Source organism: Channa argus, chromosome 14 (genome assembly GCF_033026475.1).
Source record: "Channa argus isolate prfri chromosome 14, Channa argus male v1.0, whole genome shotgun sequence".
NCBI lineage: Eukaryota > Metazoa > Chordata > Actinopteri > Anabantiformes > Channidae > Channa > Channa argus.
In genome coordinates, this window is record NC_090210.1 from 14128480 (window position 1) to 14272658 (window position 144179).

The 144179-nt window shown below is 37.9% G+C and overlaps 9 protein-coding genes and 1 long non-coding RNA gene across 20 annotated transcripts in view; 5 read left to right on the top strand and 5 right to left on the bottom strand.

Moving 5' to 3' along the window:
* Positions 1 to 6229: 6229 nt before the first annotated feature.
* cyp7a1 (cytochrome P450, family 7, subfamily A, polypeptide 1) lies at positions 6230 to 12676 on the top strand. Its single transcript, XM_067475334.1, has 8 exons — positions 6230 to 6599; positions 7555 to 7795; positions 7929 to 8138; positions 8397 to 8591; positions 9236 to 9435; positions 10506 to 10636; positions 10810 to 10988; positions 11081 to 12676. The coding sequence occupies exons 1-8, from the start codon at positions 6517 to 6519 to the stop codon at positions 11381 to 11383; spliced, it is 1542 nt and encodes a 513-aa protein (XP_067331435.1). The 5' UTR covers positions 6230 to 6516; the 3' UTR covers positions 11384 to 12676.
* Positions 12677 to 25171: 12495 nt separating this feature from the next.
* tmem70 (transmembrane protein 70) lies at positions 25172 to 27250 on the top strand. Of its 2 annotated transcripts, XM_067528684.1 has the most exons (3): positions 25172 to 25438; positions 26243 to 26345; positions 26700 to 27250. In XM_067528684.1, the coding sequence occupies exons 1-3, from the start codon at positions 25259 to 25261 to the stop codon at positions 27143 to 27145; spliced, it is 729 nt and encodes a 242-aa protein (XP_067384785.1). In that variant the 5' UTR covers positions 25172 to 25258; the 3' UTR covers positions 27146 to 27250. The 2 variants fall into 2 exon arrangements, with proteins under 2 accessions (XP_067384785.1, XP_067384786.1); XM_067528685.1 differs by lacking the exon at positions 25172 to 25438 and having other exon boundaries at positions 25445 to 26345.
* Positions 27251 to 27597: 347 nt separating this feature from the next.
* LOC137140508 (uncharacterized) lies at positions 27598 to 28011 on the bottom strand. The gene is made up of 2 exons (XR_010916450.1): positions 27875 to 28011; positions 27598 to 27716 (listed from the first exon to the last, which is right to left on the bottom strand). It is a non-coding gene; the product is annotated as an uncharacterized lncRNA (long non-coding RNA).
* A 257-nt stretch (positions 28012 to 28268) lies between these two features.
* Positions 28269 to 34344, top strand: ankrd45 (ankyrin repeat domain 45). 3 transcript variants are annotated; one of them, XM_067528688.1, is made up of 5 exons: positions 28269 to 28913; positions 29578 to 29745; positions 29845 to 29930; positions 30144 to 30282; positions 31835 to 34344. In XM_067528688.1, exons 1-5 carry the CDS (start codon positions 28697 to 28699, stop codon positions 31864 to 31866), a joined length of 642 nt encoding a protein of 213 aa, XP_067384789.1. In that variant the 5' UTR covers positions 28269 to 28696; the 3' UTR covers positions 31867 to 34344. The 3 variants fall into 3 exon arrangements, with proteins under 3 accessions (XP_067384789.1, XP_067384788.1, XP_067384787.1); XM_067528687.1 differs by lacking the exon at positions 31835 to 34344 and adding an exon at positions 30582 to 31391; XM_067528686.1 differs by lacking the exon at positions 31835 to 34344 and having other exon boundaries at positions 30144 to 30575.
* Positions 34167 to 42788, bottom strand: bpnt2 (3'(2'), 5'-bisphosphate nucleotidase 2). Its single transcript, XM_067528682.1, has 8 exons — positions 42247 to 42788; positions 40662 to 40734; positions 40105 to 40251; positions 39807 to 39966; positions 39073 to 39168; positions 38752 to 38913; positions 37853 to 37987; positions 34167 to 36895 (listed from the first exon to the last, which is right to left on the bottom strand). Exons 1-8 carry the CDS (start codon positions 42366 to 42368, stop codon positions 36753 to 36755), a joined length of 1038 nt encoding a protein of 345 aa, XP_067384783.1. The 5' UTR covers positions 42369 to 42788; the 3' UTR covers positions 34167 to 36752.
* Positions 42789 to 43278: 490 nt separating this feature from the next.
* Positions 43279 to 52387, bottom strand: dars2 (aspartyl-tRNA synthetase 2, mitochondrial). 2 transcript variants are annotated; one of them, XM_067528689.1, is made up of 17 exons: positions 51926 to 52385; positions 51362 to 51467; positions 50694 to 50760; positions 50387 to 50488; positions 49972 to 50067; positions 49742 to 49865; positions 49601 to 49647; positions 49269 to 49375; positions 48765 to 48834; positions 48149 to 48328; positions 46435 to 46542; positions 46241 to 46303; positions 45781 to 45933; positions 45394 to 45612; positions 44896 to 45006; positions 44746 to 44821; positions 43279 to 44160 (listed from the first exon to the last, which is right to left on the bottom strand). In XM_067528689.1, the coding sequence occupies exons 1-17, from the start codon at positions 52083 to 52085 to the stop codon at positions 43967 to 43969; spliced, it is 1983 nt and encodes a 660-aa protein (XP_067384790.1). In that variant the 5' UTR covers positions 52086 to 52385; the 3' UTR covers positions 43279 to 43966. The 2 variants fall into 2 exon arrangements, with proteins under 2 accessions (XP_067384790.1, XP_067384791.1); XM_067528690.1 differs by lacking the exons at positions 48765 to 48834; positions 49269 to 49375 and having other exon boundaries at positions 51926 to 52387.
* A 2717-nt stretch (positions 52388 to 55104) lies between these two features.
* cryz (crystallin, zeta (quinone reductase)) lies at positions 55105 to 60357 on the top strand. Of its 2 annotated transcripts, XM_067528693.1 has the most exons (8): positions 55106 to 55268; positions 57070 to 57222; positions 57457 to 57620; positions 58099 to 58150; positions 58240 to 58389; positions 58885 to 58986; positions 59390 to 59485; positions 59623 to 60357. In XM_067528693.1, exons 1-8 carry the CDS (start codon positions 55167 to 55169, stop codon positions 59782 to 59784), a joined length of 981 nt encoding a protein of 326 aa, XP_067384794.1. In that variant the 5' UTR covers positions 55106 to 55166; the 3' UTR covers positions 59785 to 60357. The 2 variants fall into 2 exon arrangements, with proteins under 2 accessions (XP_067384795.1, XP_067384794.1); XM_067528694.1 differs by lacking the exon at positions 58240 to 58389 and having other exon boundaries at positions 55105 to 55268.
* A 112-nt stretch (positions 60358 to 60469) lies between these two features.
* lrrc53 (leucine rich repeat containing 53) lies at positions 60470 to 67921 on the top strand. Its single transcript, XM_067528691.1, has 4 exons — positions 60470 to 60673; positions 63451 to 63667; positions 63804 to 64024; positions 64532 to 67921. Exons 3-4 carry the CDS (start codon positions 63898 to 63900, stop codon positions 66598 to 66600), a joined length of 2196 nt encoding a protein of 731 aa, XP_067384792.1. The 5' UTR covers positions 60470 to 60673; positions 63451 to 63667; positions 63804 to 63897; the 3' UTR covers positions 66601 to 67921.
* A 579-nt stretch (positions 67922 to 68500) lies between these two features.
* Positions 68501 to 112065, bottom strand: tox (thymocyte selection-associated high mobility group box). The gene is made up of 10 exons (XM_067528695.1): positions 111434 to 112065; positions 94255 to 94320; positions 90359 to 90469; positions 84817 to 85101; positions 77601 to 77846; positions 76377 to 76613; positions 75423 to 75503; positions 74761 to 75264; positions 71261 to 71421; positions 68501 to 69823 (listed from the first exon to the last, which is right to left on the bottom strand). Exons 1-10 carry the CDS (start codon positions 111533 to 111535, stop codon positions 69787 to 69789), a joined length of 1830 nt encoding a protein of 609 aa, XP_067384796.1. The 5' UTR covers positions 111536 to 112065; the 3' UTR covers positions 68501 to 69786.
* Positions 112066 to 134910: 22845 nt separating this feature from the next.
* Positions 134911 to 144179, bottom strand: part of ca8 (carbonic anhydrase VIII) — a 19027-nt gene continuing 9758 nt past the window's right edge. For 5 of the 6 annotated variants that reach the window (XM_067529220.1, XM_067529215.1, XM_067529219.1 and 2 more), the window contains 5 exons: positions 142887 to 142949; positions 142734 to 142782; positions 142473 to 142585; positions 139347 to 139542; positions 134911 to 136908 (listed from right to left, as the gene is read on the bottom strand). In XM_067529220.1, the coding sequence (XP_067385321.1) occupies positions 139408 to 139542; positions 142473 to 142585; positions 142734 to 142782; positions 142887 to 142949 (360 nt within the window). In that variant the 3' untranslated portion in view covers positions 134911 to 136908; positions 139347 to 139407. Of the gene's footprint in view, positions 136909 to 139346; positions 139543 to 139796; positions 139927 to 142472; positions 142586 to 142733; positions 142783 to 142886; positions 142950 to 144179 lie in introns of those variants that run through there. The other variant, XM_067529221.1, reaches the window with a different exon arrangement.

The following is a 144179-nucleotide window of genomic DNA, read 5'->3' on the forward strand; positions in this document are numbered from 1 at the left end:
TCTTGAATGTCTCAATCACAGACAGCTTTGTGCTCTCAGCTTGCTTGAATGCTGTGAAGACCTTTGATCTAAACAAGCAGCATGCTTCTGTGGAAGTATAATAAAACTCACAAAGACAAGCTTCTAAGTTTGGTTTATTAAGATTCTGATGATTTGTCACTAAAAGAAATTAATTGCTGGTTGTCATGTCTGTATGGGGATCATTAAATATATAAATGCATGTGGCTTGGAAACCCCAGTAAACTTATCCATTCTGTGACTATCTGCAACTGTTAATAGCATACTGAAAAGAAAAAGGGAAACAAAACATACTTTTCTTAGTATTTTTTTTTTAACAGTCCTTCAACTCTGGATGAATACATAGTCATTTTTCAAGGTTCATACACAGTTGTTTTCTGTGCAGTGCAGTGCAAAGGTTGGACCACTATATGATTTACCTGATAAGAGACTGGAAACTAACAACATAATACGACAGTTCCTCAGTCATCCCTAAACCTTGACCTTGACAGTTAGTTTGGTTGCATTTGTCCAGGATAATACATATCAACATTTTTATCAGCATTTATTACAGAGCAACACCATTTCTAATCTGGGATGCAAGGACTCTGCAGATATCCAAATACACACATCCATGGTGACTATTAGAATACTTCTAAAACTTTTATAAAATCGGTGTCAAAATTACGCACAGCCTCTCTGTTAAACCAGAAACTGCAGGTGTGACATATACTGTATCAATACACCTGCTGTTGTATTTAACCAACTACAACAAAAAGAAACTATAAACTGCTTTAAGCTACACAGAACAGCAGTATTGACATTTCTGCAGAACTCAGGGTCAAAGGATTAAACTCATCACTGTGATATTGTTAGTAGTACAGCAACTGGAAAGAGGCCAGTCCACCAGTGCAAGATTGGACTGCGTGAACTTGAAATTACAGGGGATCTGAGTAGGTTTCATTGCAAATGTCATTTTGGTGCAAAATTGCAACAATCCCAATTTCAGTCAGCAGTGTTTGTAACTAAAGTAAATTTTATTTAAAAAAAGAAATAAACTACTATATCCATTTTACCAACATTTTCTCCTGATGTATGTCTGCTGCTGACAACAATGTTCAGCAAACATACTAAACATTGCAACATGTATTGCTTTTTATTCACCTTCAATATGACCTGCTCCTAGTTTTTTGTTGCATGCCATACCTTTTCATGCCCTATTCCTCCTGTCAACATGTTCACTGTATATTGTTAAAAAAAATCAAAAAAGGAAAACATTACATGAAACTTGCAGCTGTAATGGTGGGTGCCAAACCAGTGGCCCCAGTAGGTGAACCAACACTTGTCATTCATTCACTAATTTCAGTGCTTCTCTTTACTCTGTCAGTCATTATTCCTTTCTTGATGAGAAAGATAATCAAATTCACCTGCTTTGGATGTTATTAGCTGCTTATCAGTTGTTATCGAGTCTATAGATATGGGTTTATTGAGCAACATTCCACCTTTTAGTCAACTCAGTAGAACGCTCACATGCGCTGGACCATTGGTCATAGTCATAATAACAGACGGTAGCAAGTTCGCCCTCAAGAACTTCATTAGTCTCAGGGAAAGATTGGGGTTAACATATTTCTCACTGACTGATGCATGATTAAAGGACTCCTTCAGTGATTTTGAACTTGCTTCTTTTGGTTCTGGTTTGGGTAGCACATGTACATAAATGCAATTAAACTTCCCATTGACTTCCCTATATAAAAATATTTCTCTACTTCTAGCTGGTCAACCTGCTTTTCCTGAGCTCCCCCAGATGACATCATCTGAACTCCAACTAATGAAAAACTCCTCTGGTTGATGTCATCTGGAGGAGCCTTTTAGCTAGAAGTAGAAAAATACTTTAAATAGCGAAGTCAAATGGATGTTTAAAAGCAATAAGGTACTGTAAGGTAATGAGAATGCTTTGTCAATGAAAATCAGTCTTATTGCTTTAAAGCAAACCTGAGATCTTTGTAATAAACATTATTGTTTTTAGCTTTTTCTAAACATTAGTATTTATGTCAGTTACTACAGCATTAGGTAACAAAATGAAAGTACAGCAAACTGATGTTAAAACCCTTCACAGACCATAATCATCCTATCCAAGGAGCTAAGATTTGGTCTGAGAAGTTGTTTTGAACCAGTGACCACACTATTGTATTCCAACTTTCATTCAATAAGTAGTTCATTGACAGTTGTGAATACTTCCAATATTTCAAAGGAAAACTAAACTGTCAGTGCACTTAGTTTTCCAAAATGTAAACCAATAGGCTAAAACAAGGGTCAGTTTGCAGTCCACAGTGTAATTCTGTATCCATGGCAACACAATTTGTCCTTACTTCCGTCCGTTACTTGTAGAAGTTGCTGTGTTTATATGGGTGACTTTTAATCAAGATTCAAGATTCAAGAATTATGATTCTAACAACTTTATTGATACCAATAGGGAAATTGTGTTACTAAGACAAAAAAACGCATACAAGTAAAAATTACCGGCAAAAAGGAGGCCAGAGGAGTAAGCATAAATGAAATAAAAAGAATAAATGAAATAAAAGCAATTCTATTGGAATATTTTGACCATTTAGTCCCCCTCCTTTTTACAAAAGGGGGATGAGTTGAACAATTTAATGGCCCACTAGGAGGAAAAAAATCTGTTTAATCTGTGGAGCACTTGACTGTGATTAGTCTCTGGCTGAAAGTGAAAGGATTGAGAGGATTTTGGACAACATTCTCCTCTCAGCCACATTAATATTTAATGTGACATTTTCCAAATGCTATGCTGCTTAAATGTGTATTTTAATATTTTGTCTCATATTCTAATCCCTGAAAACATCAAACCACTGCCACCACTTGCAGATTGTCAAAAAAAAAAGAAAAGAAAAGTAAAACAACAAATCATGTAGAAACATACATATGATAGCCAGTCAGAAAAACATCATTAAACACTCATAAGGCAAGAAAGATAACAATAAAAACAGTAACAGAAAAATTGATGTGAATGGATAAAAACAATACATGTTATCTAAAAAAGCAGATAAAAAAAAGTCCTTCATCTATTGCAAACTGTAAGCTGTAAGCTTCTTTGAAATTGTTTTCATTCATAGGCTTGGCTAAAGACGAACGTCATACTAAATTTGCAAAAGTACATTTGAGCAATAATGTTCAGTGTGCTAACAAGAGCAGCAGGACTGACAAGTATTATAGTGCCAGTGTTTCCTTCTTCAGGTCATGTTTTGTTTTCACTGACAAAAGTCTTTGTTTTTAGAGCTGGTCAGATGTTTGCTGACTTCAATTCACATGCTCCATAAAAAATTCACTGGTCAGGTAAAAAGAACAATATTCACCCTCATCAACACTGTTTGGAAAGTCATCTTTCCAAACACTGTGCTGTTGGGGCACTGTGATTTTCTGCTGAAAACAGCAGGAACGGTTCAGAATGAATGAGTTTCATTATCACAAACTTTTCTTTTTCTGTTTTATAACTATAGCAGGCTGAATCAATAGGTTTACGTGCTCATACTCTACATCTTCTTTAGCAAAAAAACAGGATATAACAGAAGTAAATAAGAAGATGATAATACAGTAATAAAGTGCATGATGATTATGTTTTTACAGAGGTAATCAGGCCAAGCACACACACTTTTTTTTATTTGACCAGGTTGTTAATATTTGCTTCCACCACAGTACAGTGGAAGTGAATGGCTCTTACATCATTTATTAATGGCTTAGAAGGAAAAATTGTACACCACTGTTGAAATCTCTGCACTGGCGTCCAGTATCAGCCCACCTCATGTTGAAACACCTGACTCTCGCCAACAGAGTCGTCAACTCAACAGCAATTTCATACCTTAATTACCTCATCCCTGGTCTTCAATCCCTTATGGTCCTTTTACCACAAAGCAAATTATCCCTAGCAAAGATTTTCTACAATGGTCCTACAATGGTTGAACAAGCTACCTAACCCATACACCCAATATTGACAAAGCTGGTAAAGATAAACTCTTTCTCAACTTCGTATGCACTTAAAAATCTTCCTTTCAAAAATGTAGAGACATGAAATTATTTCAAGCAGGTTATTGTGTACTCTTGTTTATTATAATTAAATAAAGAAAACTACTGTACCTGACGTACCGGGCAGAGCATAAGGGAGCATAGCAGAGTGTAGCAGGGTACGGCAGTACAGGGAAGGCTGTGTTAAGCAGAGTAAATTGATTTTGAGTCTGCCCAGCCCTCATTCTCCCTGCTCCTCTGTGCTCTGCTACAGTCCACCAAGCTCTGCCGAGCCCTTAGGTAGTCGGTGTTATTAAATTTCAATAAATTACAATGATCCAAAACTTTAGGAAAAATTATGGCAACAATTTGGTTGGACATCTGTTTAAACCCTAGTGAACAATCTGGTGCCACAAGTCTCCATCATACATGCGTTTGCCAAAACAACAAAAAGAATAGGTGTCTAAAGTGTTTGAAATCTCAAGAGATGTGAGCTCATTATTCTGCTAATATACTGATTATGTTCCTTTAGACACATAAATTAATGGGTTTATGGAACTTGTCGAGCAGGACATTTGTTCAATTTATAATTTAGGTCAAAATAATTGTTGTGAACTGTTGTTTATGTCTGAAGTGGTCCAAAAATAAAATGATTTTAGTGCAACAAGTCAGTGATGACTTGTTTTTTCTTCGAGCACATGATAACAAAACTGTGCTATGATGTGAATAACCTTTTGGTTATATCAAATGACAGGATCTGATGTAATACAAGTAGAAAATAGTAACTTACTCTTTGTCAGTGTCAAAGTGAATCATTTGGTAAGAGGCAACATCACATTGTTTCTTGTTGACTTTCCATTCTGTTATTTCTCAATGCTCAATGACTCATGGAGCCTCTATTTCATCATAGCGCTTTTCATCTCAAAGATCTTTATATGTCAGCAAGTTGAACAGGGCAGCAACTGGCACTCACATTTATGTGATGCTTTCAGCCGAATCCAAGAAAGACAACTGAGCTGACGCTGGATGCATTGGCAAGCAGTTTGAAGACATTGAAGTCCTCTCACAGGAAAGACCCCTTTTGGCTTTAGTGATGCCAGGATTCTCAACTGCTGCCAGCATCAAGTGATTTGGTTAATAACTAAATACCTGGGAACTGTTGACATGGCCATTGGGCTTTGTTATATTGTGCATCTATCCTATATGCTATACTTTACCTAATGTTATCATGTTTACATGTGTGCTAAAATGATGAACATGTATGCATAGAGAAATCTGGTGTGAACCTCAAATTTCTGCACAGTTCTGCCAAAATACTAATTTTTAGGTTTTATTTTGTGGTGGACAGAGGTCATGGGAGCCATAGTGTGAAAAAACACATGATGCATGATCACAGCATAGCCTCAGAGAAGTCAGAGAATCCACGCTGTCCACTGGGGTTATTGTTTATTTTTTAACCAGCCTGCCTTTTAAAATCTTTAACTTTTACAAAAATGTCTTTTCAACCCCTTGACCAAACCTGTAAACTGTAGCCTACACCTTTGTCACTAATATGACATATTTGATATGCCTGTGTTTTTTGTTTGGAGTATTTAATGTCTCCAGGTGTGATCTGTCATCATTGCAACCCACTATCCATCAAACTATGCTGTTTTTACACGTGCTTCAGTTGCTATCCTATAATGCTGTCTTTCTTGATTAGCTAGATTTAGTCTCCACTTGTAGATTAACAAGTCTGGACAGGTTGTTCCCACTCTTGCCTGCACTTATGCATATGCATAATGGGTATAACAGGCAAATGGAGCAGCAGAGACCTTGAATCTATTTACCTTAATGCATTATCATAGCATGGTCCTTCAGGTAACACTGTCCATGGACTCCGGTCAAGGCCATCTCGGTCTCTCTCTCCCTCTCTAACACACACACACATACACACACACACACACACACACACACACACACACACACACACACACACACACACACACACACACACACACACACACACACACACACACACACACACACACACACACAAAATAGTCTAACTATATGTTCAAACAATAATTACAACTAGAACATGTTGTCCTTTTTTTAGCTGGCAAATGCAGAAAAAAATTACCCTCCCCCTTATTTCAGTAAAATTGAACTAATTTCAGATAGGGTAATGATGCTGCCCATGGTTCCACCCTAAGAGACAATGCAGGTATAAAACCTCCCACATCATACTAGGTTGAACCTGCAGCAGTCACTGACACATCCACACAGATCTCTTACACAATTGTCAGTGACAAGCAGGCATTGCATTCATTGTCTGTGGGTTGAAAAACTCCAGCAACCTAGGACAGCATCTTTATAACATATTCTGTCTAAGATTGTTGACATTATTAAAGCAAGCATCGATTAGGTAAAGACAGATCGTGTTTGTGTGGAGTATTTTAAGCTGGTACTGAGCTTCCTGCTGTGCTGGATCTTCCTATCATCCTTATCAACATCATCACTATGATAATAAGCATTGCTCTGATCTGGGCAGTAGTGGTGGGATTCTGCTGCTTTCTATGGCTCGCTGTGGGGACTCGACACAGGTAAGACATGTAGAATGCATTGTATGAGGCATTTCTTACCAATTAAACACCTGCATTTTACTAAGTGTGTCTAGAACAGTATTAATAGAAATCTCCAGACCTTGATTGATTTTATTAGCAGTTTTTGCAATCAGCAACACAACTTATTCCTTGGCATACTGGCATACTTTAAGTGTGTGTGAGTATGTGTGGCTATTTTCAAATCTTTTGCTGTATTTTCAAATAATTAGATGTTTCCTTTATAATAATCAGAGTAGTACAGATTTAGGCTGACAAAATCAAAAGGAAAATATTGTATATTTTACAAAGAATTGTCTTGCTTACACATGTGTCATAATGACATAAAGGCTGGTATGTACTGTAACTACAACATTACTAACTGGTTTGTAATGTTGTGGAAATGTTGTGGTTGTTGGGAGGAACATAGTTCCACTTCAAGAAAAATAGACTCGCTGGAAAGGTCTGAATGAACACTGCCACCATCAGTGGAAAATCAGTAGAGCTTTTTGTTCTTTTTATCTGAGTGGCAAAAGTAGGGTTGTTACAAAAATAAGGGAGGAAAAAGGTCCTGGTTGGACCAATCTTATTGCATTTACATGGTCAACAATGACATTGCAGTTGCATGGTCAACACCCTACAATAGGCCATAGGGCTGCCTGGTGGACTAAAGGCACCATGAGCCACAATGACTCTGGTGGGAATCCAGCCAGGGCCTTTATTCTATTTCATTCTCTTTTTTTCCCTATGGATCCTTCCTGTTATGTGTTCCATTATTATGCAGTAAATGCTAAACAAACTACTGATAAATAGCAAGTAAGTAGCAAACTGAGCAAAAAAGATTCAATAATTTCTCCAGACAAACAACTGAGCCCTAATCTAGAAAATATTTTGAACAAACAGGTTGTTTAGACTGACTGAATATTGTCCGGTAAATCTTTCTTGTTGATGCTTATAGGCAACATGGTGAGCCTGCAGTGGAAAATGGCTTAATTCCCTACCTGGGCTGTGCTTTGCAGTTTGGGGCTAACCCGCTCCAGTTCCTCCGTAGCCGGCAAAAGAAGTATGGCCATATTTTCACTTGCAAGATCGCAGGCCAGTACATCCATTTCCTGTGTGACCCTTTCTCTTATCATTCAGTGATAAGACAGGGGAGACACCTTGATTGGAGGAAGTTCCACTTTACTACTTCTGTCAAGGTAATATTCTTTTATTTGATCCGCTATTATTTATACTATGTACTGAATGTAATCTTTTAATGGAGCTTTTTCATGCTCTTATTGATACTTATTCATACAGTGTTTCTAAACCTCCTTTTTTTTCTCTCACCAGGCATTTGGTCATGACAGTTTTGATCCACGCCATGGTTACACCACGGAAAACCTCCACCAAACCTTTCTGAAGACTCTGCAAGGTGAGGCTCTACCCTCCCTAATAGAGACTATGATGGGCCACCTCCAGGACGTCATGCTAAGATCAGACACACTCAGCCCGAGCAAGGACCAGTGGGAGGTGGATGGCATCTTTGCTTTCTGCTACAAGGTCAGTATTTACACTTTCAAGGGGAAGCATACAAAAGAACTGAAGACAATGAATGATTTAGTTTGCAGTTGGGCACAGGACTTAACAATGGATAATGTGCCTAGTGTGTATTAGACTGACTCAAAAAAAAACTAGCAGTGAAGTTGGAATCTGTATATTTAGTTTCCATTTCCATAGCCACTATGCCCTGCATTGTACATGAAAAGATTTTTTTCTTAACAGTCATTACAAAGTTCTGTCTGTCCTTCTGCCCTTCAGGTGATGTTTGAATCTGGCTACCTGACCCTGTTTGGTAAAGAGTTCGGTGACGATAAGTGTCATGCAAGGCAGGCGGCTCAAAAGGCCTTGGTGCTTAATGCTTTGGAGAACTTCAAAGAGTTTGACAAGATCTTCCCAGCATTAGTTGCTGGGCTTCCCATCCATGTCTTCAAAAGTGCCTACAGTGCCAGAGAGGTTAGTATTGCTTTTCTCCAACTATAGAACCATATAAGAGTAAGTGAACCCCTTGGAAATTATTTTGCATTACTGTAAAGAGTCACTCCATAGACTAGAGTGTAAAAGTCTATAAATGGAGAAATAATGTCGCTACTCTTCTGACAATTTTTAACCTGTGTACGTGTCATGATTTGGGGCCTCTGCTTTTGAACAGCCTAACATTATCGAGAGTCACAACCCAGACCTTAACCAAGTAGAGATGCCATTAATGAGCTCAAGAGAATTGTTCACACCAGATATTCCGAGATTATGGCTGAGCAGATGGAGTTTTGTAATTATGACTGGTCATAAATCCTCCCTGAATCAATGATGGATGATTGACAAGATATTACATTTACAGAACTATGATTATTTAATTGATATGTTCATTATGAGCACAAATTTTGTAATCGGACAAATGATCTGCTGTAGCGACCCTGAACTCACGTGATAACCCGAAAGGACTAAAGAATAAAAACATTTTGACCAATTACTTAAGAAAACCAGGCCATTCAAGGGTTCTTTTACTTTTTGTTGCCATGGTAAAAGATGATATTAGCAGTATATGTTACCTAACAGAAAGAGGTGTACTGTAAATGAATGGATTCATTTCAAATGTCTAGAACCTAGCCAGGACCATGCATGCTGAAAACCTATCCAAGAGGAAGAACGTGTCTGATCTGATCTCTATGAGGATGATCCTGAATGATTCCTTATCTACCTTCAACGACGTGAGCAAGGCTAGGACCCATGTCGCTCTGCTTTGGGCTTCACAGGCTAACACCTTGCCTGCTACCTTCTGGAGTCTCTTTTATATGATCAGGTACACTAAAACCTTCTCTTTTTTATTGTCTTGTCAGGGATTTCAGGAAATGAAGTAGATGCCACAATCGATGGCTTAATTTCAAGAAAGTTATGAGTTCTTCTCTGTTTTCTATACTAATGATTTGGAATTAAATCATAGATCACACATTTATTGTGACTTAGATCAGCTGCTGATTCAAGTTTATAAGGGTGCAAAAAGCCATAGCTCAAGCTTATGAGTAAAGTTAACATTCACAGTTATAGACATAAGAAGACTGAAGAAGATTTGTAGTTTCTCTAATGGCTCTTTTCCACTGTTAGGAAACCATCAATTGAAGTGTTTTCATCTTGTCAGCTTATTGTCAAGGCAGGATTTGAATAGCCTTGGGCAAGGGTGGTTAATGTTGTTGGCTGGAAATTAGTCATATAAAAGCTTAGACTATATGCAGATACATGCCAAACCCAGTAACCTGTGTAACATACAGTGCTTGTGAAAATATAGTCCGTGTAATTAATATTCAGAGAATCCAGGTTGGTTTGGCAGTTAGATGTACAGTCAACAGGAAGAGCTCTGAGAAAGTAACCTAACAATATCCCACTTTAGCAGCATATTGTTTGAGCCACAAAATATAGATGGAAATGCTTAGTTTTTTTTTTCCTTAGTGCATTGGGTTTAACTAGAACAGATTAACAGAGTTACATAATGGTTTGGCAATGGGGTCTGAACATCTCAGCTGGGTCCACATTAACAGGCAGAGAACTGAGATGTAGCAATATGCTGCAATTTTGCAATAATTGAATATAATAGTACAGCCAATTGACATTTCAAATTTATTTATTTAATTTCTTAATTTTGTCACTGTGGGAATGCTTATTTGAAAACCACTGTGAGAAAAATGTGTTTGCTGATGCCTGTGGATCAAGTAACGTGTGAAATTCCACTGCAGAAAACGAGACACAGGGTGCCACTGCAAATAAATGCCTGTGTATTCCTGTGTAAAATAATTGAAAAGAAGTTATTCATTATCAATGAGAGACGGTGCATGCTTATCAGTTACGTCACTAACTGGTTCCTATATCTGTGCTCAGGAGTCCTGATGCTATGAAAGCAGCTCGTAAGGAAGTGCAGCAAGTTCTGCAGGACTCTGGTCTGAAGGTCGACCCAAATGACCCCACACTGAATCTGACCAGGGACCAGCTGGGCAACATGCCTGTTTTGGGTAAGATTTCACATAGAAGTTACTTGAATGATAACTAGTGTTAGACTTACATGGACGTACATAACACACACAAAAAAGACAGTTTTTCCATATACAATTCAGACATATTTTGTTTCAATAAAATGTTAGTAAGCAAACTTCTTTTTGTATCTCTGTTTATTTCCTCCCTATAGACAGCATCATAAAGGAAGCCATGCGCCTTTCCAGTGCTTCCATGAATGTGCGTGTGGCTAAAGAAGACTTCCTGCTTCACCTTGACAATCAAGAGTCTTACCATATAAGGAAAGATGATGTCATTGCCTTATATCCACCCATGCTGCACTACGATCCAGAAATCTATGAGGATCCCTATGTAAGACTCCTCAGTAATTAATACTTAATTAATCTTTCTGTACGAGAAGGAGAAGTCACCTTACTATCTTCCTTTCTCCTTTGACCTTGCAGGAGTACAAGTTTGACCGTTTCCTGGATGACAAGGGTCAGGAGAAAACAACCTTTTACCGCAACGGACGGCGACTACGTTACTTCTACATGCCCTTTGGCTCTGGGGTCACCAAATGTCCTGGCAGATTTTTTGCTGTGTATGAGATCAAACAGTTCCTCACACTCGTGTTATCATATTTTGACATGGAACTATTGGACCCTGCTGTAAAAGTCCCACCTCTCGACCAGTCCCGTGCTGGACTGGGAATTCTCCAGCCAAGCTATGATGTGGATTTCAGGTACAAGCTGAAGTCGAGCCACTAGGCTTTGCCTGCCTCAGGCAGATATACTGAAGGACATATTGTATATAGTACATATTTAACGATGTTAATGAAGGTGTCTTGCTGTATATGTAAATAGAATGATACATTACCGTTGCTTTAATTTGCTGCAGAGGAATTGTAGTATGAAGTATAGTGCCCATTTGGATTGAATCCTTACAAGTATTAAAAGCTTCAGGTAGTCTTGGATTAAACCCTTCATGCGTATTTTAGACCAGGGCTGGCAGACAAGATAAAAGTGTAGAGTAGCATCTTCTTCTGCAAATCAAGGACTGAAGAGACCATATAAGTTTATGTGATTAAATATAAAAGTGTTTCTGCGTCTTTAAGTTTGTAGGCAGCCATTTGTTTTAATATGTTTAACAACTTTGTCACATTTTGTATTGTATGAAGCAGTGAGTCTACATATATATCACTCAAATCACTCATTCTAGGAAAACGTCCAAAATAATTCAAAGTGCACACAACCTGTGTTAACACTGTTGCACTTCTGAAATACTTTCAATTTAATGATTAAACTGTGACTGTCACTGTGACGTGTTCACTTTCTGCATTTTAATAAGAAGCATACAATATTATTCTACTCCATTCCCACTCATTTTCTGCCTTTACCCTGTGGTAGAGGATATTAGGAGTATGCTCCTTCTGGCTTTCTCGCTCTCAAACACTGGTGTCACTGAAGATGTGTCTTTATGTGCGAACTTTTATACATCTACCTTCTCAGTAGCATTAGTGTAACACATAATGCTTAAATACATTTACACATTGCATTGTTTCTCAATCGGTTCAGCAGGCTGAAAAATGTTAACGAAGCAAAAACTCCAGAGCTATGAACTTAATAGGAAACAGTCACATTGAATAAATAAAGGAGTGTTTAATTCAATTAGACACAGTTTGTCTAATAAAGGGTCAATTTGAGTGCTGGTTCAATATCTATTTTCCCTTTTGACATTTTCAAATTGTGAATTGCATAATTAACACACATGACAGTAAAAACAGCTGACAGCATATGGACACACATCCTCACAGAATCACACAATCAAATTAGAAGTTTACATGCTGTGTGAGTAAAGTGCAGGTACAGCCATAAAACTACTGTACATACACAGCTGTTTGACTTTTGTTCTTGGGCTGTCTGAAGGTATTTTCACAGAATGAAAGTGCAAGCTATGTTTGTGAATGCATGCCAGTGTGTGTGTGTGTGTGTGTGTGTGTGTGTGTTTGTGTGTAGTAACGTGCATGCTGTACAAACAGATAATAAATCAATACATTTGTACATCTGTCTGTGTGCTATGTTGTCTCTGTCTCTACGTTTAAATTCAACAAAAAAAACATTATCTTCCATGAACTTCAGTATTTATTCTGTCTGTGTTTAAACATGTCTAGAAAATCCTGCTGCAATTCATTTCTATCATTACAGTGTTTCTCTTTTCTGATCATTTAATGATCACATTTAGCCTTTGTGTTTTCCACAATGTTGGAAGATAATGTGAATTAGTTTGGCTTAGAAATTTTTCTGATTCCAAAATAAGACATTCTTCAAAGGGTTTGAGATCCACCAGCTAAATATATGCAGATGATATTAGTATTTCTCATTGTATTTATAACCATCTAGATACACATTTAAGTGTGACTAAACACAAGATGAAGATCCTGCTTGTGCTGCTGGATTTAAGAATACATGCTGCAGGCTTTGTTCATACACTCTTCAGTGCAAGAGTCAAAACAAATTGTATATATCTATATACAGCAGTATGTGCAGCTGGGTGTGGTCGAGAGTACAATAAACCACATGCAGGAATGCTTCATAAACAAGTTTTACTGTGGCCTTTTCTTTTTTGCTTGCATGATATTAACCATGTCGCCACCTTTTTAGTTTTAAAAGTCCCTGTGGACATTGCTATAAGAAAACTGAAACTTTTTTTTTCTCTGAGTGTGTGTGTTTAGATATGTTGATGACTAAAGAACATTTTTTAACCATGCTGTTATTATACAGACATAATGCTTACAATCTAAAAGTAAGGTCAAGTTATTTTGCAGAGGCATTCTGAAAATCAAAAAATATGTCTTGTAGGATTTAGTGGAGACCAAACACAGGAATAAAGACAAGTAAATATTGCCTAAAAAGTCTAATAATAATTGTGCTTTCTTCCTACTATAGTGTAGGAGACTAAATAGATTTGGTTAATCTAAATATATTCAACCAGCATTAGCTCCACAGAGCTGATTTCACTGTATTTAACCTTCAGTAATCCTGTTGGCCTGCAGTAACCTCTGCAGCTAATTGTTTTATGATCCCTCTTTTCCAAGGTATGAGCATTTACTTTGCACTAAAAATGTTCAGAATATGTCCAAAGTAAACAGGACATTTATATAGCAGTATTTAGTATTTCTATGCAAATGTGTTTCAATATATCCTCATCATTGATACAAGTGAACAAAAAACAATATGTGTTATCCAAGATGATAAATGTTTCTAAAGAGCTGAAGAATGTGTCATGTGTGCACATATGTAAATCATACCATGCATGCACTAATCTCTTGTGAGAATGTTTTTGATATTCACACAAGCAATAAATTATGTTTGCTGTTGGAGGTTTTGAAATTGGCCAAACTTTAATTTGCCAAACTTAAGACCTCTTCCTATTAGTGCTCATGATTGACTACAGCTTGTGGCTTCTCTGTGCCAACATTAAAAGGGTTTGTTTGACACCAAAGTCCAAGGGGTTAAGTGCAAATCTGAGGAAGAGGAGGTTTCTAAACAACTGCAGATCATCAGTTCAAACTACTGTAAATACATTCAAGTTTTTGGTCTGGAATAAGGCCCAAACCTTCTCACTCAGATGAGAGGACATTTGTTGGTCTGTAATAAATTGGTTACTGCTGGAACACCAGTGTCACTGTTTACAGTTAAGAACGTTTTACATCATATAGGACCAAAAGGTTGCTGTCCAAGAAGGAAAATCAACGCCTTAAAGCTTAACTAAAGTTTTTAAGTAACAGCAGAGACAAAGAAAATGTTTTCTCGGGGAACGTTTTATGGTCAGATGAGACACAGATTGAGTGTGAGGTCAAAATGGTACCTAGTGTAAATTATAGTCGTGGCAGCATCTTGCTTTTAAGCTTTTTTGCTGTATGTTATTGGACCTGTTCCGCAAACCCATTAAATTTCATTCTTACCAATTGTGTCAAGAAGAGTTGTCAAATACCAAACTGTCAGAGTTTTTTTTTTTCAGAAACCTGTTGACTTCTTGCTGATACTAAGTATAAACTAAAGGTCAAACTTGTAAAAAGGGACATTTCACCAAATGTTAGGTGTGTTGTATGTGTAGTGTAGTGGTGTAGTGGTTTTGTATGTATACTTTTGAGCCTTGAGTATCAAATTCTTGTTTTTTTTTTTTAATAAAGAATTGGGTTGTAGACCATTTTAGTCACGTCTATGATAAGTATACGTACAATATTTTCACAATAGTATATGGTGTTGATTACACAGTGGAGATAATAATGCTATTTGATATGCAAATTGCGTAGACTCATCGCTCATGTTCAGACTCAAAAGCCAATCCCCACAGATCTTCTGTTGGATGTGGTTTTACTGTGGGTTTAATGTTACAAAGGTGGTTACAATGGAGTGATTATAGAGGGTTAGGTTAAGCCTCAAGAAAATTATTTTAAGACAATACAAGTATTGTAATACTTTGTGTATGTGAATGCCTTGTTACCTGAATGAAACAAAATAAAAGATCAAACACAGCAACAGCCTTGTGAAAAAATATGATTCCTTGCTGATTTCTTCTCTTTTGTGTGTATCTCTTGTTATACAATTTCAGATTTTTAAACAAAATTTAACAGAAAACAAAAGGCAAACTGAGCAAACAAAAAATACAAGTTTTAAATGATGAGTGTATTTATTGAAGCAAAAAGGAGATGCTTAAGAGACACCAGGCATGGTTGTAACATTGTGAGAATAAAGCCAGTATTTCCTCTAGTCAGGGTTAAAATAGGAATCATATGATCATTTCTGTATGTGCCCACTTCCTTCCTGATCCCACATGGTGGTTGCCAGGGATTACAACAAAAACATGCAGATTCTATAGAGATGATTTTAACATAATAAAGGTCTTTCTTTTACCAAGTATTTGAACTATTGGCCATAAAATCCCATGACTTATAATAGATTAATCTGTTCCTCACAGCAGTACTGGAGGCTAAAGTTATGCCATCTTAAGTAATTATAGTGTTAGACAGCATATTTCTCATATTTTTAGGCCCAAATACAATAATTTTAATTTTCTCTTAATTTAGCAGTAGGGAATTATAGCACACCCAGGCTTTTATGTCTTTTTGGCATGTTTAAAGATTGACTAATTGTCAATTTTAAAGCTTTGTGAGATCCCTGAAGTCTTCACACTGACAATATTAGGCCAAGATTGTGGAGCTGCCTCTTGACTAAATCATCTGGTGTGTGAAGTTTTAGGATGAAAATAATCAAATTAGCATTTGTTTAATCTATCGTTACAGTATGTCTGCAGTCTCCGTCATTATGAAAAATCCGTTAAGATTTCCCAAACCTCTACTTGCCATTTGGTATCACTCAAACAGCAACAGCACCTGTCTTCTATGAAACTCTCTTTGAAACATATGGCATGTGGCCTCAGTTGTACTTGTTTTATTTAACTGTTACAACATACAACAGCCAAACACAATGGATCTAACATCTGTGATATTCTTGCAGACATCATAATTTCTGCCATTTGTAGCAGACACAGCAGACATGAGTACTTAGTATAAAAGTTTGAGCCAAAGTTTTTTAACTTTTATAGTTTAAAAATTCAATGAGCTACAGCTTGTGAAGTAAAAAGTGTTACTATCATACCCAGTCTCCCATACTGTACGTGTTAACCCAATTTACATGACGTGAGGTTTTTGTGATATCAGTTACCTACCTATTAATTAATCAAAGCCCATTATTATAATTGATTCTACTTTGCCAACAGCAAACAAAGTCCTGGGGGCTTGAAGAGATAATCACAGTGAAAGCATATGAGCAATGACCCAATATAACTTGATAAGAGGTTACTGCAGGTCAAAACTGCATGATTCCTTTCTCTAAAATAGATATGGTTGCAGATATTGTTATGATACTGCAAAGCATAAGATGACTTCATGCTTTAAAGTGTGTTATTTGGAGTAATTGTTTATGACCACATCTGACTCACACTAGCTCATCGTAAAACCACTGTTTGTGTGATACATGTCAAAGAGTGGTGTCGTGATAAATCAGGGTATAAATGTAAATTATTGTGGTTACTGTGATAATACAGAGTCAAATGAGAAAGGATGTTCCTTTTAAAAATGGAAACACATTCAATATAGCCTTTGTCTTCAACTACTGTGAGTGAAACAGATGGACATGATAGTAGCTGTGAAAATCCCCCTTCCTCACTGTCACCTCTATACAAACATTGTGCATGCACAAACATTTCGCTGAGAAATATCTGATTGAACTGGAAAAGCCTCCACATGTGACCCTCAGACACCGTGGTTGAGAGGTTCCTACTGGTCAAATACAGGAGAAACTGAACCCATTCACTGTATAGAAGCGAATATAGAGCCACTTAACCCTTAGTATTAGAAAATAACATTATTAACACATAAATAACATATTTGCTCCAATCCCCACACAGAAACTGACACCAACAATGAAATGCCTTTACTCATGTTTCCTGTCTCTCACTCTCTAACCTGACTCTACTTGTTCAGCTGTGTTAGAGAGCTCTTTGTTAGCCAGACTCATTTTTCTAGCATGGGACATCCATCTTAATTTCAAAAAGCATGGTGAAGAACGTTTCCCCAGAAACTGATACTGTTACTGTAACTCACAGAGCTCTGAAGCAGGCCATTCAACTACCCTCAGTCTTACTAGTTACTTACTAGTACATGAAATGGACTAAAACATTATACATGGTATTGTACATGCAATTTACAGTTTACACTCAGGTTGGTCGTGATAAAGCATCAGCTGAGATGGACAGGCAGACTATTTAACCTATCACAGTACATGTGTACAGTGTTCAGACCCCTTTTACCATTTTTCTGTTTTTTGTGTTGCAGCCTGATACAGTTGTTCAAATTAACTTTTCATTAATATATGCTCAGTACCCTATAATGACAAAGTAAAAATAGAGTTTAGTCCTAATCCTTTTTGTCTTTACTCCTGCATAGCTGTATATCATCAATACTATCCTCCGTGTGCTGCTCTCTCCTGACATTCCACATGCAACAGTGCCAAGGTGCACCCCGTCGGCTTCAGCATTATAGCATTGTTGTGATCACACTTAATGGCTAAAGATCATGGCTTTCAGGCACTATCTCTTTATATCTTTTTCTAATGTATATCTGAGGCAGTCACAAAGCAGCACTTTATACAGTATGTGTGTCTCCAGTGTGTGTGCGAGAGGCAGAGGTGGGTAGAGTAGCTAAAAGTTGTACTCAAGTTAGAGTGGCGTTACTTTAAAGTAATATTATTCAAGTAGAAGTAAAAAGTAGTCATCTAAAAAAGTACTCAACTAGGAGTAAAAAAGTATTGGGTGGAAAAACTACTTAGGTACTAAGTAACTGTTTAATTGTAAAATCTGATTTATTTCTTTAGAAAGGATGCCATCAGACAGACAATAATATAAAATAATGTGCAGATTCTGGTATTTCCAAACAATAAAATCAAAAATGAGTAAAAAAAAGTAACATCTTTACAAAATAACAAATTAAGGCAAAAGAAACAGCAAATTTCCTAATCTTACTTTTACAAAACATAAAGCTTTTGAAACCAATACCTACAGTAGGTAATGTTTATATGTTTGAACAGTGCAAACTACTTCAAGTGACAAGATATGATGTGTACTGAATACCCTCCAAGTGGCACAGCAGGCTCTGCAGATAAAAATAACATTAGAACAAGGCAGCTTGTGTGAAGCTGTGAAGGTTAGCAGTACAAAGGAGCCCTGCATGACCAAAAGGTCTCTCGCTGGCTGCAGATGCAGGGAGACCTGTGTTGGCTTTAAGTGACAGCTTCTTGATGTGAGGAAAGAGGTGGACTTTCATTTTCTGTGGGAATTTATTAGTTTCTGGATACGTCTTCATTTTGTTCAGATGCACCCTCTGTCTACAGAAAAAATATCACGCTTTGAGGCTACAGGGGATTGATCCAAATACATCCATTATCACACATTCAGTTCCATTTGCTAAAGGTAATTTAATTAAAGTAGGAATTGTTGTGACTATTTTGGCTGGTTGAGAAATGCAGAAGTGTGAAAAAGATCTACAGGTACAGTACTTGGGCTTTGACTGATGACATTTCACAAGTCTGCGAGAATCTTTTTGTTTGTTTTGGCGCACACAGAAGACAACGCATTCTATCCTCTTCAGTTTTATCCACTGGCGGCATCTCTGGCAAAAAGATATCTTGCGAGAAATCAGCTTCCTGTTGCAGTGGCAGAGTAACCTGATTTCTCCTCCACCTCAGACCTATTTTGGAAGCCTGGTTCACAGATTTTAACTGTATAGTGACAGAAAACACTCTTGGATTTTTTTGTTTTTGTCTGTGTTCGTGTCTCAGCAGAGTTACAGAACAGGGTGAGAGAAAGGGAAAAAAGGGGGAGAAATGCAACTGATCCAAAACAGGAACTGAATTTTAAGGAAATCACCAGGGTAAAGTTACTTATGTAGACTTCTGCAATTTAAGTGAGACTGCATCACCATGTGAATGATCTCTCCTTTCATTCAGTTGCATGTTCCTGTCAGCAGCCTTTTGTTACACACATGTTCAGTTGGAGAAAACAGTTTCAGGGGCATGAGTAAAATATGAACTGTTAATCCTGTATATTTCATTTTGAATAAAAAAACTACTGGACTGTAAATTAATAGACTTTCTACAATACAAACAGTGCAAAATCTACCAGGTACTTGTTGTATTCAACATTAAATGTTTAACTCCACATGATAACAAATATTATCTGTACAACTCAATGATAAAATTAAAGTGAAAACATTTTTAAACATTTTGAATATCCTGTTTGTAGTGGCAGTAAAGTTCAAATCCAAATTTGTCAGAAGCTTAACAATTATCACTCTAGAGCAGGGAACCATGATCTCCTCTCTGCTGTGATAAGCTCCTTTGTTTTGTTGATGATACAGTCGTTGTCGTCATGGTGGCACGAGGTCATGGCTGGAACCACTTCTCTGTACAGTAGGTTATCTAATAATGGGGGGCGGCTTTGGCTTAGATGGTAAAGTTCACATATTGCAGGGTCTGTGATTTAATGCTCAGCTTTTACTGGCCATACGTGCTGCCCGCAACAGTTTTATCAGCAAACTGAATTATGATTTCAGAGCTCCACATGAGCACACAGGCTCCTTGGGTTTGATGTCCTTCTCTGCTGTCACACCTTCCTACTCTTCCTAAGAAATCACAAGGGAGACATACTTTAATCCATCCAAACTTATGTTCGTTGGAAGTACGGGCTTTGCTTCATTTCATTGACCAAACAGACATGGAACAGATTGTTATGTAAATGCAGAATATTTCAGAATATTTAAGTGTGTCTTCAACAATCAAGTGCCCATATGAACACAGAAGCATGTTTTACTTGCATTGTTAAGTCATGTGATAGTTGTAGCTGTAATGTAGCTGTATACTCTGTGTTACAAAAAGTCAATAGAGTGCATTCATAGAGGAAGGAGTCTTCTTGTTATCATGTCAGAACCAATTGGGTCTCTCAGTAGTATATTAACAACAACTGTGCATATGCCCCTAGGTTAGGGGCAAGGATTCCACATTCAGGATGAACAGAAACTAAGATTGTGGATACTAATCAAGAATCTCAGGGCCTGCACAGACAGGGCCAGCTAAAGACACACTGAGATACAATAAATTCTGGCAGCATCTACAGCACTTAAAACTAACATTTCCGCCATTCGTCTTGCTGCTCTTTAATTTTATCTCTCCACTTTCCACTCAATCCAACCAGTCAAAGCAGATGGCACCCACCCTGAACCTGGATTTGCTGGAGGTTTCTTTCAATAAAGGGAGTTTCTATAGTTATTGGTTTTAACTGTAGGAAGACTACAGTTGAAACGTGGTGACACATTTTTTCTAATCCAATTTGAGATCAATCATTTTAATTACACAACAGGAAAAAACATCTCTTTATGTGCTCCAGTTAATTTGCTTTTCCACAGAATTTCTTTAGACAGCCACAATAGAAAGAGCTGGATTGTGTTTAGTGCCATTTCCATTTTTCAATGTAACATTTAATAGGTCAATTAAAGAGATAAGCATTTCATGCTAAAATCTGACCCCAAACCACTATTCCCATTACTGTTCCAAGCAAAGAATGATACCTGTAAATATTTAGGCTTTCAGGAATTACACCGTCTCTGGCAGTGGGTCACTCTCTCTTTTATGTTGAGATTAGATAAGTAATGACATGTGAGGAAATACTGTACACCTGGAGGCTATTTTGGGGAGACAAATAAGAAGTTGCTATAAAGCAAAACTAAACAGGCTGCAAGGCAGCAAATGAAGGGTGCCAACAATGACACCCGCATACTATGGAATTTCAATCTAACTCAAAATGTTCCACAACAAAGAAAATGTTGGCATGGAAAAAAACTGTGATTTAACTAACTTTACGGTAAATGTGTGTTGACATCTTATTTAAGTCACACCACATCACATGCCATTTCATCACTTTTGTGAAATGTCTGAAATGAAAACCATTAGGAAACTTACCAAGGAAACTTAATAAACAAGTTTAAACAGCTAATCCATTCAAAGTTCCTTTAACATACTTTAGAGTAAATTAGAAATGTATAGTTTATTAACAAATGCAAACATTTTACTCTTAAATCTTCGGTTATGATGATATAATTTAATAAGTACACTTTCTACACTATTTACTAAAAACATTATACACAAAATTGTATGGACACTACTCAAAGTAAGTAGGTTTTTAACTATAATTGGTGTTTGGGGCTCCTTTTGATCAAACACCCTGAGGAAATACTGTACGCATAATCACACAATATCATTCAGCCCTTCATTCAGTCATAGTACTGTGTTACCCAACAATTTCACACCTCAGGTCATAAAAGACCATAATGTTCTTAAAGCAACATACATAGCACAAGGGAGAGCCTCAGTCAGTGCCAGCTGAGTGGGAGGTGCAAAACACACCACCAACTGCTAATTGTTACATCATGGTGGTAATGTGTGAATAGCAAATGTATCCATCCATCCACTATCTAAATCTTAAATCTTATCCTGTTAGAGTGGTACACGATGGAGTTTATCAGAGGGGCACATCACATAATCACTATTTATTCATATAGTCATAAATCAAATCATTACAGCGTGAAATCAGTTTTACCACTATGATCTAACGACTTATAGCACAAGAATGACAGTGGACACAATTTCTCCATAGTGTTAACAATGATCCCTTCAGAGGTTTGCAGCCTGCTGTGAGATTTCCTTACTACCCAAGCTCTATGCTTCTATCTGTTGGACATTTAGAGGTGCTGCATAGGACCAGCTTGCCTTATTTAGTCCACACAGTGGTTCTACAACATAACATCAACAGTGGCAGCAGTTTTCTCTATGTCTTGTCATATTCAGCTGGTACTGAAATATCCTATCTGTTATTTATTTTTCCAGTTTGAGAGTATTAGAAGGAATAAAAGAATATGTTTAATATTTTCATGGTGCTTAAATGACCAAACAAGCAGATAAATAATCCACAGACATCATATGGAGGACTCTGTATGCAGGAATTTACAAATAGCCCACGTAAGATATAAGTCCCCTGAACATAAGATGGTTTATTTTTTGGTTTACTAAACAATAAAGCAAAGATATGGGTGCTGTTTTTTTCTACTTGTTTTTACAATTTTTTTTTAATTTGATTGTCGAAGGTTTAGATATAATAAACCTTATACACAGGTTGCTTTGGGGCTGGGACGATAAACCCAACGTTTCCAAAAAGAGGAGATGGTTGATCCTAGAAAGGCCAGACTCATGGTGGTGGAATGTCTTCGAAGTCAGTAGGGGGACAGTTGGTTGACATCGTGAATAACAAACTCTTCCTCCTCACTCTCAAACTCTTCATCACCATCAGCAACATCTCTCTCATCATCCTCTTCTACCTTAGATAATTTTGACCCATACCCATAATCAAGGTTCCAAGGTACCAGCCAGACCAGTCAAGTTGTCCAGTTCCGCTATGAGCAACAAACATATCAACTAAATAACAAATACGACAAACATTGTTTAAGAAATATTAAACAAGAACCACATGGTTATTTGCAGGGATCAATTGTAAAGATATTATGATAAGAAAAGCTGTCTTTATGAAAGCATTTGATATTTTCATCACCACTTACATCTTATACTGCACATGAAAGTTCTAAAAAATACGCCACACAAAAAATGAGCTTGTTTGATCTCTGTAGTCACTTACTGTTCTCTCAGTATTAATATGTGGATGACATTTTTATCTGTACGGTGATAGTCCAGGCCTCCCTGGATTCTAATTGGAAGGTTTTTTTCTTTAATTGGTCTCCTAACAGACTTTTCTCCTGTAGATTGGTTTCCTTTTTTCTTTAATCAGTTAAGCACTAATGTCGATCCCAGCAAGGTTTCTCCTTCACATGCTTTCTGGCCTTTATCTCCAAAGGGTTTCCAGCTTTAGCTTATGAAGGTCAACTTGCATAAAGTTCATATGCAAAGAGAGAGAGCACAAAGATCACCAGGTCTTTTATTAGCTCGGCACTGTACTGCAGCCATGGAGGTTAGTTATGCACATGCGCGTAAGAGCGTGACTAAGAGAGAGATTTAAATGAAAAAATATTTTCCTGTTGCGATTTCTATGCAGCTTTATAAAGGATAGAATGTTCCTATATCACAAAATAAATCTCTGCAGTCAGTAAATAGTACAGTCAGACTAACATGAGGACATGTGCACTGTGCCCTTATGAGTTGGTTAAAAAAACACATATGAAAGTTTTACCTCACAGGGGCAAACATCAGGTGACGGACACTCTAAATTATTAAAAGGTACAACTTTTGCTCGAGAAGTATTACAATTAAAACCAAACCAATAAGAAGTTAAAACTAATTAATACAAAGCTTAAAGTAAAAAGTAAACAATTAATTCCTAGAAGCCCAATTAAAAGGCCAAGAGGGGAATGGCAGTGGCTCGACACACTTGGTCCTCGTAGAATTTTTTAAATGAATTTTATAAACCTATATCATATGAATTGGGGCACTTTAGAGAGGAGAGTTAGACTCCAGCCTCTCACAACCCTACAAGGGTAAGCAGTTAAATATAATAGATGGATGGATTTCAGAGTCCGGTCTCTGTAGAGCCATGAGTTTGTTTTTCCTGGCTTTCTCAAATGTTGGAGAAAAATTGCTTTCATCATTGGTGATGTTGACGTTAAGGACTAACCCAGAAGCTTTCAAAAACATTTAGATTCTTTAAATAGCTTAGTGAATTTGTGCAGTAATTCATACAAGTAATGCAGTATTGTCCTCCAATTGCCTTACTTGAATTCCATGTATTGCAGCAGAACCTCCAGCAGAACCAGGCTCAGGGTGGACGGCCATCTGCCTTGACCGGTTGGGGTGAGTGGAAAGTGAGGAGAGAAAAGAAAAAGAGCAACAAAAGCAACAAAACATTGGGCAGGTTGGTAGAATTTTAAATTCCATTTTAGATATTATAGGAAGCCAATGGAGAGAAGCTAGTGAAGGTAAAATATAATCTCTCTTCAACAATTACGTTTTCAACAATTAATAATGGCAAGTATGAACATTCAGACTAAGCAGGGCTCGAATGTTGAGATATACAAATGTAATCATAAGCACCAAAGCTGCTGATGTGCAACTCTAAACCATCAACCTTCCACATTTGTTTTATAGCTGTTTTTTATTCACAATTGGCTTTGCTGATGGATAGCTCTTTCTCTTGCAGGAATGTTGATTTGTTTTGGCTGCTCTCCACACTTGCTGCCAACAGAAGATGAACTTGATGATGATAAGTCTTTTTTGGGTCTGGGCATGTCTTAATCTTCTGGGCACCAATGCAATGAGCAATATCTATGGTGGTTGAAAATCCTGTCTTCACCTCCAGGTTGACACCCTGACAGGTCCTTATAAGGTGATGATGAGGTCAATCATCAGATGTAGGCTTTCACCCCCTCCACGCATATCGCTAGGCTAGTGGTTTGGGAGGTGGTCAAGGAAGCATTTTTGTCAATGCAACATATTTTCTTTGAGCTCTTTAACCTCAGAACAACTTACATTGTTATTACATTATTATTCTTTTCTAGCAAGTTTTCTCTCCATGCTGTTTGCCCACCATTGATTAACAGAGCATGTTGCAATAATTTTGTCATCATCAAGCTTCACTCTTTACTTTCTTTCTTCGGGGCAGGAGAGTCATATAGAGTAAATAGAGGAAAGTTGTCCTCATCAGCACTGACAATAGAATAACAGTAAGGGTCAAAAGTCTACAGACCTGTGGAATAAAACAGCTGTCAGTAAGTGTGGGGCTGAGTTTAACCACGAAGACGTGGTTGATACATAACCATGTGTTAGAATTATATATTCTCATATATAATTATACCAAGTACTTAAGTACAGTTGGGTTGTACACGCCGATGGATTAGGTGGCGCTATTGACTTTTCCCCTTGGTTTTTTAAACGGATATTAACGGAAGGAGAAGGGATTTAGTTCCGCCGTGTGTATTTACTTAGCAAGTAAATCATTTAACGTCAGGCAGGAGTGTCACTAAGTGAATAATGTTTTCTGTGCATATCCTCCGTAGTTTACGACCTTGTGTTGTTTCTCAGTCGTTTAATTGTATTCACGGTACGGCGGTGCGATATGGTGCGTTTCCTGTGTCGTGTTGTAACTTTAGAGGAGTTAGTGGAAAAAAGCTCCATGCTGTGACAAGGTCGTTCCTCAGGGGAAGCAACGAGGTACTTCTCCACGAACTAACTTTGCGTTTTATTGGGGGATACGTAGGATACTCAGTAACGTTTATCGTATATATGTCCACGACGAATGTGAACAAAGGTAGCTTGGGTTAGCTCGGTTAGCATTAGCTGCTACGTTTGCTCTATCTGGGAGCTATTGTTCATGCCTGATTTAGCTGTATCATCTGTAACTACGGATGCTATGCAGGATACAGTAGCATAAAAGCCATTTATTGGAATTACGCAAGTATTTTATTTCGTAATTTACGATTCATTGTTTCATATAATACCTTCATTATGCCCATAAGAAAATGAATTGTCCTATACAAAATAATTTAACTCTGATGAGGACTAACTGGAGGACAAAAAGGTCGAACATGTTCTCTGCCTCAGATGAGAGCCCACATCAGTGCTTTCCAGAGTAGAAGAAGCAGGAGCTTTAACTCTTAGGAGGAGACTGTGTGAATCAGACCTTTGAGGTTTAAAAATAGGGGGCACCTTTATAATAAGAGCGTCAGAGTTCTCCAATTAAGTGACTTTTATATGCAGCCCTAAAACTTTCTTAGTGCATGTTTTCCTTGTGTGTGTTTTCATTGAGTACTGCAACACATTAATAGGAAGAGGATAACTACTGATAATCAAATAACACAAGGAATTGACAGCTTACAACTTGCAGTCCAAATTGGAGATGCATTTTCAACCTGATCTCCAAAATCACCTGATCATCTCAAACTCAGATGGTTTGGGATCCGTTGTGCTTTTAACATAGTTGCCAAAGCAAATGTTAACATGTGGTTTTCCTTTGAGCTGGTACAGTCCCACTGTTCGTCCTCTCGTTTGCTCTCTACGATGACCCACTCTGAGGATGGGAACCTTATTTACACTGGCAGCCTGGGCAATGCTGTTCGAGGTGAGTCACTTTCACCTAGTTACATGTGAAAAAGAAAAAACAATGATCATCTTTTTAAAAAAAAAAATTCCTGACGGCCACACCATAAAGATTATAAGCTACACAAGTGTCATGTCTCACTTTTTAGCTGTAGGAGTAAATTTTTTTCACATCTGTAACTCAGTCATCACAATTCAATAGTGTTTATAGTTGAGCTATAATACCTAAGTTCACTATTCTGCTGTCATCCAACATTCTAAACCCAAGGGTGATACAAATGTAAATATTAAGATATGGACTTATGCTTGATGATAGCAGTGTATAGAGAAGTGCTTCCTATACATTCAAACTTTTGTTGTTGTACTCTTTTGTCAGGGGTAAAGATGTTTTCATACAGCAGCAGTGGGGCCAGCCTCGTCGTCATGCCCTACATCCTCCTGACGACTGGACTAGGACTCCAGAGCTTGGTCATGCAGGCTGCTTTTTGTGGAGTCATTGGTTTCTTCACCTTCCTCACCCCTGTCCTCCTCCATCTCGTCACCAAGGGCTATGTGGTGCGCCTGTACCACAACCCAGACAAAGACACCTACACTGCCATCACGTACAGTGTGTTCCTCACTGAAAAAAGGACCGTGTTCCACCAGAGGCAGGTCAGAATACCAGCTGTCAGCAAGATGTTCACCACCTTCTACGCTAACAGTATGGGGCTGCTGGTGAATCCAGACCTGTTTAGCATCCCACACGACTACAACCACTTAATGGGCTACGATAAGCCCTTTAGCTTTGACATAGATGATGTGGATAGACCTGATAAGAGCTGAAAGAGTGAATGCAAACACACTGAACGTAATTCTCAACTATTATTTTTTTATTTGTTAAATGTTTCACATTTTTCTTGATATTAAATTATAACTCAATTAACAAGATATTTTGCTGGTGTCATTGTTAGTGTAATTACAAATACACAAGCTGCAAAACTCGGCCACCTTGTGACTTTAAGATCATAAAGAATGTATTTGAATGTACTATGTGTTTTCTAACAAGTAATCATATTTTAATTTCTCTTCTGTCTCAGTGGAATTGTAAAGTGTTAGGATTACAGTATTGATGCAGAGGATTTTATTATTTTAATTTGATAGATTAAAATATTTTTTTTGTTAATTTAAAGGGTGACTCCACTGATCTTCAACCTGCTTCTAATGGTTCCGGTTTGGGGAGTATATTTACATTTACATGTACATTTAGTCATTTAGCAGACACTTTTATCCAAAGCTACTTACATATGAGGTACAATATGGATGTAGTGAGAGAGGACATGAAGTTAGTTGGTGTGAGAGAAGAGGATGCAGAGGACAGGGTTAGATGGAGGCACATGATTCGCTGTGGCGACCCCTGAAAGGGAACAGCCGAAAGGAAAAGAAGACGTGAGGTACAAAAATGTAAGTCAAAGAGAAAAACAACTAACCCAAAGCAAAGTCCTATCAGAGTCCTATATTAAGAGTGTAGAACTTCCTTAAAACTATCTTTTCCTGTATAAAATATTGTCCTACCTTTACCTGACAGATGCCTCAAAGTGCTGTTATCCTGTGGAGTTTTCAGTTCAAGTGATGTCATCTTGTTTTACATACTATGAAGGTTGTAGCTTTGGTCAGCCTGCTTTTCCAAACCTCCTCTAGTTGACGTAATCTGAGGAAGCAGCAGCTTTACAATAACTTATTACTGTTTTTAAAATGAATTTATGTCTGCAACAAAAGTTCAAAATGATGACAGCTTTGATGTGTCACTATATCCAAATCCCTCACTCATTATTAAGGTGGTATACTCCCAAACAGCGAAGCAAGGAGTGTAAACAACTGATTTAAGTCACAGCTGAAACCTTCACATTGATCAAAGACAATGTTAAAACAACAGTCAGGTCTTAATGTTGTGGCTTATTGATGCTCATTAGTTATTTTACTATAAGTTGGATTCTTAAGAAATATATCATTCTCATGTCTATTTCATGTTATTTGTATACAATGTCAGGCAGCCTAGAGGGGTGTGTGTTTGTGAATCAAATAAAACGTGTGACCTTTATTTCCTGGGTGTGTGTGTGTGTGTGTGTGTGTGTGGTGATTTTAGGAAGAGAGATTTTAAGGTGTTTGATGACTAAATAGATGGAAACAGGTTAACATCAACTACCCCACTCACCCTCACCCAGAATGTGAACCCTGATTCTCCCAAAGCTAAAGAAACTCACCATTAAGACCTGCGCGGCTTGTAGACCCGGTGACGCGGTAACTAGGGCAACAGTCGATTACGGTCTATGCGAGACGTGATATGGCACAGGTAGCTGCTTCACTGACTAAAAACCAGTTAGCAAAATTACATCGATGCATGAAGAAATTCTTAAATGTGTGGTGTCAGGGGATTTGGAAACTATCAAGCAGTACTTGGAAAATGAAAGTGTCAAAGAAGAGTCGGATTTCTTCGGACAGACGGACGAGGCTGGGAGAAATGCCCTGCAAATCGCCTGCTTGCTGGGGAGGAGCGCCATTGTCCGGGAACTGCTCAGACACGGAACTCAGGTCAACGAGCAGACTGTGAGGGGTGAGAGGACACGGGGGTCTCACAGCCGTCTTATGTGAAATATAGAGTATTGTTTATAACTGCACAACTTAAGAACAGAAGTAACTAAAACAACTAAAGTTTTAAAATATCATTCAGTGTTAACTAAAGTTTACTAGGTAATTCAGGCCAATGTGGTGGTGACCATTGGTATAAGTTAGCTAAGTAATTCTACATTTAGCCAGGATTGGTAAGGACACATTACTGAAGTACTGTACTTAAAGCTAAGTACAAATCTAAGGGCTAATTTTCTTTTAGTCCAGCATGATTCAATAAGTAGTTTTGTAGTACTTTTGTACTTTAAGTAGGATTTTAGAGCCTGTATTTCACCATGAACAAGGATTTTGAAGTGTTATTTTATAGACTCTATAGCAATTGTAGCGGAGTACTTTTTTTAGGTAAGAACATTTAGTTGAGTATTGGGTTTGTGTACTTATACCACCACTTGGTTTGTTATTTTTGTGAATCCAGCTCAGTTTAAAGACGAGATAAATGATATATACTAATCATGGTGCTGTTGACAGTGCAATGATGGTGTCATGGAAAAACAAGGAAATTAGGAACAATTTATAACATTTCTGAGCTGGCTTGCTAACACCCAAAGTATGTAGATGTATTATTTTACGGCTGATGTTCTGTTTGCCAGGTTATTCACCACTGCACTTTGCAAGTTGTTGGGGCCATTTGGACACAGTGAGGACTCTGCTTGAACTAGGGGCTGACATACAGGCCAAGACCTTCAGAGGGGACAGACCTGTAGATCTGGCCAGGAAATACTCCAAATCAGACTGTGTTGACTGTCTCATCCTGGCAGGTGCTGGTGGCTGATGTTCCGCCATTTTCCTTAGAAACCTTTGATTAGCAAAGATGGACATAATTCTTTACCTGTGTGTATATATTTGTCTCCTCACAGAAGCTAAACAGGACCTGGTGTCATATATTGCCTTCATTAACGACATGATTTCTGATTCAGAGAGGAAGCCCACAAAGGAGGAAAAGGTAACATTAATTTATATATATATTTATATCCATCTTGACTTAATGTCAAATTGTAAATAACTTGGGGATTCCCTGATCTAATATCATTTCAACGTTCAAAGAATTTGGAGAAATCTCTGTAAAAAAGAAAGAAGTCTGAAAATGTCCAAATGTCCATAAATGTCCATAAATGTGCATAATTTCTTCTTTTTCTCTTGTGATATGTCTGCACAGAACATCTGTTTGCGTGTATGCTCTGCTAAGTCAGACTGGATTCAGAGTTTCAAAAACCCTACAGTGTCAGACTTCATAGCCCAAAGAAAAGACATCGAGGATACTCTTCAGCCTATTATCAACAAGCTGTCAGCCCAGAGTATGTATCTACTATTATTGTACTGTACTGAGATTTTAGAATTGGCTTTTGAACACACAAATATCTCCCAAGTGTAGGAACCATTTGAATATATAGCAACTCCTAAGGAGTGATATTGTATTTCATACTGTAATTCCTGTCACAAAAACTGCAGTTTCTTATAAAATGAGACATCTGTGAATGTGTTCTATTGTACTTAGCTGGTCTTGTGTACATAAAGATGTACACAAAAAACTATTGTGGTGTTAATTTTTTGTACTATCTCATCGTATAATTACATTTTTGGTTTTTCTTTGCAGTGACATGCTTGCTAATCCTCCAGGGAAGGTTTAAGATAAGATAACATTGACCTTTATTCATCCCGCAGTGGGGAAATTTCTGGTTACAGCTGCAGAAAAAAATGTGCAAATGTAGAGCAAGAATTTCTGTCATGATCTGACCCTCACAGTCACTTCCTGCCCTGGACTTTTATTTTGTTCCTCGTTTTCTCCACTTCCTGTGCCCAATTTCTTTCTCCAGCTTACCTCTCATCAACACTCTCAATTGTTTCCACCTGTTCCCCTGCCCTTTTGCAACCCAGCTCTCCCCTTGTTAATGGTTGGATCATTGTCTTTGTTTGTCATGGCCCTCCATGCAACACGCAGTCTTCTAGGTCCTCTGACTTGTGGGCTCTGTTTTCTGTTTGGTTCTGGGGTTAGATTTTGGTTTTCACTCTGTGTCAGTCCTTCCCTGCGAGTGGTTTTTGATTGCGGGTAATTTGATTTTTAGTTGTTTTAGGTTTAGTTTATGGGTTGCGTGAATGTTTAGCTTTTCCAGTGTTTTTGTTATTTCCCGGTGTCGTTTTATTTTTCCAGTTTAGATCAATTTTTCCCTCCTTGGTTTGTTGCTTACCCCCTTGTCGGTTTTGATGCTTTTGTATTCATTTTGTACTAGTTCTACTCATCCCTCATTAATTTCCCAGTCTGAGTTTATTCGTTGTTTTCTAGTTCTTGTAGTATTTCCTCCGAGTTTGTGGCTGTTTTGTCCTCCGTTATAGGAATGAGTTTTTGTTGGTTGTTTTTCCAGATTTTGTTTAATAGTCATAAATAAAGCTCTTTCTATTTACTGCGCCCCTCTCGCCTTGTTGCTCTTGGGTCCACCTTAAAAACTAACCCTGATAATTTCTGTACAAGATTAAAAAGCAAAAAGTCAGTATACAGTACAATTTTACAATCAGCAAACAAACAATTGCACTAGGGTTGACGTTATCACAGTGTTACTATCAGTAGTAGGAATGTATATTATAGTGACTGGTTGTAAAGTCTGACAGCAGCAGGGAAAAAGACCTATGATATTGCCCCTTCAGGCACTTATGATCTAACAGTCTGTCACTGAAGAAGCTGCTCAGAGATGTCACTGTTTCATACATTAAGTGAGATTTATTGTCCAGCAAGGATGATAGCTTGGCTACCATCCTCCTTTCTCCCACCTCCCGTATTGTGTCCAAGGGCATCCCCAGGACTGAGCTGGCCTTTTCTGATCAACTTATCCTGTCTCTTCCTGTCTGCTGTAGAGATGCTGCTACACCAGAACACTACGCCATAAAAGATGGCTAAAGGCACTGCAGAGTCAAAGAAGGACTTCAGTAGTGCTTCTTGCACTCCCAAAGACCATAGTATCCTCAGCAGAAAGGGTCTGCTCTGTTTTTTCCTATAAATGGCCCAGTTTTGGAATTAGTATTAGTAAGTATTAATGAATGTAATGTAAATGTTACTGCCTGTAAGTATTTGGCAATGGAAATTTGTTTGTGGAAAACCTCAGCAATTGGTCTGAAATTGTCTAAACAGGTGTGGACCCTTTGAACCTGCCTGCTTTAAAAAGACAATTCAGAACAGCACATAATTGTCCTATTCAAATTCATAGCAGAAGCCAAATAAAAAAAATCTGATATATTGGTTTAATGAGTCAAAGACTGTAACTGCTGGCTGATGTTGAGACGATGGGAGGCAGAATAAAAATGGCTATTCTGCCGTGAAAAAAAAGAGGTCAAAATTCTCAATACAGTACAATAGATTACATTTTGTATTGGGACTTACAGTAATACACCCAGTTCTTTTTAGGGCTCTTCAAATGGCCTGCCCTACTCCTTACATTAATGTATTTATTAGGATAAAAAGTATTGTGGTATATGCTTCAACACCCATCAGAACCCAGGACAACATTTGAATGTTTTGCGTGTGTAACTTCTTCTGGCTTAGGTTCAGGAATAAGTTTACAGAGATATTGCAAATATTTTTTCTATAATGAGATAATCATAAATATTGAAAATGTTAAATTGATTAATTGCCGGGAATCCAAATAATTGTCTTTTCTAAACTTTATTGCATTTGCTTTAAAGGGTAAAATGGAAACCTTCAGTGCCTTTGATGCGGCAAAAAAAATATAGTGAGGTTAGACAAGGATTTAATAAATGTTTATTTATGTAAGCCACAGGTGAATTTTAAAACGTGTGTACAAGCCCTATAGTGTATTTAAATAATTAATGACGTTCTATCATCGTTTAGTAATGTTACGAAGGACCAATTACAAACACGAAAAATTAGTGGAATCTTTATCCGCCAAAGAGAAGTGCATTGGGCCCCTGGGACTCTCCATCAACCAATCAGAGCTGCAGCAAGCTGGCCGAGATTACTTTCAGCATAGTTGTGGAAAGAATGCTAGACTTGTGTGCTGTAGTAGTATTGGTAGTGCCGTTTTTGTTTCTTCTTTCAATCTGTGTGCATTTTTTTTTTTTAGCTTTATACCATAATTTCAGGGCCACCACAGTGGATCATTAATCCGCATGTTAACTAGGTTAATTTGGATTTTGTGAGGTCCGAACTGAATATGAGTAAATGCATATGTGAATAAATTACTTACTTTTTTAATTTAATTCTAATGTAATTAGATATTTTCAGAAAATGCTGATAGCGCTTCTGATGAACTGACCTTTATGAAAACAGCCATGAAGAAATTACCTCGACTGTCTTACTTAACAGTCGAGGTAAACAGTCTACACATACTAATGCTAAAAATCTAACAGAACCAATCAGCAGCTCATCAGTTAGATAATAAAATGTACTGTATGTTTTTGCTTCAGATAAATTACACAGAAAGAGTAACATTCAACATCACCAGTTGCGATGGGCTACATGGCAGGGTACCTTGCCAAAACCTCTGTGTGTATACTTTTAAACACATACTTCAAAAAGAAGTGATCCGTAGAATGCCATAGATTTGTCAGGCAGTTTTTGCTGCAAAGAGCAGTTTTTAAAAATGAAAGGAAAGTTGCTAATTTGATTTGACCATTATTTTGTGCTCAACTATGCTTAAAAATGAATTGTTTTTATTTTGTGTGTTTCGTGATCCATTTGATTGAATGAAACCAACAAAAGACTGGCCAAGTATGCTAACACATAAAAGGAATTTGCTTCAATCATTGGTATGTTTCTTCTAAAATCCAGAGTCATATTTACAGTCTTAAGCATGTTTAGTTCCAGGTTGTTTTGACTGCACCAGCTGATCAATCTTGGGTCGATACACTTGGATGAGGCTGAAAGCAGTTGTGTAGCCTGTAAACTTTAGGAGCATGATAGTCGAGTCGCTTGAGGTGCAGTTGTTTGTATAGATAAGAGCACAGGTGAGGGGACACATCCTTAAGGAGCACAAGTATTTCCTTTCCATATGCTGAATGCAACTTTTCCCATCTTTACCTGCCAGGACCCAGGGATGTTTGCTCTGTAGCTTAAGGAAAAGGGCATTATTCCACTTTTAAACAATAGTTTTCAGGTGCACGTATACAGCATTCCTCATTGTACAATCTGTTTGGAAAATGTGATTAAAGAATTGAAATCACTGCAGCAAAATTAGAGAGATCTTCTTTATTCCACACATTCTTTCGAGTCAAAAAGTGGCGCCTACATCACCCTCAATGTAACTCAACTGCTAACTGTTCAGTATTAGAACAAGATGTGGTTTTCCTTATCAAATTTCTGGAGCCCAAAAATGTTTTGACAAAATTTTTTTTTTTTTTTTACATATGCACTCATAACCTGTAAATAGACTTTAATAATTTGCAAAACTATTTTATACTTAAACTCATTAAACATTGGTGCCACAAATGAATCCAGATAAGTATTTAACCTTCTGACACATCCTAACCATTGTCTATCTTTTCTTCAGTATGTGGCAGAACATGGGGTTACATTAATTCTTAAACAGCATACATTTTTTTTTTACAACTTTTCAGTAACATAAAGGCTGCTGAGACAATTTCAACATAAAACAGGTCACTTGTATCTTTAAGAACTGCCATGAGCCCATGGTTTCTTAGTAAATTTGTGTTACTATTTAACATGCTTTCACAGCAAAAGTAAAAAGTCAAACGTCACACCAACACAAATATTGGCTGTAACACTGCCAGTTTAAACACACTGACACGTGAAAGACAGTTTAGAACATGTCCTTTGAATCATATGCTGGAAATGTCTAAAAACATGTCTCTATGCATTATTTTGAGTGCAGATTGATGGGCAGAATAGCACAATCCAATAAAAATGTCCAAATAATGAAGGTATGATTTCTCTCTGAAGCTACTGTACAAGCTAATTTCTGATCTTAATTTACTGTAAAATGTAAGAGTTCAGCAAACAGTTTGCACTGGAGAGGTGGTGGTGGTGGTGTGTAGAGTACCAGACTACAGTACCTGAGTTCATCTCATGAATATTATGTTTTTACAGGATGCTGATTTTGAAAAAAACAAAAAACAAACACCATTTTATTACTTCCTATTAATGCAGACTCATGGAAATGTCAATCAGCTGCATCTCCACACCTACACCTTCAAATAGGTTTAACCAGCAAGCAATCTGTCTCAGATATATTACCCTGCCCTACACAACAGTTAACAGAACCAACTTGAGCACTCATCACCACCACCACAAAGACACAACAAATTAAAAGAACACAAAGTGCGACCAAATGACACTGCTGTAATTATTTTTTGCCTATTCGTTCTAGAGCGAGAGATAAATAAATAAATATTTGCAACTTCATTTCAAATGACCTAAAGCAATTGTCTGACCACATATTAGTTTTTTTACTGTATAGGAAAAATATTAAACAAAAAACAAAATTATCTCATTCCTGCTCATAAGGAAAGTTCATTTTACAATTTTATCTTCAATAATTTGCTGTAACATGTTATTGTCATCATATATTGTAAATATATGATGAAAAAAGTTATTCCTCCCATTACATTTTTTATTTTGTTATACTAACTATAGAGTTAATGGATCATGTTTGTATATATGCTGTTACCATGGGCATCGCACACATGCCTACAAACTGAACATATGCGATGTAAAATCATTATTTGGATCTGGTTCAGCAACAAATCAGATTTGAATCATGATTCCTAAGTTGTGTAAGAGACCAAATAAAAGGGGGGAAAAAGCCCACTAAATTTCTGCCACCACCTCGAACACAGCCAGGACCAAGATAAGGAGGAAATGATGGCAGATGTTAAAGCAGCAACAGTGACAAACTAGTTAAGAAGAGTTTGTCGGCATCTTTTGAGGAGTAAATAAAGACTTAAATTTTTATAATTAACAATGTCAACTAATAAAAGAGGAAACATTTATTCTACTTTTTTCCTTTGAAGACCAAATCAAAGCCCAGAATTCTCCCTAGGCTCCTCAAGAATCTAGAGGGAGCTAACAAAGTACCAAACACTATGTTAAATTGTAAATGACCAATGTTACTGTATTTAATCTCAACTGCTGAAAAGCGCTATCTTTGTGCTACCTCATTTGAAAGAAAATGTGACAAATGAATTGTAATGGTGTTATAGTGCTGGTAAACCTTGGATTTGTTGTTAAAGTACTGTAGCATACTGTGGCCAGTCAACTTATTTTGAGCGTCACTATTCCCTGTAGGAGTGAGTGTCAATGCAGTCCCAAATGATAAAGACAGATGGTGGATTCAGTAATTATCATGTGATGAAGATGAGATAGAAGAAGTAAAGAAGTCAATAACTTTAGACACTCTGTGATATGTGTTGAACTGTTCAGCATTGTACTCCTCATTTAGGAGTCATTCTGGTCTCTGATGATGAAGGGAGGGGAATTCAGGGATGGCAGCTGTTGTCCAGTGTTTTGCTGTAAGCACTTGTTTGTGTGTGTGTGTGTGTGTGTGTGTGTGTGTGTGTGTGTGTATGTGTATGTGTGTGTATGTGTGTCACACTGTACCCATGAAGAGGAAGATGTACAATTTCTCCAAGTTGTAAGTTTGTATGCATGTGGAGAAGTTTGCAGTCGGAGCCATTGTTTCCGCAGTGTTGTCCTACTTGCAGGTCCATCCCAGTGACTGGTGGATGTTATAAAAAGAGGGCTGCCACATGCTGCCCTGCCCACAGCATCCTCATGCTTCCAACAGCTTTGTATTTGTATCTTTCAGTGCTTCTCAGGATCCCAGTTTGGTAGTCTCTCCACTATGGCCTTATGGTCCACACCCACACTGGCCACTAGTCCATCTTTGTTGAGTGGTGTTCCACTGTAGTCAATGTCCTCTCCTTTTAGGGTTGTCATGTGTCCTCCTAAAGTCACAGTGATAACATGTTACTCAAATAGTCACGACACACCTTAAAAAGGTAGTTCCAGGAATGATATTGCCTCTTTTAAAATATTTTTTTTGTTAATATTCAGTGTATTTTAAACATATCTGTGACATTTTAGTTATTCAAAGTTGTTTAGATTTCTCTGAATCCACCACAAGGTATTGCTAGATAAAAGGAAAATTCTATAAGCCACTAATCTGATTGCCTGGAGATGTGGCCTCCTTTTCCACCTCCAGGAGGTTTCAGAACGGTAGGATCGTGAATTAACATACAGTAATCTTTTCACGTTGCTGGAGGAAAGTAGCTTAGCTTTAGCACAGCTATATATTGATTTGATCAGCTGAGTAACAAAAAGTGTGATGAAGTACTACAAAAACACACACACATTTCTCATAAAATACTTAGGTATACTATATCTTATGTATTGTTTTCCACATTAGAGATTTCTGTTTTCTGTGCGATTTTCCTGGTTTAAACTAGATTGGTGAAATTCACATCCCATCTATGCACCAGTCTAATTTGAAACTTTGAAACTACCTACAAGCAATTTAGAGCCACTAATTACATAACATTTATGTCTTCAGACTGTGGGGGGGAAACCAGAGTACTGTAGCTGGAGGAAACTCACACAAGCATGGGAAGAGCATGCACACATTTCACACAGAAAGCCCACAGCTGGCCGGTGAATTGGAACTGGAGACCTTCAAGCTTTAAGGCAGCAGCACAGGCCACTTCACCAAGATGCCTCAATCATCAACCCACCTTTTTCAACTTCAACTTAATGTTGAATAATGCCAGTAAAGGGGCTAAATATCCTGAAATGTGTCCAGTAAACAAAGCACCCCTACCATAGGGGCTTTCAATTGGGTTTTCTGTTTGTAATTTAACTAAAAGAAAAAGTCTCTGAACAGTGGAAAGGATTGGTTGTTACATTACCCAGGGCATTCAGCAATGCTGCACCCGCACAGATGTCCCATTTTTTAATAGCAGTGATGTGAATGTAAACATCTGCCTGTCCAATAGAACCTGGTTCTTTTGCAGGAACATCCAGGAGAGACAGAACCTTATATCCTAAGAGGGAGAGACAGAGAGAAGCAGTGTGTGTGTGTCTGCCAAATTAAAACAATCACGAATGGAAAATTTGGCAAAAAACACATTCATTTTTTTATGCAAATATCAAGATTTATTTATAGAATGTTTTTAAATTTTAAAAGGATGAAGGACATTCAGATTAAGATTAAATCCTGTCCAAATGGTATAGGTGTGACCTGATCTAAGGCCCCTTCTTTACTAAACATTTGTGTGTCTTGTCCATCTCAACCTGCTAGTTTTGCAGCACTGCTGCTCTTTACAGCAACTGTATAGTGCTGAATTCTGCCACAAAGGACAATATAAATGAGGGTGTCTGAATATGAAAGCTTTAAAAAGTCATTGACTCAGGATTCAGACACTAATAAGTAGGATAAGAGAGTAAAAGAATCACCACTTGACCCGTTTGTTTTTGCACTGTGGGAAAACACTGCACCAACCATAGTAAAAAAACACATACAGGGAAAACATGCTCCCTACAAAAAACACTGTGCTGCCTAATAACTACCAATATCCTGTTGGTGCTCCTTCACAATAAAATAATTCCATTTTCAAAACCCCAGGCAGTTCTTCCAGTGAAGAAGCATAGGTATCGTTTACTTTGTCATCATGAACCCTAACTGACATCAGAGAATTGAAAATTAAATGGATGACATCTGCCAACTCACTGCAAGATGCTAATAAGTCTTATATACTGCACCTTTAAATATAGTCCTTAAAAAACAAAAAAAAGCAAAAACACTTACCTGCCCCACCTGCTTCTGTGATTGCAGTACTGTTTCCAAAAGCATCACGAATAAAACTTTTAACTTTTCCAGAGTGGGAACGTGATACAATGGTCTTTGGAGGGTTGACACTGTAGGACGACCGGGGATGCATATTTGACCCCTGACCTACAAATGCCCATGCTGGTGGTGGTGGTGATGGGGGAGATTGCAGGTAGACGTAAGAGTTAGACAGGGGACAAATTCTAATTTCCCTTAGATTTCAAGCCATTACAAGATGCTGACAATGTAAATTTCAAAAGATGGCAGCAGCTGTAATGTTATAGATGCACACATACTTACCGGTGAGCCCAGTGAATGGCTGATGGATAACTCCTATAATTGGTTTACCATCTACAGCCACACATACCATTGTGGTCACATAATTCACAAGACTCTCTGTGGAGAGAGCGATGTGTAGATAGACAGTGTGGGGAAGAAAGATAGGAGAAAGAACCAGAAGACAAACAGAGAGGAAGTTACTCACCAACACATTCACCTTTGCCGTTTCTACTAGTTAGTTACAATGCATCCAGAAAGTAGTCACAGCACTTAACTTATTCCAAAATGGATTAAAGTCATTATTACTTTGCCATGACCGTCCCAATTGAGCTCTGGTGCACCCTGTGTACACCGATCACCCTTGAGATGTTTCTACAACTCGATTGAAGAGCATTAATCTTTTTCTCCAAAACTTGGTTTCATTGGGTTGTATTACAAATTGTAAAAAACAGACAAAGTGCATATCTATTAAAACCAAATGAGGCTAATAAAGCTCTTATTAACATTTAAGATTTTGGTAACATTACATTTTAAAATGTACCTTAGACTTCAAGTAATTCTCACAAGCCTGATGTGTAAACGAAAATCCAAACTCAATTTTACACCCTAACTATTCACAGATATCACACTAATACTAGAAAAAAACTATTTGCTTATGTAAGAGGGGCAGTCGTGTACACGGTGTACCACAGTATATAGCACCTTCTAAAATGATAAGTGAAATGAAGTTAAGGAAACTTCAGTGACATGCTCACCAGTATATTCCTGCGTAGCGTCTAGAGGATCAATCCACACAGTGATGCTCTCTGCAGGAACATCCTTGCCTCCTTCTATCTTGTTCAGTATTTCAGCTGGAATGTCCCGGCTCCAGGTTGCTGCTTTATCCCCCAAATCATAATGTTCCTCACTATTCACCTGCAAATGAACACATGCAGGCTGCATTAGTAGAGTCCTGTGACAAGAATGTTGTATAGGAATTTCTTGTCTTTCCAGTTGGACTATATCTAAATGAAAGTACAAGAATGATGAGACATCTATGGTGGAAGGGCTCACCGTGATCTCTGGGAAGGTGTTTCTTATGAGGTTAAACATCTTAATATGTGACTGGAGGTCGCCCATAGTCAGAAGCTCATTGGCTCCTTCCTTTGTCTTGCCCTTGGACTTTTCCTCCAGCTTATTTCCTTCGCGCACCTTTTTCACCTAGGAAAGAGAAACAACTCATATTACATTCAAACATCTTCCTAATTTAAAGATGTGATTTCCTTAGCAATTATAGTTGAAATAATAAATGTTTCCATGTCAATGGAGACAAGTGATTCAGAAGGTTGCAGACAAGGCTTAGTATAACTTAAAGTAACTCCTATTTAGTAAATTACATACCACTGCAGTACTAATTACTCAAGATTTCATCCACCCTTTACGTATAATTGTGCGGCAGTACCTAATACCAATAACTAATGACTTACATGTAAGTAAATTAATACACAGCTACATCCTGGATGTTCTTATGACAGTACAAAAATGACTATTTTTTGCAAAGAAGAATTTAAAAAGCAACTGTAAAGACGGGTGCTGTCAAAACAGCTGGCAAAGATAAACAATGTTATTACCTCTCTGCCACCTAATTCTGCAGCCTCCACTGAGACAGCCAGCAGGTCCCTCAGATCCACTTTTCTCCTCTGTCTGCACAGATAAAAAGGACAATACTACAAATGTGAAAACAGCACAGAACCGAAAAGAGCTCTTACCTTATTTAACACCAAACCTGATGAAAGGATGAGGTTTATAAAATAGGAAAGTAAGTTTATGATCGTGCACTCAGTATTTGTCGAAAAAACTGATGTTTTGTGCTTGCATTTACTGTTACAATGATCTTATTGTCATATCAGACAACTGCAATTTATTACCGTCCTGCATCTGATCTATGTGAAACCTACGCAAGTGGCTTATGCTGTTATTTGCATTTTTACTCATTAGTCTGTCTGTGTCACGTTTCAATTTCACCACAAAACACGTAAATGGCGATGGGGTTTCTGTTCAACTGTGTTGAGTTTTGTCACCACTGTCCTGAGTTGTTATTTGTGTTCTACAAAGAATACTGACTAAAATTGTGGGGCATAATGTGGAGTTGGAACTAAGGGTGTTGAACAGCATTTAATTTTATTGAAATTACTGCAAGGCAGGTTTGTACTCCTGAACCAAATAAGGGCAGATGGACTGAGAGGAGCTATTCACAGTAGTTGTCCTTCACGTTGCCATGACACGTAGTTACATATCTGGGGATATGAGGTGCAAGCAGACATTAAATCAAACCACACTACTAGCTGTAATTCTTTTGTAGATATTCATAATAGCAATTCTCCAAAGTAAAATTCAAACTTGTCCGAATGGTAACAGTCACAATCTTACTAGTTCAAATTGTATTTCTAGATACTCTTAACTGGTTTACATTTAATAGCAAGTCTAAATATCTGTTGCAGATGTGTCATTTATTTCTTCCTAGTCAAAAAAAACCTTTCACATTTCCACAATGACAATACCACCTTTTTTGCATGACTCTTATTTCCTAAGCATATGCTGTGTGTTTTTGTATGTGTGTGTGTGTGTGTGTGTGTGTGTGTGTGTGTGTGTGTGTGTGTGTGTGTGTGTGTGTGTGATAGATAGAGGCTGTTTCTCCAGTTGTGACTTTCCTAATCCAGAAGGTTATAACATCTGTGCTTCTTTTAAAATAATCGAGCAAGTTTTTAGGATAATAAGCATCAGCATTTTTTTGGTTCACCTTCTATAAACGTGGATAGTTCAGTTCCAGACACCTTGCTCAAATGAGGAAGAGCTACGATCAAACTGTATATTTGCTCAACCAACTGAGTATAAGACGCCTGAGGGTTCCGCAAATCCTTCAGGGGTCTTACGTCATCATCTGCAATGGATGTAGTTTTATGCTACAGATTATAACCTGCTACAATATATTTAGTTCCAACACGAGAACACAATAGGTTGAATAGTTGCTTATAAGTTATATAAAAGGACATAAATTATTATTATTATTATTTTTACAACCACATTACAACTGAGGCAAGCAGGACTGGACACAGTACACGTCAACTTTTAGAACCAGCTGCTGTAACGTTACCTACAGTATTCGGTAATGTTTCAGTAACGATGCACCATGTGAGATGAAGTTAAGAGTCTGACCTGAAAGCCGCCAGACGACTGGAGATGACACCGGCATACAGGTGATAGATGACGCCGAGTCCAAGGAGGCAGAACACCGCCACACCGAGCGGTGACAGTCGGATCCCCATCGGAGCCATCATTTAAAACACAAATTCAAAATGAGACCTCTGAAGTGCTTGTAGCAGACCAGAGAGACGGAAGCTAGCTGACGTGGCTGTTACCAACACCAGAGTGCCCCCAAAATCCCAGCGATTTCACGCCTGGCGTTCGGTTTCTGATAAATTCACCGACTGTCATAAAACAGCCAGCTGCTGTTGATTAGTAAACCGACCGTTCAGCGTCGCCCGACACCAGCCAGACGAAATTTACCCAGTAACAGACAGTCGCTTCAGTTTGTAATGACGTCCCGCTTTTTGGACAGTCTGGTTGCTTCTCATTCTCGGTAGTAGTTCATTGGAACGAGCCAAGTGTTCACTGGTGTCGAAGGCAAAACAGAACAATCACATCTCTGTTCAGTCATCTTTCCTCCCTCTGTACACACAGAGGTCACATACCGCCCCCTTCCCTTCCGGGTTAGCATTGCTCTCGTCATTACTTTGGGTTTATTTATTTATTTATTTATTTTTCGCTTTTCCAGTTTAAAAAGAAACACAATTACAATAATTAAGATGAAACAAATTATATTACTTAGAATTGGAAATATATACAGTTTAATTACTCATTCCATATTAAACTTAAAAATACTGTAAATATAAATCCACTGCAAATGTACTGTACTTTAACATAAAATGTAATATTACCTCTGACAACTAAAGTAATGGAGTAGGCAACTCTGTCTTAGACATTGTTAATTTTAAGTGGGTAAGGGTTACTTGGTTATTCAAATGTGGATGTGCATGAGAAGACAGGTTAACTGAACCATTAAACTAGCTTTGTTTAGTGGCTTCTCTCAGTCAGATATGCAGTTTTATTCACTTTGTCTGGAGTCTGCCCTCAGTGTGTAGGATCCTGATGATTTGTGAGATGGATAAAACACAAATTACACAAACGTTGCAGCATCAGATTTTATAATTGGTTGCAAAGATTAAGTCTTTTTCTATCAACTTCAGTATGATGCCTTTAAAGTAATATTCAACACCTAAAAGGCCACATGCTTTACACAAAATCTGGAAACTATGTGAAAAACCTGAGCAATGAGTGGGGAAGCTGAAGTACAGGACAGGACAGTACTAAAACAGTTACTTTGTTTGTAAGTCAGTTGTATTTACATGATGAGATCAATAAAGCGAAGTAATGTTTTGTCAGTTACCGGGGTGTAATATGTGTGTCTGCCCAAACACAATGGTTGTATTAGTGAAAATACGACTAAATATAATTTAACTTGGTTCCAATCCAAGAAGTTTTAGGAAATTTGCAAGAAACCACCATAACAGAGGTTCATCACATGAACTAACACCAGTCTAACCACAAGTGTCTTTCTTTATTAGTAAGACTTGGTTGTAAGCTTCTCTTCTTTGTTGAACTCAGGCTGTGGCTGTTTTCACGTGGATGTTCAACAATAAAGAGCTCCAGCCACAGCATCACCTCCTCTTCGTGTTCTCATCATCCTCATCTCTGCTGGCCAGCTGCCAGAGTGTCTCATAGGGTGCTCATTGTCTCCTCATACTCTTTACTCTGTTGTCACAGTTACATCACCCTTTCACACTACTGTCTCTTCATCTCTTCCTTATTGATCTGCTCACTTTGTCTCAGCTCCTTCTCTTCCTCCCTCTGTGGGCCATTTGACGGAGATGTGGTAAGGCTTCAGCTCCTCTTCAGACAGACAGTCTGGGGCACGGCTCATCAGGTCATGACCGCGGAACGACTTGGGGAAGGCAATGACGTCACGGATGCTGGGAGCCCTGACCATGATGGAGACCAGCCGATCCAAACCTAGAGAAACATGGAGTAGTAATGCCATAATGAACACTTCATCATTTCACAGTAGGAGTATACGTATTACAATACATTAACTTTTTGCCCTACTCAACCCGTTGCTGCCACTTAAAACTGCATTCTTGAACTTACTCACATTTTCTTACTGGGTTTAGTTATTGGCTTGTTACAGATGTATGTATACTCACATATATGCATACTAAGCTGTAGTATACGGTTTTACTGGCTGCCTTTATCAGTGTTACCAGAGACCCTCGGGTCAAATGTTCTAACAGTTTTCCATTTATTTATTTTTTTTAAATTCAATGTCAAAATGTGTTTTACTTTAGTTCCACCAGTCAATAACTTTCAGATTAGTTAGTTTTATAAGTGTAGATCCACATGGTTTGTGTCAAGGCCAGGAGTTTATGTATTGGTATATACATGGCAACCCTGATCATATCTTTGTACATGGTTTCCAGCCTAGGCCCCAGTGACAGTAACCACCTCTGGGGAGAGGGGTTGCAGCAACAACCCCCCTCCCCACCCACCCCCAACAGGCTCCAGCAACACTACTTGTTTACTTGAGTGTGTGAACCATACCCAAAGCAATGCCTCCGTGAGGTGGAGCTCCTGATGCTAGAGCCTCCAGCAGGTGACAGAGGAGACTGGGATCCTCCTGCAACAGACACATGCCAAAACCAATTATGACCAGCACATCCAAAGGTGGACTGACCCCACATGATGACCTACCTTTAGAATATCCTTCAGGACGTGAAGCTGATCTGAGGCATTGTGGATACGGATGGATCCTCCTCCAATCTCACAGCCATTCAACACCAAGTCAAAGTGCTGCCCCCGTACCTAAGAAAGTGAAAAGACACAGCATGAGGCTTGATGCATCCCACAAGACTGACTGACTGAACTAATGTATTTACATATATAAATGATAAATGGTCTGCACTTATATAGCGCTGTTCTACCTTTTGGTATTCAAAGCACTTAACACTGCTTCTCATTCACCCATACACACTCACAATCACACACCGGGAGCAACTAAGTTGGGGTTCAGTGTCTTGCTCAAAAACAATTCAACATGTGACCAGAGGAGCCGGGGATTGAACCAACAACTGTGGGATTGGTGGAAGACCACTCTACCGCCTGCGCCACAGTTGCCCTAGTGTGCCTATGTTATGTATATGTTAACATTAATTAAATTAAACCAGATTCTGAGAGAATCTATATGACTACCTTGTGTGGGTCTGTGTAGAGTAACTGTGTGTCCTCTGGCAGTGGAGCAGTAAATGGATGATGGGCTGACTCTAGCTGCTCTGGCTTGTCTTCTTTAGGCAAAAACAGAGGGAAGTCCACTACCCACAGGAAGTGGAAAGCTGCAGGGTCTCTTAATGAAATGCCACAAGACTCCAGCAGCTCTGCACACCGCATGCGAAGATTTCCCAACAACGGACGCTTTCAGAGAGGAAGGTTGGGGAGAGAGAAATAAGAGGAGAAATGTGGAATCATCTTACTGCATATTGTGTTTTATCTTCCCCCCCCTGTGAATCTCCTCCCCAGTGATCATTCTAACATAACCTTATTGTCATAAGGTCATAAGTTTGTTATCATTCATTCTCTTACCACAGTGTGAAGGCAACCAGCTGCAATCAGCAGCAGGTCTCCAGGTTTGGCTCCAGTCCTCTTCAGCAGCTCCTCTGTGGAAGAGACAGACAACAGCTTCGTCAGTGCAGACTTGACTGTGTTGTCTGCTCTGACCAGCACCACGCTCAGCTCCTTGGAGAAGAACACAGACACACACACACACACAAAGAAATTAAAATAGAGAGTGGACACAATATTCATGCAACTGTGAAAAAAAGCTTTCTAAAGCGGAGCTGTATCAGAGCCGTTGCTTCTTCTCCACAGCAATTTTGACAGAGCAGTTCATTATGATGATGATTGTAGCCTAGTGCAATTTGCATGTAAATATAAAGTAGATTGTTCAGTGCCTCACTTCCGTCCAGACTGAAATATTTTACATTGTCCTAGATGGATCAATAAAAGTTGTACAGACATTCGTGTTCCCTCCAGACAAACCTACCTGCCCAAACTGAGTCTTTGCCATTTGTTTCAGTTCTTCCAAAACCTTTCCAGGGAAAAGCTTCTGTAGTCAGACACAGAAAACATTGTTTGAGACAGAACAGACATGACAATAGCTCTTTTAATTTTTCATGTCTCCTCATCGTACCTTCTGTACATTGTAAAGCATTTCCACCACAGAAAATCTTTTCTTACCGTTCCACTGGGGACACAGATGGCCTGAATGGAGCCTTCTGGTTCACTTAGAGCAGATCTGAGGAATTCAATTTCCGTGGATAAGAAAAGTTCACTGATGTCAATCAGCTGGACAGACAGACAGATAAGATGAAGACAGGAAATCAGACAGAGGTGTTTAAACATGAAAAACACAACAGACATGAACCTACAGAGCCAGAAGCAATGATGCAGTGTTTCCTACACATACAATATACTTGGGTGGGCTGCCCAAGTATATTTATGTGATGCTTTTAGGCTTGTTCATCGATCAGGTTGTTTGGGTTATTGTAGCCCACGTACTGTATATTTTGGTCTGGCAGGACTCAACAGGGGTGTGCAGGACATGCATTATAGGAAGCAGTGTGTGAAACAGAAGATTGACAAGTGCTTTTCTTTGGCTGAGACAAATGTGTAAAGACACCTGTCACTCACTGGGTTTGGTGACTGTTCTGGAAACATTGTTACATTTAGATTAACCCTTGAAAAATGATTTTTAATACACAGTATTCAACACAACGCGTATGCTAAATCGGAAAATATGAAAAAAGTTAGGACAATATGTAGAATGTCAGTAAACAACAATACCTCAGAAATACATTGGGACCAATGTTAACTTGTTCTGTATGGTTCTAGTTCGAAGAGTACAAGTAGTTTATGTAATGATGTCATCTGGAGGAGTTTTTAAGCTAGAAGCAGACACCTATTGTATGTTTATAAAGAGAATGTGAAGTCACATCACGCTAAGTTTTATCATCTTGTGAGGCTCGTCCAGTCATTTTGCTGGTGAGTTGGAGTCTTTGTTTTGACTTTCTGTCAGGATTCTGAAATGTGTCACCATAGTAGATTGGTAGAGGACTGCTGCTTTGCCTTTACCTATCTCCAGCAGATCCGAAGGATTTTATAACTTTTTAACCTACCAAGACAAAAGATATGCAGCTAAACCATTCTAACCACCAGCACTACAGGCTGAGCACAAACTTGATAAGATTGCCTAGGTAACAGTTAACATGATGTGATGCAACAAGGCAGAGAGAAGTGGTAAGTTCAAAACCATTTATATAAATGCACACAACACAAATTAGAATTACAGTATGTATTCCCTCGTCTTTCTTATATTAAAATATGTCTCTGCTTCTTGCCATATGACATCTTGTCGGGCAAGTGTTCAGTTAAGAGGATTTCATGTGGAAGAGTTCTGAAGGAGCAGCCAGAACTAGATCCATAGGAACCAATCACTCTTTAACACATGTTTTCTAGTTAAATAAAGCTGAGCTGCATTTAACCAGTTAACCTGCTCCAGAAACGTTTACATTCACAGGGTCAGAAGGACTTAACAGAGCCAGTTGGGCCAGCTGTTCAAAATCCCAAATGTTAGTTCACTGTGAAGCCAGGTAACCTGAAGGGAACCAGATTCAGTCCCAGGTGTTACAGGTTTCACACAGTTCTCATTGGAAAACCATCCACTATTATTATTATTTTTAAAAAAATTCAAATTGTGCAAATTGCTGCACTCTCATCACTTACACTTTACATACTGTCCCAACTTGTCTGGAAATGAAGTTGTATATGACAGTATAAACAATTAATTAACTTTAACTTTATACACAATTGTCTTTTTACTGTTTTCATCAATTTGCTTAACCTAATGAAAGCCCAAGAAATGTCTGACATCTACTAATTTCTACTCACCCACCTTCATACTGAATCTGGTATCAGGTTTGTCCACACCATAGTCCCTCATAGCCTCTTCATATGTCATAGTCTGGAAAGGAACCTTAATGGCACCAATCTCTGCAGGCCAGGAGTACTGTAATAAACCCTCCACCAGGGACATGATACCTGCCTGGTCCACAAAAGACATCTCCATGTCTACCTGGGAGAGATGATGAGAAGATAACAATTCAGATACTGTAACACTGATTCCAGGATTCACACCGAGCTTTGGTAATCTGTTCCCCACATGGTGTATTAGTTAGGATTTTCACAAAGGCCCTCCAGGTTTTACTTCTGTTACAGATGCTTCTCATTCCCCAATTTCTCTGGAAGAAAAGTCAGAAGTGTTGGAAGTCACAGGGTTCTCCACTGTCCAGCCAGTTTGAAAGAAAGAGAAGATGGAACTGAGCGCGCAATCAGGAAATAGATGCTAGTTTCTGCAGGTTAGGTTTACAACCTTCGCATTGCATGCGTCCTTCTTTTGGCTGCATTTTGCTAATTCCACTTTGGACTGAATGTGGCTTTAAACCAAGTCTACACAGAATGCTACACTTAAGTGCAATTTATCCTGTTCCCATCCTTCCCCCTGGTCTTACCTGGGTAAACTCAGGCTGCCTGTCTGGTTTGGAGCCTTCATCTCTGTAACACCGAGCTATCTGGAAGTACCTGCAATTTCAATGAAAGCATAAAAAACTTCTTTGCCTTCTTTGTTCCCAGAATGGGGAAACTTATAGCTAAAGTGTGAACATGTTAAGACACAAAAGGCTGTATGTGAGATTTCACATACATGCAAATGAATCCAAACATCTGTGTTTGCTAACATCTATCAACTATTTGGAAAGCCCTGGTTTGTACTGTATAAGATATTGTACTTGTTCTTCACCAAGATCACCAAAAAACAAAAACAAAAAACAACTCAGTTTAACTATAAATAAATATGTTTAGGTACTAATATATTATGTGCAGTTCATCATACGTACAATACACAAAACCAGTAATTGCACTCAGAGCTGGGTGTTGCTCTTTTTATATCAGTGTAAAACACATCAGGATACTAGTGGAAAAACATTGAGCTGTCTTCTGCTCCAGCTTGTACCCACCTGTCTATACCAGCCACCATCAGAAGCTGTTTAAACTGCTGTGGACTCTGGGGAAGGGAGTAAAACCGGCCTGGTTCTCTAGAGGGGACCACAAACTCTTTGGCTCCCTGGAACACGAAAGAATGTAAGAGCTGGACTGGAAGATTTCAGCCAAAGTTGTTTTGTTTTTGTATCTATCAAGACTACATTAGGTTATGTTTAAAGAAATTAAATGGAGGCCTGGACAAAATTGTTTTCTTAAATTCATATTAAAGGGCCTGGAAGATAAACTCTTTACTGTGACTTTGTGCCAGTGATAAAGAAATCTTTAAAACACTAAAAGAGTTTCATACCCCTGGTGTTCTTTTGAACAAAGTTGGAGTTTCCACATCCACAAAACCTATGAATTAGAAAAAAAAAAAACATTGTGAAAATAAACACCTTACGTAACGAAGGGACCAAGCAAGCAGAGAAAATAATCTCACTCTTCATACCGTGAACATTACAGAGGTATTCTCTCATCTTCATCACCAGCTTAGATCTCAGTCGAAGGTTCGTCTGCATCTGAGTGGACCTCAGGTCCAGGTAACGATACTGCATCCGCAGAGACTCGGCTTTCTGTCAAATCAAACACACACACATACACCCATCAATAATAAAATTAAATAACATCATGCTCATGGCATTGGACAGACAGCATGTGTACATAGTAGTAGTCACTTACTCTGACAAAGTCTTTAATCTCAAAAGGCAACTTGCGGCTCACATTGAAAACCTCCACGTCTTCAGCAAGGACTTCTATTTCTCCTGTTGGCATTTTCTGATGGTACAAACAAAGCAGAATTATTATTCTAAATCATGCCAAAATTACTCAAATGTTAGACGAAGCATTTCAAAATACTGTGAAAATTCTACTTTACATTACTGCATCGAGTAATTTAACACTAACCAAATAAAATCGGACTGAAAAAATTTGTTGAATCCTTCACATCATTAAAGACGTTTTCTGAGGATACTGCAGATTTCTTTTTTCTTTCCAGTGTATTAGTGGTGCTGGTGACGCCAAATGTCCTCATCTAAATAAGAGCATCTGCTTTTAACAGCTAGTCAGACGTGTACAAACATACAGGGACACACACCTTGTTCTCCTGTCCCACTGGTCGTTGTCTTACTGTTCCTGTCACTTTGATGACAGACTCGGCCGTGAGCTCACACAGCACTGCTTTCAAATGACTTGCAGGCTTAAGCAGAGAAAAAAAAGGGCTTATAGTTCCATTATTTATACACGCTGTTACATTCCTGCTTTTTTACATCAAGTCCTACTCTCTGTACTAAAAACTGTTTATATTATTACCAATTACTATTATTAATATATTATACCTTAATATATACTGTGATAGGGAAAACAAGCTTTGTATTCTGGTACTTAGTTATTTTTATCCTTACTTCTTCTTGAGGAATTAAAATCTGAGTCACACCACTGAAATCTCGTAAGATGATGAACAGGTCTTGTCTGTTAGAGACACAAACACAGTGTTAAAACACAATTTTGTATAAGACGTCATGGGAGTCAAACAATTAGCTGATAATGCTTGAGCCTTGCTATATTCAATAAATAACTAACAGGTTGTGTAAAACATTCTGCCTTCTAATCACATTTGTGAAATTGAGTATAGAGAGCAAAGAAAAATCTCAGTGATCTACCCCTGACCAGAAACTTTATTTTGGGGCAGAAATACACCCCTCAAACTAAAATTAAATCCCAGTTCCTCTAGAGGAAATAAATGCAGATGAACTATGTTCTAAGTTAATCTAGGCTAGTAAAAGTTAAAAAGGTCCTGCCATGGAAATGGGCCTTTATTGGTATGGCTCTAAGGATGACAATACTAGTCTATCAAACCATTTTATCCTGGCTCAATGGTGATCCTGACTTTGGTAATCACTTGAATTTTATTTTTTATTTTTTGCTGTATGCACAGACAATTATTGGGATGAATTAGAATAACTATGGAGATCTGTTCAAAATTATAATGTGTCTAAACATCTGTCTGCAAACCTAATGACTCAGTAGTTAGATCTTTTTCAATGTGTAAAAAGAAGTAACAGAGTCTTACCTGAGGTACTGGACCCATCCACAAAGAATGACTTTGTCTCCTACATGATCTGATCTCAGTTCTCCACAGGTGTGACTTCTGAATGACAGACTGCTGGGGACTGACACTAAACAGACGAAGGAAGCACGTTTCAGAAACCTGGGAAATGCATGTTATTCTACAAAGAACACAGAGTTTTACAAACACCAACATGAACTAACAAGAATACCATGAAACAAAGTAAAGTCTGTCAAAATGTATCAAAAAGCAACAACTAAAGGACACCATGGCATTGTATGTTTTGCATCTGCTGTACAGTATACACACAAAATGTAATAAAGTATCAAGTAAAATGTGTCCTTTATATTTACTATTTACTTTTTTAAAAAGTATTTTTGAATGAACTAAGATTCGTGGTCACAAGCTTTTATATGGCCCGATATTTTAGAAATCTAACTGAAAACAGCTAAAAGTTAAATTAGCAGATGGGTCAGATTTTGTTGCCCTTCTAATGTCTACGCTCTCATGTTAGCACAGTGGTGAGACCACCTATCCCCACTCTGCAGAGCACTTTGACCGTGTTACCTGTGCGAGCAGCATCAGACTTGCAGCTCACATGTCTCAGCGGAGCTCTCCACAGCCCACGTCCTTGACCGAAGGTCGCAGCGGAGCTCCGACCCCAAAGTGTGGGAGCCCTGAGTTCACTGAACACTCTCTGCAGAAGACACCTGCTCTTAGTTGCCATTTCTTACACACACAAAGTTGATGCAACCTTGTTATCAAAATCCTCAAAGTGTCCAGTCAGTGTCTTGATGTTTGAATGAAGACACATGGAGGAAGACTATAATAAAAGGGCTATCGCCGATAACCAGGGCGTTTACACTGAACCTGGATGTGCGTGCTGTATACAGGAATGATTCAGGTAGAACTTTCCTAATACATCCATGGTTGAAACAAAACTGGTCGTTTCCGCTTTCCTTCGTACCGGTTCTGCATTTCCGGTAGTTCTACACAGTTTTCGCGGCTCTCCGCTCATGCGGATAAGCTACAGCATCACACATTAGATCAGTCACAATCAAATCATGTAACGGTCGGGCATACGTAAACGGATGTGACGTAAAGTTCCTCACACAACAAAGTGCATATGGTTCGTAAAAGAAGTTTTTTTTTTTTTTTAAAAAGAAACTTTATTGATCCAAGAACAACGAGGGAATAGCAGGAAGCTTAACAAAAATAACAGACGTCTACAGAAAAACCAATAAAAAAGTTAAATAACAAAAACACGGACACTCACGGATATGTAATTAACACCTGAGAGAAAACTTTATAGGAGAGATTCTCTTTTCATGTAAAGCTACTGACTCTATGCCTGCTTTTAATAAACAAGAACGATATGGCCAAAGACCCAAGTTTGGTATTAGATAATAAATCCCAAAAGGAACAACTAGATTATGAAATATGATTATTTTTTGTTTACGTTTTGTCAATGAAGTAGCCTATAAAATATACACATCCAGCCTCTCAAGACTGATTTGGTTTTTAAATCAGGCAATTTTAATTAATGTTTACACTGAATCATTTCCAATATTATTTTAAGCAGGATGGTGCGATTGTAGTGTACAGGGTTTTTCTGTCTTAGTTGTTCCCGAAAAATTTACAGCAACATTTTTCTATGATTTAACTGTGTGTCCTTGCATAGAAATGGATTAAAAAGTCATAACATTAGCACCACCTGGTGGACAGGTTAGCTTTTAGTAGTAGCTATGATCCACGGGGGTCAGGACACACACAGTATATACCCCAGTATATTACATAAAGACTAATACATTTTGACTCACAATTGGAAAGAAAAATGTCATAATTTTCTGTCATAATTTATTATATATTTCATGTATAAAAATCACACAAGACAATCCCGTGTTTGTGGTCATTAAAATCCTAGACAATTCATGGTAATTCACTGGCTAAAATGTGTCTGAACCCTGGCCATTTTTTTGCTGTCCAACCAGCTTCATCTGTAAGTTTCCGGATTTTCAGCCACCACACCTGTCTACACTTGAAACAGGTCTAAACAAGTTGCAACAAAAGGAAGTATTACAGTATGTTGGTCATAAAGCAGTAGCCTATAGATACAGAAAGACAAAACATAGCATAGCCAACTCTCTAGCTATGTGTAACAGATGTCTTTTGACAAATACAAACTGTTTAATGATGACTAATGTTTTTGCTAGGCTTTAGTTTGGCGATACGTAAGAAAATAATTTTACATTTGAAAATTGTGGGTGTGTCCGCTGTTTCTTTAGATGTGCCAGCCACACACTGACTCAGCAATAATACACTATTGTGTTGGGCCCCTATTAAGCCCCCTACATGTCAGTTTGTTTGAGGATGAAGGTTGGATCAAACCGAAATAAATTATACTGTGTTTGTGGATTGTGTAGGACATATCTAATATTTAATTACAGATTAGAGTGTGTATTGATTTGATGTTAAAACTACTTGACATACAAGTTCTGCAGAGAACCAAACACTAGTATCCGTACAAAGTGCATGTTGGATAGTCCACGTATTGTGTTGTCTTCCTAACGATATTCTTCTGATGCTTAGGAAATAAACATTAATGATTTAAGTCTTTAATTAGTAAATGACACAGAATGTGTTGTGAAGCCCCAACAGTTAACCGTAATTCTGTTAATTTTATTATTTCTGACCAATTGCTTATGTAGTTGCATATCAAATCAGCAGATCATTTCCATACAGCATCAAACTGACCTGCTGCATTTCAGAATTTTTATTTATTTCATGTTAAATATCTGAAGTACAGGTACTTCGTCACTGTACATTTTACTGTACATTTTTCACATATATGCATTTTACTTAAGTAGATTTAATTATGTCTACTTTTACTTTTACTCCATTACATCCAAGAGCAAATATCTACACTTTTTACTCCACATTTCTAATCAAAGCTGCATTACAATCACATCACTTTACACCTTTCATAATAAAACACTTTTCCCATTTTTTTATGAAAATGAATCACTGGAGAAATGGGCATAGTGTGAATTTCTCCTTCCAAGGTGATATTTAAAAGACTTATTTGGCATATTCACAGTATTCAAGGTGAGCTAATGTGCAGTACATTTGATTTGACTTCCTGAACTTGGCATTGCCTACCTCTAATAAAACTGAAAAAAGCTTCAGACCATACAGTTAATCAGCTTCAACCCATCATTTATGTCTATTACCAATAATTAGTCCCTCCAAACAAGAAGTAGCACTGCTCCACAGAAAAGGACAGAGTAAAAAAAAAGTCAAGTACTTTTACTTTTAATACTTAATAAAAAAATAAATCATGCACTTACTTTTACTTATGCAGAAATTTCAGCAGGTACCTCTACTAGAGTACATTACCGTTGGTTTTAATACAGATTTTGAGAACCTCATCAACCACTGTGTGAAGGTTAAATTATAAACACACATCACCTGTGCAGCAGTGTAAGTATCGCTGTCATATAGAACAGATAAAAGTTATGAGATTAAAAACATGATCTTTAATAATTAACTGGACATTTTATTTAATTCAACTCAGACCCCGTACGATATGAGTATTTGTGATCTTATTTAAAGATGACTGCTTTATTCTGTATAAAGAATGTGGAAACTGTTCATCTTGATTACAGCTTTTTGTCACCACCCCCTTGCTGCTGCCTCCTGCTCTCGTTCTCTCCATGGGGGGCGCAGCTCCCCTCGATAATATATTTCGATCACCGTGTGTTTGTGGACATCTCGGAAGTGAACCGCCGTGTTGTTCCGCCGATCCAACATGTCGAAGCTGATGAGAGCCATCCGAGTGGGAGAGTTTGGACCTCCGTCTGTCCTCAGACTGTGCTCAGATGTGCCGGTTCCTCAGCCTGGACAAAGACAGGTGAGACACACAGCTCAGGTGTAAAAGGCGGAGCTGTTAAATCACGTGTGCTGTTTCTTTGATGTGATTATCACCATAATCTGTGACTTTTGTTTGTGCGTGCACACGCAAGAAAAACTCCCGGCAGGGCTCGTTTTCTGCAGGGTTTCTTTGTGCATGCTGGCAGATCCGGAGCAAGTCTTTGGGTGTGCCACAGCAAAGTTTGTCTATATCAAGAAGTAGACCAATGAAGCTAAAAGTACCAGGTCGTGTGGTTTTAATGTTATGGCTGAAACTCGAACAAAACTACCATACAGTTTGTTGCTGTTGGTGGGCTTACAATAAAGGTCTCGAAACCACCAAAATCTGTCCCTGAAGCAGCACGTCTCGTCATTTTAGCAAAAAAGCAAATTGATGAAATAGTCCAACCATGCGGGACAGATGTTAACAGCCTCCTTCTGAGATGTGCAGGTGCCCAGAGCTTGTTTTCTTCTTGAAACGTGCTATAGTGCAAATAGTGAAAACACAACTCACAGTCACCCACTGATTGCTTTCGAAACTATTTTCAATTTCAGCAGTGTGCGTGTCCACACTACTTAGAAGTCAAAAGAAGCTAAAGATGTCTGTGTAGTATGTTGGCATTGGTCTCCACTCTTCAGAAATGTCAAATACGCAACTCTTCTACCATTTTCAACTCTAAATAGTCATAAACGAATAATAAACTATCCAAGAAGTAAAAATTAATCCTTTTCAGGAGGAACCTGCCTGGTTGCAACTCCTAGAAATAATCTTTTGTCACAAAATATTTTGTATGAAACCACCTTAAATTTACATAATAATTTTATATATATATATATATATATATATATATATATATATATATATATATATATATATATATATATATATATATATATATATATATATATATATATATATATATATATATATATATATATATATATATATATATATATATATATATATATATATATATATATATAAAATTTCAGCTTCAGATCTGCTCACTTGTCCTTTATGTCCTTCCCTTTAAAGTTAGAGCTATCACCTGGGGTGGCCAATCAGATTTTGGGCTAGTGTACAACCCCAGTCCACCCTTGTGGCTCTGCCTCTGGTCAGACCACCTTCATTATACAATACCGTCTATGAGGTTCCTGATTTTCAGCCACCACACCTGTGTGAACTTTAAACAGGCCTAAACCAGTTTCAACAAAAGCCGGGTTTACATTAGTCATATAGCAGTAGCCTATAGATACAATGGGTTGAAAACCACACAGAAAGACAAAACATAATACAGCCGACTTCCCTGCTGTGTGTAACAGATGTTTTTGACAAACGCTACTTATAACTTGTTTAAAAACGAACAATAATTAGACCAATAATTATTGTTTAGGCTATATGTAAAAGTAATTGTACATCTAAAAATTGTGGGTGGGTCAGCTGCTTCTTTGGGTGTGCCAGACACACTGACTCAGCAGTAGTACACTATAATGTTGGGCTCCTTGTAACCCCCCCACATGTCAGTTTTTTTGAGGATGAAGGATGAAAGAGCAGAAATAGATGATATTGTGCTTCATTAGTACAAATTTGTAACAGAAATTTGATTCATCAGACAACACAGTACCATTCTCTCTGGGAGCTTTGGAGCATGTGGGCAGTTTCACCAATTTGATGCTAAGATCATGTGTATTATGATGAAAAACTAAATATGCAATGAAGCTGGGAAACATGCTGGGAAATTTTGGATATAATTTTTTGGGGATCTGATGTGTAGCTCCTCAAAGATGTTTTTCTGCTGTAGGTTTTGATCCGTGTCCATGCCTGTGGTGTGAACCCTGTGGAAACCTACATTCGGTCTGGAATGTTTGCCCGCAAGCCCAACCTGCCGTACACACCGGGGACTGATGCAGCAGGAGTGGTGGAAGCTGTTGGAGAAGGAGTTACTGCTCTGAAGGTCGGAGAAACAAACACTCGATCAACCTTTATTAGTTAACAGGCTTGTTAGGACATGTGTAACTGAATGTCACTCTGCTGCTACTTTAGTAAATCGTTCTTTCTGCTCAGTGCACAGGTTTTACATTGAAACCGAGAAGTAACTGCGACAACAGCGTGTGCTAATTGCAGTCACTTTGTTGAATGAACAGCTGCAAGACTGCACTAAATCTGTTCCATGTACACATTCCTACAGGCAGGAGATCGTGTCTTTACCACAGGCTCAGAGACCGGAGCTTATGCAGAGTTCACCGTAGCAGCTGAGGACTGTGTCCACAAACTGCCCGATGCTTTAGACTTCACGCAGGGAGCTGCCATAGGAGTCCCTTACTTCACTGCCTACAGAGCTCTGATTCACAAGTATGGGCACGTGAATGAAACAGGCTGGTTAACTTTGCTCAGTTATGCAAAAGTTCAAGCAACACCATGCTGGTTGTTAACCCTCATGGACACTCCTATGGCACCACCATTAGGTCAAAGGACATAAGATGAGTAATATTATCTGTACTGCACTAGTTCAGGCAAAAACTCAAATATCACAAACTGAGGTGCATTTCAGTGTCTAGGCCTTGTTAGTTTTAGAAATTATTTGTTATGTTGATAAGTATAGAATTTCAAATTTTTCACATTCCACAGAATATGGACAGACTTCATCTCCAAAATGTTTGTCTCATTCTTTCCAAGACATATCCACTCAGGCCTTTTTCACTGCAGGGATCTTGCAACCCATAGCCCAATGTGTACCCCTCATGAAGGCACAGGGTGTTACTTTAAGCAGGTCAGTTTATCCCAGATGCTGTGACTTCAATATGTTAACCTGCTGTGCTTTGTGTTGCAGAGCTTATGCCAAGGCTGGACAGACTGTCCTCATCCATGGAGCCAGTGGAGGAGTGAGATTTTCTTTTTTTTCTTTTTTTTTCATTTTTGTTTGTTTCTAAATGTTTTCCACATCATGATTTGTGTGTGTGTGTGTGAGTAGGTGGGTGTGGCAACGTGCCAGTTGTCCCGTAATTTGGGTCTCAGGGTGCTGGGGACTGCAGGGACTCCAGAGGGAATGAAGCTAGTTCTAAAAAATGGAGCTCACTTGGCCTTTAATCACAGAGAAGAGGGCTACACAGATAAAATCATGGTATACACACACTCTGCATGAGCTACCAGCAGGGAATTAGCTTTTAAACAATATAGCAAGTACACATTTAAATACACTTTTAATTGAGTTGTTTTCTCACTACATAATTCCCCCAAAACAACATATTTCAACAATGTAGCTGATTTAATTAACTAATAAAATTTAGTTTACCTGCACTGACTTTAAAAAGGAGACATTGAGCTCTTTATGGTCCTGGTGGAAACCAAAGCACGGAGAAATATAAAGCCTGTTTGAAGCATTTTTGTAAGGGAAAGTATTGACATAGAAGGATTTTAGTAACTCATTTAATTCTTTTTGCATGATAAAAACAGTGGTCCAGAGGAAAATGGAGTTTCTTTGAAGGAGAAAAATCTGCTCCAATGGCCCATTTGCACACACATTTATTAACTTTAGCTCTGCAGTTTCTACAACAGCTGTGCACTGTGTCAGGCTTTAATATCAGCTTGTGAATGAAAATAATCTCTGTCTTTACAGGAAGCCACAGGTGGCAAAGGTATAGATCTGATAATAGAGATGTTGTCAAATGTGAATCTGAGTAAAGACCTCCAGATGTTGGCCTACGGAGGGCGTGTTATGGTCAGTACTGCTAGATTCTGCTACATTATTATTATTATTATTATTATTATTAAGTTTCATCTTAAAAACTGAGAACTTATAACATTGTAAAAGTAGAATTCATGTCAGAGCTGCTAAATTAGATTGTATTAGACTGTACCTAATAAAGCGGCCAGTGAGTGTACATATATATATGGTTAGCAATGCCATCATACAAAAGCTGACTTTTTTTGATCCTATTGTTAACCCAGATGTGTTCAGCTTACTGGCTAACTGCTCCATTCCCTACAGATTGGAGCGGTCAAATATTTGTTGAATCTTACTTGACAGATTTAAACTGCAGTAGCACTGCAGTGTGTACTAGTCTTTACATTTCTGCGTATTCATGTTCGCCTTTTTCTTCTGCTGTCTTCCTCCATGTTAGATTGTTGGCTCCCGTGGCCCCATAGAGATCGACCCCAGAGACACCATGTTCAAAGAGAGCAGCATTACAGGAGTTGCCCTTTACTGTGCTACACCGGTACAAAGCACCATCGCCTCCACACACACTTTGCATGAGAATACACATGTGGCTGTTTGATGCAACAAGAAAACTGATCCTGATACATGATTCCACTTAGTTCTTACTGGTTTCCTCTCTCTCCTTTTTTCTCCCAGGAGCAGAAGCAGGAGTGTGCAGCGTTTCTCTGTGCAGGGATGGAAGCTGGTTGGCTGCGTCCAGTTGTTGGTTCCAAGTATCCGGTGGACAAGGCATCTCAGGCCCACCATGACATTATTAAGTCTCCCGGGGCTGCTGGGAAGATAGTGCTGACCATGTGATATGTTCACCAAGTAAGGTTCAGGATGTTTGTAAAAGCGGAGACTTTTGAGGGGCTGTTACTATAAGCAGAAAATGGACACTACATTTAAATTGAAGAGCTTGCAGAACAATCCAGATGTGCTTCCAGATGATCAGTGTGATGAGACTAAGACTAAGGTGTCTGTCTCAATAATACTAATTTATTCAGAGGTGGTGGGACTTAACTGTGGGTTTATAGTTGCTACAAGTGATCGACTTTACCGCACTAATAGTTATTTGATCCACCGTAATAATAATTGTTGGTTTAGTGCAACACTAACTGAATGTTTACCACACTGAGCATGGATTTCTGAACAGTATGTGTTAAACTTCCTGCTTCTAGAATTCCCATCTCACTTAAACGAGGTGATTCTAACATTGTCTACTTTGTGCACAACAATATTCGTTTATTTTTTTGTTTGTTTTAGAGACCCTAGGCAATGTCAGAGCTATGTCATATATACACACTCTTCACCTTGAAATCCAATAATGAATATATTATATTTTTTCTTAGCTGTAAATGGTAAAATAAAATAAATTACATTAATAAAAAACATTGTAATGTGTTTGTCTCATTTTAAACAACACAGATAAGCATAAAAGAGTAAGGTTTAAGTCTAAGTGTGTCTAAGTCAGACATGACACCTGTGCCTCTCAGGTGACAGTCAGCTGTACTGAGCATGCTCCAAAAAGGGCCTGGTAATATAAGCTTGACATGCTTATATACACAGTAGCTGCTACAGCACTGTAGCAACCAGGAAATTATGGAACTCTGTCTTAGAAAGGCCTTCTAATGGGGTTCTGGATTAATAAGTGAGTGGAGTATACCATGTCCTTAGTGAGGCTGGACCTTTGTCTTGTGATCAACAGGTAATCAGTTTGTACCAGAGTAAATGCTCTTCAGTAACTGTTTGGTTTGGAAGGTAGTAAATGGATGTTGAGTGACATTTCAGAACTGGTTTTAGTGTGCTTAGTAAAAAAAAAGAAGCTGTAAGTAGGTTTTGTTTCCTATTAAAAAGACTCTGTAGACTTTCAAGGTAGGTTGTCTTTTGGTATTATGATTTATTTCAATATGTTTAGAAGCACCCATCCATTCATTCTAACTGTTTATCCTGTTTAGTGTCATGGGGGCCTGGACCCTATACACAGACATGTTTATTATGATAAAGCACTAGAACATAACATTTCTGCATTTTGGGTGTTGGATGCGCATGTCCTTAAGGTTTATTTTCACTTCCATTCAGGGAAATGGTATCTCATTTATATATGAGTGCAAAAATCATATATATGTGCAACAAGTATTTGGTTATACTCTGTGTGAGTTGGTAATTAGTTTACTCCTTGAGGGTCACTGAGGTCACACGTGAATCATCATCCTGTCCATTCAAACTGTGTGAAAAGCTGTGAAACTGCCACGGTTGATAAGTGGTGTTATAGTGTTAAGCAATGTCTCTTCTCTGCTGCTTTGGGTTGGAGTTTTTCTCCCACTGCCTGGTCACAATTAGAAGCTGGTCATCTGGAAGTTCATCCCCACCTGATCTCAGTAAAGTGGCTGTTGATTTTCTTGTGTCTAGTTCTGTTTAGCATTGCTGGTAAAACGTGGCAGGTTAGGTACAGCTGCTTTCAATCCAGATATGAAGTTTGTGTCTCTCACTCTGCAACATTAATTTATACACTTACTGATGGTGGGTGCCTCTGTTTTTCCTTCCTGATCCTAAAATCATAAAACTTTCCAATCAGTGCTTTTAGTCAGTCACTCCCTCTACCAGAGTGTTTATATTAACTGGGACGGTCTGCTAGTGGACTTATCCAGGCCTGATGTAAAGTACTCAGAGAAGATACATGACCAGATCTTGAGGACATCACATTAACAGGCAGAAAGTGTAGCGGCTATGGGTTTATAGTAGCTTGTTTTAACATTTAGTCTCACCATACAGTCATGGATGGATTGATGCACGGGTTTACTGGACAGAGGCAGGTGAAGCCAAGGGCCACGTGACCTCTTAGGTCCCTGGTTTTTAAATATAAAAGGTCACAGAAAGAAGCACAAATGACCACCAGGAGGTGAAGGAGGAAGAGGAAAGTGAGATGAACAGAAATACCCAAAATGATGATGAACAGATGCAGGTGTCAAAAGAGTGTGCACTGCAGCCTGCTGCACATGAGGATGCAGAGCCTCATATTGTTGATCCAGAGCTCTAGCAGAAACAATACAGGCCTCATTTAGCTTTGATGTGTGGCTGTCTGTCACCTACTTATCAGTCAGCATCACCTGAACCTACTCCTACTACTATGACACCACACACATACAGTACACACACACACTCTCTCTCTCTCAGTTTCAGTCTTTAATCTCTCACGATCTTCCTCTCATCAGAACAAACAGCAAAGCACCCACCATTTATTTAAATTAGTATTCTGTTTGATTGTATTTTATCTTTTTGCGCTGTGGATTGGGCAGAAAATATCCTCATCTGTGGTACATATGGAAGAACTGACATTAAAGTTGACTTTGAAGTTGTCTTAAACTCAGAACAAACAAGCATTATCATTTATTATAGTGACCCACCAATTAATATCTTTTTATGTACATTTTTACAAATATCCATTATCTGTCACAGCCTCTCCTATGTGGGTCATGGGGGTCATTCCAGCTGTCATCTAACGAGAGGCAGGGTGCACTCTGGACCGATCGCCAGTCTTTCACAGGGCCACAGAGAGAATACCATTCACATTCGCACCTACGGGCAATTTTAGATTCACCAATTAACCTAACATACATGTTTTTGGACTGTGGGAGGAACCAAATTAACCGAAGGTACTCCAGCAAGCACAGGGAACACATGCAAGCTCCACATAAAGGGCACGGCCGGCCCCAGGCATGAAACCCCAACCTTCTAGCTGTGAGGCAGCAACTCAAACCACTCCAATACTGTGCTGCCTGTTTTACAAGCATCATGATATAATAATATTGGTAAACTTAATAACACTACTATGAGGATTTACAACAAAAATCCCAGAAAAGGTGGAACAATGTGTAAAACGTAAATAAAAACACAATAAAATGCTTTTGCAAATCTCATGAACCCATATTTTATTCATAATAGAAAATATCCCCTCTTTATTTAACAACTGTCAACAACAACAGAGGAAAGTTGCCCCATTGTTGTCTGACGCAGGTTTCTAGCTGCTCAACAGTCCTGGGCCTTTGTTGATGGATTTTTTGTTTTCAAATTTTGATTCATCTGACCACAGTTTCCCTATTTGCCTCAGACCATTTTAAATGAACTTTTGTGAGATGACAAAAATGTTTTATCATAAAATTATTACAAAAATTATTTTATCACGAAACCTTTGATCACTGAAATTTCCACTGAATGCTAATTGCATGAACAGGTAGCAGGTAGATGCTCAGTTCCAACAGTGATTAGGAGTATGTATAGGAAGAATCATACTAACAGTAACACACAGTGTTACTGTTGGCACTGTGGCACAGTGGACATCCTCATTCTTTCTCAGTAAGCTCTGACCAGTCAAACCCAGCCTGAGACTCTCACTCTGCTCTACAGCATCATCATCACAGTTTGTTCCTCCTCAGGCTAAAGCCTGCACTTTGCCCCCTGATGTGATTCTGTATTGTTTTGCAGATCAGTGTTGGCTGGTTTTAAGGTAGCCCAGCCCTGCAGAGGCTAAAACGAAGGGAAAACCTGCCCAGCACCTTGGATTCTGGTTCCTTTGAATGGCTTCAGAGATCTAGAGAGTCTGGAGTGGCCCAGCTTTAACCTGGAATGTAACTCATGGAACTAGTCCTGTCAGCTTCAGGAAGCGGCTGCTTTGTCCGCCTTCATACACCGACCTGACAAGGTGAATGAGCTCTTCTTCAGCCCTTGCACACTAACACAGCTTTACTTGTTTTTGTTGCTTTAGGTAAAATAAATTGATGAATCAGTGCAGCACTAGATGACTTAAACCTGACATATTTTTCTGCTGCTGCCTTCAGATCTTCAGTCTTAGGATGGTGCAGGAGTATGAATGATAACACGCCTGTCACCACGGAGCAGGTCTGGCTGTAACCACCATGCTAGAGCTGACTGATGCCAGCAGTGTCCCATCCAATCAGAACATCACAGTGCAGACCCCCGACTGTATACATGGGAGTCGGCGTGATGCCGCAATTGTACAAACGTGACGTGGCCATAACTGCAGTCTTCTGCTTTAGTGGTGAGACTAAGACACAACACAATGAATAAGTTTCAAATTGATGTTGTCCACATTGTTTATGCTGTTTCCTGTGTCTGTGCAATATTAAGAAAACTCAACTGATCACTGACTCTCACAAGCGACAGTAAATTATGTCATTTTTGTATGTAGAGCCACTTAGTCCTGTTGTGCAGTTTATATGGAATTAGAGGACGGGTCACCATTAATATGTTTCATCAGTTTAAAATGTTAAATCTGAAACTCATCAAAGAAATAGTTTGCTGTGGATCAGTACTTAAAATTTCAGTTTAATTTGATTTAACATCTTTATGAGTTTACTGCTGTGATCGCACATTCTGTTTGCTACACTTTAACTAGATTGAGTTTAATTCAGGTCTCTTCAGGTCTTAGAAAGATCTTTAAGACTGAATACATTTATAAAAACAATGCTAATATTATAGAAATGAATAAGAATACTACTTAAAGACAACACTATCTTCACACTCAACCTGTCCTACTTTGCTTTAGGTGGTGTTGGTCTTACCCTGTTGGTTGTCCTCATTTGCTATCAAGCGTTTCGCAGGAAGAAACTAAAAGAATGCAAAAGAAAGAAAGAAGAAGAGGAGGGAGGCAGGACATTGGCCAACCACCATGCCTGTCACCATGAGCTTAGTGTGAACAGGAGAGATGTTTTATTGCAAACCAGTAGTGTTAGGCCATGGGACAGGGAAACTGGGTTGTTGGACACAAGGTACAAAAATCACAGTGGCCAGTTTCGGTCCAGAGTGGATGAGGACAGCAGCCATTTCAGGTGTCCGGACTGTTGCAACAAGGGAGAGATAGGAATGGGGAAGAGCCCCATGAGATGGAACAAAGAGATGGAGATAGAGGAGGAAATAGAGAAAAGAGGAATGAAGATGATATCAGATGAAGAGAGGACAAAAGCTGAGAATCAGCAGGAAATCTTGAGCAGGAACATTCCCAACAAGCTTTTCTCCCCTGCCGATTCGAAATGTTCCTCTCATCAATGGAGAGAAACTTTCAGTGAGAGAGCAGAGACCTTGCCCACCTATGAAACAGGGAGGGACATATACAGCTATAGGATTAATGTAGAAGGGAAGAGCACAGGATGTGAGACTTTGCACTGCGAGAGCTGCCACAGGACCTACAGACCACCACAGCAGAACATAAGACCATGGATGATTGACCCCAACATTCGAGAAGTAGGTGTATTTGATGGCTTTCCTCCTCAACACAAATTGATTGACAAGGGTAGGAACCACAACCAGTTTGATGGGATAAAGAACAAAGAGCCAAAAAGGGGATCAAAAAAGGTAATGTTTGACCTGGAAAGTTTGAGAACCCTAGAGCAAGAAAACAATCAAGGCAAGGACAAGTGGGCAGAAGAGGCGAGGACATCCAGACACAAGGAGAAAGATCAAAACAAGAGACAAAAAACTAAAACCCAGTACACTCGGCAACTGAAGGTTAAACTAAACTTGAACCCCTTAGGTAAAAGCAAAGTCCATCCTAAGAGAAAACACAAGCAGAACCACTCAGAGAAGAGTAGCTACAAGAAAAACCTGCAGATTGGGCCTGTTCAGTATCAGGGATCTGGATTGGTTCTAGGGAGTAGTGAACTACCCTTTAAGAATCCTTTCTCCCTTTCTGCTGCAGAGAGTATTCATACTACAAGTCTTCCTCTGCTGGCCTCTGCTGGCTCACAACTGACTGGCAGCAGTGTCTCCCTCCAAGGAGGTAATGTTCTGCTTAGTACCATGTCCCCAGCCTTTAATCCATTGCTCTCCAGTGGTCCAGCCTATTCTGCTGCTCCTAATATAGCAATAAGCGGGCCCAACTTGGCTTCAACTGGTTCCCTGGGTAGCTTTGGCAGGCAAACTGGGGTAGGCCTCATGCATACTGCTACATCTCTTCTGGCTAACACTGTACAAGCTAACCCTTTGCAAGCAGGTGCGATACAAAGTGCTCCTCCTCAGAACTCCCAAGCTGGAGCACTTGTCCTGAACTTGGCAACAAACCCATCTCTTAATCCTGAGCCCATCCAGTTCCTCTCTCAGAGCCAAATGCCTGACAGCTCTCCTCTTGTAGGTAGACTGAAGTCTGATCCAGCTCAGGGACCAGACCTTCAGACTACTAATGGGTTACATCAGCTGCCCCCTGAATCTCAAGTACCCCAGAGTACACAGAATCTTCCTGTCCAGGCCCAAGCTCCTCCTGATGGGTTGTCTGGGGTGACCTTCCGGGCACTGGGATCAGGTACTGATATGGAGAATCTGTCAACCAACAGTCAGACAGAGGCTGGGCAGGTACCTGGTGGATCAGCATACAGTATGTTAACAGGGGGTGCAGCTTTAGCTGAAGGTCCAGAAGTTGGTGTGTCTGGAGACAACACAGAGGCAGCAAATGTGTCAATATCAAGTGTCAGTGGATCTTCTCCGGGTGATGCTCCTTTGCTCCTGCACCAGGAGTATCTGTCAGAGGAGGGAGACTCTTCACCAAAGAGGAAGCTAAGACTGGCACTTCCTGAGAAGACATCCAGCCGACCACCTACTGCAATGGAGAAGAAGATACGCTAGCAGCTCTACGAATATTCTAAAATGTTTTATGTTTATGGTTAGAGGTATGTAGGGATTTCATGGATTAGTTTAGAAGAAGCATTTGTTTTTGTGTAGTGACGTTTCCCATAATACTCAATATGGTCACTAATGCTGATGCCCTCAAACTGTAACTCTATGTAGCATTATACCTCCACTTGAGTAAATCCCTGTACAGTACTAACTTTTCAATTGTAAATTGCACCATCTTACAATTATTGTGCTGCACCACAAATATCATTTGTAATTTTGGCTTGTTTTACAGGTGTTTGATGTGGTTTTACTTTTAAAATTATAAACACTGAGTATGAGCGCCCTTAGTTTAAAAGTTAATTTCTGATTTTGGAGTTGTTGACCTTAAGATTACTAAAGATCTTCCTTTAATTGAGTTATAATTTTTGACAAACCAAATCATGTCACTTGATCTTCATAAACTGCTAGTCTCACATTTTATAAATTTCATGATCTTTATTAGCTGTCATCACTACTAAGCTTTAATAATAAAACTCAATTTCCTGAAGCTCATGTATTATGGCTGAAAGCTGCAGAACAGTTACTACATGAACCTTGAGGTGATAGTTAAGCCTAATTTTGGATTCATTTTGAATTATAATAACTCCGTGGATTTTAGCATTTCATGTTAAATACAGTCCAAGCAATTACTGTTTGAGTTTCAACACTGTGCAGAAACACACACAGTCTTTAGCATTAAAGTGAAAGTGAGTCACTTCAAAAATAGTTGACTTATTAAAGCAAGACATCGACCTGAACAGGAAACACCCTGTAACAGCAGCGACTGTGATCTGACTTTGACTATGCCACAGTTGGACCACAGGGTCAGTGGTTCAATCCCTGCTCCTGGCTACATGTGGAAGTGTCCTTGGGCAAGACACTGAACCCCAAGTTGCTCCCAGTGGGTCAGGTGAGCACCTTGCATGGCAGCCACTGCCATTGGTGTGTGTGTGTGAATTGGTGAATAGGAATCAACATGGTAAAGCGCTTTGGATAAAAGCGCTATATAAGCGACTATTTACCATATTTACCATCTGCTATGTCCCTCCTTCTTTGAAGCAAATCAATTCCAGATTTGTCTGGATTATGTGATTGTCAGATAGGAAACTAACACATGCTTTAAGGACCTACAGCAAAGCAAGATCTCAATTTAAGGCTGTTCTGGAGTTTTGTTCTAAATGTGTTGAATTCCAAATGATCCACAGTGAGTTGGCTTTGAGGGAATCGTATCATTAAGTAAAGCAGCTCTCTAATGTTGCCATCAGGGGGCAGTGTGTACACATGATATTATCCCAGGATCTGTAGAATGTAACAATCATTCAAACACATTTGTTTGTAGTTTGTAAGGAAACAGATTTGCATTTTGGAAAATATCTTATTGTGTAGTAGATGGAATTAAAAAACTGTTTAAATTCAGAGGAATGCAGATTTCTGGATTTTCATCACGGATTTATTAGTCTGTAAATCAGAACCTTAGCTGTGATTGTGATTGAATTTGAACATAAAAAGGAAAAATTGAGGCCAAACAAATTTCCAGTACATACAAATTAAAATGAGCTCTACGTTTACCTTTGCAGTAGTGGAATCTGAACTCAATTTGTACAATTATCTTACCAGTAGTATCAAGTGGAGTACTTTTGTACTTTAAAGTAGATTCTAAAATAATTTAACAGGTACTTCTACTTGTAGTTGATTTAATCGTTTTTATCATTCTTCTTCTGTACTTACTTTGTGTATTATCTCTGCCTGGTGCATAAATGCAAAGGCCACAATTCAGGCACAGCAGTGGTAAAGGTGTACATTCTTATGTACAGCTAATTAAAGCACCTGTCACAAGCAGTAGATAAATAAACAGCAAAACAGAGGCAGGTTTTGGAGTAATGACTGCACATCAATGCAGCACTGACTTTATTCTCAAACACATTAGAATCTAAAAATAAGAAAATCTTCATGGTTTTTGTTCCCCAGTCTTTTCATCTGCCAAAACACACATTAATACAAAGATACAGAGAGAGAGTGAGAGAGAGTCTTTCTCTCCTCATCAACACTAAAACAAAACTTGATTTGATTAAAAAAAACATTCAAAAAATCTAGTAATAGTTATAGTTTCTTAAATAGCCTCTGAGCACAGAGAATTAGAAGTGACAAAAGAGACCATGCAACTCAATCAACCACTCATTCTCATACACACACAGTTTGGATCCAAATCATTATTAACCGACATAACACCAGTAAGAGAAGCTGTCATTGTACGAAGGACTATTTTTGTTTCTTTTTTTTTAAACAAAGAATTGTTTAACATTTAATTATTTCACGGCCTAAAAATACTTTTTTCTATCCTGCAGATTTGAGCCTTGCTGAGGGAAAATGGTGAAAAGTTCTTTAATCCTACACAATTATACACAGTCAGGACTGCTTTCCCTCCTCTGTCTCCCATTTGTCTTTAGCTGAATTCGGTCATTATCACTGCGCTCCTGTCACAGCACTGGACCTCGGTCCACTCTGCATTTAAAAAATTAAAGTGGTGAAACACAGTTTCTCAACACCTGCTGTATTTGGTTATTAACACTTAATTTGTGAGCTATGTTTTTTCTAGCTTTGGTCACATAAGGAGACAACAAGTATGAGTTTGAAGGAAAAAAAAATCTGTTGTTTTAACTGACAGCTCAAAAAATTATGTTACAGCAATTTACACTTGCTCTTAGGAGCCTGTTAAAAATGACAGTAAACACCATCTCTACAAAATGACAGAAATTGCTTAAAATGTTGGGGCAAAAGGAAATTTGACAGAATATCCCTTTTAGATCAGATATACAAATAGCTCAGCTTACAACACAACCTGCCCAACTCTTCTCCATGCTATACACATTTTAAATTTCAATCTGACACTGGAAAAAATGAGTAGAAAAGATACAACCAATTACAGATGTTGTCAGTTTGTAACACTGTCCTGTTGCCCGTGGAACAGAGTACTAATGCACCCAGACATTCCGTTATTCAACTGCTGAGGCTTTTGTTTGGGATGCTGAGGTTGAGTCCTCCTCGGGTTAAATTTCGACTCGGCTGGCTTGTCTTCATGTAGAGGTGAGACTGGAGGTTTCCATTGTGTGGCAGTACAAGGGCTTAGTTGAGGTTTGATATAATTCTGTCTTGAGATTAGCTGAGATACAGCGGTTTGTCTCTCTGAAGACCTCTGGAACCAGAGAGAGTCAATAAAACATTAGAGTACAGTAATATTCACTGTATCTAGCATTTATCTCATTATTTAAATATGGATAGATAGATACTTTATTCATTACAATGGGAAATGCATAATGTAAATGGAGCAGCTGGTGGATGCAGCTTGCAGAGTACGTTTTATTTGTGTTAAATGCTACACTAAAAGGAAACATTTACTAATTTTAGCAACACATTTACAACGGCATTGTTATGATTAAAATGCTAACAAGGCAATTTGAAGGGACAATACACCGTATATCAAATTTAGCATTATAATATAAAAGAATCTAAAAGCCCCACAAACCACATACTCCACAAAGATTATTCTGTTAATGTCACTGCTCTAAAACAGTTTCAACCAGATTTACACCTGCCAACCCGCCAAAAATGTGGGAGAATTTCAGCAGTGGCGAGTAACAGTCACAACTACTAGCCACTTTGGCAGGTTTGAATTTGATATCACTTTTAACTCATTGTTTTCTAAAAAAACGCATCTGAAATAACACACTAATTGTAGTATGACCCTACAACTCCCATGAACTCTACCTGAACACAGTGTCTTTTTATTGGTCTATTTGTGACGCTGTGCACTTCTGCACTAGAGATTGGCAACACACGACTAATTTGTGTAATTTTTAAATTCAGACAGTCTGTCAGTCAGCTGTGTGTCTCTCCCCTCTATTTTCCTCTCACTTCCTCTACACTGACACTCTGCAGCAACACACACAGACATAGCAAAACAGGAAGGAAGAAAGTCAAAGCAGTGTTTTCTGATGGTATATGATGATCCAACTAGGAAAGCGGTGAAATGATAAAGGGTCTCAGAGGTCAGCTTGCTTGGAGCAGAGATGAGCAGAAAAAAATCTGTTGATAAAAGCTGTGAGGACATTTAATATGCCCTTCTCTTTTGATCGCACAATTATATTTCACACATATTCAATTGAATTCTATTCCATTTATTTATACTGCGCCAAATCACAGGCATTTTACAAAGGGAAAAACTACCTTTAACGAAAGAAAGAAGGGTGGGTGGTTGTCTGCCCTGGTTTTAAGACTGAGTATTAGATAAAAGGAGAGAGATTTATTGCAAAGCTAGTGCATTAGTATTACGCTGTCATTAAAATATGGTTAAAAAATGTTGAATGGACAAACAACTTACTGTATGTTGTGTTCATTAGTATCATTGATGCCGAAGCTAGACTATATGTTTCAGCTGTGCTTACTTGATGTATTTCTTTGCTTTCTGTAAAAACTCTTTATTTTGGTCTGTGGCTGTGGAGCATCCTACACGGATAAACTAAGACTATACATTACTGCAGCAGTGAGGTGTGAAGCTAAATTGCTAGTCAAGAGTTTCATGGGGGTATAAATTAGTCTTTTAAAACTAAAATCATCACAGGCTAATACCTACCCATTGCCATGGTAGTCAGTGCTCCAGTCCAGAGAGGGGTGGTGGTTTGGTGTGTGTCGACCTAGCTGGTGGTAGTCCGCTGATGATGACATCACTGCTCCACCATTAAGCATTCCTCCTCCTATTGGCTGGTAGTCAGACTGGAGGGAAGGATGGTAGCCCTGGAAATTAAGAACAGGAAATAATCAGACTGCCGGAAAGAAATATATGCAAAGTGAAACTAATTAACAACAATGCCAGAAAGATGCAAGCTGTTAGGTTTCCAGCGTTTGGTTTCCCAGCAGCTGAACCTGGCTGGAAACCTCGTCCCACCTTTGCAAGGGTCTGGTGTGTACTTTTTTGTTACATTCCCAAATACACAACCTTCACACTTCATGCTGTAACTGAGCAGATCTACCCTCCCAGAGGGAGAAGAGGAGCCCAGGGCCTTTTTGTAGATTTTTCACTATTCGTGATACTTTTAGAAGCTTTTTATTAAAGTGTATACTTGTCTGTGAAATTTCAATTACTAAATATTTAAAATATCTACTTGAAGACAGACTGGGGTATAATAAATTTTTGCTTCAACATAATCCAGTGCAACATTCATGATGTTACTGTTAAGATTATGACAGAGCAAACAGCAAGGACATAAAAGCTTAATAAAGTTTACTTATTATTTTCTGCTATTAGGATGATTCCAAGCTACTGCTGAGATGATTTAATACTGCCCCAGTGGTCATGTGTAGAATTGCATCTGACATATGCTAGGTAATTTCTGACAATGTGCACAAGTCACCCAATCAATTAACGCAGGATATGAGAGATCACAGTGGTGCACACACAAACAGAATTTCCATAAACCTAATGTGAACAACTAAGAGGAACACGAATGTAGAATGTCCATCTGGAGAAACTGTCTGAAAATATGATTGCTGATTTCAGACAAAAGGACATATTGCCCATCTAACACGGTTAGCTTTTCACTCTACCTTTCAGTGTTGCTGTTCTGAACGAATAAACCATATCAAAGTGACAGTTGTCTGCAGTAGTCTATACATCCATTAATAATATCTTGCGACCAACTACTAGTAGTAACAGACTGCACAGCTTGTTGCTGCAGTGTGGGGAAAATAGAACTGCTGTAGAAAAGCTGTTATATATACCTAAACAGGTGGTGGCAGTTGAACGGCACTTTAGACTTGAAAGCAGTCAGAGCTCTTTGTTTGGACATACAAAGACATTTAATTTGTTTGTTTCCTGATACTGATTCTCTCAGAAGGAGAATCACTCTTTTTCCTGTCTATGTCCCCTATTGGTAATATGGACAGAGGTAAATGCAGAAACAACCTTAACTGCCTGGAGAGTTTTAGAACACACCAGCTTAATTTAGATATAGTCCCAGTATGAGACTATGATAACAATTAAATAGGCAGTTTGGAAAAACTTAGTAAAATCTTTTATTTGATCACTGTGTTGTTGCAAGTGTGTTTAAAGTGTGAAATGTTTTTGCTGTAGCAGAGACTTATTTACTTCCTCCCTCAACCTTGATTAGTCTATAGGAAGCTGATGGCTTCTGCAAAAAACCCAAAGAACCTCTAACAACTTTGTGACGAACAAGCGAATGAATGAAGTCATAAATGCAACCAAAGTAGAGAGGAAACTGATCAGTCACAGCTTTGTCAGCAGTAATCATAGAGTTTTTAGTGTATTGCTGATTTTGTCATGTGCTGGAAGGGATGAGAAGAGGAGAGAAAAGGTGGTGAGCATGTCTCAAACCATAACTTACTTGAGACAAGAGAGAGATGGAAATCGGGTAAAAATCTGAAAATGCAGTAACAAACATGGTAGGAGTGTGTGCGTGCGGGTGTGTGAGAGACAGAGAAACAGGGAGCAGCTGAATGGCTGAAGTTAATCTGAGTGTTGTGAGTGAAAAATGAGAAAGAGGAGGACAGCAGGTGGTTGGGTTCTCCTCCTTCGCCTCCCCCCACTCGTCCTCTACCTCACCTATTCATCCATTGTTGAGCAAATTCTTCTCCTTCACTCCTTCACAAAGACCCCATCTGCCTCTTTTGTCTCTCTCTCTCCTCTCTCCCTCTCTTTCTCCCTTCCCCCATCATTTCCCACTCTTCATTCAGAGAAAAAAGTTTGAAGCTCTGTCACTATGTCCTCTTCTTTTTTCTTTTTTTGTTTGCTCTTTCTCTCTCCCTTTTTTCCTAAGAATATGCAAAATTGAGGAGAGGAAAGGGATTATGGGAGTGTGGGATTTAAAAGTGCACTATAAAAAAAGGGGATACAATGGTAAGTAGAACTCAGTGGCAATCCACCCCCCCATTTTTTAAAACTTTTTGGAGGAGATACTTGCAGTATGATACTGTCTCACACTGGACTTAACATGTGGTGATATCATGTCTTGATTCAGTATATGAGATAGAATGAGATAAAGACGCAGAGGTGCTGACTGACTAAAGTCTTTATTTAAACTTAATTCAGTACATTTCACTCTACTAACTACTGAGCACATACTCTAGCACCCATCCCATTTCCACTGTGTGTGTGTGTTGTCAGTTTTGTTTCCACTGCCCATATACACATCTGTCCCACTCTACCAAAGCGCAGTTTCTAAATTAGTATGATACAACAAACCACAGTGGATCATTGTGTGCATGTTGATTTGGCAAAGTTTTTTTTTTTTTTTTTACCTCCGGAAGCCCTTCCTGACGCAACCCTCCCCAATTTTTACCGGGCTTGGACCGGCACTGAACAGCTGGGGATAGGTTTGACTGTTGGTGATTCAGTGTCTTGCCCAGAGACACTTCAACATATATTATTTATTACTTTACTACCATACCTACAACATACAAACAAAGGCATGTAATAAACATGGAGGGCAGTTATTTAGAAGATTAGTGAATAAGATATTTCATAAGAATAAGTATTTAAAATGCACTCAACCACTTTAACAGGGTTGTGACTCACCAAACCCACAGTCAACCATTGGTCAACATTGGGCTACTGATATGTGTCGTACACCCTAGTTTTTGTGCTGTATTCTGTGTTATTGGCACTAGTCAGACATCTAGCGAATGCCGTCTGTGCAAAATATAACAGACTAGCTGTTCAGTACTAAAAAGGAGGTGCTTTTGTAAGGAACAAAAGCAAGCGAACAAAGAAGTCAAGAGGGCACACACAGAAAGCTCCCCTCATTTTCCATCATCATCTCAACATTCTGAAACGAGAATACGTTAACACTAACAATACCTGGCCGTCTGGACAAACAGAAAGCCAACTGGTCAGCAGGACTGCAGGGAGGCCAGCTCTGTACAACATTGTTTAAATGTGTGTATATTCGCTGTATTAACTTATAACTAATATAGACTACTGCCACCTGCTGGCATGGGGAGTTATTTCCTCTCAAACAGGTGAACTGAAAACTGAAAACATTTTTTTTGTGGAAAACAAGGAAATTCCCAACTGACCCAAAACTTTGAATACCACTGTACATCCAGTGTGTGACTGACCTGTGCCAAGCCAGAGGAATGTGTCATTCCCAGTGAGTGTCCACTGAGCTGCTGGTGCTGATGGTGGGGACTGTGCAATCCTCCCAGATGAGCCTGGCTGTGGAGGGGGGGGCTAACCTGGAGAGGAGGGGTGGACGCTGCTGCCATGCTGCTGAGGGACAGGGCTCCCTCGTGGGGGACACTGGTCCTTGGCACTGTCCCTCTGGAGGACAGAGCTTGCAACTGGGTATGGATCTGGGGGTGGGGAGCAGGCAGGTGTGGGGTAAGGCCAGGGCTTGTGGTGTGGGAAGGATGTGATGGGTGAGGGTATGACATGTACATGCCCAGATGCTGATGGGGAGGGAGGGGATGAGAGTGGGAGAGTGGGCTGGAAGAAGGGTGCTGGCCTGGGTGACCAGGGTAAACTGAAAGTTTGGGTGTAAACATTGAGGTAGACGAGGATGAGGAAGACGAGGAGGAAGAGGAAGAGTGAGGTGGTTTCATTTCAGATGGGTCATTGTAACTCTGGAGAAAGAGAAAAAGCATAACAGAAAATTATATTGCACGTTGCTAGACTAATATGTTACAATATACTCCTTTAAAGCATCACTTTAATAATAAGATCTTGAATTATCAGAGGGAGTTTGTGTGTGTTTGTGTGTGCGTGCGTGTACAAGTAGTACCTGTGAGACCAGGCTTGCTCTGTAGGCAGCCAGCTGTTTTAAGTACTCCTTTTTAGCAGTCTCTGTTTTCTTTTTGTACATCTGAAACACAAACATTTTACTGCTATACAATATCATCTCTCAATATTAATAACAGTTAACAACGTTTGAAAACTAAGTTGTACACTTTAAAAAAAAGTGTACAACTTAGTTTTAATTTGTTGTATTAGCCCTCACCTGACTGTCCAATTTTATACTGTAGAACAGTATGAAGCACCTACTACAGCTGACCATTGTTAAATCAGGGCTCGACATTAACACTTGTCCGCTTGCCCAGGTCAAGTAAACTCAATGGCAAGTTGGATGTGTCACGCAGATGCCTGATCAAGCAAGTAAAAAATATGTGAAGGTCTGCAGTTTTACCTAAACATTGCTTCATTTGCGTCGCCCACCACAATATCAGCATTGACCACCAAAATTTGATTTTCAATTTTTTAAATATTAATAATTATTTAAATAAGTTGAACTCTTATATCGTTGATGTTTTCAAAGTTAAAGTGTCCACAATAAATCCAACTCATGATTTTGCGCATCTGTGAGAACTGATGACCAAAGCAGCTTTCCAAAACATGCTCTGTGTCAACATATGCATAGTTCTGGACATTAACATCTTTACCAGATGACTTAAAAGCAACTCTTAAAACTTCACTATGACGTATGTTATTTTACTGTGAATAACCATACAAAACACAGGCGCTAACTGGGTGTGGAGTTAAATTCACAATGTCACAGTGTAGGCTCCATTTAGATTCAGATGTAATTAAAGGGTGGAAGAACACTTGTCAAAAAACACTTGTGGAAGAGTGTATTGTCAACCCATATAAATTACTAGCACAACAATGTTGATACATTTGCATAACCACCATACATATCAAGAAACACACTATAAGGCTAAATCTATGAAGGAGCATCTACCTGTTTCTGTTCCTCTCCCAAACCGTCCCACATGGAGGCCACAATCTTTGACACCTCCCCAAAGGTGGCATTGGGGTTCTGGGCCTTTATGTTGGCCTGGGTGTCCCTAAAAAACAAGGCGTAGGCAGATACTGGTTTCACTGGCTCATTGGGGTCTTTGCGCTTCTTCTTCTTTGGTGTTTTAGGTTTCTTGGAGATGTCCACTGCTGCTGGCCGCTTCTCTGCTCCACCCCCGTGCTAACAGGAGAAGACAGGTTGATACTTAGTGTGGAAGTATGAATGTATGAAAGTATGTCTGACATGTGTCCTCAGGGGCTCTTGTTGTATGTCAAGTTAAGCCAGCATTCAAAAGACTTTCTCTCTGCATGAAAAATCAACGCACTTCTATGCACTAAAATGATTATTTTAGTGCATAGAAGTGCGTTGATTTACACAATGGGGACCAGTACAATGGTGGTCTGTCAAAATGACACAGCCTTGTGGAGAGAAAACTTTTAAACCTTTGCTGTTTACAACACGATTAATTGTGTTATTTCATAGTTTGTATGTATTCATGTTTATGTATAATATAGAATACAAAAGAAACAAACCACTACCATATTGTACTGTACTTACTGTAAGTAACCAAAAATCAATAAGCTAATTTGCTTCATCTGAACTGTGTAGTTGTTGCTTATATAATCTGAGTGCAGCATGAGTACATAAGCTCAATAAGTTCTTTATTTGCAAGAGCAGCCAGATGTTTAGAAATGTTGTAAAGATAGACGTCTTGAATTTGGTTTCTACTAACCATACTTCCTGAAGCTACTTTATCTGTATAATGACTCATAATCTACAACTCATTGTTCTACACATAAACAATGAGAATAATAGAGTTGGTAAATATTATTCACCAATACAGTAATGGTTTCATTTCTACAGAATACGAGCAGTCAGTTTGGTGCAGTGTTTTTTTTTTCACTGTGAGAAATCTAACAATGAGGGAGCTGATTTCCATCTAGTTGATATGCAGGGAGAATGGGTCTATTATGACACATAACATTAACATAACAACTCTTCACTGTCTACACACACACACACACACACACACACACACACACACACACACACACACACACACACACACACACACAAACACAAAACACACAACAGAACACGCATGGTTGCTACAGCACAGTGAGATATGACTCAGAGTAACATGAGATCCAGTGGTTTTGTCTGTACCCTGAGTCCATCGTCATTATCATCCTCGTGTGCTGAACTGGAGGGAGATGGTGTGGCAGATTTGCTTCCAGGAGGTGAAGGAGAATTATGGGTAACAGAATTTCCACTCAGCCCCAGCTGGGATTGGTTGATGGTGGACAACTGACTTTGTTGACTGATGTTTGATTGGCTCCTGGGTCCAAGAGCTGCTTCAATTGGCTGCTGGCTGCTGGTAAAACGGGAATCAGAGTTTACCATCTGCTGCATCTGTGCAAAGACAATGACAAATGATGGTTAGGAGTTAAAACGACTACACAATACAAATCTGAAATTAGGATTTACATTAGTGTAGCAAATTTCTTTTTACTGACTGATGTCCTTTGTAACAACTCCATTGCATTATTCTACAGAGTTTCAAAACCTTTAGAAAGAAAAAAACTATTCAGTGCTATTTTTCTATTGTGAAAAACATGTACAGACATTTTTTCTAATGTTTTATTGTGTAATTCATTAGAAGATGAAATGCAAAGTTTGTACAGAAATGGCTACTGGAGGTAGTAACTGGGTTACCAACAATGCAAGTTTTTTCCCAAAGAACTCTACAGCCAGTAGAGACTGGCTGATGTTTGTTTGATCTTTATTTAACTATAATTGAAGTCCACTGCACAGAAGAATAAGTTAGTCCAGTTTGCATTTAAAAATTATTTTAAATTTGATGGCAGCAACACATCTCAAAACAATGGAAGAGGTGCAACAAAAGGTTGGAAAAGTAATCAAAAACAAATGGAGGAGCATTTGACAACGACTTGGGTTAACTGGCAACAGGTCAATGACATCATTGGGTATAAAAGGAGCATTTCAGAGAGGCAGAGCCCCTCAAATGTAAAGATGGGCAGAGGTTCACCAATCTGTGACAAACTTACCAAAGAATTGTGGAACAATTTCAGGAAAATGTTCCTCAATGTAAAATTGCTAAGACTTTGAAGATCCCACCATCTACAGTTTATAATATCATCAAAAGATTCAGAGAATTAGGAGAAATCTGCACAAGGGACAAAGCCATAGATCAAAACTGGATGCGTGTGATCTTCGGGCCCTCAGGTGTCATTGCATTAAAAACCGGCACGATTCTCTACAGGACATCACTGCATGGGCTCAGGAACACTTCTAGAAATCACTGTCTGTGAACACAGTTCATTTTGCAAGCCACAAATGTAAGTTAAAGCTAAGAAGAAGCCATATGTGAACACAATCCAGAAACGCCTCCATGATCTCTTGGCCAATGCTAATTTAATATAGCCTGAGGCAAATGCAAAAGCAAGACAATGCTAAACCACATACTGCATCCTTCACAACAATATGGCTTTGCAGGAAAATAGTCTGGGTGCTCAACTGCCTGCCTGCAGTCTCGACCTTTCACCAATAGAAAACATTTGGTCCATCATAAAACACAAAATCCAGCAATAAAAGCCGAGGACTTTTGAACAGCTAAAAGGATGAATCAGACAAGAATGGGACAACATTCCTCTCCTAAACTCCAGCAACTGGTCTCCTCACTTCCCAGACATTAACAGACAGTTAAAAGAAGAGTGGATGCTACACAATAGTAAACATCACCCTCTTTCAACTTTTTTGAGATTTGTTGCTGCCATCAAATCATTGCATTCTGTTTTTGGTTATATGTTACACATCTTCACAACTTTTTTGGAATTGGGGTTGTATAACATGAAGGTCCACAACTGTCAGCAAAACTGTTAAATAGATAGATAGATAGATACTTTATTAATCCCTGGAGTGAAATGTTTGTGTTGCAGTACCTATTACACATAATGATACAGTATACATACAAAATAATAAGATATCAATGAAGCAATAAAAACTATTAATACACTCTACATTGTGTAGTTTAATGAGGTGAACAATCATAAAAAGTTAAGAGATAAAAGAGAGAAATATGTGATATAAAAGAGATATATTCCTGTATTGTCCATTGAAATGCCTTAATGCAAGCTGTATACTGTTTGTACTCGTGCTTATGCAGAAACAGTGGCTGTATTTTACAGCTATTACAGTTATGTTGTGATGAAATGATGAAGGTCTGTCTCCCTTCACTGCAGAGAGTCATTGTACAGACTAATGGCTATCGGCAGAAATTACCTCCTGTACCGTTCATTGTCACAGTGGATTTGAAGAAGCTTCTTGCTGAAACTGATCGGCTGTTTGACCAGCAACTCGTGGAGAGGATGTGAGCTGTTCTTCATGATGTTTAACAGTGCAGTGGAGGGAGGTTGAATATGTTGTCTGTGTGTCTGGAGGCAAGGGGAAGAGATGCCAGTTTGGGGTCCCGAACTAAACCTGTTGAACCATTGATTAAGCTCATTGTCTCTATCCATGTTTCCCTCAGCTTGATTCTCCTTCTCCTTAAATCCTGTGTTTTGCTGGAGCTGGTTCTCCAGTTTCTTCTTCCTGTTAAGCATCTCCTCCAGGTCACTGGTTATCCAGCTATTGTTTGGGTAGCACCTCACTGTCCTGGTTGAGAAGTTTGTACATTGTGACACAGTCTGTAACGGAGTCAATGTTGTCTCCATTAGGCTCACAGAGTACATTCAAGTCTGTGGCTTCAAAGAAACCCTGCAGAGTCTCAGTAGCCTCAGGCTACCTCCTGATATGTTCACAGGCCTCATGGTGACAACATTGTGGGTCAGAAGAGCACAATCAACTGCTCACACAGGTAAACTATGCGTCCACTCCAGCTGGCTTGGCTTCCAGACACAACAAAGTAAGAAAAATCAGTAAAGTGAGAAAAAAAAACATAAGTGACATAGTGTCCATGGTGAGATGACAACGCTGACAACACCCAGAAAAAACACAACCACACTAAAAACTAACAGAGCTACTACAACTTAAAGTGGTGCCAGGTGATCCAGGGTGTATTGTTACTTGCTCTGTATAGCAGCTAAAATAAAACTTCACTGTTATTTAAATAATAATAATAATTATCATCAAGAGCTTCATTATTATCATGTTGTATTAAAAATGGATAAAATGGCTATATGTTATGTAAAAGGTTTTCCAGTTCAGTTACTATTTGACTCTTTTCTGTTATCATCCAGCTATTTCACTGAAAAAGCTCTGACACTGCACTACCTGACCAGCACCAAACCATGGGCAAAGTCTGTTAAAGAGCCTCTCAGTAAATACTACAGACCAGAACAGATATATAAAAAGAAAGTAGATATTGAAACCTGACTCCAAATTAATCCTTGAATCACTACTGTATCTGCTTCGAATTATTACTTTAATTACTTTTCGTCATTCCATAGTAAGCTGAACATGCTGAAGCAGTATCTAAGGTACATAACATGGGCTCTGACACCCAGTCTCCCTTTGCTTGATAGGGTTAGTGTAGTGTACAGCAGTCCATGATTCACTAATAATGAAATCTGATTGTAACCATGGCAACCACCAATACAGGTAAGCCGGTAGATGGGATCAGAAACCATTTAAAATATCAACTCCTACTTGTGTACATACATCAATAGAGATTTGAGACTCTATTTGCTTCGCTGCAGAGAAGTTGCTACATAACTCTCTGGAGGAGACATTACAAACTGAATAGATACAATAGCTGCTGTTTTCTCTTGTGCATCCAGGTCCCGATAATTTGTCAGAAGCTATTTACTGCAGCATATGAAGTGAGCAGACAGCTGTGTCAACAGCGTCACTGTCACACCTTATGAATTGATTTTTTATTTTTATTGGGCATAGTTGTCTTTTAAAGCTACAGTAATGCTTTGCAGTAATGAGAATGAAGACAATCTCATATAACATGGAATAATGTTATCATGCCTGAATTAATCCATATATAAGATTTTAATGCCACATATAATGCATTTTATTAAAACACGGTAGCTTCAGTAACGTTACGGGAACGTTACAAAAAAGTCTATTGTGTATGCGACTTTTTACAAGCCCCATCTGTTAACAAACATGTAGAGTCTTCACAGGCATTGCCAAAATGTGGGCAGTCTCATAGTGAGTTAGTCATCCGTGATTTTCTGTCCATTTCTCAGGAAAACAAAAGTTATCATTGCAACAACCCCAACACCCTCAACATGGGAACTTTGACACCTACCATCATATGAAGATGGGACTCATTTTGATGACTGTGTGTATTCACAGTTTCCTTTTAGTAAGTACTGAATAATAAAGGATGTGGTCTGGTCTGCTATGCCCCTGTTGGGAACACATTACCTGAACTCTATTACCGGCAGCAAGCGCTTAAGTACTGCTGCGGTATTTAGATGGAACGCAGAGTGACATTTCTCTAACCTGGGAATAGGTTTCAGATTGACGTACGTCCTGGTAGAAATGCTGAAAAATTATATCTGTGGTTTGGCATTTGTTTGGTAGAAAGAAAACAATTAAAATATTTTTCAACAATACACCAGAAAGCTTTGAGTCGCTTGACTCCTAATCAAAAACAGGTAACTAATAAGCTGATTCAAGATTTGAAGAAGAAGTTATTGAAGCTCCATTGCTAAATTAACACTGTTTCTGAAATGAGTCTGATCAAATGTAATGTCTGACAACCTGCTTTGCTCAAGATGACAGCTAAATTTCAATTATTAAGAAAGGTTTTTAAACAAAATTAAAACTCAAGGGAAAGTGCAGAGAAGCCAAATTAAAAGAGTGTAAGGTCAGGTGTAATTAACTAAGCAGTTGTTTGGGTAATATTGGTAGTAATATTATTAGCCAGTCGGTTTGCGGTAATAGGTCGTCACACACTATGTAGGGGCTGATATAATGTTATCAAAAATCAAACACACTTTGCAGCACCTTAACAATGGAAATAATACAAATAATATTTTCCATCTGGGGGGCCAGAAAAATTTTTGAAAGATGGCCTAATAGAATAACAGTGGGGAAACCCCTGATGGCTACATAATGACTCATGACAATAGAGGGGAAAGAGTAATGATGACCTTTATCATATGAGGCTCTCTGCTTTACATAGGTGCGGTTAAGGATGAGATTTCATTATGAAAAGAACAGCAAGAAAATTCACATTCAATTCAAATGCTGTACTTTTATTTAGTAGTCTGGTTTTTGTCATTACAGCAAACCAAATTATATAATCTTATACCTAAATGACACAACATGAAATCTTAGGTCGATTAACTAATATAAAATTGTAAATGTTTAACTTTGTTTTAAAATAATGAAAACTTACAATTTTGACCATTAATACAATGTAAAATATATTAGGCGGATAAATTACTATTGAATTTATTAAGGCAGATTTGCCTATATTTACTGTTATATATTTATTGTTATTATATTTACAACTTAGGTTAAACCATTATTCATTGAAATTGATGTGTTCTGCTATACTGGTTATGTGGTTAATATACCTGAAAAATACAGTGTAAATCATGATGTTTTATATTCTTAAAATTACCAAATATTTATAAAATCTTTATCTACTAATGATGACATATTCCTTCTACAGTATAGCCTAAGACTCTGTGACAACCAATATCATGTAATTTGATATTTTTAATATCATGTGTAAAGATGGCTTTACATATTTTTCAAATGCCATTTATGTTTTTTCACACTTGACGCGTACTGGAAGATTCAATCTGGATACCGCTTATTTGTATAGAAATACTTATTTTAGTTATATTTAGTATACAAAGAGAAGTGGACTGTCCAGTGCTGTCCTATGGGCTAGTTATATAGACAAAATATTTTGTTGTGTTGTAATGTTTTGTCTTGCTAGCAATACATATATCACCATGTAGTATAAATTTAATTTACAATTAAAACAAGTAAACAAGGTATTAAACTACAGTAATATAAAGGCATTTCATTACAATAACATAATTGCAATTGTTTAAAACAAACTTCTGCTGCTGATGTTGAATATCTTTTTTTAAATCTATTCATACTTAGATGTAAAGGATTTTTAAACTTTTTACCAAGTCAGATCAAATCAATGCCGAAACACATGTTGTAGACTGTCAATCTTCAATGAGCAGCCGGAAAAAGTATAAGATCTTAATGTTAACTGTAAGTAAGTATTTGCCTGATACAGTTATCTGATACACTAACACACACACACACCCACACCCACAGACTTGAATTTTTATAGCCTTCCACCCTTCCCGTTTAGGCTGAACCAGGCACGGTTGCCAAGCAACCATAATTCATGGGCTAGCAGTAAATGTATGTTATTATGAGAATATAAAAGTGAACAGGAGAGAGAAAGAAAAGGTAGGACTGGAATAGATAAAGATGGACAATAAACACCTTCGCTTGAGGTTACAAAAATCATTTTGCCCACTCTTACACTGTTAACAGAAAAGTCACAACCAAAGAAAAAAATTGCTTAAAATTAATTATTGTTAGTTTTTTTATAATTGTTGCATTTAGTTCTAATTCAACTATAGTCAAAGCTGAGAGATTTCCATGTAGTTTCAAAATAACTCCTGATATTATAGCACACAGATTTAATGTGAAGATAGAGACAACAGACAGACAGATCAGTAAGAGTGGGAGGGGAGAAGGTTTCATTCTTAATAAAAAGGGAGAAATCTTTATCATATATACTGACACATACTAACACCCGTCTCCCCATTGAATAGCCAGTTTCTATGACAGTTGAAATCAAGTCTCAAGTCTCTCTTTCATTTCTTTACTGTATGACACAGTCTGCCACATCTGAATGTCACAGCTACTGTAAAAGCAAGATTTTCAATTTAGTGTGAAATGAGGACTTAAAATATGAAACAAATGTCACACTGAGCGGCTGCTGTGATTGGCTTTCAAATAACATTGCCCCAGGCAATATCCTGTTTCACACAGTTTAACTGAATGAAATATTAAAGAGTAGAGTAAAAATATATCCACTGGCTGTCATCTTAAGACACCCTGAAATCCTAAAATTTCCTCAAGTAAGTAAAGTTGAAGTATGTTTAAGCAAAGTGATATTTCATTGTGGTTTTTTAAAGTGGAAATATTCTCATTACTTATATTGGTACGAAAGGTGATAAAAACATTATTGTAACATGTAAGTTGTTCACAGGTAGTGGTATGTAAGGCCACACAACAATGCAAAGCTCGTGGAGATACACCCCAGTAGTCGTGGAGTCTGTCTTTCTTCCACTTACCTGTCACTAATCACTTAAAGCAAACTATCATCAATATGTGTAATATGTTTTTTGCTACTCACCACAGATAATGTACTGGTCATTGGGCCTCCATCTGGGCTGAATGAACCACCATCTTGGTTCAACATAGCAGTTCCATCTTGGCTACTAGGCATACAAGGCAGATCCATGCCCTGCAGCTGGTAGGGGTGGTGTGGGGCTGAGCTGGGAGCGGAGTCCAGAGGGTGGTATGGTCCAGAGCGGGAATTGTGGGGGAGATGGGGGGGCAGCATGTGGTCAGGCACGGTAGGGGGAGTGATGGGTGGGATGTTAAAGTCGTCATCGCTTAAACCACCCACTGAGTATGACTAAAAAGAAATACAAAGACACAATCAATGATATTCTACTTTAACATGTGATAACTGGATTTTTAACACTGATCACCTAATTATAATTTTTTTCTGACTCTTCACTGACACAGATGGGACAATGTCAAGTTGACATTCTGATATGCAACACAAGCCTGGGTGGATTGGCAGTGTTGCCTTTAGCAGAGTGACAAATTGGAGAAAATCAATAAGAATTACATAGGGGGCTATAGGAGACCAAAAGGTTGTCAACAGCTCTGCTTTGCTCTATGTATTATTCGTGCTTAACCTGTGGTCCTATCACAGACTAATTATCACTAATTATATTCCCAGCCTTGAAAGAAACTGTGAACAAATAGTTAGTTATTCAGTGGCAGAAAAACACATAATTTAAATGTACAAGCCCTCTTTGCCTGAGAGAATACACACAGGCAGATCTGTGTGTGTAAAAATACATCAATGCTAATCTGACATGCAAAAAGAAAAGCACTAAAGACACTAAATTATTTCAAGAGCAAAGACAAGTAAAACAGAGACAGGAAGAGGGAAATGGAGTGAGAGAATCATGCAAGACAAGAGTGAGAGAAACAAGGGTAAAAAGAGAGAGAGGCAGCATTAGAGAAGCTCTCTCATACTAATCTGACAGAGGAGATCTTTTATAGAGACTGACAGTCTTTTCTGCTTGGCTAGCCACACCAGTCTCTCCCTCTCATAATCTTTTGCTCTTCATCTCTCACTATCCTTCTCCTTCAACCCCTCTTCTGCTCTCTCGCTCAACTTCTATTTTATGTCTCTCAATGTTTCATCCTCCCTTCCTCTCACATCCCACATCAGTGGTGAGTTACGAGTTGCATGACTTGCGAGCTGAGTGATGAGTTATGAGTTGAGTTGTACAATGTATTGTTTGGATTGACTCTGTAATTAACAGTCGCTGCGGTAAACCAAGACTTGATTTCATAATATCACCAGTTTGAAAATAAAATGTGGAAAACAGAAATATACAACATAGGATGCAGAAAATGCATCCTTACGATGAAAACCTGTCACCATATATCCTTTTCTTCTCCTCACACATCATCAAAGATAAAATGTTTACAAACGTGATCTAGAATGTTATATACCTTTCCAGTCTTATCTAATTTCAGGTATCTAATTTCATCCAGTCATATGTTCAATAATTTAAAAGACACCTGATATAGGCAAATGAGGAATGTTGTTGTCTGGTGATATTCTATATGTTTCATATTGTTAATAAATCCTATGAAAAGAGCAGAAGTAAAATGACTCCTAACAAGTACTGTATGTGTGCATCTTTACCAAAACAAGTGCAAATACCAAAATACAAATATTTTTTTTCTATATTTTAATGCCATATGGGTGCAGATCCAAACATGGCTGAGAAAAACTTTTGCCTCAAGTGGTGGGGCCTAGAGGCTGAGTGGATGCTGCATTAAGTGCTAACTATAGTATTACTTTCCCCTACTGTCAGACTTTTTCTCAAAAGCGAACTTTTGAGGTGCTATCGGCACATCACATCTACAGTGCATTTTGAAGACTGCAATAGATAGATAAAAAGATACTTTGTTGTTTATATAGAGTACTTTATTATTTTTAAATTGCACTTTTGAGATTTATTTTAGTGTAGGATTGTTGTGGATGCTTTGTAGCAGATGGAGTCTAATTTGTTGTATTGGTTTCTATTAAATATCACTTAAGCTTTACACAGGTGTGTAAAAGTTTGTGACATGTATTAGACATGCATCCACTCTGTCTTACTGCTTACAATATTAAAGACCAAATGTAGACTGATATGCAGCTGAAAGCAGTCCCAAACAAATACACTTTAGCTTTTACTAACTAAAAACTGGAGTAGAAAAATACAGCTGTCCCAGATTTGTTTGAATTTTTTAAACTTTTGAAAAGCTAGAGTAAATGAGTACATTTATTCCCTATTGAAATATTGTTGAAATTTAAGTATCACTGAATATATAACTAGATCCCTGTCCCTGACTCAGAATATTGTCAGTTCTATTGATGACAACAAATATGTGTGCATTTAAACATATGTAAAATATTTATTTTTTTAAAGGAAAGAAATACAAATCTTACTTTTGATATCAACAGAATGTTTTAAATAATATAACAAATTAAAATGTCCTGATTAGAAAAGATAATAAATAATTGGATTCTAATGATTTTTCAAGTGTAATTAGCATCACATTTCTTCAATCTTGTAATCTTGTGGTCATTAACCTATTTCAACTGAGAAAAGTGGTTACTCTGCTGTTTGGTTTGGCCTTTGTTGTATTATTTATGATATTCTGTTTATTTAAACAAAGAAAGCAAAGTCAAATTTTTATTTCTTTTGTTTGGCAAATGGTTTTCCTTGATTACTTGTTTCACATTCAAGTTATTTCACAGATAGTTGTAGGTACCAGAGATTGTAGATGCAGTAATAGGTATCATAGCAAAAAATAATCCCCACACAACAAAAGATCCCAAGAAAAGTTCTTCAGCTCAGCGGTTCTATAATGGTGAGATAAGCTACCTAACTCTGCACACGCAGCAGCCTCACTTCCAATGTTCAAAAAAACTGTCAAAGACGTACCTCTTCCACAACTTCCTGTGCACTTTGTTTACAATGACTTCACCCTGACTTAGCTTTTTGCACCACCACCACTTTGGATGAAAATGTGATGTAAATATATCCAAAAAAACAGCGTAAGTGGAGCAATTTTTTCATTCAGTCATGTTTTTTTCATTCATATTAAGTCTCCTGTCCTGTTCTGTATATTACAAGTTAATTCTCTCATTGTTGGCCATTTTATTGATGTGTTTTTGAGCATGGACATCTTGTCAGGTGTATTCAAAATAATGGCAACTCCACCGTGTTTATCTACACTTTGTTCTGACAATCCAACAAGACCAACAGTCTGTTTCATGTATTTACTCTTAGACACAGTGTCCTGGCGGAGCTGAGAGCTCTGCATAAATTACAGTGCATTGCCAGTCTGTTGTCTGTCTGCCTTTCTTTCACTCTCCCTCCCTTGTCTACTCTATCATTTCTTCAAGTTCTGCATAAATTACTCCTCTCTCTCCCTTTTTCTCTGTGCTATTCCATTCATGTCTGTACAATAGCCTTCTCCTGGTGCACTGTGAGCGTCTGGAAAGACTAATGTAGTCAGGATTAAGTCTTTTCACACATGTTGTGTTCACATTACAAAAACACTTCTCACAGTCTCATGTTCATGACCATTTCATACTTTATGAAAAAGCAAATACAGTATGTCTTTTGTACATGAACAATGTGGGATCGTCAGTATTGGTTTTAAAGAGAAATTAAATTTGTAGGTATCTAATAGACATCAAGGATCAGAATTCTTTACAACTGAGGGTATATTTTATAAAATAGTGCTTATTTGGATGTATTGATGTGGTGGGAAAAAGCTTCTGGGCATGATCATGGAATTTCTTACCTTTCTTACCATTTCAATTAAATTTTACAACAACATATTTTAAGACATTGAGGCCAATTTCTCCACATTCCTCTTATACATTTGTTTATGTGTAAATGGTCTGCACTAATGTAGTGCCTTTCTACCTTTAGGTACTCAAAGCACTTTACACTGCCTCTCATTCCTCCATTCACACTCACAATCATACATGCACTCACACACCTATGGGGGAGCTGCTATGCAGCTGGCCAACACTCACCAGGAGCAACTAGGTTGGGGTTCAGTGTCTTGCTCAAGGACACTTCGACATGTGACCAGAGGACCCAGGGATCAAACCAACAACTGCAGGATTGGTGGACGACTGCTTTACCTCCTGTGCCACAGTCGCCCCCTCACATTAAGTCTTAGTTTAACTGTTCATTAATAGTTCTCAGAACAAGTAACAAAGAAGCTTACCACATAGCGAGATGGTAGAGCATGTGTTTTATGGTCACCTAATTGATATATCTCTCACTGTATTTCCACTACAACAGAGGACATTTTTAACCATTATAATCAATTTCACGCATATCTACATACTGAAGTATCCTTGGGGCGAGACATTAAATGGCCAGTTGCTCCCAGGGCCAGGTCTCCTTTATGATTGCATTATTCTCTTTTATCAAATAGTGATGATAATAATAATATGAGGTGTGTGTGAGACAGAGATAAATTGTTTGTGTATTCCTGTCTGTATGTGAGTGTATGTGGATGCAAATGTGGGTGAGGGTTAATTAATTCCCTCTAACTCTTTTGGTGCCCGCATATATAAACTACTTAACATTTCACCATAAATTGATACTTGATATGTACTTTATATCATTTTATATGTCAGAACTAGATTACATTACCCAGATAGTTTTACAGAGTAATGTGGTGTAAATACGTTTGTTTTGTTCATGATTTTGAGGAAGATTTATGATTTAGATTTTTCTTTTTTTCTACAAATCATAGACAATAAAAAAACAAAATAAAAACAAAACATCAAAAAATTGCAGGCACTAAACTATGACTTTTTGTATATTGAAAGGAAGAAAGCTCTTTGTCACGAATAGTACAGTGTTTATGGTGAACATGAAAGAGAAAACAAAAGTTAATCTTGTCTATCAAAAAGGGCAGATTCTATTCATAGCTACCAGTCAGTAACAATATAATAACAAACAAATATATCTGTTATATGAAAGTTAATACTACAAGCTAATAATACAAGCTAAAACTACAACATCCAAGGATAACTCTTTTAAAAGGAAAATATACAACAGTTCAATAAAAACCTGAGGCTGTAACACATTGCCAGCAGATGGCACAGTGTAAAAAACACAGAAGCTAATATTTTTCTTCCACGTAGACGGTTAAAGCAGCGCATTTACATCTGTAGGTCTAAACTGCAGCTGCTGTTACTTTCCTTTACTATAGGTGGTCCAGTCAGGACTAGCACTGCAAGACCAGAGCTGTTGGTGAATTACCTTTAATGGAATTGTGCAGCAATGCAGACTGTGTTTATGTTGAAGAAAAAGTAACAGTTATACATTTGTACTCATTTTTCTTAAAGACTGTTTGTTCTAACTTCTTCTATTGTCAATTAGTTGGTTTTACTTGACTTTACATGGAACTTATCAACTAAAAGTCTTGTGTTGCACAAGAAACACATTACCAAATACAGGCAAGATCTTTATCATCTTCTTGCCACTGCCACTAAATCATTTTCTAGGGGAAACACTGAGTATAGTAAGACAATATTGTTTGTTTGTGTGTGCATTCACCCAGGGTGGACGATGTGTGTCTGCCATGTGTGTGTCTCTCCTCCAGTGCTGCGAGGGTGGGTTTTGTTGTGTCACCCTGCTGAGAGGGTGAGAGGACTGCGGCACTCGAAACTGTGGGAAAAGTAACAAAGACAAAAAAGGGTTATATGAGGCACTAAAAACGCTAAAAACCAGATACTCTGCAGTTTGACTCTGCAAGACTCAAAACTCAGTACAAAATCGAACTTGTGAACGAAGTTCTTACCAAGTACACATTAAATAACCAGAATATTTGATAGCTGACTTATGTGGACTTGTGGTAGCCACGTATGTCAAAATACCTCACATGCCAACCAGGGCTCTTGGCGTAGAGTTTAAGCTAAGCTCAAAGCTGGTAAAAAAAACCCATCCTAGTACTGCTATTACACCACTAAGTTTAGTTTTTTTTTCATGTGAGAAAATACCACTTTAGATTTATATTATGCTGACTGTTTATCTGAAGCAATGCAGTGCAAATTAGATTCCTTTTTATATATAGACTTACATATCGCCTACAAGTTTATCCTTTATCAGTCATCATTAGTTGGTTTTGTATTTCCTGAAAAAGTCAGATTTTTGGGTCACTGTACAACAACTCCTGTACAGTTGAGTTTAAGTGTTATCATTAGTGCTAAGGTAAGCTGCTGTTTTTGCCAAGAACACTGCTGCGCCAGGTGCAAATGTCTCCTGTCTTTGGAGTTAAAAATTGCCAAGCCCAAGCTACCAAGTTCAGGAGTCCGAACTTTGCGTACTGAGAAATGACTTCTGTCTGTGTCACACTGCAATTGCTTGACCAAACTGTCAGTTGGAAGTGGGGTTTCTATGCTTTTGTAAGTTTTCTTTTAGTGTTCTATAAACAATGGTGGAAACTCAGTGGATCATGTTGGAGTTAGAGCCAATAGACATTAAAAAGAGAAAAGACACATAAGGTAATTGTCTGTCAGTTATGTATGACTACTGAGCTGATTGATACAGAAGTACAGAGTGGACCAATAACAGTAGCTGTTGTCTGCGTTGCTGCAATGTGCAGTTAAATTTTTGCGGTCCATGTCAAGCTGCAGTGTATGGTTCTGTTTAGGGTGAGCAGCTAAGCAGTATCTATGCAATACCTATAGTGTAGCTTTGATGCATGAGTTAACTTATGCCCAATTAGAATGCAAGTTTTCAATTCAATAGAAACTGTTCTGGGTCTTTTATCAGTACTTGGAGGCTGAGTGATATTGTTGGATTTGAATATATAGTTTTGGTGTTTACAATCCATGCAGCTTCTTGCTGTATTCACAAATACTAGAGGACAAATTACTTAGGGTGAAGTGAAACTTAACTTAACTGTAAGTGTGAGTGAAACGCTACTAAGCTTATAAGAAATCCAAAAGATCTTTGAAGATCTTTCAGAAGAACTTTCTTCAGCTTGTTTTTAGAATTTTTGAGAACAGGGTCATCTTGTCTGAATAAAATTTCACTGAATCTGTCAGTAGGTGAACACAATCAGGATGTCCAATGTTTTTCAATGTTTCATGTTCGCATACAGTGTCAGTGACCCTCCTTCTGCATCGTGTTTACAATCGCTTCATAAAAGAAAAATAGCCATCAAAGCAGATAAAATATATAACTATATATAACTATATGGTGTGGCTGAAAGTGTGAAACCAAGTTTTCAAAGTCTGAACTACAAACACATATTATATATTGTCAATATTTTGTTCTACAGAATTTCTTTGTACTGTTTCCCCTTCCTCCCTGTCTATAGCCCTTTTGTTTCAGGTTTAAAACACTAACCTCACTTTGCTGCTCCACTTCAAATAATGTCAAGGACAAGGTTTAGACTGGACTTAAATTGCTCACATTCATCACATATCAACCTCTGACTTTATGCATCCAATAATACAGCAAATAATTCTTATTCCACACACCATTCCCCTCCTTATGGCACAACACTGAATAAAACATCAAACCATCGCTTTCTATACCACACAATATTCTCTATATTGTACTCTATGAATAATGTAGCTTCAGTAGAATTTCTTATTAATATGAGCAGTGCTTGGTGTTGAGGTAATTCTATACTATACACAAACACATTCTCTAGAGGCTTCACTAGGCCTCTGGAAAGTACAAACAGTATGCCGTTTAATCCACAGCTTCTTAATGCTGTAATAGGGCAGTTGCTAAGTAATCTAATAAGATCTGATCATGAGTATGTTGGTCACCACACTGAGGTGATGTAACAGGACAGCTGTACATACTCTATCAACTACACTTAAACCTTGATCCCACTTCATGCAGTGAATGTTCTCAAGAAAGAAATTTCCCACCATCTTCCAAGATCACTCTTTTACGACATTTTCATTCAGTTAAAATACAGCTATATATTAATCTGGAGATTATTATGTAAACTAACCCTCTGGCTTTCCCCATCATTCTGCCATGATCAAATGACATTAATAGTAAACATTTTTTGGTATATTGAGACAAAATCAGACATTTTTAAAATAGCTCAATAAAGATATGTTTTATCTCATGTCAGACATCATAATAATCACAATCTAGTGCTGTAGTTTATGTGAAAACTGTTCTTACATTCTTTGCAAACCTTGAATATGAAAGGATTCAAAATATTATGCACTAGGAATAGCCTAATCATCCCTGACCAAAAAACTGAATTTCTTCCTCAGGATTCTTCCTGTTTCCCCAACATAAACAAAAGCTATGGCAATACTTGGTAATGTTGAAATCACATCAGAAAAAGTAACAGCAACATAAATGATAAATGTGCTGATAAGGGTAGTTTTCCTTTAACCCTTTTGACTGTTGTGGTTCAAATTTTTTCAAATCAAGTCAGTCCATATGTCACATTATCATACAGCAAAGCAAAAACATAAAGTGATAAACATAATAAGCCTGAACAAATTCAAAAAAATAGAATATGAGTAGAATATTTCCTAAATCCCTCATAGTCAACAGTTTGGATCCGTGCAATGTCTAATGGCATAGCCTTTCACCATGTTTGTTCTGTTGTTCTGTCTTTTTATTACAGCACATATGTGGACATACTGTATGTGTCAGGTATATGTGTCCAGTATATCTTTAATCTATTGAAGTAAGTACATCCACAATATCTAAATTAATTTTGACAAAAGAACTGGAAATAAAATGACAATCCATGCAAATCTTATAAAGTACTGCATCAGTTCTCAATTTGAGTAAGATGAGAATAAAGACAGAAATGATTGTAATGCTTTATGTGCCCCAGGTTGAAAGTAGTAAGTGATATTGATTTTGAGAACAGGATGCAAGGAGATTTTTGCTTAATGCAACTGGAAATAACTGAAGACTGAAATAGTCCAATGAAAGACAAAGAACAAGATCTATGATACTAAGGTAAGCATAAATAAAATCTTATGTGAAATAATATCCTTAATGCATTACAGTGTAAGCTAATCTGAATATGGACATATTCATGGCATAGTGGAGCTAAATAACTGGAGGTTGAGAACAGTTCCTTATTTGAGATTTTGGAGGAAGGTTTGAATGGCAATCACAACTCCAAAGAAAATACTAGATGTCACATACAGTATATGTAAGATCAAGACAATTGCAAATGAAATTAAGGAACTTATTTGTGATTGTATATTTCCAACATTTTGTTTCTTTATACAGTACTCTAGAGTCTTTTGGTAAGATACAGTCAAGATAACAACAGTGAGTGTCCACACATCATTTATTTCCATTTGGAAAGTAGCTCAGTGTAATTAGTAACAATAAGAGGTCAAAAAAGCAACTTCACAGGGCAAATTGTCTCATGTGTGTATGCACTCACACCCAAACACACATATGAATGAACAAATTTGCAAAGCATTACACACATAAATACTAACCTGATTTGTTGAAGCAAAGTCAAGGCCTGATTCTGCCATACCCAGGAACATGTTGTCCCCTTCCAGCTGGAGGGAAAAGAAAGCAACAGTAACAATGTCAATAATCAAAGGCTGAATACACAGGTCAGCATGGAGACAATAAGCAGAGATGAAGGTACAGATTACTGAGTAGCAGCCAGTCCAGTTTATCTGCCATCTACTTCATTAGAAAATTTTTGTTAGTGGCCCTCAATGATAGCGGCCATTTGAATCACACTTTTCATTTCCAACATGGTTAGACAACACATTGACATACTGCTTATTGTCTATTACAAGCCAGCCATTAAACTCTCCCCTCCCACCAGCCCAAACCAGGACAAATTCCTAATAGTGGTAATTGATACACCATTTAAATACAAAAATAGAGTACATTATAAATTGAAGTATACTGTAAATCATTAAACACTCATAACAATGTGAATTAGCATACATATGCATAAAATGTAATGTCAGTGCTGTAACTGTTTCTTTGCAGTCAAACTTAAGCATATTCAAAACAAGACTGTACCATATTTTATAATTGATTGTGCTAGTACACTATTGTTAAATAGCAGGAACATTACAACATAACTGTATGACCAAGATCTATCAGCTTACATATTACATAATGTTCTGCTGGTGCAAACAAGGAAATTATATATCTCTTTCTTGTATTATGACAATGAATCACAATGAATCAGCAGTATGTAAGATGACTTTCTTTTTTCCTTCTTTTAACTCACCCCTGCTTCGTTATGTGTATAGAAAGTACAGATGAGCATTATTATTACAGTAGTGAAGGTTTATTGTTTTATTATTGTTTTTTAAATCAGGGCCTGTTCTTTAGAATAATAATAAACCATTGTATTTTAATATTAACAACAGCAATAATAATAATAACAATAAGAAGAAGAAGAAGAATTGGTTTGTCTTTGTATTAAATGTGAGCGTATTCAGAAATAGTCATTATTGGGGAATGACTAAAGCTGTAACTAAAGCTGGGGACACACCTGAAGATTAGCCAAAATTCAAAGACTGCAAAGTTTATGCATAAAGAGTGTTTCCATCAACACTTACAGATTTCCAGTTGTTGACAGTTTTGCAGAAGCACATATGTTGCAAATTAATAAACTCAACATATCCTGCAAGAACGGGAATCTGGTGGATCCCGTGCCAAAACAAACATGGCGGCAACCACTGAGTTTCACTATTTAACATAACAAAAAGACAAAAAATACTAAAAAGGATGGCGAGGTTTGTAGTTCAACTAAATTACTTCTATGCAGACTATAGACCGTACACAGAGAAATGAGGGTTAAATAACTTTTTAAAATTAAATTTAGTTCATGTACAGCTCGCTCTGTTCTGACATCTTTTGTCATGGATACCAAAAACATGTTTGAGAAAGACTGGCACTGACTGGATCTTAAGACTAAAGGCTACATTCTTTACACAACACACTCTTAATGAACTTCTCTGCTGACTGGCACTAAAGGAAAATCTAATTTGTACCAAACACATTTATATTTGGCAGTACAGTCGATAAAACAGCAATATTTTAATTAATAAAACATGTAAAAATACTTTCATAACTGGAATATTGTCTTTGTTGACAAACTTGAGAAAGTTTGAACAGGTGGGTAGAAATTAAGCAGTGTCTCGTTGCTTACACAGCCTCAAACGCTCAAATACAAACAGACACACAGGTGGACAGGCAGGTGTAACTGTCCTATCCATTTGCCAGCTGTTGGGTATTATGCAAATAGGGTGTAGGTTTACAGAGTCAACAGAAAGTCAAAACAGTGTTGTGACACACCTAGCACACACCTAATGCAAATGTTTGTTGGATAATTGATTTAAGAGTTAATTTTAATACTGTACACAACAGTTCCACATATGAAAACATAACAGTAATATAAATGGTGAAAGTAAACAGAAGATTTCCAGTTTATTTATGTGATCTCCATTTTTGTTTGTTTTTATTTGTTTTTGGCAGCTTATTAGACCAAATAGAGAAAAGGAAAAAAGAAGAAGTGCTGAATGTAATATAATGTCACAAAATAATTTAAAAAATATATGAGCCAGAAAATGCCTAAACCAACAAATTACAAACAACCACTCACCACTTACCACTTTGTAGTAAAACCTAGGACTATGACTATGACTATTAACTACAATCTTGGTTTTAATTTAAAAATTGTCTCCACTTCACTCCACTTGTAGCTTTGTCAAAGCTGTATCTCTTCCAATGTTTTCCAGAAATCAAGTTTTGTTTCTAATATCATCCTGATACTAAAAGTTGTGTAACACTGTTTAAAATAACAAACAGACTGGAATGATTTGCCAATTAAATAAAGCTATATGGTTGAAAATTGTGCGAAGCCAACATATCAAATGTTTAATTAAATAAAATGTTATTGTTTTGATGTCAGCAAAACATTTGCAGAAACTCATAATGTAATAAAAATGAAGTTTATAATGTAATATTTTGACAATAATGTAATAAATGGGTAGAAGCATGTAAATAACTTTTTCATAGATATTGGCAAATCCAGTTTATTCTATGAACAAATGTATTAAATGTTGTATATAATGTATATATAATGTATTAAGGATGTTGTGGATGTTTTGTCAGAAATGAAAAAATATTTAACCTCAAATTCCATAAATAGGGTGGTACAGATCATTAATGAGTCTCTTGATAGATTGGAGAGTTTCAACCATCTAATCTATCAAATCTAAATGCATTAATCTCAGCCTATTATAAGAAAAACATTCATGTGATTATGTGGAAGCTCTGCTTTGTAAAAACTATCAAAAACAGAAAATGTCAAGACCTTTGAATCGTTTTTAATAAACAGATGCTTTGATAAGTGACATAAGATCAAATTTTCATTAAGGAAGCTATCTATATTGGAAAATAGGCATAACTATCAAAATGTAATACAAATTATTATATAAATATATAATATAAAAATGGATAATAGAAACAATTTTCAGTAACAAATATTTGATTGACCCATTGTTTCATTAGATGTGCAAAGAAGCGAGGACAAGAGGACAATGAGGACAGTGAAGGTTTGAAGAGAGAAATGGGGATGATTTCTATTTTGAAGAGTGGAACCTAATGCAATATTATCATCTCAACTTATTGAGGCCATCCTCAAAGACCAAGTAAACGTGCAAGAAGGACACTAGTCAAGGAGGCCATCTAAGACACTATGTGTCCTCTGAAGGAGTTTCAAGCTTCAGTACCTGAGAAGGAAGGAACTTTATATACGACTGCAGGCCGGCCTCTATACGAGTCATAGCGTTTAGTCCGATGACAAAAACTCTCAATTTTGGTTTCATCAGACCGTAGAAACTTCTTCCACTTGACTTCAGTCTCCCTTGTGCCTTCTAACAAACTCTAGCTTATATTTATTTTACCTTTTTTTTCCTTTGCAAGTGATTTATAAAGCTTTGAGTGTTGAATAACCCTGCCAATCCAGCCAACATACTGCCCATTCTCTCTTAATATTAAAACTTAACACAGATTTATTATTGTATTTCTAAATAACAAAAAAGCAACATTTAGCCACCACACATACTGTTAAACCTAGGCACAAGTATACTACATACTATGACACAGAATCATTAATAATAGTACCCTAGGGTATAGGATGAAGAAGGTATCCAACAATCAGTAATTAGCAGCTTAGCTAATTTGAAGCATGGGATTGACCAAAATCTAGAACAATATCCTTTGTTCTTCTTTGAGTAAGTAGCATTTGTAACAGATGAGGTATAGTTTGTGAAATGTTTTTGTTGTTGTAGATGCAACCCCTTCAAAGATTTTTAATTTACACATGCTGTAGCACCAAACAAAACCCTAATGCCACATTTTCTATTTGATAGTGAAAATCATCTGTTCATGTTGGAACAAAAGGCAGATGGGACATCTCATCTGCTGTTTAATTTATTTTCCATTTAACGACTAAATCAGGGTTCAGTATGTCACAGCTGAGGAAAGAATTGTATTGATGTAAGGTTGAGGCTTTTATGTGAAAAGGTACTGCTACTACCCTTAAAACAAGGGTATTAAGTAGATAAATAGGTAACTATGTATATATATATATATATATATATATATATATATATATACACACACATATATACATATATATGTGTGCATATATATATATACACACATATATATATATATATACACACATATATAGTCTCAAACCTTACAGTAAAAAAAACAAAAAAAGATGGCGAGGTTTGTAGTCCAACTAAATTAATCTCTCTCTCTCTCTCTCTCTCTCTCTCTCTCTCTCTCTCTCTCTATGCTCCCTTCTCTCTTCATTTTTGTGTGCGTGTGTTTGTGTGGGTAAAGGAAAGGTTTGAATAACAAGCAGCCAACTAAGTGGGTCAGGGTCGAGGGAAGGGGGGAGAAATGGGGAGAGACTATTAGGTTGACAGACAAGGACAAAGAAAAAGAGAAGTACTGTGTACAATGTATGGAGGAACAGGGGAATAGAGTGAGGAAGAAAAAGAAGGACATATTGGGAGAAAGGAAATGTAAAGTTGATGGAGGGGAATGGAGAATGAAGTAAAGAGGGGAGGTGAAGAGAGAGAGTATATACTGGGTAAGGTAGGGGGGTAAAAAGGCAGCATTGAGGAGTGTGATTTTACTCCACTCTTCTGTAACTAAATTGTAAATTGGAGAGATTCACTCAGGCTTAAAATACCCAGAATACAATAAAGTAAGTGTAAGTCCTCCAGAATTCAGTCTAAAAACCTTTTTAAGTGAAAAATTCTGCCAATAAGATAAAATCTTGAAAAAGTCAGAATCATTGGTTCTCCTTTTACTTACTGAAACAAAAATAATAAAACTAAAATGACAAATCTGATTAACCTTTAACTTAACAATGTAGCTTTGTTGCTTCAGAGAAGGTTAAAATTAAAATACTGTAAATGTACTAAAGTCAACACCCTTGACAGTATATTGTTTGTACAGTTTAGTCACCTCCTCAGTGGAAGCCTACAATATGTTTTGATGGAGACACGATGTGTCTATGTGCCCTCAAGCTTTTGTTCTATACATGAATCTCGTAAATTGCTTAAACTCATTTTAATTCACATGGCTTTCTATGATATCTGAAACCATTTGGGCACACTGGACTAAAAAACTTTTGGCTGACTCTAAACAGTATCGGATATATACAGATCAGCCACAACATTAAAATAACCTGCTAAATATTGTTTTGGTCTCTCTTGTTCTGGCAAAATATCTCTGGATTATGCACAAACTCCAAAAACCTTTAAAGGTGTCCTTTGGTATATGGCACAAATACATAGTAGTATAGTCGGAGATCTTTTATGTCCTGTAAATTACAAGGTGGGGCCACCATAAATTGAAGCTCTTTTTCCAGGACATCCCACAGATGTTTGATTGGATTGAGATCTAGAAAATTTGGAGGCCAAGGCAAAACACTGAGGTTGTTATGATTCCTCAACAATTTTTGCAGGGCAACAGTCCATGTGGAATTGTGTAGCCATGAAGGGCTGTACTAAAAATTTGTAGGTGGTATGTAATCTAAAATTCACATGAATGTCAGAACGAAGAAGAATTCTGAGCAGAACATTGCCCAGAGCATCAAACTACCTCCACCAACTTGCTTTCTTCCCTTAGTGCATCCTTATGCCACCTCTTTCCAAAGTAACTAATCAGTTCAGGCAATATCCTTCCAGTACTCTATGGTTCAGTTTTCATTCCCACATACCCGTTGTGCATACCTTTCGGCCAGTATGGGCAATCTAACTGGTCTGCAGCTATGCTATGTGTGAACTATGTGTTCAGACAGCTGTCAATCATGGTCAGCATGTTCCAGCGTCTTCTATGGCATCAGAAACAACTGTCTACCCTTCTCTCCCCATATGAATCAATGAACCTTGGATGCCTTCATCATATTGCCAGTTCAACAGCTTTCTGTCCTTGGACCATTTTTGGTAGGTACTGACCACTGCATACCAAGAGCACCCCACAAGTCCTACTGATGTGGCAATGTTGTGACCCTGTAGATCAGATCCTTCAACCTTTTTTTCTTCTTCCAACTTATCAATTTCAAGAACTGTCTTTATACCTGACTTAATACCTAATAAATCCAACTCCTTGACATGTGCTATTATAACAAGATAATAAATGTTATTCATTTTACCTGTCAGTGCTTTCTTTTTGGTTTAAATCAACTTTCCATTCTGTGTAGTGAGATATAGATAAAGAAAGAAGGGAAGACGTATTTGAGTGAGAGAGAGAGAGAAAAAAAACTAACACAGCTGTGGTAGTTCAGCTCATCAACTGTTTATCTGTCTTATCTGTGTCACCATGACAACAATATAAACCATGTTTTGTGCATGGATGGGTGTGTGTGTGTGTCCAACATATGTTTATCACATTAAGTCAATGGTGACATAAAAAAGCAGTTTGAGGGTTAAGGCTTGGTTTTAGGGGTTTATGGTTTTTATTATATTTAGTTTAGGATAAGGGTTTTGTGCTGACATTATTTATACCATCAGTGGTAATGTCAAAAAAACCAACTACACTTACCAATTTTTGGTGTTGCATGTACAAACAAAATTTCCCATGTTCTACACCTGTTGTAAAAGTCATGATTAAAACTTACACCTAAACAAAGTGAAAGAGGTAGATTTATAATGCATGTTGGGTAATAATTACGCTATGGATCACAAATGTACACAACCAAATGAACAGATATTTCAGGATGAAACATATTTTGACAGGTTTGCTAAATCCAACAATAATCACTTTTGTAAGCAAGTCTCAGAAAAAGTAAGAAAATGTTAAGATATTGTACAAATACCAGAATGGCCTTTCATGAGACCCATCTTCCTAGGATGTGGTGTGGTGGAAATCCATGTGTGATTGTATGTACTGAACAGTGGCAGATCACAGAAAACAGTAATCAAAAATATTTTTCAATAGCAAAACAAAAATCTAAGCAGAGTTTGCACATTTAAAATGTGACAAACTTATTATAATCTATCCACAGCAATTAGCACTTCATTGCAACATTATTTACTATATGATTGTGAACAAAAGCTGAATGCTTAAGAAAAATGGTCATAAATAATGGCTCAGGAACTGATCCAGTCTCTTCCATCACAAATTAATTGATCCAAGCCATTGTCACTAATACAGTACACACATACACATAGAACAATTCAGCAATGATTGCAGTATGTGATTTGATTGCAATATGTTTGTTTTGGAAACGAATTTCTGATAATTAGTCTCTTCTGGCATCGCTCTACCTCCACCCATCTGTTCCATTTGGCATCTCTCCACCGACCAGTAGTCCCTCAACGCTCAGTCTCCACGATTCAACCAACCGAAACACCTTCAACAACATCAACATACAAGCAACAGTCCTGAAAGTCACCCAATCATCAGTGAGCATCAGGGGTGGGGGAGCCGAGGGGAGTCTGGCAAGGCATTCTGTTTTGGGAATGACAGCCAGCATGGACACATGGACAGACAGATTGACTGGTTGTGTTCTGATAGATAATTAGATGAAATGCCGACACTCTGGCTAGTTAGAAAACAGTGGAAGAGAACAATGGGAGTGATACAGAAAAAAAAACACTGCAAATGAGTCATTAGATAAGATGTACTGTATTTCTTTTTAAATAATTGTGTATTTCAAGAAGCTTTCAAGCAATTTAAGCTAAATGGCAGGTCATTTGTAATACTAACAAATTATTTTATTCATTTTTATAATCCTATAAGATTAAAATTGTTCTTTAACAATAGTAATGTTGAAGTAAAGATTTACTGTTAATAAGTTTTTATAGCACACTGGATAATCATGTTTATGCCATGGCTACTTGCCATTGATCACAAACAACAGTGACAATCCACATGGAGCAGATTTATTATTACAAAAATAAACAGTACATATACTCCAGGTACACAGAGGTACTGTACCAAACACTTAGGAATTAGAGCCTATATGGGTGGATGCTGGGGTGGAGGCAGGGTTTAAAAAATGCAATATGACAAGCTGTATTTGCACACAGAGAAAAAGAATAAGAACACGTTTTGATAGAATGTATTTTAACTGTATGTTGTCATGTATTAGATCCAAGAATAAATTAATTCCTTATTCCAAAAAGTAACAGAATCCCATAACCATAAAGAAAGAAAGAAAGCCAGCCTTTATTATAAACTAGAAACTACATTTGCTGCACAACCTCCAACCCCCACACTTCCTCATCATCACTTTGTGTGTTTAAGCTAGTAAGTAGATTCATTTTCAAGCAAATACTCTGTAAATAAGCATTTTATGACTGACTCCAATAATTTACTTGAAATTTTGCAAAGCAATTTCATTTTTCTGTAACTTTAAAGGCTGTGGATATGTAAAGGGATTCTCAGACACTATAACATTTTCACACCACACATTTTGACTTGCAATAGGAAAAGCCTGGGTGTTACATTGAGAATGCTCTCTTCTATTTAAATGTCAACTCACAGTGTAACATGATCCAGCATAGAATCCTCTATAAAGTAACCCAAAACAATTCTGTATAACAAGTAAAAACAGCTTAATTCACCAATAACTTCTAAAGTGTTAATTTTTTTTCTTATGAAAGGTCTATGTCAGACTCATGCCATGTCCTTAAAACACTGATTTGTTTGCACCAGTGTTTTTACAATGATGAATCCTGTTTGTCCTCGTAAGGTAAAAACGTGTTATAGTTGTTCTATTTAGCATAGGTAAAAGCCCCAGCCCCCCATTTAAAAGGCATGAGACTGCTGCACATATAGGAGTAAAACACAAAAGACAAACTGAAACCAAATGATAAATTGCATTATCTGTACGAAAGGTCCTATATAAATAAATATTTGATTTATTAATTAATTGATTGAGGTCAGGAATGACACAGGTGCCAGATGAAAAAGTGAGGGTTACGACAGGAAGGACATCTGGCGCTGGAACACATGCCAAATCAACGTGTGAAATGTGTTCCACTGTGGCGACCTGTGAAGTGACAAGCCGAAAGCCTTTGATTCTTTATAGAAATATATCTGTCTCTCTCTCTCTCTCTCTATATATATATATATATATGTATGTATCACCTTATTAGAGAACAGCATGTTAGGCAATAAGTAAGGAAACATTGAATGAAACACAGTTGGACATGTGCATTCAGAAGTTTAGAGAAGGTCAAATTAAGTTCACTTGTAAAAGTTATAGTGCATTTTAGGTGCATTTTGAAATTTCACCTGAAAGTCGAATGTTGTCGAATGCGTAACGTGTTTTGTTTGTTTACCTCATGTTAGCTTACAGGTAGGGGGGTGGTGGTAATTATTAATTGTAATAATTCCATAACAGAGGCATGCACAGTTTGAACAACATGCTTGCTGGGTGGCTGTCCTTTAGATGCTATTTCTCACTTCTGTTTCCTGTGCAATTTTGTGCTCCTGCCCTTCACTCTGTATTTTGCTGCTCTTTACTGAGACCTACTTCTGTTCTATCTGTGCTCTTGTCCTCTATGTTTGCTTTAGAAATACCTCACCCAGCTTTCATAATCATGTTTGCATTAGGCCTTCTCTCTCAGTCTGTCTCTCTGTCCCCCTTGTATTCAACCCACCCTTGCTTTGCTATTTTCCTTGTAACATACTTTATTTTTTCTCCTTAACAATATTTTTTTTTACATTTTTTTAAATAGTTATGTATTTCAACTGCTCCATTATAGTTATACTTAGTATAGTTATATAAATATGTGTATAATAAAATACAGAAGGTCCCCTCATCAAATTATATTCTGGTTCAGACTGCTTCTACTCATTATCGTAGAGGCTCGGTATGACCATTGTCACCCAATCATAGCTCCACATGCTTCACTCACTTCTGTTCATCCACCCAGCCCTCCAATGTGCCTAAATTGTGTATGAGCATCATCAACAGGGACACTAAGCTGGCTGCTGGCCACAAGGAAAACTAGTCTGACACTATTTTATGTGAAGTTGCTTTGTTAACAATAGTAGTTAAAACAAAGAGAAAGACACAAGCATGCCACAAATCTGCCCTGTACAATTGTAACAATACCAATACACTTTTCCATCTATCATTTAGTGTGACAGTGTTTTCTCTTAGACTTTGTTTAAACACAGTCTTGTTTTGTTGGGCTAGTGGACCCTGACACTAACCATGGCCAAGTCCTAGTGTTTCCCATTAATTATTCAGACTGTGGCAGTCCGTAATAGTCTAATTTGTACTACCACAGTTTCACAGAGAACCAAAAACATCCTTACACGTCGCATAATAACATAACAGATTTCTAACCTGTTTTGTTTTGTTTTGTCATCAAACATTTCTCACCCTCAGTCCGTCTGTTTGCAATCTTCACATATCTTCAAAGAGCATTAAAGACATTCTCCAAGTGATTCTGAGTTCAGACACTTGTTTAGTTTAGCAGCTTCCTTTTTAGCCTGCACTGATTGTTGTTTTTGCTAATTGTTATTTGAATGGCAGGACTTAAAGTAATGATAGGCCAAATTGAATTGACCAATTGAAACTGTTGTCAAGTGTGTGTTTTCTCTCTGTCCGTAGAGAAACATGAACAGCATGGTACAGGTGTGTGTAAAACAAATGTCCTTTACGAAGGGAGATCTATCATTGCTAAATATTTGGTGTGGAATGTTTCCACAACAACAGTCATGCTGTAATTTTGCACTTGCATCACAAAGAAACTGAACATTTCTTCTCATTACACATTGCTTTAATTTTTTCTTCTTGCCTTATATTTTTGCTTGCTTTATATGCTTTGGATGAACGCATCTGTCAGCATCTGACTAAATGTAAATATTTATATCATGTTCACATTCATTGAATGCACCAATTAAACTTTAAAAGTGATGTAATGGCAACGCTAAGCTTCTGATGTCACTAAATGCAACTGGAGACAGGTGTTAGAGGTGTGGTTTAGAACTACTTTGACTTATAAAAACACTCAAACATTGTCACTGTACTATTTCCAAGAAGCATCAACTGATGTGAGCCATGACAAGAAAGAGAAGAGAAGAGAAGAGAAGAGAAGAGAAGAGAAGAGAAGAGAAGAGAAGAGAAGAGAAGAGAAGAGAAGAGAAGAGAAGAGAAGAGAAGAGAAGAGAAGAGAAGATGTTTTTAAATGACAAAAGCTGTCTGCACTTTTGATTTCATTATACTGTTTTGTGCAACGACAAATAAATATATTCTATTCTATTACACTTTAAAATACTTTAGATTTTCATCAGTATATTGCCTATATTTGAAATGATCTGCTAATGTGAGCCAATTCACTCCAAAGGAGAAACGCAGCATGTTCAATAAGGTAAAAAACAAAGAACCCTAGAGTAAGAGCTAAAGACCTAAAGGATTCCTTGGATAACATTTATTTTAATCTATTTTATTTTATGTTTATGACTCAACCATACTCAAAACATTAAACAGGCATGGTCTCCATAGCAGGGCACCATGTAAGAAGCCATTTCTTTCCAAAAACAACATTGCACAACACCTGAAGTTTGTCAACGACCACCCTGACACTCCACAGCACCACTGGGGAAATTTCTTGTGGACAGTTTGTTTGGAAAGAACTATGGTGTAAAATGAGAGGATGAAAACATAGTCCATACAGTGATGTAAACAGACACAAAATCCACCTTTTGGATGGCCCAGTCAAGCATGGACCTCAATTCAGTGGAATTGCTGTGAAATGAACTTAAAAGAGCTGTTTACACCAGACATCCTTAAAATAGGGCTGAAGCAGTCCTGTAAGGAAGAATGGTCCAAAATTCCCCCTGAGTGTTGTTCATGTCTAATTCACAGCTACAGTAAGTGCTTGATTGAGGCTATTTCTACCAAAGGTGGTTCAGCCAGTTATTAAAACACTTTATCCATTAATTCTTCCACCATCACTTTGTATGTTTAATGGGTGTTTTCAACAAAGACATGAAACATCATGGCTGTTTGTGTTTTATCAGATGAGAAACATTGTTTTTGTTCATACTTTTCTGACTTTAGTGAATAACAGACTTAAAATATCACATTTCAAAACCAATTTATGCTGAGAGCTAGGAAATTGAAAACAGTGACTTTTTCTTGTGACTGTAGATGGTTTACATGAGGTGGGAGGCATCACTCAGATAACATTGATGGAAGGTCTTTTTGTGGTTTCAATTTAAGCAGAGTGAAAGTACTTCTCCAGTAAAACCATCAGTTTCACAATGTCCCAGTCAAAATTTTATTAAGATTTCCAATAGGATCAACTTTTTGTTCTACACAGGACTTTGGAACAAGAAGATGGTGGGAAATAGAGGTGCCCAAGTCAGTAGGCTTTTAATTTGTAATTAGCATTTGATATCTTCTGTTGCTGTGCAACCTTTTTTTTTTTTTTTTACAATATATTTATTTTTGCTGTGTATTCTGAACATCTTTGGCACTAATAATTGGATTCAGTGGATCTACACTACAATTAATTTTAATGACCAAACACTAATTTGAAAAAGTCCAAATGGTATGTGAATTCAATTGTCAATTTATTTAAATTTTTCTACTCTTGTAAAATATGTTGTTTGTAAAAACAACTTGACTAAACAAGCAAAATCCCTGTTAAAGTCATTGGTAAGCGTTAATGTATGAATAAATATTTAAGCAAGATTTGATTTTCTGTTGGTATTTATACAGTATACCATGTATTCACAACTTTTCCACATTTTATGTTACAGCCTTATTTCAAAATGGATCAAATTCATAATTTTCTTCAAAATTCTACAAACAATACCCAATACAACTACGTGAAAGAAGTGTGTTTGAAATCTTTGCAAATTTATTAAAAAATCCCATGTGCATAAGTATTCAAAGCCTTTGGGTATGATGCTATAAGCTTGGCAAACCTATTTTTGGGAAGTTTCTCACATTCTTCTTTGTCATACCTCAAACTCCATCAGGTTGGATGGGGAGTGTTGGTGCACCAATTTCAGACCTCTCTAGCGATGTTCAATCGGGTTCAAGTCTGGGCTCTGGGTGGGCCACTCAAGGACATTCACAGTGATGACCCATAGCCACTCCTTTGTTGTCTTGGATGTGTGCTTAGGGTTGTTGTCCTGTTGAAAAATGAACTGTCGCCCCAGTCTGCGGTCCAGAGCACTCTGGAACAGGTTTTCATAAAGGATGCCTATGTACATTGCTGCAGTCATCTTTCCCTCAATCCTAATTAGTCCCCCAGTTCAGGTCACTGAAGGTGGTGAGCCATGCCTGGTCCAGAGAATTTTGTTTCTCATGGTCTGAGATTCGTTCGGGTGGGCTGTCACATGCTTTTTACTGTGGAGTGGTTTCCGTCTGGACACTCTACCATACAGGCCTGACTGGTGGAGTGTGGTTTTTCTTCTGGAATGTTCTCCTCTCTACAGAGAAATGCTGGAGCTCATTCAGAGTGACCATGGCCTTCTTGGTCACCTACCTAACTAAGGCCCTTCTCTTTCAATCGCTTAGTTTGGCTTGCCGGCCCGCTCTAGGAAGAGTCCTGTTGGTTCCAAACCTCTTCCATTTATGGATGATGGAAACCACTGTGCTCATTGGGTCCTAAAATGCTGCGGACATTTTTCTGTACCCTTCCCCAGATCTGTGCTTCGATACCATCAAGTCTCAAAGATCTACAGACAATTCCTTAGACTTCATGGCTTAGTTTGTGCTCTGATATGCACTGCTAACTGTTGGACCTTATATAGACAGGTGTATGCTTTTACAAATCATGTCCAATCAACTGAGTTTCCCACAGGAGGACTCCAATCAAGTTGTAGAAACATCTCAAGGGTGATCCTTCGACACAGGATGCATCAGAGCTCAATTTTGAGTGTCATGTCAAAAGCTTTGAATACTTATGTGCATGCGAGTTTCATTTTCTATTTTTAATAAATTTGCAAAGTTATCTAACAAACGTCTTTCATGTTGTCATTGTGGGGTATTGTTTGTAGAATTTTGAGGAATATAATGAATTTAATCCAATTTGGAGTAAGGTATAACAAAAAACATAAAATCTGGAAAAAAAGGATTGTATTTATTTGTACTACTGATATTGAGCATCTGTGGTACAAACATTTGATAGACTAAGATTAAATAAACAAATGTAATACTAGATTTAGGTTGGATAAATAATTGTGACCCTATGCATGTCAAGTATTAGTCAGTGGAGTAAAAATGTCTATTTTATAGTATTTTGTATATCATTAACAAATATATAGAAAATTAGCAAGCTTTTTTTCTTTTTGCAAATGAACCCCCAGGAGAGAGTTATGTCCCCAGTTGAATTTGGTGTTAAATCATTTATAATAGTTAAAACACTAAACACTGACACAATATGTAGTCAAGTCCTGCCTTTTCTGGGGTAATTGTACAGATTATTTTTCTATTTAATTAAAATGGAAAATGTACACCACTGCTGGTACTGTATTACATCTTTACACTAACACATCTGTAATACGTCCCCCTCCCGCTCCCTCTCTCTCATACACACACATCTCTCTGTTCCATTCCTCTTCCTCTTTTTTTCTTCCCTCTCATTGTTTCTTCTGTGCCTCCTACTTTCCTCTCCCACTTCCTGTCTCACTCCCCCTTTCCTCTGCTTTCCCTCCTCTATCTCACTCTTTTTATATAACCTCTGTCTCTATTTCTCCCTTTTTGTATCTCTGTTCCTTCACACAGTAATATGATCTCTTCTATAAGGCTGAGGGAGACGTGAATCAAAAGACACAGTGAAAAATATTACAAACGTTAGTGTTATCGCCCCCACCCCCACTACTCTCTCTCTGCCACTCTCTCTCTTTCTCATCTGCAACATCCCTACCCCCAATATCCCTTTTTCTACCTCTCTCTCTCTTCAGTCCCTACCCCCAACCACAAAGCTCACCGTCTACATCCCCAGCCTCTATCTTCTATCTTTCTAACTGTCTTTCTGAAACAAATACACTCACTAACAACAACACAGTACATTGAGATAGGATTCTGTGTACAGAGCAGTTTCACACTTACTGAGCCTGAAAGCAGCAAGTTGCTGTACTGTACAATAAGTTCAATTAATAAACGTCAAATAATAATAACTGAAGAATAAAGCTAACTTAATACCTATATTCTAGCTCATGAAAATATTAAGGTGATGTTCTGTTCATGCCCAATCACTAAGTACTGGGAATGTCAGATGTCAGCTACAGAACATATAGAGAACTCGTTATTATGTCCAAATTCCAACAGACATAATAACTGTCATAGCGTACTGTTTTTGCATTTATTGAAAAGAAAAATCCCCATTTACACTCGGTTGCGCATTAATCATACTACACCTTTGGAATAGTACTGCCTATTTATGTCACAAATATACTTCTAAATACATAAATATATACTTCTTTTTTTATTTTCAGCCATAAACTATCTTACTCAAAGACATTTACACCATTACTCTGCTATGATCCCTCAAAATATAGTATATGGACATAGCACAACCATTTTAACAATTATCCAAGTCCTCAAACCTTAATGATACTGATAGGTTGTTTGTCCCTACCAACTGACACAATGGATGTGTTTACAAAACTTGTGTGTTTTGCCGGCAGTGTGGTGAAAATTCATCACCACAATTACAATTTTAGACATGTGGTGAAACACATAAAACAGTGCTGGCTTGATTAGGTTCAGGCACCAAAATGACTGGGTTAGGTTTAGGAAAAAAGTTAGGGGACTTTCATCATCATGGTTACAAGAATAAAGATTAAGGTTAAAATGGGTAATGTTTACAAAAAACAACAAAACTGTAAAACAAACTGTGGTCTCCAATGCCAATTGACCTCTGCCTGGACTCCCAAAACAATTACTGCAGTTGTTGAAAGCCAGTGATTACAGTATATTCTGATATTATTCAGTCCATGACAGAGCCAGATTTAGATTTAAAGCAGTCAGTAAAAGAACTGAAAGTAATAACATATTAGGTGACAGTTTAGGGCAGTAATGAAAACTACTCTTTTGTTCAGTTTGGGTCCTGCAATGCTACAATATATGACGATATGTCATTAGGGAAAGCATTTTGCAGGAATACTATAGGATAATATATTAATGTACTTAACAGTAATTCCACTACAAACTTCTCTTTAGACATCTCTCTCTACATACCTAATGTGTGGAACTATTCTAATCATTTCCTTTATATGCTTTGCAACAAAACTGTAAGTGCAAGTCATGTCAAAACACCTAATTTATATATAACTTAAGTCAAAGTTGAAGATATACACAGCATAACTGCATAGAGCCAGAACTTAACAGCAGAAAATAGAGAAATGTTAGCAACTCAGAAATAACCATTTTTACTTGTAAAATTTTTTACTAGAAAATAGTAAATTCTGAAAACCACAAGCTGTGAAATGACACAACATGAACTGTTCCATTGTACTCTGCTATAATTGAAAAGAGGTTAATAGTCTGTGATTAACTCCACTAGCTGCACTCATCAGTGTAATTAAATAATAAAACGATTGATCACTGTCAAAGAATCAGTCATCTGTCTATCTTAACGAACCAATACGAGACACTGGCTTCACTGTTGTTGTTTTTTTAACCAGTTCTACGTTTATGTCCTAAATCCGAACTTTGACCTTACTCGGGAGCGATAATGACAAGAGTTTTCCAAACACAATTAACTAACCTACCTCACAAAAATAAAAATGAGAGATGCTACTGATAAGATGCAAGCATAACAATATTAGAATATATTAAAATAGTAGTGCCTATTCTGTTCTCTAACCATAATACTGTTTCTAGCCTGTTTTACTTGGACCTAAACTTTGTTTTATACTTTTGAATTACCATTAGTACACAGCATAAAATTACAGCCTGGGTATGAGCAAGTGAGTGGATGTGCTCAAAAGAAAGGAGTACCAGCAATTAAAGGAATGTAGTTACCTTCAATAGCTGCGTTAATTAAGCGGAGCCTAATAAATCAATTAATTACCGTTTAATTAGAAATTTGAATAGGGTGAATGCACAGAGAAGGCCGATCGTTCCTAATTTCATCTCTAGAGAAGGGGAAACAGAAGTTATTTGTCTAGGTTTCTTTCCATCCTTACCTTGGTCCCAAAACCTGGGTCAGGGTAGGGAAGCGGCCCCAGCCTTGTGTGATCTGACGCGGTCAGAGGCTGAGGAGGAGGCGGGTAAACTGTTACATCCATGGCTCAAAATCCATCCACTTCTCCCCCTGTCCACTGCCTCGACTTTCTTTCTTCTCTGTTGTGAGTGTTTCTTACAAACTGCTAAAAACAAGCTTGAGCTACTTTTGTTGTCTTAAAGTTGTATGGTTATTTTGTTTGTTTGTTTGTTTTGCGAGTCCCCAAAAGTGGAACAAGAAAAACAAAGGCGGTCCAATTTTAAAAAAGATTCTTGATGAAAACAAATGAAGGTTTCACGACGATAATTGGTCTTAAAGAGTCGGTGAACTTTAGGCTGATGCTCTTCTCTCCACGCCGGCTTTCAGGCTCCACTGACCGCTAATGTCACTGTGAGCAGTAAACTTCCCGGTAAACACACTCCTTGTTACCTGACGTTGAAATAATAAACAATAAAAGTTAATTTTTAGTTAGCGTTGTCTGCATCCAGTAGCGGCGCGTGGTTCGGCCAGGAAACGTCGGGTCCCTGTCTGGGACTGTGGTTCTCTACGTCTCTGCTGCTCCTGCCGCGCGTGTGCTCGCTGCTGTGGTAGCTCGCGCCCGGAGTCATACAAAGAGCTCCTTCATCCGTGAGCCGCAACGTGCCCGGATGTGTGTTTTCTCACAAAAATAAGTGCACACATCCTGTTAGTGGAAAATATAATAATTTGGAAATTACTACTCCAATGCGACTCATTCAAACACATTAAAGTATTAAATTAATACCAACCATAAGCTGTGTTGTTTGAAAGATAATTGTGGTGGAACCCAGGTCGTGTAGGGATTTTATTTTGGGAGAAGGCGACCGTTCATGACGATACACTCTATCTAACTTTCTAACTTGACAAGGATCCGGAGGAGAACGGCAGAAGTTGCTCCATCTAGAGGGGAACCAAGGTGCCCAAATGTGACTAATTTTTAGTTGTGTAGGCTAGAGTAGTCGTTTGATTGTTTCTTTGTTTGGCTTGTACCTTTTCAAATTTGTCGGATTTTACCGGTATGGTTTTTTTGGCGTCATTTATATGTGTATGATTTATCGTTTACGTGTCTGCTGTAAAAAAAAAACGTCAGGGACCCTAAAACCCGTGGTCCACTGTATGTCAGTTTCTGAATATTTGCTCAGGAACAAAAAGGGCTATGTGAAACATTGCACAGTGGATCGATTATTTCATGTACAGGTGTGTTGGTCACACTGATAATATTTAATTCATATTAATTTTGTTGCAAACTGAAACAATATCACCAGCAACAACAACGACAACAACAATAATAATAACATTAATAATCAATGTCCTTAATGGGAGTGTGGAGGTGACAAGGCTCTGTCACAAACCACTGGAACAGCACAAGTCTTTGCCCCCAGGGCCAACATTAAAACAGTCGGAGCTCTTACTATCCTGTGTGGCATCATCATCTTCTCCATTCCATAACTTCTTGATTCTGATATTTACACAGTTTTGTTTCTTCAGCTGGGCTGTTGAGCCACATCTAATTGACCCTTAGAGATTTACTAATAATCTGGAGACAGTTTGTCAGTGCTTTGTGTATTCCAAGCTGCCATGGAATTTTCAAACAAATAGATTTATTAACCAAGCACTGAATCATGAGTCCCTTCATGTTGTGTCCTGCCTTGAGTGGTAGAATAGATAAGAGGTCATTGTTGGTAAAGTAATTTTCACCACTTTTCTTAGTTCACCACCACCTGGTTGGATTTAGTTTTACTGTAATGCTCTTTCATCAAATGGACAGTGCCAGCAAAAAGACAGTGATTTGATTGTAGTTGATGCCTTGCGTCATGGGACCCGTAGTGGGTTCAAACAGTTGTACTTCATCATATATTTATCTTATCTTTGTGTGTTTACTTTAAAATCCACGTGTCTACTAGGAGATCATGGTATCACCTGTCCAGTTACTTTTTGTTGACCAGTGTACCTGCACTACCCCTCCTCTGGCAGCTTGTAAACTCTACACAACATATCTTTGTGGAGAACTGATTTCAGTAAAGGAAGAGCAGGCATCATAACCCTGGCTCACCTACATTGGATAGTCTTGTTTACAGTTTCTCCATGTAAATATTGTACAGCATGTGCAATGGTTTCTAGTTGCTTTTATGCTGTAAAAATGTTGTTATTTAATTATTGCTGTGTGTTGGATGGAGGTAGAAAAAGTTGGGTAGGGGACCTATTGGTTATTCTCCAAAAACCATCGGCATGCCAACACACTGGATACGATCATGTACCTGCAGCACGCAGGGTTTCTCTCATTTTAAATTGGATAAAAATGTCTTGTACAGCAGAGTGAATTGCTGAATGAGTCACTGAGCCTGAAAATGTGGTCTTTACAACAGTTAGCCAAACATTGCCCCCTCTCAATGTCAGTCGACATGTTGTACAATCTAATCTACATTCTACTTAAACCAATGTTGTCATTGCTTCTATATGTGTTAAATAAATTACATGTTATACAAAATTATATTGATTGCAGAACAGTTGTATTTTAAACAGCCATAACAGCTACTGCAAATTAACTGTGTTGCTTTGTATTGTATTATTTGAGGCAGAGAAAAGTCATTTTAAAATTGTTTTCACAATGTTAATAGTTTGACCTAATGTTTGATCTGCATTTTTTTTGTGAATCACTTCACTGACTTTTTACAGTTTCTTTTGCTCATTTAAATCTAATGAATCTAGTTAATGCAGGTTCTGGAAAAAAAAAGTAGCACAACTTGAAACCATTTCAAAGCTCTAAATGACTTTAGAGAATTTGTGAGTGATATAATAGGGTGGAGATGGTAAATGCAATAATGAAATGTTTTATATGTGCCATTCAGGGGCCATTCAGAATAAACTAAAGCAGATTGAATTTTGTTTTCAAATTACAAAACAACACATTTTCATAAACTGCAAATACAGATAAACAAAGAGATACTCTTCCACCCACACACAGAGATGCACATCTTGGTGGTTTACACACATGCAGTACACTGAAACAGATGGTCATACATGCATATCAAATATAAGCTCCACACACATAAAGTACCTGCAGATTCACACATAATCATACTCCATATGGTAACACATCTCTATGTATACGTATATGTATATGGTACAAACACTCATTTAGGGAACATAGCTATGCACACACTAGCCCATAAAATGCACATTGGGTTTATACATGAGAACAGATGTCTCATAAAATGCCTTTCCTCTTTTTCATGCGTTCTTTTCCCTACACACTTTCTCTCTAACACACACACACATTCACAGTGCAACCCACACATACTTATTGAACATACATCGTGTGCAATTTGCCCATCCCCCACTTACACACATACATATATGCACCCCTCCTTTCTGAAAAAAAGGCATAATTCACTTCCACATTTTCCTCCCCCACACCCAGTTCCTCTTTATAAAACTCCACACACACACACACACACACACACATACATATACATACAGTAGACACACACTAAACCGCATGCACATATATGCACTAAACCAATCAAACACACACATGCATACTTTTCTATATATACACACTCTTTCCCTCTGCCTCATACAGTTCTCAGATTTCCATGAGCTTTCCAACATATGTGAAGGGTTGAAACATTAATGTTACTATAGCATTTGAATGATGTGTGTCTCTTCATGTCAGAGGGATTACATTATAGATTCATATCACAGCAATGTACCCCAGGGGAAAAAAACAGCCAGCCCTTTAACGTAGTATAGCATTCCAGAAAAAGAAAACATGTAAAAGCAGGAAGAAATCTGCGGGAATGAGCTCATTAAATGAACTGAGGGGTAGAGAATGTTAAAATAGTACATTGTGACATTTTTCTAATGTTTATCTTGCATAATAAAAAGCAAGAATTGGAGAGTTGTGATTTAGTAGAAGATAAATCATATGCTTGGGTTATTCAAAGCCTGCAAATCACTATACTATAGAGATCGAGAGCTTATGTTTTTTTACATGTGATAATGTTACTGTTACTTTTTTCATTAAATTTACATGTTACCATTACATTTACACAACCCTGCACAAGTGTGTTTTATGCTTATTTATATTCTAATTGCAACACCAACAGTCAGTATTGTAGTAGCAGGAGGGAAGTCCCATTAAAGGTTTTAAATAGAGTGAAGGTTATCCTGGATATATCTCTATTTTGCACATCATGCCATCTAGTTTTATTTAGTGGCAAATTTTAACATGTGCATAAAATGTAAAGTCACTGCAACAGTAAAATAGAGTAGATTGATCACTGTTGTTTATGTTTTATATTTATTTATTTTTTATATACAGGTACAATATTCAGATTTTTTTTATGTGTAATCCATCATAGCAAATCTGGACTATTTTCTTTAAAATTTGACATCCTTCCGTTTGATCAAATATGTAGGTAGAAATATAGACAAAAATGTTTGAGGCCACCTCTGTGGTTTGTACATTTGACAGTCTTTCTTCCAGTTTCCCTTTCCAAATGACATGGCTAGCGTCACCTACTGGCATGGGTTGTCTCATGCAGGTGCAAAACATACCTGTTAGTTGACCATTAGCTATAGTATTTGTGGCGTGTTCAAATGTTACGTTTTGGCTCAGGCAAATGTAATGTGCGGTGACACCTCACCCTTCAATGCCTAAACTTTTTTAGATGTGAGCTTGTTGTGGCTCTGCTTTTAAGTTTAATTTGGTCCTATGTAACATGAAAGTTGGTGCTGCATAAAACCTATGCATAAAACTAAGCTGAAGGTCATGGGTCAAGATGTTGTCATTTTTTAGCTCCACCAATTCTCTGCCAGAAATTTAAGAGGCAAAACAGTCAAGAACCTTTTCAACTTTTTAACTGTATATATTTTTTGCTGACAGATAATGTTTGTAAAACACACATCCCACCTTTAATAAACCTAAAGAATGTAGTGAACAGGACATGGGGTTGATTTGAGTGGGGACAGACAGGGTCAAAACTTCACACCCATATCTAACCTTAGTTAAATGTCCATTACCAAATTTTACCGTTAGCAGATGCTTTTCGTAGCTACCGAAAAGCATCTGGCAGAATTCTGGTTGGATATTTGGCAACTTGTCTTGGCAGAATAGCTTGAGGAAAAAAAACAATTCTATTTGTTGTTTTTTACTGGCACAGAGCATACTCTTAAGGGCAATCTACAAATGTGTGATAGGACAGAGGGTCAGGACTTGGGGAAGGTGAATCCAAATGTTGCTTTATCTTTTCCAAAAGGAGCTTTGATGTGTATCTGGACTAATTTTCTAATTGGAAGACCCAAGTATGTCTCAGTTTTAACCATCTAACTTTTTGCTTGCCTTGTACCTCACTTGTAAGTCGCTTTGGATAAAAGCGTCTGCTAAATGACTAAATGTAATGTAAATGTAAATCTAACTGATATTTTGGGGTTATGTTAAAGAACTCTGAGTTAATCCAACTTCTTTATTAATGTATCTATTGGTATAATCTATCTCATGGTATAATGCTGGTACAACTGTGTGTAACAGTGAGCCCCTTTACATGGACTTAAGTAACTACCTTACAGTCGGCTTTTGCTAGACAGCTGATTGCTAAGTACCATGTAAATAGGACAGCTGGTTTCTGAAATTTGAGGTTTTCCAAGGTAGGAGAGGGTTGATTTCTTTGCCATGTATACGCAAAACCAGATTTCTAATCAGCTTTCTCCAACTGTACATGTGTGTAACCAAAGGCTGCAGACAGGAACAAGCTGCTGAGTGAAAGAATAAGTGAAAAGAGAAATAATCAATGGGGTGACGCCGCCTCATTTTTAAAACAAAGTCTGTCTAAAATTCGACAGAAAATTCAATAACACAAAATGCCTGGTAGAAGTCTAAATAAGTCACTTTCCCCTGCGGGTTTTTTTAAATTCAGACAGTTGTTATTGTGGATCAGCTGTGTGTGTTTCCCCTTTCTTTCCATTCTCTCCACCTGTGCTGTCACTCTGCTGGAACACCAACAGCCACCCACCCACCCACGCACACACACACACGCACACACACACACACACACACACACACACACATACAAACTTAAGTCAGAAAGCAGGTGGAGGAGAAATCAAGTTACTTTTCTGTTGCATGTATACGCAGGTTTTTAGTAACCAGATTTCTCAAGTTGATGTAAATACTGTTCACTGGTTACCAGAGGAAGCTGGAAGCTACCTCAGTTACACTTAAGTGCATGTAAACACAGCCAGATAGGTGCAGTGTTCTTTGGGTTGAATGTCTAACCTTTACTCTTTTGGACACTGAGGCCAAACTACTCACAACTGTAGTTTTATTAGCTTCCTTACTTCCTGAGCAGGTCAAACCACATACAAAAGAAAAAGGTACCACTCCACTTAGTTACAAATAAAAATAATAGTTGCTGAATCTATTTATTTTATTTTTTTTGAGGATCAGTTTTCTCATCTGACATTCACCAAATGTTACAACTTAAAGTCCACTTATGTTGTTTCTGTAGCTTTAAGCCAGATATCTGATGGAATTCTAGAATGTATTGACTCTGGACCCAAACCATAACAAATCTTTACAGAATGTTGACCTTCACAATGTGGTCAACTATTTACACTGATACCCTTCATAGCTGGCATAGATTAATTTAATTCATGAATAAAAGCACAATATTGTGTTACAATTTCACCAAGGAAAGAAAGAAGAAGAAAAGGAAAAGCCAACAGGCAAGTGTTTCCTTCCTGTTTAAAGGAAGAAGGGAAAAAGAAAAGCTTCATTCATTAAAAAAAACTCTGGGCAAACATAGATTTATTATTATCAACTTTTATGACTCTTATACAAACCAACATATCCAGACTTTTCTGTCTGTCTCGCATTTCTGCTGTTTTAACACACACACACATGCACACACACACGCACACAGGCACACACAGGGCTCCTCTGATCTAGCAGTCTCATATTCAATGAATGTCAAGTCCACTGAATTCATTTGCACATTTTTAGCTGAGGGTCGATGCATCATTCAGGCTTATTTTTCTTGCTGTCACAGTTTTACACCCAGTCTCATGATTGTTTCATACTGGGCTATTTATTATACTACTGTACAGCATACACATGTGCATGCACACACTAAAACACACACACACACTAAGTCAATGCACATTTTTGCCAAAATTAAACTATTTAGCATAAAAAAGTTATAAATTATGTAGGTTGCTCACAATGGATCCAAAACCTCCTGTGTCTTCTGACAGTTTTACAGTGGCAGTACTATGTGTCAGTAACACTCTAATACTGATACAATAGTTCTGCATCAAAGATGAGCAAATAGTGCTGAATATTTTGATTAATTTTACATGATCATCCTTGTGGCTTCATACTGTGTAAAATTCAGAAGTAGCCTACATGCATAATGTGAGTATGACCTGCCATCCACCACTGACAATGTAAGGATAACAGGGATGTATGCAGATCTAGGGTATTATTAAAAAATGGTTATGCATTGAAGTCACCGTAAGCAGTTGAAAACCTTGTCCCTCCAGCATACAGCAGTTTCACACACCGCTAGTCCACCGCTGTGGTAAAAGGATGTATCTTGCTGACTTTTGTGACACCCTGAACTTTTTTAACCAACCAATGAAAAACCTTAAATACCTAATGGATTGCCAGGAACCTTCATGCCAATGCTCAATAGTAATGTTTTTACTGACCAGCATGTCAAATGTTTTAGTCTGTCCTTCCTTTTAGTTTAAGACCAGCATCATGCGCTGGTACTGAATATACCAGTAATATAATCCTAGCATGACTGTTTTAAGGATTATGATGTGCAAGCAGAACCAGCAAGTCAAACAAGTTGTCACCTCAGTTTGCAAGGAGTATTTTATATCTTAATCACAATAAAATCACAATTAAGGATAATAGGATACAGCTATTGTTGAAAATGTTGGATACTAAGTGTGTATAACCAAAAACTGTTAAAATACCTTCCTTTAAAAGGCCCTTTAGAGTGTTACTATAGTAACAATAAAATAAACTCAACAAACAAACAAAAATGTGTTATTTTGTGTACTTTCCCAAGCTGTATTGCAGTTATTTAAATAATGTTTATTTATAACGTATTTGTCAGCCATGCTAAACAATCACAATTATATTTGGCGAAAATAAAGCTAATGTAATGTTAGCTAAACGAGTAATGTTATGTGACAGTTACTGGGGTGGCTGTAACTCTCCTGCCTATGTGGAAAAGTATGCTTGGGCAAGACACTGAACCCCAAGTTGCTCCCGGTGGGTCAGGTAAGCAACTTGAATGGGAGCCACCGCCATTGGTGTGTGTGTGTGTGTGTGAATGGGTGAATGAACAGCAAAATTGGAAAGTGCTTTGGATATAAGTGCTATATAAGCACACAATTTACCATTTACCACTTGCTTGTACAATTAGCAGTGAATGAGCTGTGGGTGTCTGTAGGTGTAACTTTATTTTACTGCAGGTTATAATAATACTGCTCAACAGCAATATTTACTTGTCAGTAAACAGTATAAGCGCAACGTAAGCATAGTAATTAGAATTAATTAGAAAATACAGAAGCACTGCAGATGACAACAGAGATGTTTTCATAGGTAACAAATATGGAAAGAACAACAAAATCTATATCTGGATTTGATTAGAAAGTTAAAACATGTACATGTAAAACCAGAAAACTTAAGTGAACTAACATTACAATGTGTGGTGGACACTTTAAGTGACAAAAACAGCTTTGACTGTGTTTGTTTTATTAATTTATTAATTTTTTTTAAAAATATAAAGCTTTTAAAGGCAGACTCACAGAATAGCACGGGCATTCACTCTTCTGACCAATCAGGGAATTTCAACAATTTCTACTTCATTAGTATGATTTGTAGCTTCCTATTCATTGTAATTGAATAATGTCTCACACCACAACGACTGTGCAGGGCATGGCAGAATGTAATGAGCCAATCACATCAGACCGAAATGATGAAAGGTTTGTTACTGTCCAAAAATATAAAGACCTGACTGGAGGCTCTGACCCAATTCATTTGTATTTCTGTTTTCTGATTCCAGTTGACATATAAGTGGCCAAGAAAGTGACATTGAATAAAAAAATAAAAAGGAACTTAATGCAAATATTGTAGTGGTAACTGATGAAGATACTGAACATGTCTGGAAAACAATTTGCAGTTTATGGTCCCTTTAAATTCTCATCCTGGCCTCCAGGATTGAAGCAAAAAAACAACAACAAAGTACTGCTCATTGGCTTGTGATCACTGACATACTCACAGAGATGAAGTATGAGAGGTGATTTTGCACCACTTATTTGCTTAAAGTATTTAATACAATATAGTAAGACTCCAGCCTTTGACCTATGGCTTTTACCAATGTGTGATCATCACACACAGGATATTTACTAATTGGCCAGAACAGAAGTCTACCTGGTTTAAAATTGATGTAAACAGGGGTCAACGTGGGCTTTTCCCACTGGTCGGCAGTTACACACTCAGCAAGCTCTGATGCACCACGTGATGTGACACCTGTCATTCATGGCAAACTGTTTTCTCATGCTGCCCCCTGTCGACCACAAGATTAAAACCAGCAGGTGGTCTTAAAGTTGTGGCTGATTTTTGTAAAGATGTGCGGGAATCACATGATGGAGGGATAAATTCTATGGATGTTTGTGCAAAATTTGAGGGAGAATAAGAAGGAAGAGACACCAATGTGATGATGAGCTATAGTGCATTTTGAAAGGCAAAACACACACACAAAGAGAAAAAAGAAAAAAGTGCACTACAGAAAGAGAATCATAAATGATAAATTGGTTAACATGAGTTCAAAGTAAAAGCTGGCTGTCATGGTGAACAAAGAATGTTGAGGCAGCAGAGTCTTTTATGTTGAAAGTGTAAGCCTGAACTGATAAGTGGTCAAAGAAAAAAAATTCTCATCCAAACAAGAACGCACACTGGTATTAGGAGTGCAGTACTAAAAACTACTTCTGCTATCAGTCACTTTAGTTTGGTTCCTTCTTGAACTGGTTGGGTTTGGATTGAAGGTTGTCTTGCAAATAATCATTACTTTCCATATTTTCCAACTATTGTACAAAGACTAGTCACAAGTTATGGAGAGTATAGCTGCATGTGTGCATAGAGTTGTGCAGTATGGAAGTGGATGGTGGATATTAAACCCTTTTATAATCATGGCAGTGACTGTTGGCTGCCTGGCAACTGCACTGACAAGATGACCCTAAAACATCACAGTGCCAAGAAAGTAGGACTGCAGTTTTAAACTCTAGACAGAGACAGACTAACTGTTTCTCCTTGTGTGCACTTTTAAAGCTAAACTAAACTACATTGACCGGCTGCTGGATCTGTGTACACACATGAGCTTTGGAGCAATTTTTTAATCCAAATCTGAGCACAAAAGTGAGTAAGCAAATATTCCATAAAGTGTAACTACTGTCTTACCTGTTTAAAATTAAGTGTATATAGTACAGCGTTTTAAATATTGAATGTTGTGAAGAAGAGCAAAGAAATTATAGGCTTGATTGAAACTTTGAGAAGCTTTTGGTGGTGAAAGAATTGAACTCGGAGTCCAGAATTTTAGAATGTCAGTCAGGAAAAGGTTAGTAAGCTTTTTATTGCAACACCCAAACATGCATGCTGACTGAGCCTGTAAAATAAAAGAAGACATGTGGGATGTCTTGATAAAAATAATTACTGTGTGGTGTTACAGACCTCAAAAATACAACAGAAATCCACTTTAAGAAGTAGATTATTAAGTCAGCAAAATGTTACAAATGAAATTAAAAGGATGCAGGAAACATTCATTTTCTGCTGAAAATGAAAATACCTGCCACGATCTCTCTTGGCGAGCTGTTGGAGGTGTCTCTAACCTTCACAAACTCCAAGAGATAAAAGAGAAGCCATGTAACACTGTTTTTATAAGGCCAAATATGCTTTGATATATGTTTAGGCCCAGCTACAGACACACAACTATTTTTTGTACTTGTGTTGCACGTTGTTTCATTTTGCCCAAAATGCTGTGTTTGGTGTTAAGTCTTACCCAGGCACTTAGGCATTCCATTTCTACATTTAGAGCTATTTGTGTGCAGTATATTACAGAACGATATATTATGAAACTGCATACAACCCTCCCCCACCACAGACAGACTCATACATGATGCCTGAATGGTCTAATGCAATAACACAAAGAGATTGATTCAGGCTCCTAAACAGGCCACATGCCTTCATATTAAATAATCGTCTCTTCTCTTCTCTCTGTTGCATGCTCCGAGTTTCGCTTGAGTTTGAGTGCGAATGAGGGTGGAAGGCGCGTGAGAGGCAAGAAGTTTTGGAATTTTTTTTCTCAGTCCTATTTGGGGGTTTTCACTGTTTGCTTTCCATCTTTTGGTTGATCAGGTAAGTCTTGTTGCTAATTTTTTCTGATTGTTGGTAAGTTTTTGCCTGTGTAATGGGAGGGATGGCATCCTCTGAGACTCCACCTCTGGCAGGGTATTAGGATTGTCCTGCCGGATAGTAGTGTCACAGTGGAAGAAGTTCTGCTGGCCATTGGTTACCAGGTAGGACATGACCATTTACTTTACGTTTCAAGAATAAACAAAGTGGTAGTTGTCTTCTTGAAAGCAGAGCATAATGTCAACAGTCTCATAAAGAGTGGGGTGGTTATCCGAGACTTGTTTGTGCAAGTATCTCCCCTGTCAGCTCCTTCTACGTGGATCATTGTGTTAGGTTTAATCCATATTAGCTGTTGGAGAATGAACTCCATAGGTTCAATAAATTTGCCAGTGAATTTAAAACCCTCAGTTTGGGATGTAAGGATGTGGAGATGTTTTGAATGTGGAAATGTTGCCACGATGATGTTGTTTTGCGTGTTCACATAAACAGCAGGCCGTGGATGGTACGGAGCAGGTGCAGCTGTTGACACTGTGAGTGGTGCTGTGGCCACTGAGCAACAGGATGCATCAGTGGCAACAGGGAATTTGAGCAGCAGTCATTCAGGAGTAAGTGAAGCAGCTTAACAGTCACAACCTGTAGAACGTAATGAAGCAGTTACAGCAACCAATAGTGAAATGATAGGTGATGGAGAAGACGTGGAATATGACACTGAATCAGAGACTCTGACTGTTGGTGAATATTCCAATAGAAATGCAGACCTCTATTCCCTAGAAGAAATTTATAATTTTCTCAATGAAAGATACAAAAAGTCAGATAAGTGAAAGCCTACTTCAGTGGTGCTGACAATTTCATTAGATCTGCTGGAATGCTTATGCTGGAATGGAATGCTTTGGATTTGACCTTTTCGATGAGAGGAAATGTTTTCACCTTAAGAAACATTTAACAACATCTAAATATAAAACTGCCAAAAAGTTGAGGCTGTCAAAGTACCATGATCATGCATCACATGGTGTTTTCTTTCTCCACTGTTTTCTGCTTACCTTGTCTTGTCTGACTTTCTTTTTTGACTTTCCAATGCAGGACCTAAAAATAGGCTCCTTAAACATTAATGGAGGGAGAGACAGGCATAAAGGAGCTATAATTGCTGAGTTCTATTCACAGAAAAGACTAGATGTACTCTTTTTGCAAGAGACACATACTGTTTCAACAGTTGAAGTAGATTGGGGTTTATGGTGGGAGGGTTCACGTTTCTTTATTCAGGGCAGTAACTTTAGTTCAGGGGTAGCTGTTTTATTTAGGAAAAATGCAAATGTAGTTGTTCTATACACCACAAAGGTGAGTTTTCTAGAAATAGAAAACTTTGTGCTATATCTTGTCAAATGATATGCTCCAAATCAAGCCACAGAAAGAGTAGGATTTTTTTACTGTACTGAACAATAAATTAACTACCATGCACTTATCATTGGTGGGGATTTCAGCTGCACTACACTTTTTTACTATGGTCAGGACGATTGAGGAACCTCACCCTGAATCTCCCCACAGTCTCCATTGCACCATAACCATCTGGATCTGTTAGATGCATGGAGGGTCAAACATCCACAAGCTACTTTAGATTATTCAGCAGTACCCTAAGCCAAGTTGGTTTTACTGATCGCCACCTCGCTAGCACAACTCTAATCATTTCACTGAGCGAAAGGGTTATAGTGCCACTTTAATAATACACTATCACAAGAAAAAACTTTCTGCCAGGACTTCACGAGATTCTGGGATCATCTGAGACTTAAAAAAATAAACTTTAATTCCCTGAGGCAGTGGTGGGAGGTGGGTAAAGGCACAAATACGTGTTTTTTAGCAACATTATACATCTCACTCCACTGCTAAGATTAAGATGGCAGTTAAGGAGCTTGAGACAGACATTAAAACCATTGAAAAGAAGCTACATATAGACTTGGATTCTGCTACAGGCCATTTGCTGCAGGAAAGGCAGCTAGAGTTGAGCTCCTTTGTTCATGAGAGAGTAAAGGGGGGTCTTGTAAGGTCTCGCCTCTTCCAATTAGAAAACATGGATGTCCCAAGCTCTTTCTTCTTTAATCTAGAGAAATCCGTGCCCCAAAGGAAGCAGATGACCTGTCCTAAACTCTAGGAGGCAGGGTAATCTCTAGCCCAAGCGAAATGTGATGTCACACAGTGGAATATTATACTGCCCTTTTTGCTGTTGACAATGGTAACATAGTGACACAAGGAGCCTCTGGAAGGGCTTCCTCAGCTTTTCTTCTTGTCAGTGGGCAGTACTTTGCCTGCTGCCCAGGAAGTGACACCTGGCCCTGCTTAAGAACTAGAGACCAGTGGCTCTACTTTGCACAGAAGGTGCTCTCCAGAGTTTTTTCAAACAAATGTCAATGTCGGCATTCTTTCTTCAGAAAGCTTTTGATAAAGTTGATCATACCTATTTTTTTTCTAAACTTAAGGCATTTGGTATTGGTGATGGGTGGTGGTGATGATTTTAGCTTGGTTACATTTGTCGTATAATGGAGCTGAATGCATGGTGAAGATGGGGACAAGACTGAGTCGACCAATCCCTAGACGACGTGGACTTAGACAGGGCTGCCCTATTTTAGAACAGCTATATAATCTTGTCATTGAGTCTTTGTTGTGCAGGCTGAGAAATCAGCTTATGGTGTCTCATTACTGGGCTTCTCTAGTCTGTGTCCCCCTCACACTGTATCTGCGTATGCAGATGATTTAAATGTTTTTGTCAAAAACAAAATGGATGTTCAGTGTTTAGAGGAGACCCTGTCCCTTTATGAAGAAGCTATATCTGCAAAGGTTAACGGGGCAAACAGTGAGGCCTTTGTAGTGGGACAGTGAAAAGATCAGCCAGTGCCTAGTTTGGCTGCAGGACTTCAGTGGGGGAAGATGGGGCTGAAAGTGCCAGGAGTTTTTCTAGGCTCTGAGGATTTTCAGAGAAAAAACTGGGACGAAGTTAAGGAGAGGGAGGGAGTTTGCGCTCGGTTGTTTAAATGGAAATGATTGCTACCTCAGTTGTCATATAGGGGAAGAGTTCTTGTTTCCAATAACTTGGTCTCCTCGACTCTGTGGCACAGACTAATTGCCATGACACCACCAAATGGCCTGATAGAGGACATCCAAAGAATCATCGTGGACTTTTTCTGGTCTGGTAAGCACTAGGTCTGGGCAGCAGTTCTGGCTACTCTGTTTGACCAGTGGAATGACTGTGAGTACAGCTTTCCTTCTCAATTGATTACTCCGTCTGTGGGGGAGTGGCAGGAAGGAGGAGATCAGCTACTATCATTCAAAATTCCTCAATTGAGTACATTTCAGAGTGTAGAGAACAAAGCAACCTATCAAATGTGCGTAAAGGTTTTGAACTAAGTTTTTTGGTCAAGATTTGTCCCCGAAACGTAGCTGGCGGTGCCTGTAAAAGCTGCCCATTGAAAAGCGGACAGCAGACCTCCAGTGGAAGGTCATACATGGGGCAATAGACGCGAACAGATACAGAGCGTGGCTAGACCCTAACTCAGCGAACCAGTGTGTCTTCTGTTTTCAGACAAAGACATTAAAGCATATATTTTTTGCATGCCTCAGTATTCTTCAACGTTTAAAAGGTGTGGTTTCAGGGTCTTGGGGAGGATTTTTCTTCTAACGTGTTCATTTTTGGCCCAAAATACTGTGTAAGAAAAAAGAATGTACATACTCTCCTGACATTTTTGTCTGGTTCTGCTAAACTGGCCATCGGACTAAAAACAATTGAGTTATTGTCTTTGCTTTGTTTTTGGTTATTCTTTTTGCATCTCTTTATATTTTTGTTTTCTTTTCTAGAGTGATGATTTTATAGAATTCTGTTTTTGTTCTGTTTTTGTAATGTCCAATAAAGGGACATTTAGAATCAAATCTCTTTGGGGCCTGTTGGCATCAAGTTTACTGCATTCATCTATCTGATTAACTCCTGTTACTGTTGTGGTGCAAAAAAAAGACATAGAGACACAAGGAATATGCACTGATAAACAGATAGAAAGACTGAGGGGAAAAGAGAAAATGAGAGAGAGAGAGTGCAAAAATGGAGCACAGCACATCAATCAATAGGATGATTATTATGGCAGTTGCCATGGCAACACCCTCCCATCCCTCCTCCTCTCCCTCTCCCTCCTCTGCTGTTCTCTCCTCTCTGTCTCTTTTGCTCTGAAATCAATGTAAATGCACTTAAATGCCGGGCACAGGAAAGATATTTATATATAGATGAAAATGAAGATGCACATAAAGCAGGTGAAATGATGCACAACATAAAAGGACAAAACAGTAGTTGAAAAAAACATTTCATAGTGTTTATGCTGCAGTTGCATTAGCCTAACTCATAACTGTCATGTGATTACCATAAACCGTAGGTCTGTGTTAGTTGATCTAATGTTGTAAAAAAAAATCTACTTCACATTTTACTGGTGAACAGAAAAACAAATGTGCTGGTTTGATGCTGAAACTAAATGCTTCGTTGTTTCTGGTGATGGCAGATGGTGGAACGACAGAGGGCGCATGGGAAATGTGCATACATCATTAAGAAGTCCAAGCATTTGGTAAAAACGTCCATCCATGTGTCCATCCAAGATACTCTGAACATCAGACAATGATCACTGTGCATCATTATCTCTACCACTTAAACAGAAGCAAGAAAAAGCATAAGTGACTCATCTGAAGTGATGTGCATTTATCTAAACATTTCTCTTTAAGGCTATAACAAGCAACTTTTGAGCAAGAAACTAGAAACCAATTGCACAGCCCTTCACATGTAGTGCTACAAAATTAGAATAAATAAGAAGATACAAAATTTTCAATATGTCCATATTAGAATGGGGTTTTAAGCAATCGATTTTTGTCAGACTGGAATGATCTTCTCTGAACAAAGGATGTGAACTGCGACTCTACTTATAAAACACTGACAGTGCAGTTCTTTTATCCGTCTCAAGGAGTCTCCTCAGTTGCTCACACTCTAAAGCATGTGACTCCAAACAACACACATGAAAGAAGGAGGACAACAACTACCAAGTGACCATCAAAGTGAAAACAACTGAACAACAGAGTTGATAGGCCTTTCTCTGAGCCAGCTGGTCAGAACTAAAGAAGACTTGGATGAAAGGTGAACCATCATCAAAAACTACAAGCAAGTGGTAGCAATTCTGGGATAACCAGGACCTGGATGACTGTGAGCCTTCACAGAACATCTGACTTGTTATTAACGCGCAGTTCAAAAGCTAGAACCTGTGCTGGTGTGGGGCAGTATTAATGAACACAGCATGGAAGCCTCTATTAATGCTGAATGATATATCCAGGTTTTTGGGGTTTTTTTGCACATAACTATGCAACAACAACAGCAAAAAAACAAAAAACAAAAAAAAAAGGAAACCCAATTTCTTTACTAATATGATCTCCTGGGACCTCTGCACTGCCTTGTCATTCAACATGGGAGCTGGAGGCTTCATTCTACACAATAGTTTCATGGCAGCTACAGTATAATAATCTGCTAAATGTACTTGTTGAAAGCAATTAAATCCCATTTTCAGATGTCTCATCATTACACTGAGCTGTTATTATCATTATTTGCACAGTCACAGTGATTATCCTGGTGATTATCCTTTTGCAAAAGGGGCTCTTAATTTGATATCTGGGTTAATCAGGATAGAAAGCATATTAAATCATAACATTAATCAAATTTTTTCACTGTCATTTCATGCATAGTTTTATCATCCCATCTCCTCTCTCTTTGCTTTCCTTTCTTTTCTTCAAACACATCAAGTAGCGGTATTCAGAGTTAACAATGCTCTAATACATTTGCTGCAAAACACATCGGCTAAATACCTTTTTCTCTTTGCTCCCCCTCTCCAACTCATTCCCTCTTTCCATCTAGTATTTTCTATTTTCTCAGACACAAAGAGATTGATGCAGGTTGATGGGAAGAAGTAATGACCCTGTTAGTGAGTATATTAGTGTATTTTTTAAAAACCAACATGTTTTTGTGCAGTAAGAAATACAGATACATTTCTCTCATTAAGGCACGAATCAGATTTGTCAAAATATGAATGGTCAGCATGTGGCAGAGGAAAGATTGCTTATTTTTATGAGATATTTTCCAGCATATTACTGCTGAGGTGAATCATAAAAAATAATCAGCAACATCAATCCTTGTAACTGCAAGAGGAAGAAGGTTTCTTGACACCACTGAGCCCATACATGTTGCATTAAACTTCATCATCTACATTTAACTGGTCTCTACAGGGGGGGCAGTGGGCAGCCGTGGGTGATACCCGGGGAGCTAGCCCTGAGTGTCTTGCTTGAGGACACAACTGGTGCAAGGGCTGAGTTTTGATCCTGGAGACTTCTGCATCACAGTCTGATGAGCCACCAGGCTGCTATGGAACTTGTTTGTCAGCAACAGAAACTAATTCCACTGAAAAGCCTTGACACAGAGCTGTGTGGATTATCCAAAGTAACCATCCACCTCCAGTGTGGATTAGTAGAGTAAATGTGGAGTAAAGTAACCCCAACATGTTCCACTCCATTTCAGTGCTTGGGTAGCCACCTCATCTACACAAGCATAAATCTACCTTTAGTCTGACACATTGTATTTTACTGGATGTCCTGGTTAAAAAACAATTTTAATTTATAAACAAAATTACATGTTATATGTTGGGGATTTGTTGGGTTTTCTCGATATGACTGTATTGTCTTGTGTTTATTATGTAAAGTGCTTTGAGATTATTCTGCTGTGCTATATAATTGAAATTGAATTGAACTGAATTAAATGAAAGAATAATAATTTCTAAAACTGACCTGATGTGGTTCTTTATGGTAAATATTAATCACAATCTTCTGGAGCCAAAGTGTTTATCTCACAGACAATCTTTGGCTACATACAAGTTCCTCACTGATCCCTGATCATCAGTGACAGCTGAAGCTACCTGACACTGAAGGCCAGGTGTCATCTGAACTTGTAACAGCAGCACTCAGCACTGGCTAAAAATGCGAAGCTGTTGCTTTAGCTGAATATTTTATGCACTGATGAGCTGCTAATCATAAATAGCATCAAAGTTTTGCACATCTTGACAACCACAGTGTATGAGGAGTCAATTGCAAGTGTGTGCAAATATTTTTTCATATTCACACACTCTAATTGTCATGATCTTGTGCAACAGAACTCTGCACTGTGAAGGAAGCTACCTCAAATTTCCTGCTTTAGTGGAGCTGCCTAATGGAAAGACAAGACGGTGGTGATGTGTGTAATTGTAAATCAACTGACTGAAAATAAGAAAGACAAGAGCTTGTATTTCAGCATTACAGTTATATAATTGCATTATTGCATTAATTTATTAATCAAATGGATGTATGACTGGTAATGGGTACATGTAGTCTGTGCTCAGCAGCAGCTGCAGCCTTGCTAATGGAACATGTGAAGCAGGTGGGAGGCGGTGAGTCACCCAGAAATATTCTGCAGCTTTCTGTGTGCAGCAGTCTGAACTACAAAATAGTAAAATGCCTTGATAGATGACATTTAGCTAAGTTCAAGAGGATGAGGAAAGCTCTCTCTCTCTCTCTCTCTCTCTCTCTCTCTCTCTCTCTCTATCTGTCTGTCTCTCTGAATTTTCTGGGTCTTTGCTCTGACACAATTGCATTTCACCTCCTATCAGCTCCCTGGATGTTCGTCTGCATTGATGGAAACACACACACAAACACACACACACTTGTACAGCTATCTTCGTGAGGACATTCACTGACCTAATGGGATCCCTAGGCCTAACCAGTCGGTCTTCGAGCCCAACCCTATCCTAACTTCAGTCTGAAAGTCCATCACATACAACACTTCTTCTGGGCTGGCCGTAACCCTTACCACTTCTTCTTCATGCCTAAACCCAATTAACCCTGTCCACTGGGAGGCCCAACCTGACTCTAATAGTTTTACAGTTATCCTAAGCTCCCAAAGTTGGTTTTGACATCTAACCAAATTTTTGGCAAATCACACTCCGATTATGGACCCAAACTTAACTCCATCTATTCTTACTCACAGAATCAATCGGGTGACACATGGTCTCAGGGATTGTGAGTGACATGTGCCAGCCCGTGCTTTGCCTTTGGCTCTCCACACCGCCCAGTTGTTGGATGAAGTGGGTAGAGTCATAGAATAATTTTCCCTAATCTGGACCTACTTCTAATGCAGATACAGCCCTTTGGAGCTGTGAGGACCTGATAAAATGTGAAATACTAAATGGTCCACACACTTTCTACCTTATCCGTACCCAAATCGCTTTACACCACTACTTATTTACCCATTCACACTTACACATCAAAAGAGGAGCTACACGTGCCGGAGGCAACTAAGTTGGGCTTTAGTGTCTTGGTCAAGGACATCGACATGTGACTGGAGGAGCCGGAAACTGAATTAGAAACCCTAGTATTAGTGGACAACTGCTCCTTTTCCTCAAGCACGAGCCAGGACCATCTTCAATTTCTCAAAATGTCCCTTAATTTTGTGGTATCAAGCTCTCAAACAAAACACTCTCTCTGCTAACGTAATGGCTTTGTTGCTCAGGCTACTACAGTAAATAAACTGGTGTGCTCACCGAGTTTATGAACCCAGACACTTCATATTGCACTTAACTCTTTAAAAGCATCTTGCAGATGACAACCACTGCAACAATCACTTATTCACTATTTGTAGAACAAAATAAGGAATTTGTCTCATTGTTATGCACTGTGACGTGCACCTGTGATCCACCACTTATTGTTACTTTTGGTTTTGCCCAGTTTGTGCATGAGCAGAATTGCAGTGGAAACACTTGACCTGATTCTATCCTGCAGGATAGTGGTTTGTGATCTGACAGTCTCCCCCATCACATCAGTTATGTCAGATCAATTTCATATCAAATGTGAAGTGACACTAATTTGTCCTCGTAGTGCAACAGTACCACTCAATACTTTTGCAGAAACCTTAACTGTTCCTTTCACCACAATGAAATTTCGCTATGGTGAAAGGAACGCTGTGTTCAAGTACTAGTGACTTAAACACAGTGGGGTGAAGTTTCCTGAAATAAGTTGTAAGCTACAGAAAATCAAGATGGTTTATGCCCTGGTTGACTGAAGAAACACATGCTCTCAAGCAGACCAGCAAGATACTGGCAAAAAATTATAATCTGGCACTAATGTGAATTAAACAGGCCCATTAAAATACAGCATGTGCTTTAAATGAGCTAAAGAAAAACTGACCACTTTCCCAGTTTTGAAAGTGTATACATACATATATATATATATATATATATATATATATATATGTGTGTGTGTGTGTGTGTGTGTGTGTGTGTGTGTGTGTGTGTGTGTCCTACTTTTTATATCACTGGCAGGCAATTCATTTCTTCTATGTCATAACAGAGCTCCCTGCTGGTCCCCAGAGGAACTGTTGCTGGGTGCTTGATGAACAATTGTCAACAATCTAGAAGGGCCTTCTTGCTGTATCTTTCCAAATCCACACCTCCAGTTATTAACACAATGACAACCCTGTTCAGGATTACTTTCTCGGACTTGACAAAGAAATGTTTTCTAGTCACATTTTGTGTTTGTAGTTTTGTGCACCATGTGAAATTAGATGATAAATTGACAACAGTAAACAAGAGAAAGATATATATATGAATAAAAAATGTAATACATTTTGACATAAAGAAAAAATTACAAAGTTACAAAGTTACAATTTTTATGATTCATTATCAAACGTTTAATTGATTGCAGGATGGAGTTTTTTTTTTTTTTTTTTTTTTGGTGTGTATAGGTAAGCCTAGATATCGCAGCAGATATTCAAAATATGAAATTTAAAATACATTTTAAATTAAATAAGTAAAAGGTTTTCCAAAAACCTGGTGAGCTATTTATCCCAGTAGTTTTCATATGGTGGGAGCATAAGACAAGCTTATGCCATGAGAGTTGGTATGTTTCCACAATTCTTCTCCTACTACTTTCACTTCTCAAAAATAGCTAATAATAGCTATAAAAGCCACTAGACTGTTTGGGGAGATGCATGATGTTCATTAGCCAGCAGCAAAATGATGACTGGGAAAGGAATAATGTTTGACCAGCTTCTACCAGGTATGGAGATGTGACATAGAGCAGATATTGTCAAACTTAGTGAATTAAACCAAGTTGTATAAGAAGAGAAAAGTATCATGTTAAGGACATCTGACTTCGAAAGTTTCAAATGTGAATATATTTGTGTTTAGAAACTAGTTGTTGCTCTGGTAAAAGGTGAAAAATGAGCATCCCTCTGTAATACCAGGTGTTGAACAGCTGAGGGCAGAGTGGTTACATATTCATATTGAATCCATCTATGACTGTAGGTGAATTCATGGAGTCACTGTGGAAGGAGTCGAAATGTAATATGTTCAACAGTTTCGGTGAAGGAGAAGAGTTTATTAAAACTGATGTGAATATTGTATTATAGTTGGCGTTGACCCCATAGTATTGAAAAATATTACTATTTTAAATATTACTACTTTTATCTGCCTATCTGCTGCCCTATTCCAAATTACAAAATAGTATTTTATTTAAGGATATGTTGGGGATGAGTGTGTGCACAGTATATGTAAAATTGTCTGAGGTTCTGATAACTGTGTCACAGCGTGAATCAAGCTGTCATTGGTCCGCTGTAGTGCATGGGACAAAGGGACAGCTGATATCAACACATGAATGATTGCAACAAAACAGTAACTGGGTCCCAGCACTAAAGAGACTAAACATCAATTTGGTGTTGTCCTGCCACAATTTTGCTTCAGACATCTGAACAAACCTGCGGTGCATTTGATTTGCAGCTGACCAAACAGAACATGTATTTAAATCAGCTCCATATGTACTGTCTAGTACTTTACTCTACAGATTGCTGGGCCCAGAGGACATCGAGGTGGGAAAAAAGGTGTACTGTCAGTGTGCTTGTTAGAATTAATACTTGTTAGCATCAATTAGTTGTTGGTTTAGTCTTTACAGTGGTTTTTCTGACAGTTTGAAAATATTTTATACTGTCTACTATTCAATATGAGAGTATTTCTGTCCATTAAAGAATGAGTTCACATTTTTTTAACTGTGTATTTAAACACCGGTTATGTGTCCACATGTACAATTATACAGGTTCTGATTGCTCTAACTGTTCCTCCTGCTAATAGAGGCCTTTAAGAGATGCCTTCCTAACGGGGGACAAAATCTCAGTCCTCCATCTTTGCAACAAAAAGTTAATCTGAAGATAATATAAGACTTGAAACCACAAAGAATGAATTTTATTTGGAATTTATTTACTGGAGGAAGCATTATATTGAAAATGTATGAACTTAGCCTTTAATGCCAACATGACTTCCTGTTTATGAAATCCCCCCCATAGTTACCTTTGATTCAACAGAGAAACAAATACCCTTTAAATTCAGTGTTAGCAAGTTCATGACATAGTTTATTGTTGCTTTACAGTAACAGTCATCATTTTGTCACAGTTTGTTTCAGCTCAGTTTGTCAGAGAGTACCTGAGACTACACACATACACACACACACCATAGCCGTACATGTAATCTTCCCTGCCTCATAAAACAATGTACACCTACATTCACATATATGAACCCCCCCAAATACACACACAATCATACACAAACACATGCACACAGACAGACAACGGATACTTATACCTTATGTGACTTAACCTTGCCCTTGACTTTATTTCAATCTTCCATATTCTGGCCAGCCCTCCTTGTCCCTGCTCTGCTACACTCTGCTACTGTACGCTCTGACACAATCTGCTAGTGCTTCAGGTGGTTATCATTATAAAATTACAATAAATAAGAAGCTGCAAAACTTAGTAATCATGCAGGAATAGTTAAAAACTTTCAGAAGACAATCTCTCTACACTGCTGTGATGTGATGACTGTGAGACTGGACCACACAAGGTTTCAACATCTGGCCACATTGACAGACATTTTACAGCATGTTCCTCATTAAAAAGAAAAAAAATCAAAAACATTACATAGTGTAGCTTTAAATAACACTTTAGGAGAAGATCTAGTTAAGGAGTTATGGATCTGAAAAGGTAAAACCATCATGCACATTAATTAGTTGACAGTAAAATGTTTCTTGACCTACGTTAAATCAGACAGAGGTTTTGCACGAAAACACCAACAAGATCAACAATTAAAATAAAAACCACAGAAGCCTCTAGTCAGACGTCATGAAAGCATCCTAGTATACGTCTGATTCGTTGACTTTATAAAACCCATAAAACATTTTAGTGGAACTGTCCCCTGTGAGAACAATTCCAGTTTGAGCATATGCACACATTTTTCCAGCATGGTAACTCCCACTGTGAGTACTGTAGACTTTTGTATGTAGATTACATTTATTGTTTCATTACATATTGTAACATTTGTGACAGTTCATTAAGAAATGAAACTCTTGCTCCTTTAGAATTATCTGAGCTGATCGTTATTATTAGTGTTGATATAGCTGCTTTGCAGCCATTTCCCCACACGTACATTGATACTTCTATGGTTCTGTTCCAGTTTCAAAATTTCTAATAATTTATAGAGTTTGAAGGACATCATTGTCAGGTGCAGGGGGAGTTCTAGGGAGTGGTGGCCACACCTGCACCCCCACTGCCACCACCATGTGTGGGAAGATGCTCCAAACAAAATCCCTTTAATTGATGTCCAATGCAAATAGGACTGTATGTCATATTATTCACTTTAACTTATGGACAAAAGTTGTTGTTGTAACATAAACACAATTTCCACTTACTTACTTCTAAGCTCATCTTTATATTATATTGCAACAGCACAAATAGTATTGACACAACAGTATGGGAACTCTAAAAATGTAGTGTGGATGTCACTTTTTTTCAGATTTAATTGATTTAACAACAAGGTATTGAGTTAGAATATAGTTTTTTAACGTGTCTGTACTGATGTTAACTTGTCTAGCATGTCTACTACTGTCCAATTAGTCTGTAATACATCATGACAAGCCTCAGGCACAGTCAGGTGCATGCATATTGACAGTGGAATATCATTTTGGCTCTGTATAGTTTTAATTCAGGGTTTAGTGGGAAATTTTGAATGAAACACATAAGAATTACAGTCATGTTAATTCATATTCAATTCACATTTAGTGAATTCAGCAGCTGCTCTTCATTGTGAATGAAAATCCCACTATTGTTTGCTGCTGCTGAGTAATATTTCACTGTGGCTCCCTTACGTGACAGGGCAAGGCTGAGCCAGGTGCATTGCTTAGTTAATTCAACAAAAGAAAACAAGAATGACCTTCGCCATCATTGTCGGTGTCTAGCAGTGGTGATACATCAGAAAACAAATGCCCAGTCAGAGCACAGCATATAAATAACATACTTAACACAAGATTCTGTACGCAGAGAACTACAGCTTTGACAGTGCTCAGATACAAATACTTTTTATCCTTATATGTTACTGTTAAGGTCTGGCAAACCATCTGCTGATGTCCATTGGTTCTAAACTTCAGTCTTTGACTGCAAATGACTTTTAATCACATGTTCAAAATATTGTTACAATATAAAGTTTCTGTGTGTCCAATTACTTTTGAGGCACTAATAAAGGGGCTCCATGAATTCAGAGTACATGGATGATCTGATATTATCAAACAAATGTTCTATTTAAACTTAAATGTAAATTTATTGTACAGAGCCAAAATAATGAAACTGTGTACAAATACACATACGTGTAGCCATAATGTGTATGGAGCATATGTGTACTGGGTTTGAGTGTGTGAAACTATGACTCTGTCTAAATTTTCCACATTATGTCCCACTTCTTCTGTGTCTGCATGCGTGCACATGTGTGTGTATGCAAGGGTGTGTGCGTAGGTATATCTGTGGTTCATGTTTCCTCTTGTTTTGACAGCAGGAAGGGCTGGTTGTATAGTATCTCCTTCATCATTTTTCTTCTCTCCTGTAAAAAATATCAAACACTGTTGTTCTATGTGCTTAATACTGTTACATTAGGTCTACAACTTATCAGAACTCAGACTGAAGAATGTTCAGCTGTATCAAAGCTTCTCAATGTGCTCAAGCTGCTCTAAAAACAAAGTTCATTGCCATCTGCAGTGCCATAATGAGTTCAACTGATGGCCACAAAAAGACACATCAGAGCAAATTCATGCAAGTAGCAGGTACCACCCGTGTGCTTGAAGCTTTGCTGTACACAAGCAACACATAATCTCTGAGGTTTTCTCAGAGGTCTACTTTGAAAGCCAGCTGTCTCTGCTACCTCTGTTATCTCTTTTCTGGTGTAAAGTAGTTTCCGGGCATCTTTCCTTGTCACTGGCTTGGTTTAAACTCAGTGTCAGGTAAAGTCTTAGCAGTGTGAAAACATTGGCAATCCACTAGATTTATGAAAGTAGAACCAGATCATTATCCAGTTACATTGTAAATAATAGCTCTCTGTTCTTCTGTCCTCTGTTCTCTGCCTTTCCTCTGCCTCCTCTTCCTTCATCCCCTTAACATTCTCACCTTCACTGCGGACCCCCTCTCTTTATGGTTTTTCCACACTTCTTCCCCCATTTTTTTAGTCTAAAGTCCAGACAGTGAGCCAAGAAATGGCTACTGAGATAATGTTACACCGTATTTTGTTTGCAGCCCTTTTGCTCATCTCACTTTTGTAAAACCTAACATACTCACATGTAAAAATTCACAAGGTTTCAATTTTCAAAAAATTTTTAACTTCAAGGTCTTAGGCTCTCATTAGTCCAAAACAAGGACCCTCAGTGTAAAGGTCCCTTTTGTCTTTTACTTTAGCTTCCTCATCCCTTCTGAGCTCTAGAAGTTCTGTCTTTCTGCTGCAGTACTGCTGTGCTAAATCCAGGATCTCTCCATTCACTTAATGCTCTATATAGAATAGACCCAAATTAGTAATTGAACTGGGTTAGTTCTTCCAGGGCTTGTGCTATTATACTGTGCCTTCAGAGGACCAAATACCCACGGGAATGCACACCTACTTCTATTTTAACTCAGTCCCTTGTTAGGAAATGTGTTGAACTAACTAAAAAAACATAGTGTTGAATCCCATTTGTTATTCTCATACCCTTAATTTTTTTCTTTGGGCTGTTCCCTTTCAGGGGTCACCACAGCGAACCATCTGCCTCCATCTAACCCTGTCTGTATCTTCTCTCACACCAACTAACTTCATATCGTCTCTCACTACATCCTTACATCTCTTTTTTTGGTCTTCCTCTAGACCTCCTGCCTGTCACAGCCTGAACATGTCTAAACCACCTCAATCTGGCCTCTCACTTTATCTCAAAAACAGCTAACATGAGCTGTCGCTCTGATGTCCTCATTCCTGATCCTGTCCATCCTCGTCACTACTAAAAAAGAACATCAGCATCTTAAGCTCTGCTACCTCCTGCTCTGCCTCCTGTCTTTTCCCTAATGCAACTGTTTCTAAGCTGTACAACTTTGCTGGACTCACCACCATCTTGAACACCTTTCCTTTAATTTTCCACCCATTCTAACCTGCTTGCACTTACCTCTTCACCTCTTTTCCACACTCTCCTGTGCTCTGAATTGTTGACCCTAAGTACTTCAAGTCCTGCACCTTCGTCACCTCTGCTCCCTGTAACCTCACCGTTCCTCTTGGGTCCCTCTCATTCTGTCTTGCTGTGACTAACCTTCATGCCTCTGCTTTCCAGAGCAGACCTCCACCTCTCTAGATTATCTTCCTTACTGTCCAACGTAGCATAAAAGTCTTCATATGCTTATTGTTTGGCGTTTGCCACCTCTACGTTCACCTTATGCTGCATCTCCCTGTACTCCTGTCTACTCCCTTCAGTCCTGTCAGTGTCCCACTTCTTCTTAGCCAACCTCTTTCTCTGTATACACTCCTGAACTTCCTTGTTCCAATATTAAAAATAGAAATACTCTGTCATAAATAAAAGCTCTGCTTTTAAAGTGTTACATAAATGATAGTAAAAAGTTAGTTTTAAAAATATACTTGAAGTCCCACAAGCTAAAGTACTTGTTAAGCTCACTAAATCACTGAATATGACATTACATTACTAGACTACTGATGCATTAATTTGGTTACCACTTAAATTTTGCAGTAGGTAATGGTGGAGCTCATTTTAGCACCAACACACTGTTTTGATAATTGCATGTTCTAAAAAATATAATTATAACATTTCATACTTCTGGGTACTTTTTGGATTTCCCACCTGTCAGTATTTCCTCGTTGTCTAAATCAAATTTAACAAAAAAAAACACAGCTTCTGCTAAAGTAGTGAAATGTAGTTTGATGCTTGATTGATGCAGAAAAAGGTGGATATGTCTCAGTAGGTCTGCCTTTAAAATTCAGGACAATATATTTTTGGGTGAAGTGGGCTGAATCGTTACCTTCTGAACTTGTATCTACCGGTCCCATAGTTTGTCTGAGTTTGCAGTGGAAAGTAAACTGTCACTGGAATGCTGCACGAACCGTCCGGTCACTGAGTGGCTGGGTGGGACGGAAATTGTCCCCCAACAGCCCATCATTCCCTTCTGCCAGCTCCGCACCTTTAATATGGGACCGCAGCCTCCGAAACTCCTCAATCTGCCCAGACAGAAGTGAAAAGATTTAATTTAGAGACTAAACTGGGTCACATTTCTGTGTCTAACAAGTCAATATAATGAAATGTTTAAAAAGGCCCATATCTTTGGACTAAATTGCCTGATAATGATTCACTATCTTAGTTTTCAGCACAATATTTTGACAGATCTGGTCATGTCTAAGAAGTATCTTACAAACATCATCCTGTCTTTACTCTCTGTCATGATATTAACTTTGAAAAGAGGATGCACACCCACTCAAACTTAATCTTTCAGCAGCAACAACTAGCTAACTGTTGGAGGTATCTCTTCCATATAAGCAGGACTTGCTGTTTATTAAACGATTTTTTCAGGTCACAGGTTCTTAGGTCTCTTATTCAATACAGACCTAAGAACAAGAAAGAGTCACAGTCATAAAAGGCCTTGAGAAAAAAAAATCAGCATTAAAATCACACATCACAACATTAGCTTAAAAAGAACAATGATTCAAGTTTAAAAGATGATCTAACAGCATGGAAGCCTGTGTGGATATGGAAGTAAAATTTTATTCGATCATGGTGGATGTAAGACTTTATGATACAGAGAGCGATATTTAGTAAATATTTCATTGTTATCAATAAAGTGTAAGGCACTGTGACAAACAGAGTTCAGCTGTTGAAGGACTCTCCACAATAAACTGGAGAGATAAATTTACATTTACCTTTAGTCATTTGGCAGATGCTTTTTTTCTAAAGTTAATTACAAGTGAGGTTCATGATTTTTAAATTATATTTAAAGACATCCCTATAAAGACATCCTAAAAAATAAAATTTTCTTTTGTTAAATGTTGAAAGTAAATTGTAGGCAGTTTGGGGCCTGATGTATATAGATAATGTTACGAGTAATGGTCCAAGGGTAGACCCCTGTAGCACTCTATTACAGATGACAAATGGAGATCAACCGTCTGCTGTGAAAGAAACACTTTTGCTGTAGTTTAACCAGGGATTCACAGGTATCTAAATGTGTACATGACTAAAAATGAGTTTCGTTCAATTTCAGCATTCAATCAAATGGCATTTTTAGGAGTCGGAAAACCATCTGTTTTTGAAACTCTGGCATACATAAGTTTACGATTATCAGAACATCTTAAACTAGGTTCTAGCCTCCTCTGTTTCCAAGGTCCCTCATATCGCAGCCAATCAGAAAACAATGTCAATATATACAGGTTTCTGTTTCTCAAACACAGTAGGGTTAATCTGAACAAAACTGACTACAAAAGGTAATCTTAAAATAGTAGACCAAAATTAGTCTTGGTTAGGAGGAAGTGTTTATGTGACCTGTTCACTTGCTTTATATGTTGTTTGTTTTTCTTGGTTTAATAGCTAATCTAACATCTGGAAAATGGAGAAACAGCTGAAAATGATTGTTCTGGCTAACATTGGCTTATGTACAGTGATGCTGATTAATGTGGATTGTCTCAGTAAAAGAAAACCAAAAATATTTATCATAAAAGTGGTTAATGTTAAACTTTATAATTCATCCACATTACTGTGGGCATGACCTGAGGCAGGAAGATTGCCAAAGATTATTCTTCCTGTTAGCATTTCAAAGGGTCATCAGTCCAAAGGGCAGCAAGGATGACTGAAATAAATGTCAGTGGCTTACTACCATTATTTTTTTCATCCCCCAACTTGAATTGAACAATGGGTGAGTTAAAGGTTGAGTTCAGGTTTAAGTCTAAAGGCAGTTTTATGGGCTCATTGATTGGCAGTGAGTGTAAAGGTTTCCTGTACTGCAGTGACTGCCAGAGCGGCACAGATCGGTGGGCCTCTGTGTAGATGAAAGCCACAAAAGGGCCTGACATGGTGACCGTGTGTACAGGTATGATGGGATGTAGAAAACGAGAGAACAGAAGTGAAAGATGGTCAAGACATGTTTTCGGTTTCATTTTGCCAGGCAACTGCAAGCAGACAATAGTTGTGACCTTACTGTTTCTATGGTTAGTCATTTGTATTTATTTTACTGCTCACTACTTTTTATTACTCTTATTAATACTCATGCAGGTGTTTTACAATATACTCTCAGTACAAACAAATTCATTGTGATAGTTGATAGTTCTGAAACACAGACAGTTAGTGATCCAGAACTGAGGTTTTCTGTAATAAGAAAGAGCAGCATACAATTACGGTCAGTAAGGCTTAACTTGCAACATTAATCATGGTTTCATTTCATTTATGTGTGATAGTGCAGCGGAACCAGGTTAGTGGAATTCACACACTTGAATAGTTATCCTCATTTGTCATGTTGGCATTTTAGTGCATTTTAATAAACCCTGAAATGTCTTAAATCAAAAATGTTCAGATTTATAGTTCATATCAGATGCTTGCCACTTGCATGTGTGGTCATAGGTCAGATTCATACCTGATCTATGGCTCTGCAACAGCTGTCCAGTCATATCAGAAATTGTGTTGTTCTACACATATTATCAGTCCAACAAATTTTGTATTTGTTCGACATTTAAAGATAAACTTCTGTTCAAGTCAAACTGAAGAAACATATTGTAACCCTGCAGTCATTGATCAAATTGCACGATTTGACCTTTTCTAGAAATTACATTGTTTTTGTTTCAGCACAATCCCTGCATTTGTGGTCATTTAGGATCCGAACTAGATAGATGCCTCTTATAAATAGAAATGTGTTCTTAAAGCTATTCCTCCTTCACAGCTTCAAGTAATTCAAGCAATTTCAGTTTTTAAAGGTTATTGACGTTTGGTGCCAAGATCACACCAAGACCAAGACATATAAAGACCAGGAGGTCACAAGAAACCTCAGAGACATATATTGGAAACTAAAGGCTACTCTTGCAGCAGATAATATCAGTGTTCATGAGTCAGAAGAAAAGTGAAAGACAATCGTGCACATGGCAGAGTGATGAGTATGACGTGTATGTTTTACCTGTAACTGTGAGATGGTGAGGGGGTAGCGGTAAAGAATCCAGGTCACATTTTCACTACATGGTGGTGTGGTGAGAGATCCTTCATACACCCAGTAGTCTCTCAATAACGGGTCTGAGGGGAGATTAAACAGATTTTAAAAAATTTAAAATTTAAAAAGTGGGAGCAGCTTCCTTGTTCTGGCCAAACATTTTATATTGATCCATTCAGTTATTCGCATGGTTTATATCATGTGTTTGAAATAAAATTATTTTCTGCTCACCAGGTAACAGAGTATTGGGGTTAAAACATGGGATTATCTTGCTCTTCCTCTGTTGGAAAAACAGCAACTCAACAAATCATTTGTCATCTTTCAAAGAATAGAAGTAACAAAATACCGTATCTTCTCAGTCTAAACTTTTAGTTTTGACTTAACCTTGTACTGCAGGTCCTGTAGAACTTCAGTGATGGCCTTCAGACCAATATGCTCCTTACCAACCTGATAAAACAAACAAAAGAAAAACACATTTCAAATGTCAGAGTGTGTGGATCGTTTTTGGTTAGAAACACGTTGTTGGTTATTGTCTCAAAGAGGTCACCAAAGCTTTAAACAAGCAAGCATCTTTACAGGCCAAAAAACAGGAAACCCAAACTTGACTCACATACAGGCCGTGTGAGGATAAGACTGAACTCAAAAGAGGTCTAGAGTGAGACAGTTAGCTAAATTGTTTAATTGATTGTTTTTGTCTTAGCTGGGGTGACTGAGACCTCTTCCAAGGCAGAGTTATCAAGCAGGGTTGGTTGTGCTGAACTCGCATGAATCAAAGTTTTCCCGGGTTTTTAGGATCATTCCTCTACAGAGGAATTGGAGAATTTCACAGGCATTTACCTGGTACAGTAGCCATACTTTTCACACAGTGGACCGAGTTAATCTGAAATGAACTTGCTCACTCTTTTAGAACAACAATGCTTACAATCACAGGAAGGAAAAAACACTAGGGCTTCAGGCATGCTGAAGAAGTCAGTGTTTTTAAGAATGTGGGCCTTGAAGGGGAAACTGTTGTTTTGGAGCTTGAGATAGTAACCATAGCTGTCAGTGCAAGAATATACGGTGAACTGAGTAACAGCACAGTGCAATACAGTTTTTGTAATATTATTAAGGTTGTTTCTTGTTCTTGTGCATAACTTTGTGCAATGCATTTAATCTGGAACATGACTGGCTGACAGATGACTGTAATCACGAGACTGTAAACCTAGTTTAATTTCCTATTTTAATCCAAACAGCTGTCCAAATATGTATTTAAACTTATATACTTATTGTTTTTGAGTGAAAACAGTTAAGTACAGTAGCAACAAATGAGACAATGGCACAACACAAATGGGAGGCAGCAGTTCCCAAAAAGGTGCTTAGTCCCCTGGGAATATTTGTAGAAAAGTATTAAAATGGTCATGTAGAAAAGTCAAAGCACATTCATAAATTTTGTGAGGGGGTTGGAGGGGGGACATTTTTAATTTTAATTGCCATGAACATGACAATTTGACCAAAGTAGAAAGGCATGTATAACAAAATGTTTTAGTAATAAAGGTACACAAGTAACCACTACTTGCTGTTCAAATAACTACAACTATGACATTGAAAGTAGCAGGAAATGTCACAATAGTCGGCCAAACGGCTTTTTTACTTGTTTGTTTGTTTGTTTTTCAAGGCATTTGGTTTGCATGCTTTTTC

Excerpts from the sequence above, each read along its gene's own strand:
- dars2 (XM_067528689.1), bottom strand. The coding sequence starts at position 52,085 with ATGGCAACTAAGAGCAGGTGTCTTCTGCAGAGAGTGTTCAGTGAACTC. Across the intron at positions 45,613-45,780 it reads CTGGTTGCCTTCACACTGTG|CGTCCGTTGTTGGGAAATCT; the intron begins GTAAGAGAATGA and ends CCTCTCTGAAAG. Across the intron at positions 45,007-45,393 it reads TCTACACAGACCCACACAAG|GTACGGGGGCAGCACTTTGA; the intron begins GTAGTCATATAG and ends TCACTTTCTTAG.
- tox (XM_067528695.1), bottom strand. The coding sequence starts at position 111,535 with ATGGATGTAACAGTTTACCCGCCTCCTCCTCAGCCTCTGACCGCGTCA. Across the intron at positions 94,321-111,433 it reads ACCCAGGTTTTGGGACCAAG|CTGGAAGGGGACAACATGTT; the intron begins GTAAGGATGGAA and ends TTTTCCCTCCAG. Across the intron at positions 75,504-76,376 it reads TGGGAGAGGAACAGAAACAG|ATGTACAAAAAGAAAACAGA; the intron begins GTAGATGCTCCT and ends TTTGTGTTTCAG.
- tmem70 (XM_067528684.1), top strand. The coding sequence starts at position 25,259 with ATGTTTTCTGTGCATATCCTCCGTAGTTTACGACCTTGTGTTGTTTCT. Across the intron at positions 25,439-26,242 it reads TCCTCAGGGGAAGCAACGAG|CTGGTACAGTCCCACTGTTC; the intron begins GTACTTCTCCAC and ends TTTTCCTTTGAG. Across the intron at positions 26,346-26,699 it reads CCTGGGCAATGCTGTTCGAG|GGGTAAAGATGTTTTCATAC; the intron begins GTGAGTCACTTT and ends CTCTTTTGTCAG.
- lrrc53 (XM_067528691.1), top strand. The coding sequence starts at position 63,898 with ATGCCAGCAGTGTCCCATCCAATCAGAACATCACAGTGCAGACCCCCG. Across the intron at positions 64,025-64,531 it reads TGCAGTCTTCTGCTTTAGTG|GTGGTGTTGGTCTTACCCTG; the intron begins GTGAGACTAAGA and ends ACTTTGCTTTAG.
- cryz (XM_067528693.1), top strand. The coding sequence starts at position 55,167 with ATGTCGAAGCTGATGAGAGCCATCCGAGTGGGAGAGTTTGGACCTCCG. Across the intron at positions 55,269-57,069 it reads CTCAGCCTGGACAAAGACAG|GTTTTGATCCGTGTCCATGC; the intron begins GTGAGACACACA and ends TTTCTGCTGTAG. Across the intron at positions 57,223-57,456 it reads AAGGAGTTACTGCTCTGAAG|GCAGGAGATCGTGTCTTTAC; the intron begins GTCGGAGAAACA and ends ACATTCCTACAG.
- cyp7a1 (XM_067475334.1), top strand. The coding sequence starts at position 6,517 with ATGATAATAAGCATTGCTCTGATCTGGGCAGTAGTGGTGGGATTCTGC. Across the intron at positions 10,637-10,809 it reads GGGCAACATGCCTGTTTTGG|ACAGCATCATAAAGGAAGCC; the intron begins GTAAGATTTCAC and ends TCCTCCCTATAG. Across the intron at positions 10,989-11,080 it reads AAATCTATGAGGATCCCTAT|GAGTACAAGTTTGACCGTTT; the intron begins GTAAGACTCCTC and ends TTGACCTTGCAG.
- bpnt2 (XM_067528682.1), bottom strand. The coding sequence starts at position 42,368 with ATGATGGCTCCGATGGGGATCCGACTGTCACCGCTCGGTGTGGCGGTG. Across the intron at positions 40,252-40,661 it reads CAGAATTAGGTGGCAGAGAG|GTGAAAAAGGTGCGCGAAGG; the intron begins GTAATAACATTG and ends TCTCTTTCCTAG. Across the intron at positions 39,967-40,104 it reads ACACCTTCCCAGAGATCACG|GTGAATAGTGAGGAACATTA; the intron begins GTGAGCCCTTCC and ends GTTCATTTGCAG.
- ankrd45 (XM_067528686.1), top strand. The coding sequence starts at position 28,697 with ATGCATGAAGAAATTCTTAAATGTGTGGTGTCAGGGGATTTGGAAACT. Across the intron at positions 28,914-29,577 it reads CAACGAGCAGACTGTGAGGG|GTTATTCACCACTGCACTTT; the intron begins GTGAGAGGACAC and ends TCTGTTTGCCAG. Across the intron at positions 29,746-29,844 it reads TGACTGTCTCATCCTGGCAG|AAGCTAAACAGGACCTGGTG; the intron begins GTGCTGGTGGCT and ends GTCTCCTCACAG.